The 121,896-nt window shown below is 43.3% G+C and overlaps 1 protein-coding gene across 1 annotated transcript; it reads right to left on the bottom strand.

Moving 5' to 3' along the window:
* Positions 1 to 2,579: 2,579 nt before the first annotated feature.
* LOC138656959 (cytochrome P450 4V2-like) lies at positions 2,580 to 89,444 on the bottom strand. Its single transcript, XM_069744363.1, has 11 exons — positions 88,976 to 89,444; positions 84,907 to 85,019; positions 72,500 to 72,585; positions 65,478 to 65,668; positions 47,487 to 47,556; positions 39,565 to 39,691; positions 38,612 to 38,791; positions 28,190 to 28,292; positions 23,647 to 23,781; positions 23,224 to 23,403; positions 2,580 to 3,001 (listed from the first exon to the last, which is right to left on the bottom strand). The coding sequence occupies exons 1-11, from the start codon at positions 89,172 to 89,174 to the stop codon at positions 2,826 to 2,828; spliced, it is 1,560 nt and encodes a 519-aa protein (XP_069600464.1). The 5' UTR covers positions 89,175 to 89,444; the 3' UTR covers positions 2,580 to 2,825.
* Positions 89,445 to 121,896: the final 32,452 nt, after the last annotated feature.

Raw genomic sequence — 121,896 nt, 5'->3', positions numbered from 1 at the left:
GATGAATGCGCAAGCCAGGAGCTGGAAGAGGACCAAGGAGAAGTGGCAGCAGCGAGGTGCCGGGACAGGTAAGTATGAGAAGAGCCAGAGGGGAATGTGGGAGATGTGACACTGACCTGACAAAATAGAATAGATACATATATACACATAAAATAGATAAATATAAAGATATCAGTGAAATATATAATTAGCACAATGCTTGTGTAGTTTACTGTACATATTTTTTTTTAGTAAATAAATTTATTCCAGAAAAAAAAAAGGTGTGGAATCCCCAGACATTTTATTATCTTGCAGAGGGAAAGTGGGCAGCTGGGGGCAGATGTTTATAGCAAGGGAATGGGGTAGTACCCATGGAGCTTCCTAGGCTATTAATAGCAGCTCACAGCTGTATACTTAGCCTTTCCTGGATATTAAAATGGGGGACACTCAAAAATAAAATAACATAGGACCTACAATTAATAACCAGCAAAGGCTAGGCAGACAGCTATGGGCTGATATTAATTGCCAAGAAAGGGACCATGGATTTTGGCCTAGCCTTTGCTGGTTAAAGAAAGCATGTACAGTAAACTACACACACAAAGCACTGATTATATAGCTCATGCACATATTGATTCCTTAATTTACAGTGGGGAAAATAATATTTAGTCAGCCACCAATTGTGCAAGTTCTCCCACTTAAAATGATGAGAGATGCCTGTAATTGACATCATAGGTAGACCACAACTATGAGAGTCAAAATGAGAAAACAAATCCAGAAAATTACCTTGTCTAATTTGGCAAGATTTATTTGGCAAATTATGGTGGAAAATAAGTATTTGGTCAGCTAAAAACATGAAAGATTTCTGGCTGTCACAGACCTGTAACTTCTTCTTTAAGAGGCTCCTCTGTCCTCCACTCATTACCTGTAGTAATGGCACCTGTATGAACTTGTTATTAGTATAAAAGACATTTGTCCACTACCTCAAACAGTCACACTCCAAACCCCACTACGGTGAAGACCAAAGAGCTGTCAAAGGACACCAGAAACAAAATTGTAGCCCTGCACCAGGCTGGGAAGACTGAATCTGCAATAGACAAGCAGCTTGGTATGATGAAATCAACTGTGGGAGCAATAATAAGAAAGTGGAAGACATACAAGACCACTGATAATCTCCCTCGATCTCACACCGTGGGGTCAAAATGATCACAAGAACGGTGAGCAAAAAATCCCAGAAACACATGGGGGGACTTAGTGAATGAACTGAAACGACCATAACAAAGGCTACCATCAGTAACACACTACGCCGCCACGGACTCAGATCCTGCAGTGCCAGACATGTCTCCCTGCTTAAGCCAGTACATGTCCGGGCCCGTCTGAAGTTTGATAGAGAGCATTTGGATTTTCCAGAAGAGTATTGAGATAATGTCATATGGTCTGATGAAACCAAAGTAGAACAGTTTGGTAGAAACAAAACTCGTCGTGTTTGGAGGAGACAGTATGCTGAGTTGCATCCAAAGAACACCATACCTATTGTGAAGCATGGGGGTGGCAACATGCTTTGGGGCTGTTTCTCTGCAAAGGGACCAGGACGACTGCTGCGTGTACATGAAAGAATGAATAGGGCCATGTATCGAGAGATTTTGGGTGCAAACCTCCTTCCATCAGCAAGGACATTGCAGATGAAACGTGGAAGGATCTTTCAGCATAATAATCATTCCAAGCACACCGCCAGGGCAGCAAAGGAGTGGCTTCATAAGAAGCATATGAAGGTCCTGGAATGGCCTAGACAGTCTCCAGATCTCAACTTTATAGAAAACCTTGGGAGTGATTTGAAAGTCTGTGTTGCCAACGACAGGCCCAAAACATAATTGCTCTAGATGAGATCTGCATGGAGGAATGGGCCAACATAACACCAACAGTGTCTGCCAACCTTGTGAAGACTTACAGAAAACGTTTGACCTGTCATTGCCAGCAAGGAATATGTAACAAAATATTGACATGAACTTTTATTAATGACCAAATACTTATTTTCCCCCATAATTTGCTAAATAAACCTTGCCAAATCAGACAAGGTGATTTTCTGGATTTGTTTTCTCATTTTTATTCTCATAGTTGTCGTCTATCTGTGATGTCAACTACAGGCCTCTCTCATCTTTTTAAGTGAGAGAATTTGCACAATTGGTGGCTGACTAAATACTTTCTTTCCTCACTGTATTTACCAATCCACTAACACACAGTTTGCAATCTAGCTTAAATTATTTTTTTTGCATTGTTGGAGTTACCTTCCTTGTAATACAGGTTGAATGTGAAGTCTGTTTGGCTGTAAGGTGTTTATTTAGCTAAATATCAGCACAGCTTCTATCCAAAATGTATTTTCTCTACATATGCGTCCCTCCTTAATTGTAATGTTTTCTGTGGTCTAGCTGGCAGTGCACATGCTTTCTTCCTCATCCAGATCTATATACAATCCCTTTTGCCTTCCCATTATTTCTCACACGCAGATAATGAAGCAGGAGAGCAAAGAGAACTGTTAGAACAAGGAATAGGAGCTCTATCAGATTTGTACAAAATATTTAGCAAGCACAGACCAGAACTTTTTTGCAGCATTTTTATTCAAGACTATTTAGAAAATCTCTGAACCTTGCATTTAGCAAATAAACAATACAAAAAAAATCTGTGTGAAGATGTACATAGCCTGTAGAATCAAACTGGTATGCTAATGTACATCCAGCTAATTTTCAGTAGGAAAATTTTTAACATCACCAGGAACACTCTGAACTATTTACAATTAATAAAAATTTTAGATAAATTCTGTGTTTTCAAACAGAGAGGCTGTTTTACAAGGTTTATAATGCAGAGTTTGGTTTCCTTTTCTCCAGTTGGATGAATATTCCATCCTGTGGGCGAAGAATGAGTTCTCCCACTAGACAAAGATCATCACGGCTCTGACATGCCTTTACCGTGAAGTTTCTCAAAATCGCCGATAACACCACTTTCTCCTCCATTAGAGCAAAGCGCTGGCCTGTGTATGACAAGACATAAAGAAGAGATGTAAATGAGTAAGCTCAAAATATGCAAAAAAGCTAGTAAATATGACTGGAAGGAAGTAAAATAGATTGGTCATTTAGGTCACTTTTATCCAGGTTGAGGGAGAACTTTATGGGGGCAGCATTTCTACATAATTAAAGGCTGGATCAGACTATCCTACTGTGTCTATTTTGCGACGTAGAGGAAGTCCAGCAGAGAATGTACACACATGGTCAAAATTGTTGGTACCCCTCGTTTAACCCCTTAATACCATATGAAGTACTATCCCGTCGAGGTAACCTGGTACTTAAAGGGCCACTGTCACCCCCCTCCAGCCGTTATAAACTAAAAGAGCCACCTTGTGCAGCATTACTACTGCTGCACAAGGTGGCTCTTTAAGTTTATAAAGGCTGGAGGGGGTAACAGTGGCCCTTTAATTCCCAGGGACGGGATAGTACGTCATAGGTGATCGGCCATGCTCACGGGGGGAGCGCGGCCGATCGCCGCCGGGTGTCAGCTGATTATTACAAACATGATCCCAGAGTTCCGGTGGCATAGGGAAGCATCGACCAGGGAAGGGGCTCTCTGCGTGCTTCCCTGAGACCCTCGGAACAACGCAATGTGATTGTGTTGTTCCGAGCATCTCCTCCCTGCTGAGAGCAGGTGTCGGCAAGCCTTCTGCACTGCCTGTCAGATCGCTGATCTGACACAATGCTTTGCAGAGTGTCAGATCAGCGAACTGACACTATAGCATGATGTCCCACCCTGGGACAAAGTAAAAAAGTAAAAACAAAATATTGACTTGTGTAAACAAAAACAAAAATTCAGAAAGAAAGGAAAACATTATTGTTCCAATAAATACATTTCTGTATCTAAATAAAAAACAAACAATAAAAGTACACATATTTAGTATCGCCGTGTCCATAATGACCCGACCTATAATACTGTCCCACTAGTTAACCCCTTCAGTGAACACCATAAAAAAGAGGCAAAAAACAACGCTTTATTATCATATCGCCAAATAAAAAGTGGAATAACACGCGATCAAAAAGACATATAAACATTGTACCATTGAAAACGTCATCTTCTCCCGCAAAAAACGAGCTACTATACAGCATCATTAGAGAAAAAATAAAAATGTTTTAGTCCTCAGAATAAAGTGATGCAAAAATAATTATTTTTTATGCAAAATAGTTTTTATCGTATAAAAGCACCAAAACATAAAAAGGACATAAATGAGGTATCGCTGTAATCAAACTAACCCAAAGAATAAAACTGCTTTATCAATTTTACCAAACGCGGAATGGAATAAACACCCCCTCAAAAGAAATTCATGAATTGTTGGCTTTTGGTCATTCTGCCTCACAAAAAACTGAATAAAATGTCTCGTGCCCGAAAATAGTACCAATGCAAACGTCAACTCGTCCTGCAAAAAACAAGACCTCACATGACTCTGTGGACCAAAATATGGAAAAATTATAGCTATCAAAATGTGGAGCATCTTTTAGTGTGTGATAGCTGACAATCATAAAAATCCGCTAAAAAAAACGCTATAAATAGTAAATCAAACCCTCCTTTACACCCCCTTACTTAAGGATAAATAATAAAAATTAAAAAGTGTATTTATTTCCATTTTCCCATCAGGGTTAGGGTTAGGGTTGGGGCTAATGTTAGGGTTAGGGTTGGGGCTAAAGTTAGGTTTGGGGCTAATGTTAGGGTTAGGGTTGGGGCTAAAGTTAGGGTTAGGGTTGGGGCTAAAGTTAAGGTTAGGGTTTGGATTACATTTATGGTTTGGATAAGGGTTGGGATTAGGGTTAGGGGTGTGTCAGGGTTAGGGGTATGGTTAGGGTTATGGGTGTGTTGGAGTTAGGGGTGTGGTTAGGGTTGGGATTAGGGCTAGAACTGTGTTGGGGTTAGGGGTGTGGTTGGGATTAGGGTTAGGGGTGTGTTTGGGTTAGGGGTGTGGTTAGGGTTATGGTTAGGGTTGGGATTAGGTTTAGGGGTGTGTTCGGGTTAGGTTTGGAGTTAGGATTGGGGGTTTCCACTGTTTAGGCACATCAGGGGCTCTCCAAATGCGACATGGCCAATATTCAAAAAGGGCTCTAAAAGTGAACCTGGAAATTATAGGCCAGTAAGTCTAACCTCTATTGTTGGTAAAATATTTGAAGGGTTTCTGAGGGATGTTATTCTGGATTATCTCAATGAGAATAACTGTTTAACTCCATATCAGCATGGGTTTATGAGAAATCGCTCCTGTCAAACCAATCTAATCAGTTTTTATGAAGAGGTAAGCTATAGGCTGGACCACGGTGAGTCATTGGACGTGGTATATCTCGATTTTTCCAAAGCGTTTGATACCGTGCCGCACAAGAGGTTGGTACACAAAATGAGAATGCTTGGTCTGGGGGAAAATGTGTGTAAATGGGTTAGTAACTGGCTTAGTGATAGAAAGCAGAGGGTGGTTATAAATGGTATAGTCTCTAACTGGGTCGCTGTGACCAGTGGGGTACCGCAGGGGTCAGTATTGGGACCTGTTCTCTTCAACATATTCATTAATGATCTGGTAGAAGGTTTACACAGTAAAATATCGATATTTGCAGATGATACAAAACTATGTAAAGCAGTTAATACAAGAGAAGATAGTATTCTGCTACAGATGGATCTGGATAAGTTGGAAACTTGGGCTGAAAGGTGGCAGATGAGGTTTAACAATGATAAATGTAAGGTTATACACATGGGAAGAAGGAATAAATATCACCATTACACACTGAATGGGAAACCACTGGGTAAATCTGACAGGGAGAAGGACTTGGGGATCCTAGTTAATGATAAACTTACCTGGAGCAGCCAGTGCCAGGCAGCAGCTGCCAAGGCAAACAGGATCATGGGGTGCATTAAAAGAGGTCTGGATACACATGATGAGAGCATTATACTGCCTCTGTACAAATCCCTAGTTAGACCGCACATGGAGTACTGTGTCCAGTTTTGGGCACCGGTGCTCAGGAAGGATATAATGGAACTAGAGAGAGTACAAAGGAGGGCAACAAAATTAATAAAGGGGATGGGAGAACTACAATACCCAGATAGATTAGCGAAATTAGGATTATTTAGTCTAGAAAAAAGACGACTGAGGGGCGATCTAATAACCATGTATAAGTATATAAGGGGACAATACAAATATCTCGCTGAGGATCTGTTTATACCAAGGAAGGTGACGGGCACAAGGGGGCATTCTTTGCGTCTGGAGGAGAGAAGGTTTTTCCACCAACATAGAAGAGGATTCTTTACTGTTAGGGCAGTGAGAATCTGGAATTGCTTGCCTGAGTTGGTGGTGATGGCGAACTCAGTCGAGGGGTTCAAGAGAGGCCTGGATGTCTTCCTGGAGCAGAACAATATTGTATCGTACAATTAGGTTCTGTAGAAGGACGTAGATCTGGGAATTTATTATGATGGAATATAGGCTGAACTGGATGGACAAATGTCTTTTTTCGGCCTTACTAACTATGTTACTATGTTACTATGTTACTATGGCATCCGATCTCAATTCCAGCCAATTCTGCATTGAAAAAGTAAAACAGTACTCCTTCACTTCCAAGCTCTGCCATGCGCCCAAACAGGGGTTTACCCCAACATATCGGGTATCAGAGTAGTCAGGACAAATTGGACAACAACTTTCGGGGTCCAATTTCTTTTGGTACCCTTAGGAAAGTAAAAACTTGGGGGCTAAAAAATAATTTTATGAAAAAATATTATTTTCTATATTTGTCACTTGCGGGGGATTTCAATGTTTAGGCACATCAGGGGCTCTCCAAACATGACATGGTGTCCTATCTCAATTCCAGTCAGTCTTGCATTGAAAAGTCAAACGACGCTCCTTTCCTTCCGAGCTCTGCCATGTGCCCAAAACAGTGGTTTACCCCCACATATGGGGTATCAGCATACTCAGGACAAATTGCACAACAACTTTTGGGGTCCAATTTCTTCTGTTACCCTCGGGAAAATAAAAAAATTGGGGGCAAAAAGATAATTTTTGTGAAAAAATATGATTTTCTATTTTTACGGCTCTACATTATAATCTTCTGTAAAGCATTTGGTGGGTCAAAGTGCTCACCACACATCTAGATAAGTCCCTCAGGGGATCTACTTTCCAAAATGGTGTCACTTATGGGGGATTTCAATGTTTAGGCACATCAGGGGCTCTCCAAATGCGACATGGTGTCCTATCTCAATTTCAGTCAATTTTGCATTGAAAAGTCAAACAGCGCTCCTTCCCTTCCGAGCTCTGCCATGCGCCCAAACACTGGTTTACCCTCACATATGGGGTATCAGCGTACTCAAGACATATTGCACAACAACTTTTGGGGTCCAATTGCTCCTGTTAATCTTGGTAAAATAAAACAAATTGGAGCGGAATTAAATTTTTATGAAAAAAAGTAAAATGCTTATTTTTTTTTTAAACATTCCAAAAATTCATGTGAATCACCTGAAGGGTTAATAAACTTCTTGAATGTGATTTTGAGCACCTTGAGGGGTGCAGTTTTTAGAATGGTGTCACACTTGGGTATTTTCTATCATATAGACCCCTCAAAGTTACTTCAAATGTGATGTAGCCCCTAAAAAAAATGGTGTTGTAAATTTCGTTGTAAAAATGAGAAATCGCTGGTCAAATTTTAACCCTTATAACTTCCTAGCAAAAAAATTGGCTGCACTCTTTAGCGGACACCATGTCAAGTTTGGAGAGCCCCCGTGTGCCTAAAAATTGGAGCTCCCCCACAAGTGACCCCATTTTGGAAACTAGACGCCCCAAGGAACTTATCTAGATGCATAGTGAGCGCTTTAAACCCCCAGCTGCTTCACAAATTGATCCGTAAAAATGAAAAAGTACTATTTTTTCACAAAAAAAATTCTTTTAGCCTCAATTTTTTCATTTTCACATGGACAACAGGATAAAATGGATCCTAAAATTTGTTTGGCAATTTCTCCTGAGCACACCGATACCTCACATGTGGGGGTAAACCACTGTTTGGGCACATGGTAAGGCTCGGAAGGGAAGGAGCGCCATTTGACTTTTTGAATGAAAAATTATCTCCATCGTTAGCGGACACCATGTCGCGTTTGGAGAGACCCTGTGTGCTTAAACATTGGAGCTCCCCCACAAGTGACCCCATTTTGGAAACTGGACCCCCCAAGGAACTTATCTAGATGCCTAGTACGCCGATACCTCATATGTGGGGGTAAACCACTGTTTGGGCACACGGCAGGGCTCGGAAGGGAAGGCGCGCCTTTTGACTTTTTGAATGGAGAATTAGCTCCATTTGTTAGCGGACACCATGTCGCATTTGGAGAGCCCCTGTGTGCCTATGCAATGGAGCTCCCCCACAAGTGACCCCATTTTGGAAACTAGACCCCCCAAGGAACTTATCTAGATGCATACTGAGCACTTTAAACCCCAAAGTGCTTCACAGAAGTTTATAATGCAGGGCCATGAAAATAAAAAATAATTTTTCTTTTCTCAAAAATGATTTTTTAGCCTGGAATTTCCTATTTTGCCAGTGGTAATAGGAGAAATTGGACCACAAATGTTGTTGTCCAGTTTGTCCTGAGTATGCTGATACCCCATATGTGGGGGTAAACCACTGTTTGGGCGCACGGGAGGGCTCAGAAGGGAAGGCACGCCATTTGGCTTTTTAAATGGAAAATTAGCTCCAATCATTAGCGGACACCATGTCGCGTTTGGAGAGCCCTTGTGTGCCTAAACATTAGAGATCCCCCACAAATGACCCCATTTTGGAAACTAGACCCCCAAAGGAACTAATCTAGATGTGTGGTGAGCACTTTTAACCCTCAAGTGCTTCACAGAAGTTTATAACGCAGAGCCATGAAAAAAAAAAAAAATCTTTTCTCAAAAATGATTTTTTAGCCCGCAATTTTTTATTTTCCCAAGGGTAACAGGAGAAATTTGACCCCAAAAGTTGTTGTCCAGTTTCTCCTGAGTACGCTGATACCCAATATGTGGGGGTAAACCACTGTTTAGGCACATGTTGGGGCTCGGAAGTGAAGAAGTGACGTTATGAAATGCAGACTTTGATGGAATGCTCTTCGGGCGTCACGTTGCGTTTGCAGAGCCCCTGATGTTGCTAAACAGTAGAAACCCCCCACAAGTGACCCCATTTTGGAAACTAGACCCCGAAAGGAACTTATCTAGATATGTGGTGAGCACTTTCAACCCCCAAGTGCTTTACAGAAGTTTATAATGCAGAGCCGTGAAAATAATAAATACGTTTTCTTTCCTCAAAAATAATTTTTTAGCCCAGAATTTTTTATTTTCCTAAGAGTTACAGGAGAAATTGGACCCCAAAAGTTGTTGTCCAGTTTCTCCTGAGTAAGCTGATACCCCATGTGTGAGGGTAAACCACTGTTTGGGCACACGTCGGGGCTCAGAAGGGAAGTAGTGACTTTTGAAATGCAGACTTTGATGGAATGGTCTGCGGGCGTCACGTTGCGTTTGCAGAGCCCCTGGTGTGCCTAAACAGTAGAAACCCCACACAAGTGACCCCATTTTGGAAACTAGACCCCCCAAGGAACTTATCTAGATATGTGGTGAGCACTTTGAACCCCCAAGTGCTTCACAGACGTTTACAACGCAGAGCCGTGAAAATAAAAAATCATTTTTCTTTCCTCAAAAATGATGTTTTAGCAAGCAATTTTTTATTTTCTCAAGGGTAACAGTAGAAATTGGACCCCAGTAATTGTTGCGCAGTTTGTCCTGAGTATGCTGGTACCCCATATGTGGGGGTGAACCACTGTTTGGGCACACGTCGGGGCTCGGAAGTGAGGGAGCACCATTTGACTTTTTGAATACAAGATTGGCTGGAATCAATGGTGGCGCCATGTTGCGTTTGGAGACCCCTGATGTGCCTAAACAGTGGAAACCCCTCAATTCTAACTCCAACACACCCCTAACCCTTATCCCAACTGTAGCCATAACCCTAATCACAACCCTAACCCCAACACACCCGTAACCCCAACACACCCCTAACCACAACCCTAATTCCAACCCAACCCTAGCCCTAAGGCTATGTGCCCCCGTTGTGGATTCGTGTGAGATATTTCCGCACCATTTTTGAAAAATCCGCGGGTAAAAGGCACTGCGTTTTACCTGCGGATTTACCGCGGATTTCCAGTGTTTTTTGTCCGGATTTCACCTGCGGATTCCTATTGAGGAACAGGTGTAAAACGCTGCGGAATCCGCACAAAGAATTGACATGCTGCGGGAAATACAACGCAGCGTTTCCGCGCGGTATTTTCCGCAACATGGGCACAGCGGATTTGGTTTTCCATATGTTTACATGGTACTGTAAACCTGATGGAACACTGCTGCGAATCCGCAGTGGCGAATCCGCAGCGGCCAATCCGCAGCCAAATCCGCACCGTGTGCACATAGCCTAATTCTAAAGGTATGTGCACACGCTGCGGAAAACGCTGCGGATCCGCAGCATTTTCCCATGAGTTTACAGTTCAATGCAAACCTACGGGAAACAAAAATCGCTGTGCCCATGCTGCGGAAAAACTGCACGGAAACGCAGCGGTTTACATTCTGCAGCATGTCGCTTCTTTCTGCGGATTCCGCAGCGGTTTTACAACTGCTCAAATAGAAAATCGCAGTTGTAAAACCGCATTGAAATGCGCAGAAAAAACATGGTAAATCCGCCATAAATCCGCAGCGGTTTAGCACTGCGGATTTATCAAATCCGCAGCGGAAAAATCCGCAGAGGACCAGAATACGTGTGCACATACCGAAACCCTACCCCTACCCCTAACCCTAACCCTACCCCTAACCCTACCCCTAACCCTAACCCTACCCCTAACCCTACCCCTAACCCTAACCCTACCCCTAACCCTACCCCTAACCCTACCCCTAACCCTACCCCTAACCCTACCCCTAACCCTAGTTCTTACCCCAACCTTAGTGGAAAAAAAAAAAAAAAAAATTTATTGTCCCTACCTATGGGGGTGACAAAGGGGGGGGTGTCATTTACTTTTTTTTTTATTTTGATCACTGAGATAGATTATATCTCAGTGATCAAAATTCACTCTGGAACGAATCTGCCGGCCGGCAGATTCGGCGGGCGCACTGCACATGCGCCCGCCATTTTGGAAGATGACGGCGCCCAGGCAGAAGACGGACGGGACCCCGGCTGGATCGGTAAGTATGATGGGGTGGGGGGGGACAACGGGGGGGGGCATCGGAGCACGGGGGGGGTGGATCGGAACACGGGGGGGGGTGGATTGGAGCACGGACTGGGGGAACGCTGTGCGGGCAGGCGGATCGGAGCACGGGGGGGGGATCGCTGTGCGGGGGGGGTGATCGCTGTGCGGGGGGGGTGATCGGAGTGCGGGGGGGTTTGATTAGAGCACGGGGGGTGTGATTGGAGCACGGGGGGAGCGGGCAGGAGGACGGGGGAGCGGAGCACAGGACCAAGGAGAGCGGACCACAGATCGGGGGGCTGGGGGGGCGATCGGAGGAGTGGGGTGGGTGCACATTAGTGTGTCCAGCCATGGCCGATGATATTGCAGCATCGGCCATGGCTGGATTGTAATATTTCACCATTTTTTTAGGTGAAATATTACAAATCGCTCTGATTGGCAGTTTCACTTTCAACAGCCAATCAGAGCGATCGTAGCCACGAGGGGGTGAAGCCACCCCCCCTGGGCTAAACTACCACTCCCCCTGTCCCTGCAGATCGGGTGAAATGGGAGTTAACCCTTTCACCCGATCTGCAGGGACGCGATCATTCCATGACGCATATGCTGCGTCATGGGTCGGAATGGCACCGACTTTCATGACGCAGCGTATGCGTCAAAGGTCGGGAAGGGGTTAAGGGGTTAATGACAGAAAAACCAACAATGGTCACAGAAATATCTTGAATCTGACAAAAGTAATAATATATTAAAAAAAATCTATGAAAATGAACAAATGAAAGTCAGACATTGCTTTTCAAAAATGCTTCCACAGAATTAAAAAAAAAAATGAAACTCATAAAATAGGCCTGGACAGAAATGATGGTACTCTTAACTTAACATTTTGTTGCACAATATTTTGAGGCGCCCACTGTAATCAAACGATTCCTGTAACTGTCAATTAGACTTCTGAACCTCTTAACAGATATTTTAGCCCACTCCTCAAGAGCAAACTGCTCCCGTTGTCTCGTGCTTGAAGGCTACCTTTTCCAGACGGCATGTTTCAGCTCTTTCCAAAGATGCTCAATAGGATTTACGTCAGGGCTCATAGAAGGCCACTTCAGAATAGTCCAGTGTTATCCTCTTAGCTATTCTTGGGTGTTTTTAGCTGTGTGTTTTGGGTCATTATCCTGTTGTAAGACCCATGACCTGCAACTGGGAACAAGCTTTCTGATAATGGGCAGCACATTTCTCTCTGGAATCCCTTGATAGTCTTGAGATTTCATTGTAACCTGCACTGATTCTAGACACACTGTGCCAGATTCAGCAAAGCAGCCCCAGAACATGAGCTTCCTCCATGTTTCACAGTAGGGACAGTGTTCTTTTCTTGATTTGCTTCATTTTTTCCATCTCTGAACATAGAGCTGATGTGCCTTGCCAAAAAGTTCCATTTGTGTTTCATCTGTCCATAGGACATTGCTAAGGACCGGCGGAACGCACCAAGTATAGATAATAAGAAACTAGGTGCGTTCGCAGTCCGTGGTCCACCGTGCAGGTAAAAGACCCTGCTGCTAGTAAGACGGACTATATGGCGGTACTAAGTATACACACATGGGTTAACTTCACCCTGCGTGAAGGAAGCGATCCTGTTGCATCACAGGACCGCAGTACCGCACATAAAGCGCGAGCAAGAAGTCAGCGGACTCAACCCCTACAAAGGATTGAAGTCCGATTAGACACTTGCTGGTACAACACCGCAACTGGGTGTGTCAGAGGAACATAAATAATAATATAAAGGCACAAGAGTGCGTGCGGTGCCACACTGACGGACGACACTAACCACCCAGGCTTGGGTCAGGAAAGCGCAGAGCAAGCGTACGGCGCCGTACTGGCGGACACAGCAACTGGTAGCTGTAATGTGTGTTTCGTGCTGTTGGATAAGTCGGGCGCTAGATAGCAAACATACACCTTCCACGAACAGACATTCAATAGGGAGGGTTATTTAAAGAGCGACTTTCACTCACAACACACACACATGTTTACAAGACAATACTAGCGCATGGCCGTGCGGTCATGCGCAGTTTATATAGTAGCAGCACAGGAAGCAGCTCCAGAAGTTTTGCCCTTTCAGGACCTGCCAAGAGGACCAATGGGATGTGCTGCAATACCTGAGCATGTGACCCTCGATCTCCAACGGGAGATCCTGCCCTGGGCATGCTCAGACAGAGAAAAGCAGGACTTAGATCCAGAAACGTCCACTCGCCGCTGCCCAGCACTGGCTTCAATGGCAGAAGCAGGAAAAGCAGCAGTAACTCTTCGCACAGAGTCAGACTGAGCGAGATGCTGGGATCGACGTCCCTGCTGAGCAGACTCCACCGCGGCTGGAGAAGAATGGGAGACCGCAGCGGAGACGGATCGAGATTCCCCCAGTGCAGCAGAGGAAACTCGACTCCTAACATTACCCCCCCTCCTAGGGCCCCCCCTCCTTGGGCCTCGCCACGTTCAAAGGCAGCAATGAGCTGCGGGGCCCGAATGTGCTCAACAGGCTCCCAGGACCTGTCCTCGGGGCCATAACCCTTCCAGTCCACCAAATAAAATTTTTTGACACGTACCACCTTGCACCCCAAAATAGCGTTCACCTCATAATCGTCCGTAGATGAACCCGATGTCCCAGCAGATGACTCGGAAAACCGGGACATATACACAGGTTTCAAGAGGGACACATGAAAGGTGTCAATGATACCCAGGCGTGGCGGAAGGGCCAAACGATAGACCACAGGATTAACCTGCTCGAGGACCTTGAACGGACCCAAGTAGCGAGGAACAAATTTAGTGGACTCAACTCGCAGCCTGATGTTACGGGTGGAGAGCCACACCAAGTCGCCAGGTGCAAAGGTCGGAGCGGGGCGTCGATGAGCATCGGCGGAGGACCTCATTCTCTCCTTAGAGGCCTGAATGGCATCCTGAGTGCGGTCCCAAATATCCCGTGCCTCCACAGCCCAGTCTGCCACCCTGGAGTCGGCGGAAGACACGGGCATAGGCACAGGTACCCGTGGATGCTGACCATAGTTGAGGAGGAATGGGGTTTGTCCAGTGGAGTCGGCTACGGCGTTGTTCAGTGCAAACGCTGCCCATGATAGCAAGGATGCCCAGTCATCCTGCCTGGCTGAAACAAAATGTCGCAGGTATGTGACCAAGGTCTGGTTGACCCTCTCTACCAACCCATTCGTCTCGGGATGATAAGCGGAAGAGAGATTCAACTCAATACTGAGAAGACGACAAAGCTCTCTCCAGAACCGAGACGCAAACTGGGGACCCCGGTCACTGACAATTTTGTCAGGCATACCATGTAGGTGGAAGATGTGTTTGATGAACAACGCTGCCAAGGCCCGTGCAGAAGGTAACCGTGGTAGCGGCATCAAATGCACCATTTTTGAGAAATGATCGGTGATGACCCAAATGATGGTACAGCCGCGAGACTTGGGTAAACCCACAACAAAGTCCATCCCGACCATCTCCCAGGGCCTATCTGCCACCGGCAAGGGATAGAGCAACCCAGCTGTCCTTTGACGCGGAGATTTATTTTTGGCGCAGGAGACACACGCCAGAATATAATCCCTGACATCCCGGACCATATGCGGCCACCAGTATGTCCTCGCCAGTAGCTCAGATGTCCTCTTTGTCCCAAAGTGTCCACCCACCCTGGACGAATGAGCCCAAGAGAGAACCTCCGGTCGCAAATTAATGGGCACAAACGTCTTGCCCGGAGGCACAGACTCTAGCGAAACCGGCGCTACGGTTCTCAGGCTCTCGGAATGGACAATAAGCCGAGGCTCCTCTTCCTCCTTCTCAGTTGACATAAGGGAGCGAGAGAGAGCGTCAGCACGGATATTCTTCTCCCCGGCGAGATAATGAAGGGAAAAGTGGAACCGGGAGAAGAACAGGGACCATCTGGCCTGGTGAGAATTTAGCCGCTGGGCTGTTTGTAAATAGACCAAATTTTTGTGGTCCGTGTAAGCTTGGAAGGGAAACCGCGCACCCTCCAGAAGGTGTCTCCACTCCGAAAAGGCCAACTTCATTGCTAGCAACTCCCTGTCCCCGATGGAGTAGTTTCTCTCCGCTGGTGTGAAGGTCTTAGAGAAGAAGAAGCATGGATGCTTCCGACCTTGAGCATCCTTTTGATAGAGGACTGCTCCAGCACCAACGGACGAGGCATCCACCTCCATTAGGAATGGCTTATCCACGTCGGGACGATGTAAGATGGGAGCGCTAGCAAAGTGGGACTTAATAGAAGTGAAGGCCTTGGAGACCTCTTCCGACCACAATTTGGGATTCGCTCCCTTCTTGGTGAGGGCCACCAAGGGAGCTACCAGAGTTGAGAAGTGGGGAATGAACTGGCGGTAATAGTTTATGAACCCCATAAAGCGCTGCACCGCTTTAAGAGAATGGGGCTCTTGCCAGTCCATTACAGCCTGTAGCTTAGCAGGATCCATAGCCAATCCCTGGGCGGAGATGATATAGCCCAGGAAAGGTAAGGACTCCTGCTCAAACACACACTTCTCCAACTTCGCATAAAGAGAGTTTGCCCATAGGAGGTCGAAGACTCTGCCAACATCTCTCCGGTGGGAGTCAATATCTGGAGAAAAGATGAGGATATCATCCAGATAGACTACAACCGAGGTAGAAAGCATATCCCGGAAGATGTCGTTGACAAAGTCTTGGAAAACGGCAGGTGCATTACAGAGCCCGAAGGGCATCACCAGATACTCATAGTGCCCATCTCTGGTGTTAAACGCCGTTTTGCATTCGTCCCCCTCACGGATGCAAATCAGGTTATAAGCACCCCGCAGATCTAGTTTAGTAAACACTCTAGCTCCCCGAAGCCTATCGAAAAGCTCAGATATCAAAGGCAAAGGGTACTTGTTCTTAACTGTGATAGCATTAAGACCCCTGTAGTCTATGCATGGACGTAGTTCTCCACTCTTTTTCTGCACAAAAAAGAACCCTGCCCCAGCAGGTGACACTGACTTCCTGATGAACCCTCTTGCCAAATTCTCTTGAATGTACTGAGACATTGCCTCCGTTTCCGGGAGAGATAATGGATAGACTCGACCCCGGGGAGGCTCAGCACCAGGCAAGAGATCAATAGGACAGTCATAGGGGCGATGGGGCGGAAGGGTCTCCGCTGCCTTTTTGGAGAACACGTCTGCATAAGACCAATATTGCTTGGGGAGAGAGGAAAGATCTGCGGGTACCTCTGTAGTAGCAACCTGAACGCACTCTCGATGACACCTGTTCCCACAAGATTCACCCCATCCCAGAATTCTGCCTGAGGACCACTCGATGTGAGGAGAGTGGTACCGTAACCAAGGTATCCCTAAGAGAACCTCATCATTTCCCTCAGGAATGACGAGTAGAGATATAACCTCCTGATGAGATGGTGACATGGACAGAGTAAAAGGGATAGTTTGATGTGTAATCTGTGCGGGCAGTGTCGACCCATTCACCACTCGTACCGTTACTAGTTGAGATAGCATGACCAGAGGAAATGCGTGACGTTGGACGAAGGCTGAAGACATAAAATTGCCCTCCGCCCCAGAATCCACGCAGAGTTCTACCGAGTGAGAGGATGAGCCCAATGTTATTGTCCCCTTAAAGGACAATTTGGAGGCAAACGTCGCCGTGTCTAGTGCACCTCCACCAACTACCACTAGACGCTGACGTTTCCTCGACCGCTGGAGACATCTGGAGGCAAGATGTCCTGACTGTTGGCAAAGATGACAAATCTGGAGTGCACGAGCGGTCCGGGACTTAGATCCCGCTCGTGACTCTGCCACAGGCTCATGGCGCTCAGGAGCCTGGTCTGGAGATTCCAAAGGTTTGGCGAAGGTGGGAGCCAGCCGAAACCTCTGCCTACACTGGGCTCGTTCTAACCTCCGCTCGTGAAAACAGAGATCAATACGAGTGGATAGAGTTATTAATTCCTCCAGTGTGGCGGGAATCTCCCTAGTGGCCAGGGTGTCCTTAACGTGGTCAGCCAGCCCCCTCCAAAATATTGGAATGAGAGCTTTATCCGACCACTCCAGCTCAGATGCTAAGGTGCGGAAGTGGACGGCAAAATGACTGACCAAGGACGAGCCCTGAGTCAATGCCAACAATTGGAGCGCCGTATCATGGGTGACACAAGGTCCTAAAAAGACTTGTTACAGAGTGCTCAGAAACAACGGAGCACTCTGTACCACATGATCGTTACGCTCCCATAGCGGCGTAGCCCACTGCAACGCCCTGTCCGATAGAAGAGACACTATAAATCCCACCTTAGCCCGCTCTGTAGGGAAACGAGAGGCCAGAAGCTCGAGATGGATAGAGTACTGACTCACGAAACCCCTACAAGACTTACTGTCACCAGAGAATTTCTCTGGAAGCGGGAGGCGAGTTAGAGTCGGGACAGGAGCGACAGTGGACAAGGTGGCTGCAGCAACACTAGCAGCCTGAACAGCGACAGCAGTGACATCCACAGCTGAGGTTGAACGCTCAAGAGCCGCCAACCTTCCCTCCAGCTGCTGGATGTACCGCTGTGAACGCTGATCGTCCATCATTTACTAGCCAGACCTTGGCGCTAGTATTATGTTAAGGACCGGCGGAACGCACCAAGTATAGATAATAAGAAACTAGGTGCGTTCGCAGTCCGAGGTCCACCGTGCAGGTAAAAGACCCTGCTGCTAGTAAGACGGACTATATGGCGGTACTAAGTATACACACATGGGTTAACTTCACCCTGCATGAAGGAAGCGATCCTGTTGCGTCACAGGACCGCAGTACCGCACATAAAGCGCGAGCAAGAAGTCAGCGGACTCAACCCCTACACAGGATTGAAGTCCGATTAGACACTTGCTGGCACAACACCGCAACTGGGTGTGTCAGAGGAACATAAATAATAATATAAAGGCACAAGAGTGCGTGCGGTGCCGCACTGACGGATGCCACTAACCACCCAGGCTTGGGTCAGGAAAGCGCAGAGCAAGCGCACGGCGCCGTACTGGCGGACACAGCAACTGGTAGCTGTAATGTGTGTTTCGTGCTGTTGGATAAGTCGGGCGCTAGATAGCAAACATACACCTTCCGCGAACAGACATTCAATAGGGAGGGTTATTTAAAGAGCGACTTTCACTCACAACACACACACATATTTACAAGACAATACTAGCGCATGGCCGTGCGGTCATGCGCAGTTTATATAGTAGCAGCACAGGAAGCAGCTCCAGAAGTTTTGCCCTTTCAGGACCTGCCAAGAGGACCAATGGGATGTGCTGCAATACCTGAGCATGTGACCCTCGATCTCCAACGGGAGATCCTGCCCTGGGCATGCTCAGACAGAGAAAAGCAGGACTTAGATCCAGAAACGTCCACTCGCCGCTGCCCAGCACTGGCTTCAATGACAGAAGCAGGAAAAGCAGCAGTAACTCTTCGCACAGAGTCAGACTGAGCGAGACGCTGGGATCGACGTCCCTGCTGAGCAGACTCCACCGCGGCTGGAGAAGAATGGGAGACCGCAGCGGAGACGGATCGAGATTCCCCCAGTGCAGCAGAGGAAACTCGACTCCTAACAGACATTCTCCCAGAAGCTTTGTGGCTTGTCAACATGTACTGTAGTTTGGCAAATTCCAATCTGGATTTTTTATGATTTTTTTTCAACAATGGTGTCCTCCTTGGTCATCTCCCATGAAGTCCACTTTGGCTCAGGCAATGATGAATGGTGCAATCTGACACTGATGTTCCTTGTGCTTGAAGTTCGCCTTTAATCTGTTTAGAGGTTTTTCTGGGCTCTTTTGTTTCCATTCGTGTTATCTGTCTCTTTGATTTGTCATTCATTTTCCTCCTGTGGTCATGTCCAGAGAGGTTGGCTACAGTCCCATGGATCTTAAATTTCTGAATAATATGTACAACTGTCGTCACAGGAACATCAAGCTGCTTGGAGATGGTCTTATAACTTTTACCTTTAACTTGTTTGTCTATCATTTTCTTTCTAATCTCCTGAGACAACTCTTTCCTTTGTTTCCTCTGGTCCATGTTGAGTGTGATACTCACCATGTCACCAAACAGCACAGTGAGTATCTAAAGCCCTTCTGTAGAAAAGTTTATTGAAACCAGGAATGTATTCATCGAGTTTGCAGAGGGTGTGACTGCAACCAGGCCTGTGTCTGTGCAAACCACACGGAGATATGTCTGCTTTTCACCAGCAACACATATGACAAGAATACAAGTCTATGAGTCCATGTAAAACATGTATGGCACATGGTTTTCATGTATTTGTCATCTGTGTGCCATCTGTATGCTGTACGTGTTTAACATTGAAAAGTATGCAAGAAGCTTTTCAGTCAATTTTTCTTAAGCCATGTCGGAAAAAAAAGGATGGCACATGGATGGCACACTGAAGACACACTTATGGCTCACTGATCCAAAAGTTTTTTCTTGCACCGGTATATTACATGGATGTGTGAAGGGGGCCTAAAACAGGAGAAGCATGATCATCAACTTAATGACTTATTTATTTATTTATTCTAAAAACTGATTTGACAGTAATGGGATTTGGTGTCTGTCATTTAGAATGGAAGAACCGTACTGCATGCTGTGCTATTTTTCCATCAAATACAGTGCTGAGCAAAACCTTTAGACACGTGTAAAAAAAAATGCTGATAGGATAAAATATCTTTAAAAATAAAAATGTTAATAGTTTATTTTTATTAACAAAATACAAAATGAATGAACAAATGATAAATGTAAATCAATCAAAAATTTTATATAACCACCCTTTGCCTTCCAAACAGAATCAAACAACAATTCTTCAAGATAAACCTTCTTGGAGGCATTAAGGCCCCTTCACATTTAGCGACGCTGCAGCGATACCGACAACGATCCGAATCGCTGCAGCGTCGCTGTTTGGTCGCTGGAGAGCTGTCACACAGACCGCTCTCCAGCGACCAACGATGCCGGTAACCAGGGGAAACATCGGGTAACTAAGCGCAGGGCCGCGCTTAGTAACCCGATGTTTACCCTGGTTACCATGCTAAAAGTAAAAAAAAAAAACAGTACATACTTACCTACTGTCCTCCAGCGCTGCGCTCTGCTTCTCTGCACTCCTCCTGTACTGTCTGGGAGCCGGAAAGCAGAGCGGTGACGTCACCGCTCTGCTTTCCGGCTCACAGCCAGTACAGGAGGAGTGCAGAGCACAGCGCTGGAGGACAGACGGCTGTAGGTAAGTATGTACTGTTTGTTTTTTTTTACTTTTAGCATGGTAACCAGGGTAAACATCGGGTTACTAAGCGCGGCCCTGCGCTTAGTTACCCGATGTTTACCCTGGTTACCAGTGAAGACATCGCTGGATCGGTGTCACACACGCCGATCCAGCGATGTCTCCAGGGAGTCCAGCGACGAAATAAAGTTCTGGACTTTATTCAGCGACCAACGATCTCCCAGCAGGGGCCTGATCGTTGGTCGCTGTCACACATAACGATTTCATTAACGATATCGTTGCTACGTCACAAATAGCAACGATATCGTTAACAATATCGTTATGTGTGAAGGTACCTTTAGAGTTTAAGTTCTCTTCCTCTCTAATGAGGCTATTTGTATAATTAAATGTCCAGAGGAGCATTCCTGTCCTATAAGTCTGTGTGTTTAGGGTCATTGTCCTGCTGCAGAATAAATTTGGAGTCAATAAGATGTCTCCCTGATTTTTCTGCATGATGGATAGGTATCTGCCTGCATCTCTCAACTTTGAGGACACCATTATTCTTTACAAAATTCCCAACTCTATTTGCTGAAGTGCAGCCCCAAATTTGCACTGATTTTTCACCATGCTTCGTAGTTGCATTAATTACTGTACCGCTCTCCAGCCCTCCGTGAACAAACTGTCTTCTGTTAGGCTGCTTTCACACATCAGGTTTTTGGTTTCAGGCACAATCCGGCAGTTTCAGGCACAATCTGGATCAGTTTTTTTCTTACGCCTGATCCGTTTTTTCCCCATAGAGTTGTATTACTGCCGGATTGTGCCTGAAGGACATGCGTTTCATCCGTTTTGTGCCGGATCCGTCCCTTCAGGCTTTTTTGCCGGACACAAAAAACGTCTCCTGCAACGTTTTTTGTGTCCAGCAAAAAAGCCTGAAGGGACGTTTCTGGCAATAAATGCATGGAACTGATGTGTGAAAGAATATTTCCGGCGACTGAATCTGTTTTTAACACACTGAGCATGCCCAGAAGCTTTGTTTTTGATTCTGGCATAGAGAAGTCTCTCTCTCTCTCTCTCTCTCTCTACTCCCTCTCCTCAAAAACCATGCGCAGTACATAGAGCCGGATCCAGCTAAAAAACGGATCTGGTGCATCAGTTTGCATCCGTTTTTTCACTATGTACACCGGATCCATTTTTTAGCAAATTTGCCGGATTGTGCCTGAAACCAAAAACCTGATGTGTGAAAGTAGCCTTAAAGCCAAATATTTCATATTTTGACTCATCAGTCCAGAGCTCCTTCTGCCACTTTTTGAAGCACAGTTCCTAGGTTTTTGTGCAAAGTTGAGTCACTTGATCTTGTTTCCATGTCAGTCAAAGGTATGGATTTTTGGCTACAGTTCTTCTATGAAAACCACTTCTGGACAGACTTCTCTGAACATTAGATGAGTGTATCTGGGTCTTACTTGTCCAGCAATGCCATCAGCTCAGAATTGGCAGCTACAGCTTCCATTTCGAAAAGGAAACAAGCATGATTTGTCTTTCAGGTACTGAACTAAACTTTTTTGGACAACCACTGCAATCCTCAACGTTGGCAATTAATGGTGTCTTCAATGCTGAGAAATACAGGAAGATACTTATCCATCATGCAATACCATCAGCGAGGCGATTGACTGGTTGTATATTATTCTGAAGCATGACAATGACTCCAAACATACAGCCAATGTAATTAAGATGTATATTAGTGAAAAGAATAACAATGAGTCCTGGAAGTGATATGGCTCCCACAGTGTCCTGATATCAACATCTTTGATTCTGTCTCAGATGACATGAAGAGACAAAAGGATTTATGCAAGCCTACATGCACAGAAGATTTGTGGTTTGCTCTCCAATTGTTTGGAACAATCTCCCTCCTGATTTCCATCAAAAAACCCTTAACTATACCTATAAGAATAGATACTGTTTTTAAGGCAAATGGTTGTCACACCAAATGTTTAGTTAATTTAGATTTCTCTTTTCTTCACTCTCTTTACATTTAGTTAATTGATAAAAATAAAGTATTAACACTTCGATTTTTTTAAAGAATTCTTACTTTTCAGCATTTGCATTTTTTACATACACGCCTAAAACTTTTGCATAATACTGTATATTGGTTTCAGCCAAAAAAGATGACCAATATCATTCAATACTGGATAAATGTACTCTTATAATTACTTTAGAGAGGTTTATTTATTTAAAATGAGCAATAAGATTGATAATTAATATCTAATTGCTTTGACCCCTTGATTACCAAAGTAAGGGTTATGATCTTCTAATCTTTCTCACTGCTTTAAGTAATGAATGGAGAGGTTTGGTCAAGCATGCACATTGTCAATCCAATTATTGGTACAGATGGAAATGGCCAACTATAACACTTGACTATTATATTTCAGTTCAATAAAATGTCTACCCATGCCGCTCCATTCACTCCCAGAAGTAGGAAAGATGAAAGAAGGATTGTAACCTTTGTTTCAATGAGTCCCAGCGGTAGGACATCCAACAAGCAGACATTTATCACTTCTCCTATTAAAAGGTGATCAACGTTTAATCGTTAATCCGATTTAGTTCAATATTGTGTCATGGAAGCTGATGGGTTGCATTATAAGATTTCCTCAAAGTTACTGGAATGTGCCTATCAACAGATCTTGCTCTCTACTAATTCATATGCTCAGATTTTAGACTCTATCAAATAAGAAATGGTGAACATGTACATCTACAGGAGGCTGAATAAATGTATAGTGTTTACTAGTGTTTTGAATATTGCCACTTACCGATGCAGTTCCTGAGACCAGCAGAGAAAGGTATGTATGCATATGGATTACGTCTACTTGCATTCTCAGAGAAAAACCTTTCTGGCTTAAATTCCTCAGGTTTAGGGAAATATTCTGGATCCCGATGTAGAGCATAAGGCACAATAACAACATTCACACCTTTGGGTACAGTAAATCCTCCTGTAGCATCAAACATAAGTCTATAAGTCTTACAAATATTGGTATCATACATGGCTACATAGACTATAGTCATACTGTATGTGGACCGGCACCAACATAACACAGAAGTCACTCTACTTTGTTTCAAGTCCTCTAATTTTCCAACTCCTTTTATTTAATTGTATGCAAAAATAAAACTGTTTATTCCCACTTATGCAAATATTTTCTAGGTGACACACTTCCCCATTAGATAAAGTTCCTTACTGATGGTGCAATCTTCAGTGATGGTCCGTGCAAATAATGGCACTGAAGGGAAAATTCGAAGGGCTTCTTTAACAACTGCTTCAAGATATCGCAGCTTCTTCATATCATCCATTGTCACTGGCCGGTCAGACAGACCTAAAGAGAATAACATAATGCATCAGTTAACACATTAAGAGTTAAATTAATTTTCATTGCTTTAATTCAATAATTTAAAGGGGTTGTCCACTACTAGGACTATCCCTTCTGGATCCTTATATTTCCCCCCCAGTAAAATAATAAAACTTACACTCATTTCTGATGTCAACACCATTCCAGAAGTGTCGGCACTGGCTCTCCTGGGGATTGCCTGACATTGTTATTTCACACGATCACTGCCGTCATGCAGTGCTGGCTTCGCTTTCCCTTCCTTCAGACGTAATTGACATCCGGAGAAAGTGAGAGCAGCAGTGGCTATCTCTTCCTCCGGATGTCTTGATTTGTCGGAAGGAAGAGCGAAGCCAGCTCTGATTGGCTGCAGGGTTATGTCATGCAGGCACCCTGAGAGCCCGTGCCGACACCACTGGAACGACGTCAGCACCGGAGGTTAGTTTAAGTGTTAATATTTTATTGAGGTTAAAAATAGAGATTCAGAAGGGATATTCCCAGTACTGGACAACCCCTTTAAACTGAATAAATATTTAAGGAGCAATTTGTGCCAAATGTACAAAAATTTCCTAATTTTTCATATGATTGCTTATGTGTAGTTATGGCTGACAACTTTTACATAAGTTATAAGGACCAGATTAGTAATGCAAAAAACAGTATTTGGGCATGTGCACACAGTTTAGAAAGAAACCTTCGTGTTTGCGTTTTACTAGCAGAAGTCGCTTTGGGAAAATGCTGATGAAGTTTTTATTGAAGTATATTTTTTGCTGTTTTTGATAGTTTTTAATGGATTTGTGGTTGCCATTTTTTTTTTAACATAGTGAGAGACTTGTAATTGAAAGACGTATCTAAAACAATCAGGTAAAACGCTGAACATCTACTTAGCGAGTAGTTTTTACACAGAAATGAATGTGTCTGTTCTTTTTAGCATATCCTTTTTCAGGCGGGATACATAGTATAGACGCCTAGAAAAGTCATCGTGTGCACATACCGAGCTAGCAAAGTGGTCAAAGCCATTTTTTACTGGCTTTTCCGTGCTAATCTTTACAAGTCACATAAATACTCTGCCAGAAGAAGCAACGTGGAAACACTACCTAGAAAGTGGATTTGCTAAAAAGAAAAAAAATAAGCTTGTGGCACATGTCAGAGTTATATTGTTTTTAACTCTACTACGAACATTTTGCAAAGTGTCTGTAAAAAGTGCATTGCTTATGGATGCTTTATATGGTGGCAAATTTATTAAAAATGTGCTTCGTTTTTTTGTCTGAAAATATTGGTGTCTATTTACATGAGCGATTAGGAGAGAAAGGCTTCTAACATGTCTTGCGAGCATGAAATCTATCAAGTAATGGGAAATATTTTGATAAATGTGTCATTATTCATGGCATTTTTTTTTCATGATCTACAACAAAACTTACTGCACCAGTCATGATTATATTAACTCCAACAGGAATTGTTGAGATTTATAATGTTTAGGGGTGAGCTGGTCGACGCTTCAGTCAATCACAATCGCCCTTATGTTAGTGATTGCGTGGGCACAGCTGTGAAATAAATTACCATGCTGAACATTTATGATATTCTGTAAGAATTACCTCCCGCTAAAGATGCACGGATGCGTAATTTTGTGCCGAGTGGCTAAAGAAGATTTCTGGGCACATTATCTAAATCAGCCTTAGTTACTCAATGAATCGCTCGCTGCCCAGTTAGCACTGTCATTGCCATTAGTCCTGTTCATAATGAAGGTCAGCTTGCTTTTCTGCTAGTTTTTATCACTACGCAGATCATTGTAGAAGCTGTAATGTCAAGCAAACAAGATCTCTTCACTTACAAACTTACTGTGCTCACTGATAGACTAAAAGGCTTATAAAGTGAAAACTTATTTTTGCAAAGAATGGATAAAATACTAACTAAGGGCAGTATTAGACTGGGAAATCAAGGGCCAAGCATTAACATTGGTGCTGGAATCCCATTGTTCAACTTTATGAAAATATTACATTGTGATCATTCACAAATTTGCCTAGGAATCTATGAAATACACTGGGTAGTTTGTATGTCTGAATGATGATATACTGTCCTTGTTTGTACATGGTTAAGGCTACTTTCACACTGGCGTTTTTTTTAATACGTCGCAATGCATCGTTTAGGGGAAAAAACGCATCCTGCAAAGTTGTTTGCAGGATGCGTTTTTGCCCCATAGAGTAACATTACCGACGCATTGCGACATAATGACACACGTCGCAACCGTCGTGCGACGCTTGCGCCGTGTTGTGGCGGACCGCCGGGAGCAAAAAAGTTAAATGTAACTTTTTTTGCTGCCGACGGCCCGCTTTTTCCGACCGCGCATGCGCGGCCGGAACTCCGCCCCCACCTCCGCGCACCTCACAATGGGGCAGCGGATGCGCCAGATAAATGCATCCGCTGCACCCGTTGTGCGGCGCATCGAACGCTAGCGTCGGAATCTCGGCCCGACGCAATGCGACGGGCCGAATCCGACGCTGGTGTGAAAGTAGCCTAATCAAGTGTTTTATACCAATTTCCCATGGGCCAGTCCAGCCCCTGAAGAAGGCTATAAGCCGAGACGCATGTTGGGTCGGTACGCCATCCACAGTGCGACTGCATCATTTGTGTAAGCACATTTATGGGCGCTTAATTGTGTACTATACTTTTATTCACTGAAGCTTGGTCCCTTCATTCTTTATTAGCATTGCTAATGTATTGGCACTTTATTTTTGCACACTTGATTATTAAGCATTGATCTGCTCTGTTTTTCACATGTATGAACTCAGTATTTTATGGTGCACATTTTTCTGATTTTATATTACGTTATTTAAGCAATATATACTTTTTATATATTTTTATATATTTTTGTGACCTCTTATTTTACACTTTTTTATCTTTCTCACATTAGTATTTGCTATTTCTGTTTGATCTAATTCATATATGTATATATCATATGTAGATGTGCGTCCTTGTATTTTTTACAATTTGGTATTGTCCTTGCACACGTTATTCTTTCATTATTGTCTCTGATTTTAACTTTTTCGCAAGCAATAAAATTTATTTATTCTGACTTTTTGGTCGGTTTTTCTTTATTTTATTTTGTCTGCTACAAGGTAGAATTAGGATACGTGTCCTGCAGCTTCTGTGACAGGCGGTTAGCTCATTAACACGATTGTCTAATAGAACAGGAGTGATAAGTTAGCAACAAAGTGTCTGTACGATTTCAGTGCCTATTCTTTGCTGCTTATTATGGCTGCATCGGTGACACCAGAATATTACAGCCAATTACTGTTCTCCGCAGTCTTATGCCATCTTCGTCAGTATGCCCGCTAAGCCCAATGATTGGTTTCAGTGGTCACATGTTGGAGTCGGGATGTCACCACTGCAGATTTGTCAGCAAAGACTCAGCAGGGTGGACAAACACAGGGTAGCAGCAATGGAGAGCAGTAAATAATGCTATAAAAAAATAGTTCACAAAGATACTAATCAGGCTTCCCTGAGCGCTATATAGAGCTTTTACTTTAACGCCTCCCTGTGCAAACTCTATTCTGCTATCTTATCAGTCTTTTGGCATTAGCCAGTCATAGAGCATGAATTAGCTGCCTGTCACAGAATATGCAGGTCATGAATCTGGCTGCTAATTTAAAGAGAACCTGTCAACAGAATTTTACTAATTAAAGTACAGACAGGGCTATATCGGCGCTTTCATATTGATTAAAATGATACCTCAGGTGGAGAAATCCGTTTAGTAGAATTTATTTAATGTTTGTAAGAAGTTTCCTTGTATTCAAATTTCGAGCCGACACCATTCTAGCCATGAGCAGCACTTGCGCAGACTGACTTCTTGGAAGTCTTCAGGAAAATGGTGCCGGCAGCTGTACATGCACAGATTGCTCAGTGTACCCAGTGCCAGTTTACTGAAGCTTGCCTTTAGATCAATCTGCGCAAGCATAGCCCATGGCTAGAAAAAATGGCGGGCTCCAGTAAAATGGCACCTGTTGCACTTAGTATTCAACGCATGCGCAGCCACTGGCTCCATTTTCCTGAACACTTCCAAGAGCTCAGTCTGCGCAAGCACCTTACTGTAGGCATCATTTTAATCAGTATGAAAAAGCCAATATGGTCCTGTCTGTACTTTATTTACTAAAATCCTGCTGACAAGTTCACTTTAAAGCTGATCAATTCTTTAGGATATTTTACTTTCAAACCAGACAGCGCCTTTTATGGTAACTTTCTTCCTTTTAACTATAAAAATGTTTTGTTTGTTTTTTTCTCCATTAGCCATACATGCATCACAGGCTGGGCTATTTAATAGACTGGGAATGACAGAGACTCATATTGTTGACCAACAAATAACTAATGATTGCCTAAGAAATCACGTATTGAAGACAGGTCTCACCAAATGTGTCATCTAGCTCTTTGTGTACCTTCTTCTGAACTTCAGGATGAGATCCCAATAAAAACAAGGACCAGTTAAGTGCAGCAGCAGTAGTATCATGGCCCTAAATATAAAATGATAAGACTGTTATTGCATTGTTGGATTATATTACCACTAAAATGGCAAAGTGTTTATAAAGCAAAACTTATTTGTAAGAATTAACCAACTAGCAGAATTATTATTTTTTCCTGCCAAGAAATTTATTTCTGGCACAGAAATTTCCACTGAAAACAAATAAAGGGCCTCTGTCTGTAGGATCAACCCTCCTAAACGATCTATGTAGGCATGCAAGTTATAGTGAGTTGAATAAAATATTACTATGATACCTGCAAATCAAAGTCTTATCTCAGAAAAATGCAAATTTTTCTTAATATGTAAATTTGTTTTTAAGATCTACAGGTCAGACACAGATCTCCCTGAGATTTTACCTCCTGAGATTATTTTAAATGAGAGAAAGTGTGAGACATGTAGATCAGAAGAGCAGACTGTCAGCTATTACATGTCTCAAACAGGTAATGCCCCCTTCCAGTTACAATACTCTATGGTGGCAAATTCTCAGGGAGATCAATGACCCACCTATGGAACTTAACAGCTCATGTGCATTATAAGAAAAATATGGATTTCTCTGGAATAAGACATCAAATCAAGGTAGTATTTTATTCAGCTTTTTATGAACTGCATGCCTATGTAGACGGCTTAGGAGGGTTGAGCCCACAGGCATATTCCCTTTAAGTCTTGCACACGCCCTTAAAGTACTATTATCAACTTGGGATATTTACCCACCATAAAATGTCAGTGGAAGTCTAATATTACTTCCCTTTTTACATAGCAGTATTTGAATTTGCAATACTGAGGACATCAATTATCAACTATTCTTATTTTAATTCCATTTATCAGATAAATAATTACAAAAGAATTATCTCGCCAGAGACCACTGATTTCATTTGTTTCGCCAGGTCCCCTTTCATTCTGTGGAAACCACAGCCAACTATGCACAATTTTAGTTTAATGTGGCTGCTATTCATCTTACTATAAGGACAGTCAAGTCCACTAGATTCAGATTCTGCTCCACTGAGGGGAATTCTGAGAAGGTAAATGCAGTCGGTTTCATGGAAAGGTGGGTGTGTTCATTACATAATGCCTTCAAATAACTGATTCATCAGGATTTTATACCTGAAACTCAATAGAGCAGAGAGAAACTGAAATGAAACACCAAAAATTACAAGATTTTGGTGCAACTCTTGAGTTGCCACAAAATTTTGCAACTTTTCAAAGCTTTTACGCCACTTTTTGGTGTAAAAAAAATTGATGAATCAGGGCCTTAATTCTTTAAACATTTCATTTGGTTATGAAGAGTTTTGTAATAGTTTGTGTAAAAAACATCTGTGATCTGTGTCTGAAGATCATATGATCATATGATGTCTCAATGGGCATCACATCTTTGTACATTGAAGTAGAGGACCGGAGATAGAAAAGAGAGAGCATGGAGGAGAAAAAGGCATATTGCATAGGCAAAGTTATTACGGCTACAATATGCAGGTTTACTGAGACTTAGGCTACTTTCACACTTCCGTCAGCCCGACGTACCGACGGACGTTGTGCTAAATTTAGCACAACGTGGGCAGCGGATGCAGTTTCACAACGCATCCGCTGCCCATTGTGATGAGCGGGGAGGAGGGGGCGGAGTTCTGGCCGCGCATGCGCGGTCGGAAATGGCGGACACGTCGCACAAAAAAACGTTACATTGAACTTTTTTGTGACGACGGTCTGCCAATTACCGACGCATCCAGTGCACGACGAAAGGAACACGTGTCCATACATTGCGATGCGTTGGTAATGCAAATCTATGTGCAAAAAACGCATCCTGCGGGCAACTTTGCGGGATGCGTTTTTTACACAGAACGACGCATTGCAACGTCTTGTAAAAGACGGAAGTGTGAAAGTAGCCTTGTTAGAGTTTTACATCCCCATTTATGCCTTGTTCACACACTGTGGGCTGCACAGGAATTTCATCACAGATTCCATGCTAAGATAGGTTTAAAAGCCCAAACATTCCCCATCCTATACATGTAAATAGGCTAGCTGTAATCCCTTTTGCATGGTACAGGACATTACCAAGTAGTTTAAACTATTGGCTGTATCATGGAAAAATATCCATTGGGGATAAACCTTGCATGGATTTGTGGACATCCGCAGATTTCTTCCACAGATCGTGCAGTAATTACATATTGGATTTGTTAATCTGATCCATGTGAACCCATGGACTGCCAGTATCTATTAAGATTCATTCTTACTACAACAACATTGAAAATATTTATAATTTGTATCTGGCGGACAATATGAAAATTGGAAATCCAAGCCAGATAATGTAAAAATATATTCTAAAAATGGCTTAAAGTTAATAAGGTGATAAAGAAATCTAAGTTTTTATGTTTGTTTGGCATAAATAATTAAGAAAGACTTAACCCCTTAGTGACAGATCCAATTTTGTCCTTAATGACCAAGTCAATTTTTACAATTCTGACCGCTGTCAATTTATGTGGTTATAACTCTGGAATGCTTTAATGGATCCAGATGATTCTGAGACTGTTTTTTGTGTCATATTGTACTTCATGTAAGTGGAAAAATGTATTCGATATAACTTGCGTTTATTTGTGAAAAAAATGGAAATATGGCAAAAATATTGAAAATGTTGCAATTTTCAAACTTTGAATTTTTATGCCCTTAAATCAGAGAGATATGTCTCACAAAACAGTTAATAAATAACATTTCCCACATGTCTACTTTCCACCAGCAGAATTTTGGAAATACATTTTTTTTGTTAGGACGTTATAAAGGTTAACCTCTTCATGACCGGAGCTTTCTTCCAAACCTCCCTGTAGTTAACATCTTTGAATGGCTCAACAATTTCAGTTATTCATATCCAATTACGGACAGTGAAAGTAACTCTTCAGATTGGTGCACTTCACGTTGAGGTCATTTCATTTTTGAGTTGCTCCACTGTCTGGTGTATCGGTGCTTTTGAGGCTTCCGTGGCTGCATCTACATTTTTCAGTCAATATGGCCATGTGAGAGCTTATTTTTTGCGGGACGAGTTGTACTTTTGAGCGACACCATTGGTTTTAACAGGTCGTCTACTAGAAAACGGGAAAAAGTTTCCAAGTGCTGTGAAATTGCAAAAAAAGTGCAATCCTACAGTTGTTTTTTGTTTGGCTTCTTTGCTAAGATCACTAAATGCTAAAACTGACCTGCCATTATGATTCTACATGTGATTACAAGTTCATAGACACCAATCATGTCTAGGTTCTTTTTTTTCGAAGTGGTGAAAAAAATTCCAAACTTTGCTAAAAAAAAAAAAAATTGCGCAATTTTCCGATACCAGTAACATAGTAACATAGTAACATAGTTAGTAAGGCCGAAAAAAGACATTTGTCCATCCAGTTCAGCCTATATTCCATCATAATAAATACCCAGATCTACGTCCTTCTACAGAACCTAATAATTGTATGATACAATATTGTTCTGCTCCAGGAAGACATCCAGGCCTCTCTTGAACCCCTCGACTGAGTTCGCCATCACCACCTCCTCAGGCAAGCAATTCCAGATTCTCACTGCCCTAACAGTAAAGAATCCTCTTCTATGTTGGTGGAAAAACCTTCTCTCCTCCAGACGCAAAGAATGCCCCCTTGTGCCCGTCACCTTCCTTGGTATAAACAGATCCTCAGCGAGATATTTGTATTGTCCCCTTATATACTTATACATGGTTATTAGATCGCCCCTCAGTCGTCTTTTTTCTAGACTAAATAATCCTAATTTCGCTAATCTATCTGGGTATTGTAGTTCTCCCATCCCCTTTATTAATTTTGTTGCCCTCCTTTGTACTCTCTCTAGTTCCATTATATCCTTCCTGAGCACCGGTGCCCAAAACTGGACACAGTACTCCATGTGCGGTCTAACTAGGGATTTGTACAGAGGCAGTATAATGCTCTCATCATGTGTATCCAGACCTCTTTTAATGCACCCCATGATCCTGTTTGCCTTGGCAGCTGCTGCCTGGCACTGGCTGCTCCAGGTACTAAAAATTTTTATTATTTTTTTTTTTTTTTTTAGGTGGTGACAGGTTCTTCCACTAAGGACCGTTATAGAGACTATCTGCTCTCCATAACCCCAGACCAACACACCACATCAGATGTGTCCTTTAGCCATTTATAAATTGTACTAGATTGTGGCCCGATTCTAACGCATCGGGTATTCTAGAATATGCATATCCATTTTTCATCCATCATCCATCCAGTAGCATCTCCATTTTTGTGATCTCGGATTGGCTGAGGGCTTATTTTTTGCGTGCCGAGCTGATGTTTTTAATGATACCATTTTGGTGCGGATACATTCTTTTGATTACCCGTTATTGCATTTTAATGCAATGTTGCGGTGACCAAAAAAACGTTATTCTGGCGTTTTTACTTTTTTTATCGCCACGCCGTTTAGCGATCAGGTTAATCCTTTTTTTATTGATAGATCGGGCAATTCTGAACTTGGCGATACCAAATATGTGTAAGTTTGATTTTTTTTGGTTTATTTTAAAGGGGGGTGTTTTAAACTTTTATACTTTTTTTATTTTTTTAAAAACTTTTGTTTACTTTTGCCGTGCTTCACTGAGACTATGAGCTGGCACAACTCGATTGGCTCAGCTACATAGAGGCGATGTTCAGATTGCCTCTATGTAGTTGAATTGCTGAGTTGGTATGAGCACCGACCCCTGGGTGGCGCTCATAGCAATCCGGTACTGACAACCATAGAGGTCTCAAGGAGACCTCTGCTTGTCATGCTGATGAACAGATGACCCCCGATCATGTAACAAAGGTCACCGGTGTGTGCATTTCTGGCCCAATGGCAATTCCACCCGTGGCTATTGCGGGCACATGTCAGCTATTCAAAACCTAACCCTAATCCCAACCATAACCTTAAACACAAAACTAACCCTAAATTAAACCCTAACTGTAATCCCAACCATAACTACAACCCTAACCCTAGCCAAACCCTAACACAAGCCCAACCTTAACTCTAGCTTTAGCCTAACCCTAACCCCAGCTTTAGCACAACCCTAACCATTGTTTTAGCCCAACCCTAACCCTAGCTTTGGCCCAACCCTAACCCTAGTTTTATCCCAACTCACTTTAGCCCAGTTTAGCCCAACTCTAACCCTAATGGAAAAATGGAAATAAATATATTTTTTTATTTCATTATTTTTACCTAACTAAGGGGGTGATAAAATGGTATTTTATTTATAATTTTTTTATTTTATTTTTTAGGTCTATCACAGTGATCAAAATGAACCAATAGGAAAAATGTCTTGGCTTGTCTCTGCGCTAAAATCTATGTTGGTTTAACCACACGTCAATTTAAAGTGCTGTAAGATTGCGCTCACTGCACATGTTGGGGGACACTCGCTTGGCAACGACATAAATGCAAACGGGCATGGTTTTTAACACAAAATAGTCTATTTGATTTATTCAGGTATCATAAACCATCGAAATGTGAACCAAAGGCAAACAGTCTTTACATAAGGCTTCACATCATTAGTTTGTGGAAACTAAACACGCTGGTCTGGCTATGACCAGTTGCCGTGGGTGACCGCACAGTGCATATAGCAGATACACTTCTCTGCCATATATTACAATCCTCTAGTCTGGGGTTACCTTCCAGGAGCTCCGCTCCTCACGCTGACTCCTTGTTAGTCCTGTATTTCTGGGAAAGCTGCCTTATGGGGATCATCAATTTGCCTGGCAGGCACACCTCAGTCTGTCCAGACCCACCAAAGGATGGTAGCTTCCCCAATACAGACCGTCCAGGTCCACAGTCTCTCAAGTGCTTCCAGGAAGACTCCACTCACAAGAACTTCCAACACAGACCATCCTGGACCACGGTCTCCCTGTGCGCTATTCAGGACATCCGTCCCCACCTGGGGTCGTCCAACACACAGGCATGTGGCCCTGTCTGGGTGCTATTCAGGACGTTCATCCAACACCCAGGCCACCAGGTCCAAAGCCCCACCACGTGCTATTCAGGAAGGTAGCACTCCCAACACATAGGGTTTTTCAGGACCTTCAGCACAGACCATTCAGGTCCAAACACTCTCAACCCATGTGACCCACACCCTGGTCACATTATAAAGCTCTAACTACCCCCACACGTGGGAGGTGTGTGTGGCTAGTTTGACCCACCCAGCTCTCAGAACTAGCCCTGCCAGTCTCCATCTAAAGGAAAACAATTTACTTGAAAGACTACATGTCCCTGAACATCCTTACTTCAGGCTGGCAGTGCAGAGTGTCTTCCTCTGTGACACACATACCGGCCATTCACAATAATGCCAGATTTTGAATCATTACCACCGTTATGCCTGCAATTGCCATGCATTCCTATGGCCTCAATAGGCCTCCATGCATTTTCTGGGAAGACCATGCAGCACCCCTTACCTGTAACAGGGGTCACTGCATCACAGTGCGAATAAGGGAACACGTGTTGGGTATTACTGCAGCAACCCATGAGGACTCATCCTCACTTAAAACAATCCCCCAACATTTTAAACTTTACCATGACGGTGACAGTAGCCCTTTGAGGGTGAGGGGGATTGATATGGTTGATGTCAATATCTGGGGGGTAATGTCTCGAGGAAATTAGCCCAGATGGATCTGGACCTTGGGCACATTGCAACCATCAGGGCTGAATGAAAATATAAGCTATGCTCCTTTCCTATGATCATCTGCTCAGTTACATACTTTGATTACATGGTGTAAATATTGTTTGTAAATATATGCTGTTTGTTTTGGTTTTTAATTTGGTTGTTTGTCTCTTGTGCTAGTTTTAATAGCTTCAGTGTTTCCATTTGGATGACCTTCTTATACGGAATGGTTATTGGACAGTTGTTTCCCAGGATGATCGATGATGAATCGCCGCATCTAATTGAATGATTGTTAGCTATATAGCTATATTGTTAATACTTTATTTTAAAGGTTGTATCATTATGTTTTAGGGTTTATTATCTGCGCCACTGAGCACCCATTTAAGAGTTGTTTAAGTCCGGATAGTTTATTTTTACAGTCTGTAATTTGTTTGCCGGCTGTGCGCCCTATGCCTGCACGCACATGGCTGTGTTGCCTCCGTGCCTCTTTTCTGCTCTCGGCGTCTTTTGTGCGGTGATTGGCATTAGGTGCCACGCACCATGTGACGCTGGGCGGCGTCATGGCTGGCATGGCAGCACGCGCATCATCACGGCCGGGGACGTCACTTCCGGTGACGCCGCCCCCGGACTAGCGGTAGTCACCGCATTTAGGTTAAAAGAAGCACAAGAGATGGGTTGTGTGTGCCCTTGATGAAGGTTGTACCAAAACGTACATTGGTGCGGGCACACATACCCCTCTGGACCTGCATCAGAAGTTGCGCATTCTGCACATGGATTATTTGATTGAATTGTGTCAAGTGACATAACCTGTTTCATTAAATTAGAGGACAATTTTTGGGGACCTATGCCCAATAGGTATTTGGTCTTGTTTTTGTGCAGTGCCAATACCTCTACTCAATATGGGGAATATTGGTTAATTGATATGGCGCTTAACCATATATTTTCTACTTACATGCTGTAATTTTGTTTCCATCAATTTCTGGTGCCGTGTACTTGTGGGGTGGGTGTGCCCTTTTCTAAATGGCGTATATGTACAGCTAAATGTAAACAATCATGGTGTGAATGTTTTTTTATTATCCCTATTCCCATTTGTGCCTATTTTTATAATATTCAATAAAGTGTTAATTTTTTGCTTTAAATTTGGACTAGTACATCATTTCTTCTTTTGGTAGCTGTTTCTCTAATTCCGATGATGTGCGATCACATCAGCGGAGAGAGAAAATAAATGGAAAGTTGTCCTTTAATTTATACTGTTAATAATGTCGATCGCAACACCGGGGTAAAAACTGACCCGAATCATGTTATCTGGGGTCTCGACTACCCCTGGTAGCCGAGACCCTGGAGAAATTCCTACTCTGGGGGTGCTATACACTTATTCCTCAGTGCCATTAAAAGGCGGCGCTGTGGCTTAAGTACGCCTAACTGCCGCCACTAAAGGGTGTATCGGCGGTCATTAAGGGGTTAATTTTTGTTTCTGCTGCACAATTTTTTGTTTCCACCGCACATTTTATTGGCCTTTTAAATGCATAAAAATATTTAAAAGCTAAATGTTGCCATGTACAGGTGCTTCTCACAAAAATAGAAAATCATCAAAAAGTTAATTTATTTCAGTTCTTCAATGCAAAAAGTGAAACTCATATATTGTATAGAGTCATTACAAACAGAGTAATCTATTTCAAGTGTTTATTTCTGTTAATGTTGATGATTATGGCTTACAGCCAATCAAAATTCAAAAGTCATTAACTCAGTAAATTAGGATACTTTATAACACCAGCTTGAAAAATGATTTTAAAATCCGAAATGTTGGCCTACTGAAATGTATGTTCAGTTAAAGCACTCAATACTTGGTTGCAACAACTACTGCATCAATGAGGTGTGGCATGGAGGCCATCAACCTGTGGCACTGCTGAGGTGTTATGGAAGTCCAGGTGTCATGATCCAGTTCTGAGATTATGTTCAACTCTCTTGTCTCTGGTCTGGTCATGTGGGAGTTAATCCTCTCTGCCTCACCCTGGAGCTGGCTGAGCTATTTAAGTCCTCTGCAGCCTGTGGGCCAGTGTCAGCTATAGTTCATCCTGCACTGTTTGAGCTCCTGACCTGGATCCCTGTTCTAGTGTTCCTCTTTGCCTCTGACTGCCTGCACCCATTTTTTACTTGTTCTGACCTTTGGCCTGTACCCCGACTCCGTCTTACGTCTCACGTTTTGGTTACCACGTTCCTGGTAGGTTCTGACATCTTGCTTGTCCCCGACGATTCTCTGCTCGCCCCTTCTGTACTGCGCTGCTATCTCCGTGTATGACCTTGGCTTGTTTCATGTCCCTTTCATTACCTGTGACACCTGTGTTGTTGTTCAGTGTTGCTGTGCTGTGTGTGCAGCCTCCTTTCCTTAATCAGCACCCCCTGGTGGAGGTTGCTCTATACTGCACTGCAGCAGCACATTACACCAGGTTGTTTTGATAGCAGCCTTCAGCTCGTCTGCATTGTTGGGTCTGGTGTCTCTCATCTTCCTCTTGACAATACCCAATAGATTCTCTATGGGGTTAAGGTTAGGCGAGTTTGCTGGCCAATTAAGCACAGTGATACTGTTGTTTTTAAACCAGGTATTGGTACTTTTGGCAGTGTGGACAGTTGCCAAGTCCTGCTGGAGAATGAAATTTCCATCTCCAAAAAGCTTGTCGGCAGAGGGTAACTTGAAGTGCTCTAAATTCCCTGGTAGACGGCTGAACTGACTTTGGTCTTAATAAAACACAGTGGACCTACACCAGCAAATGACATGGCTCCCCAAACCATCACTGATTGTGGAAGCTTCACACTAGACCTCAAGCAGCTTGGATTATGTGCCTCTCCACTCTTCCTCCAGACTTTGGGACTTTAATTTCCAAATGAATTGCAAAATTTACATTCCTCTGAATAAAACACCTTGGACCACTGAGCAACAGTCCAGTTCTTTTTTCTCTTTGGCCCAGGTAAGACGCTTCTGGCATTGTCTATTAGTCATGAGTGGCTTGACACAAGGAATGCAACACTTGTAGCCCATGTCCTGGATATGTCTGTGTGTGGTGGCTTCTGAGGCAATGACTCCAGCAGCAGTCCACTCCTTGTGAATCTCCCCAAAATTTTTGAAGGGCCTTTTCTTAACAATCCTTTCAAGGCTGCGGTTGTCCCGGTTGCTTGTGCACCTTTTTCTACCACAATTTTTCCTTCCACTCAACCTTCTATTAATATGCCTGGATACAGCACTCTGTGAACAGTCAGCTTCTTTAGCAATGACCTTTTGTGGCTTACCCTCCCTGTGGAGTGTGTCAATGGCTGCCTTCTAGACATCTGTCAAGTCAGCATTTTTCCCCATGATTGTGTAGACTACTGAAACAGACTAAGGGACCTTTTTAAATGCTAAGGAAGCCTTTGCAGTTATTTTTAGTTAATTATTCTAATTTACTGAAATAATGACTTTTGGGTTTTCATTGGCTAAAAGGCATAATCATCAACATTAACAGAAATAAACACTTGAAATAGATCACTCTGTTTGTAATGACTCTATATAATATATGAGATTGATTTTTTTTTATTGAAGAACTGAAATAAATTAACTTTTTGATGATCTTCTAATTTTGTAAGGAGCACCTGTAAGTGTTGTGAATATCACAATATGTTTAGATTTAAAAAGACAAAGTGACAATAACTTTCTATCATGCTTATACCTCAAACATGAATGTATCCACTTCTTCACGGATATCCTTATGGCTCATTGTGTTGCCTGCCTCATCAGTTGCTTTCAGAAGCATATCTAGGAAGGCACTCCTTTTTTTGGTTTTCTTATCATCATCTTGGTCAACATTGGATTTGACGTTCTTTAGTTCCTGGGCTCTTTCTAAAATTGTCTAAAGCACAAAAACATGTAATAGATTTAAAAAAACAATATATTTCAGTGACACCTTGGTATTAGCCATCAGAATATGACATAAGTTTTTTTGTAGTAAAGTAAAATACATGTAGCCACATCATAATGTCTAACACAATGCAACCGGGTAACTGTATGCCAATAATAATTATTACGGTAAGTATAGAGCAAAATAAGTCAGAGCCCAGATTTATATATGATATGATCCTTGGGTGAGGAGCAGTTTCTTACCTTCTTTTCAGCACAAAATGGGATGGGAAACTATCATCTGATATAAAATCTCTGTGGCATTTTCTGATTTATGTTCAAACCTAAGGGTCCATTTAAATGAACCAATTGGCGGTACTAAACCAATTGAGCTTTCTACTGCATTTCTGCGCCTACCACCAAGTAAATTAGGTTACTTGAGTTTTTCATTGCATTTTTTAGTATATTTATTTACATGCGTTTTTATTGCATTTTTTACCTGCAGCTTTTCCATGTCTAATGTAATTCTCTGTGAAAAACCTGGGCAGAAAACATTGACATGCTGCGGATATGAAATACGCAGTAAACACAACAGTAAAAAAAACACAGTGGGCATGAGATTGTCTATAAATTCAATCCACTTTGCTGAAATTGTAAGATGCTGCATTTTTGATACAGCAAAAATCTGCAGAGTCAAACACTCACCAAAACCCATCGTGGGCACACAGATTAGTAGACCGACATTTCTAAACCAGTGTTACATGTAATATAGGCACCACCACTAACCTGGTCAGTAAATGAATGGAGAATTTTTAAGTTTTCATTATGTCTCTTTCCAGTTTTTAAATGATTATAAATAAAATCTGGCCACAGCCAGGGCATCTTCTGACGACGCTGTATCATATCACTCATTCTAATAGGAAAAACAAAGAAAAATACATGTTTTACCTATTGAACATTTTAAAGCATCAGTTTCTCTTCAAAGAACAAACTAACAAATAGGTCAGCAATCCCACCATTCATATCTTCAAATTCCACCAAAGACAACATCTGCAAGGAGTTTGTATGTTCTCCCTGTAATTGCGAGGGTTTCATCAGAGTTCTTCGGTTTTCTCCCACTCTCCAAAGACATACAGATAGGGAATGTATAATGTTGGCCCCAATGGGGATAGTGATGATGATGTCTGTAAAGCACTATATACAGCGGGTGGAATAAGTACTGAAAATGTCACCAATTTTGTAAGTAGATACACTGAATAAAAAGGTAATAATGTTTAGAAATTTTGACTTACAGGCTAAATATCTCACCACTGACTACTGTTTCAAACATGAGACTGCTATCATTTTATAGACAATCATCTTGGCTATCTCATACATAATTTTGACATGCAACTATTTAGTATATGATTACTTATTCAAATTCTTGTACTGTCATTGCATTGTTACTGTTTAGCTTCTGGTGATGAAAATATATTTTACTTTCTGTATACTACAAATTACAACCTGTTCTCACATTCCCTAATAGCTCATTGTGTTAATGTAACAACCCTGTCGGCATCACTGCATGGCCTCCCACCCCCCACCTGCCTTACACACCAAATTACTCACTACTCAGGGCCATGCTGTGTGTTCTGTCCTCTGCCGGCTCCTTGCTGTGAAACCTCATGTCTCCTGCTTGCTGGCTTCATGCTTCCTGGCTGTGTGCTTAGGGCGGCGGCCTCGACCCTTCCTGTTTCTTATAGGGTTAGTGTGCACCTTCCTAAAGTGTCCCCAGCCAATTGCCAAGAGGCTTCAGATACCTAAGGCATCCTCGCCCATTGGAGGACGCCTGAGCAAAGATTTCTCTCAGTCAGTGACTTGCTGCTGTGTTTCCAGGTCCTGTCCCTGTTTTCTGCCTTCTCTGGAGGCTTCATTCCCAGACCTGTTACTGTGCTATATGTGTCTTGTGTTCCCGCCTCCCTGAGGGCTGCATACTTAGGCCTGAATCCTTGTCCTGCATTTGTTCCTGAGTACGTCCTTGTCTGTACTGTGTCCTATTCCTGTACCTTATCTCACACCTGACCACTGAACTGAGTCCTTTACCTGTGTGCATTTGTATCCCTGTCGGTTGCCTTTCCTATTCCGCTGTGTGTTTCCTTGTGGTCTCTGCATCCTGTGACTTTGCTCTGCACTCTGCTCTGCATCCTGTGACTTTGCCCTGTGGCTCTGCTCTGCCCTTTGCTCCTCATCTTGTGGCTCTGCTCTTTGCTCTGCACCCTGCGGTTCTACTCCATTCTTTGCTCCGCACCATGCGGCTCTACTCTGCTTTTTGCTCCGCACCCTGCAGCTCTACTCCGCTCCTTACTTCGCACCCTGCAGCTCTGCTCCGCACCTTGTGGCTCTGCTCCGCTCTTTGCTCTGCATCTTTCGGTTCTGCTCTGCTCTTTGCTCCGCATTCTGCAGCTCTGCTTTGCTCTTTGCTCTGCACCCTGCGGCTCTGCTCTACTCTTTGCTCCGCACCCTGCGGCTCTGCTCTGCTCTTTGATCCGCTCCCTGCGGCTCTGCTCCACTCTTTGCTCTGTACCCTGTAACTTTGCTCCGCTCTTTGCTCCGAACCCTGCAACTTTGCTCCGCCCTTTGCTCCACACCTTGTGGTTCTGCCCTGCACCGCACCCGGCGGTTCAGCTCATCCAGTCTGAACAGGACTACCAGTTCCCATATACCATTCATACTTGTCCGTGCATCTGTCATCTCTGAATCAGTTTCAGCTCATCTAGTCTGAACAGGTCCCTACCGATTCCCATATTCCATTCATTCTACTCCGTGTCTCTGTCCTTCCCAAGTCAGTTCCTGTCCCTGCCGTGCCCGCCTGCCAGTGTCTCAGCTGTGCCCGCCTGCCAGTGTCTCAGCCATGCCTGCCTGCCTGCCAGAGTACCTGCCGTGCCCGCCTGCTCACCAGAGTACCTGGCTGTCTGCCAGACGAGCCTGTCACCCATACCTGTCCTAGCGTTCCGTTCCCCAGTGGGATCAGCTGCTACAGCCAGACACCGTCCTGGAGAGGTACCTGGCAGCTACCTGCCTCACAAGCCTGACCTCACCATCAGAGGCTTCAGTGAACACCAAGGTAGCTGCTTAGTCATGCCCCTTCCAGGGTAGTCTGGTTTGTGGCACAGTGGGGCCACACCCCCATGCTCGCGCCAATCAGTCAGGGCACAAGCGTAACAGTTAACAGTTATTAGGTTGATTACCAAGCGAAAGGTCACTGGTTTGAATTGAGGAGCAGTCATGAAGAAGATTTCCCAAGAAAAGAGAAACGGCATCATCACAGAGTAAACACACATGAACTGAGCTAAGCTACAACTCACAAAGTCTGATACTAGCCAGACAGCTAAAAAGCCAGGTAATTGCACAGAATGGGCGACATCTGGCCTGGCCAGGTTGGACAGCTAAGTTGTAATTCACAATACTAACAGCTCAGCATGCCCCTGATCCTACAGGGCTGCTGAGCTGTCAATCACAATGTCCATAGGACACCATGAGTGGTTGAATCATGACATGTGCCAAGATATTCTTGATAAAAATCTACTGCCATTTACCAGGATGATAAAGATGAAATAAGGGTGGACATTTCATTAATAATAAATCAAAGGGTGCTATAAAGTCACTTACATACGGAACTACAGAAAAAAATGATTAAAAATTAACTTTTATTAAGCAATTAAAAAGACTAACAACAGTCATGGATACACACAAACAAAAAACAAAAGGATGCAAAACTAGGTAACCCTATAAATTAATACGTATCCTGTTGCCTGCCTACAAGCGAAGGTTAGCACCCTTTGATAGCGTAATTGGAGCCTCCGCTCAACAGTGGCTATCCCTTGCTGCCATAGAAAGCCATAATAACACTCAGACATAAGCCATTCTTGATAAGAAACCAATTGACTGACTGCTAATTGAAAAGGAAATGCAGCAATGACACTAGTGGCAGCAAAGATGAATTGCATAAACGATGGACTGACCACATGGATAGGCTATTAATACGCCTAGATGCATAACAGTGATGTCAAACAATGAAATAGATATATATACATGTATAAAAGACCCCTAAATGTGATCCTAGACTGTCTCCTAATAGTTGAACACCTGCCTAGCCAGCGGAGGTTGGCACCCTACTTGTCAGTGGTTATGGCGCCTCAGCTCCTCTGTAGCTGTCCCTTGGAAACCCTGTAGAAATAGTATAATATACTAACGGCCAGGAACCAAATCTCAGATAAGCTTGGCTATGGGAAAAAAATCCTGTATGTCTGCAGGAATATAGGTCTATGATGTAAAACCCATACACAGCATCAAAAAGGGATGACAGCAATAAAGAAAACAGGTTAAGAAAGCCTCCTCTAATAGAGAACAAGGTGATGTTACTTACAACCTCATTCATCAGGCCATCAGAGATAAGGCCCCAAAAAATATTGCACCAACACCAATAGATGTACAGCCCATTACATTGATTATACAGCCTAAGCAGTAAAAATAGACAGTCTGGGAAACAAGAAATAGGGGTACTTATCCAGGTAGATTCATCTAAACGTCAATGCGTTTCACCACCAGGGATCATCAGGAGGTACGATAGACAGATGCTGTGTGGTGTAGATGACTCCCCTCTCCTACATATATGATAAATTACGAGTGACTCGACCCACCACTTGTTAAATATGCCCCTGTGTGCTTCCATGTGTTGATCACATAGGTGGACATTTCAACAAGAAAACGATCCAAACCACACAGTCAAGGAAACTTTCAATTGGTTTCCGAGACAAAAATAAAGCTGCCAGAATGGCCCAGTCAATCACCTGATCTGAATCCAAAAGGAAATTTGTGGAAGGAACTAAAGTTCAGACTTCATAGAAGGAGCCCATCGAACCTTAAAAATTTGAAGAGTGTTTCTATGGAAGGATGGATCAAAATCACACTTGAGCAATGTATGTAACTAGTTTTTTTTAAATACATTTCAGTAATGATTGCTTTCTAATCACTGATAAATTTCAGCAGGTGTCATGACTTTCCATGAATTTTTGCACCACACTTTCTTCATGTGTTCAATACTTTTCCCATGGCATTTCTCATTTTTACACATAACTTAATTTATGGACATCTATGGTTTGATTTATTTGCCTGTGCTGATTTGATTGGTTGTTACCGACAATCTGGTGACAATTTCATGTCAGTAGCACCTTTAGAAATATGTATACCATATATACTCGTGTATAAGCCGAGTTTTTCAGCTGAAAATGCCCCCCTCGGCTTATACACGAGTCAATTGTCCCAGAAAGCTGGTGGGGGAGGGGGAGCGGCTGAGCAGCGGGTCACAGAGGCAGGAGCCGGCATCTGTGACTAACACCTGTGCCGCTGCTAAACAAAAATGAATATTCATTTCTCTTATAGCGTGCACAGAAGACATCCTACTCATCCTCCAGCATACCCTCGCAGCATCTCGTTGGTCCTGGCACCCTCACAGCATTTCATTGGTTCCGGCTTCCAGCAGCTCTTCCTGTGTTGAGAGATAATGTGGCACCGCTCATTAAGGTAATGAATATGCAGGCGTCTCCACTCCCAGGTGTGGAGGAAATATTCATCAACTTAATGAGCAGTGCCACGTGATAACTCGGAAGGCAGGAATAGCTGCTGGCGCCGGAGGTGTTGCGAGGGCACGCTGGAGGGTGAGTAGGATGTTTACTATTTTTTTGTAATAGGAACCATGCATACAAGGACAGGAGGGGGGAGCCACACATACCAGAACAGCTACAGGGGGAGCCACACTACCAGGACAGCTGTGGGGGGAAGCCACGCATACCAGGACAGCTACAGGGGAGCCATGCATACCAGGACAGGACGGGGCAGCCATGCACACCATACCATGACAGAGTCGGGGGGAGTCATGCATACCAGGGCAGGATGGGGGGAGCCACACATACCAGGACAGGGATGAGGGGACAATGCATACCTGGCTTATACTTGAGTGAATAAGCTTACCCAGTTTTCCATGGCAAAACTAGGTGCCTCGGCTTATACTCGGGTCAGCTTATACTCGAATATATACACACATGGTCAAAATTGTTGGTACTCCCCGTTTAATTACAGAAAAATCCACAAAGGTAACGGAAATAACTTGAATCTGACAAAAGTAATAAATAAAAGATCTATGAAAATGAACAAATGAAAGTCAGACATTGCTTTTCAACCATGCTTCCACAGAATTAAAAAAAAAAAGCTCATGAAATAGGCCTGGTCCACTGGTGGTATTTTGGCCCTCTCCTCAAGAGCAAACTGCTCCAGTTGTCTTGTGTTTGAAAGTGGCCTTTTCCAGATGGCATGTTTCAGCTCTTCAAATATGCACAATAGGATTTAGGTCAGGGCTCATAGAAGGCCACTTCAGAATAGTCCAATGTTTTCCTCTTAGCCATTCTTGGGTGTTTTTAGCTGTATATTTTGAGTCATTATCCTGTTGCAAGACCCATGACCTGTGACTGAGACCAAGCTTTCAGACACTGGGTAGCACATTTCTCTCTAGAATCCCTTGACAGTCTGGAGATGTCATTGTACCCTGCGCAGATTCTAGAAACCCTGTGCCAGATGCAGCAAAGCAGCCCCAGAACATAACAGAGCCTCCTCCATGTTCCACAGTAAGGACAGTGGTCTTTTCTTGATATGCTTCATTTTTCCATCTGTGAACATAGAGCTGTTGTGCCTTGCCAAAAAGTTCCACTTTTGTCTCATCTGTCCATAGGACATTCTCCCAGTAGCTTTGCGGCTTGTCATCCTGTAGTTTGGCATATTCAAATTTGGCTTTTTTATGATTGTTTTCAACAATGGTGTCCTCCTTGGTTGTTTCCCATGAAGTCCACTTTGGCTCATACAATGACGGATGGTGCAATCTGACAGTGATGTTCCTTGAACTTGAAGTTCACCTTTAATCTGTTTGGACGTTTTTCTGTGTTCTTTTGTTACCATTCGTACTATCCGTCTCTTTGATTTATCATCAATTTTGCTCTTGCAGCCAAGCTACAGTCCCATGGATCTTAAATTTCTGAATAATATGTGCAGCTATAGTCACAGAAACATCAAGTTGCTTGGAGAGGGTCTTATCACTTTTACCTTTACCACGTCTGTCTATAATTTTCTTTGTAATCTCCTGTAATCTCCTTTGTAATCTCCTTCGCTTCCTCTGGTCCATGTTGAGTGTCATACACACCATGTCACCAAACATCACAGTGAGTATCTGTAGCCCTATATACAGGCCCACTCACTGATTCCAAGATTGTAGACACCTGTGATGCTAGTTAGAGGACACACCTTGATTTAACATGTCCCTTTTGTCACATTATCTTCAGGGGTACGTACCATCATTTCTGTCCAGGCCTATTTCATGAGTTTTATTTTTTTAAAATTCTGTAGAAGCATGGTTGAAAAGCAATGTCTGACTTTCATTTGTTCATTTTCACAGATTTCAAATTATTTCTGTGACCATTGTGGTTTTTTTTGTCATTAAACGAGGGGTACCAACAATTTTGACCACGTGTGTAAGGTACTTAGAAAATTAGTGATGTGTTCACTACTTATTTCACCAGTAAGAGAGTAAAATAGATAAATTTAACAGTTCGTTAGACAATGCTAAGAAAATATGTCACACTGACTGTGATATTCATTGCAAACAAATAAAATTACATGAATAAAGAAGTAACAAATAATACTGAACACATGGACCCTAATTCATCAAGATCGGCAATTTTCTCATTGATCTTGATGAGGGGGCATGTGGAGTCAGACATTCCTGATTCATGGAGCGGTGCACATCTCTTCATGATTTAGGAGTGTCTGATAAGTGGCATGCACCATACCAGAAACTTTACCCCAGTCCCCCAGTCCAATCCAGTGTCACAAATAAGACAAGCTGTGGCATCCTGCCTCAACTTGGACCATTTTGACCAAGTTGGAAGAAACTGGCGTGAAAATGCCAAAAGTCACTAATATTTTGTTCAACCCTGAGCTGCGCCAAAACTTTGCAAATTTTCAAAAGAATTTACGCTACAATTTTGATGCAATTGCTTTGATTAATTGGGGTATAATTATTCATGTTCCCATGACACCGGTGGTCATGTAGTTTGACCCACGGAAATCAGATACTTATTACATCCTAAGTAGGTGAGAGCATTGCTTCACAATCTGTGACTCTGGCCCCTCCAGCGAGGTGCTAGATAGTTGTTGGTGAGGCACAACAGAGAAGGTGGCTTTTATAGAAGAAACCAAATGCTGCCCAGTCCTTTCTATGTCTGCAGAAATCTCTAGTTTAACAACATTACTAATATTCTTGCAGTAATGATTTCTAGAGGCAAATAAGGTAAAATTTAGAAATATTTTTAGCTTTAGTCCAGACTTCCACTACAGATGGTGAGCCCCCAATATCATCTTGCCTTGTCTGGTAAGGCCCCAGTAGAAAAATGTTGAGAAGTTGTGGGTTAAACAAGACGTGTGCACACTAATCCACTTTTTTCCTTAGTACTAGCGGTAGGTTATTCAGTATTAACTGTTTCTTATTTAATTGCATAATTTCATCAGTACAGTATGTTTGGGAAAATCTACAGTGCTCAGCCGGTTTCTTCAGTCTCATAGACAATAAATGTAGTAATTAGGAATTGTGAGATCAGCCCTTTAAATTTAATACATATACTCACTCATAAATTGCTCTAATATAATCAGAATCGCTGTTGCTCTGTGCTTGAATTTTCCTTCCCATAGCTGTCTCTGAGGAGAAAAATCATATTTACATTAAATATCTAATAACAGATATATCAATGGTTAATAGATAACAGACTGATGGGCTCTGGGTCTGCCAAAAGACAATGTGTATCATTACTACACTCAGGAAAGAAATCTACGAAAAAACAGGCTATGAAAAAAATATATGATCTTAATGCATATGAAATAATTTTACCAATAAACCACCACATACACACATGGTCAAAATTGTTGGTACCCCTCGTTTAAATAATGAAAATAATGTGACAAAAGGGACATGTTAAATCAAGGTGTGTCCACTAACTGGCATCACAGGTGTCTACAATCCTGGAATCAGTGAGTGGGCCTGTATATAGGGCTACAGATACTCACTGTGCTGTTTGGTGACATGGTGTGTATCACTCTCAACATGGACCATGCTTTGATTTGTCTTCTTGTTTGCCCTATTTGTTAGTAAAAGGAACCAGTCACGTTTTATCTGTGGACAGAACAGTATAGAGAAGGAGAAGCTGAGCAGAATGATGTGAGCTTTTTTGGATTAGATTAAGTATAACATGTGTTTTACTCATTGAAATTTGTGATGTTTGTAAGAATGAGTCCTGTGGGCAGTTCTACTAGTGATTGACTGCTATCTCTGCATACACAGTTATAAAGAGAAGACTGTCAATCACTGTGTAGGACCACCCACTGGGCTCATGCATGTAAACACCAGCCTTTTTGATTAATAAAATACAAGTTTTACTGAAACTTTTCCCAATGTATATCCATCTCATCAGCTCCTCCTGCTCTATAACATCCTGCCTGCAGGTCAGATACCATTTTCCACATGACCGGTTCCATTTAAGTCCTTTTGCAACTATATTTTTTATATTTTTGAATACTGTTGTATATCTACTCTGTATTATCTTGAGCTAACTAGGCAATGTTTTTTTTACAGTTATACTAAGACTACATAATAAATCAAATAAATTAGTATTTAATGGATCTGTCACCAGATTTCACAATACAAACTGAATACATTATTAAATAGTTCTATAGGACCTGATGATCCATGTGTGCTGTATCCTTGTAATAATAACATTTTAGTCCTGCTGAAAATTATCTGAAATTAGAAAGCAATCCTGCCACTTAGTGAAAAATAATATCAAATAGGTTCAACTGCTGACGTATTAAAAGATATGTAATTACCAAGCTACCATACAAGAAACATCTCATCATGGGTAAAATAAGTGAGCTGTCTCAAGACTTTTGCAACCTTATTGTTGCAAAACATACTGATGACATTGGTTACAGAAGAAATTTGAAATTATTGAAGGTTCCAGTGAGCACTGTTGGGACCATAATCCAAAAGTGGAAATAACATCACTTCACCATAGATTGACCATGACCAGGTGCTCTCCATGAGATTTAAGACACAGGAGTGAAAAGAATAATCATAAGAGTTGTCCGAGAGCCATGGACCAACTGTGGAGAGCTACAAGAAGATCTGGAACCAGCAAGTACAATTGTTTCAAAGAAAACTATAAATAATGCACTCAAACTCCATGACCAGTATGTACACTCACCACGCAAGACTCCATTGCTAAACAAAAATTATGCTCAAGTGCTTTTAAAGTTTGCTCAACACTATTTAGACAAGCATGTGAAATACTGGAACAAGATAGTCTGGTCAGATGAGGCCAAAATTGAACTATTTGGATACCATAAAACACACCTTGTTTGGAGACCAGAAGGCATTGTATATCACCACAAAACACCATATCAACAGTGAAGTTTGGAGTTGGGAACATCATGGTGTGGAGCCGTTTTGGTGTGTTTCAGCATACGCACTGGCAAACTTCCTGTAACTGAAGGAATGATGAATAGACAAATGTCAACTTCTTACGGGCAAGCCATGAGTAGGGGAAGTAAATGGGTCAGAAGTCATAAGCCAGAAGGGCATGTCAAAAACAGAGGTGTGAGACAAAGGAATAGTCAGGTCACAGAATTCCAAGAAGGTAGCAGACCAAGACAAAGGGACTAGACAAATGGATGGTCAAAGGTAAATCCAAGGTAGGGCAACAATCATCAGAATATATGAACTCAGAGCACAGAGCAAACACACAACACTTCAACTAAGCTACAACTCAAAGTCTGGTAGTAGCCAGCCAGCTAACAAGCCAGGTAATTGCACACAACGAGCAACACCTGAAGAAAACCTGCAGGTTGAACAGCTGAGTTGTCATTCACCATACTGACAGCTCAGCATGTCCCTGCCTCAGATTGGGCAGCTGACCTGTCACTCACAATCCTGACAGCTCAGCATACCCCTGACCCTGTAGGGCAGCTGACCTGTCAACCACAAGGTCCTTTGTGAAAATGTGCTTGCCTAATACATTCTCATATTAATACGAGGATTATGCAGCCATTTTGACATGTTTTTTTTTAAAAAGTACACCTGCCTCTTTAAGTTTAAAACATGTATTTAAGAAAATGTATGCAGTAGACATTTCTAAATTCTCTGTCTCTGCTAGTTTATGTATTGTACTCATATTTTAGATATTTATTATTATATATGTAAACCCTCTTCACATGTGCAGTACCCTGCCCTAGAATTGACGAGGCTTTAAAATCTACTATGTAATTGTCTAAGGGTCACTTCTCTGTCTGTCTGTCTGTTTTTCTTTCTGTCTGTCTGTCTGTCACGGATATTCATTGGTCGCAGCCTCTGTCTGTCATGGAAATCCAAGTCGCTGATTGGTCGTGGCAAAACAGCCACGACCAATCAGCGACGGGCACAGTCGCACAGGCAAAATGGCCGCTCCTTCCTCCCCGCAGTCAGTGCCCGCTCCATCCATAATCCCCTCCAGTCAGCGCTCACATAGGGTTAATGGCAGCGTTGACCGCGGTGTAACGCACTCGGTTAACGCTGCTATTAACCCTGTGTGACCAACTTTTTACTATTGATGCTGCCTATGCAGCATCAATAGTAAAAAGGTCTAATGTTAAAAATAATTTAAAAAATTTAAAATCGTTATATACTCACCGTCCGTCGGCCCCCCGGATAAGGAACAGGCCTTTCCCGCTCCTCGCGAAGCCCCGGTGACTGCTCCATGCATTGCGGTCTTGCGAGATGATGATGTAGTGGTCTCGCGAGACCGCTACATCATCATCTCGTGAGACCGCAATGCACTCTTGAGACTGGAGCGCGCGAGGAGCGTCAGTAAACGCTTCACTTGGATCCGGGGGCCAACGGAGGGTGAGTATATCACAATTTTTTATTTTAATTCTTTTTTTTAACAGGGATATGGTGCCCATATTGCTATATACTGCGTGGGCTGTGCAATATACTACGTGGGCTGTGGTATATACTACGTGGGCTGTGCAATATACTGCGCAGGCTGTGCTATATACTACGCTGGCTGTGCTATATACTACGCGGGCTGTGCAACATACTACGCGGGCTGTGCAAGGTACTGCATGGGCTGTGCAATGTACTGCGCGGGCTGTGCAATGTACTGCGCGGGCTGTGCAATGTACTGCGGGGGGGCTGTGCAATGTACTGCGCAGGCTGTACAATGTACTGCGCGGGCTGTGCAAGGTACTGCGCGGGCTGTGCAAGGTACTGCGTGGGCTGTGCAATGTACTGCGCGGGCTGTGCAATGTACTGCGCGGGCTGTGCAATGTACTACGCGGGCTGTGCTATACACTACGTGGCCTGTGTTATACACTACATGGCCTGTGTTATACACTATGTGGCCTGTGTTATACACTGCATGCGTGGTACTGCGCGGGCTGTGCAATATACTACGCGGACTGTGCAATATACTATGCGGGCTGTGCAATATACTATGCGGGCTGTGCAATATACTACGCAGGCTGTGCAATATACTCCGTGGGCTGTGCTATATACTCCATGGGCTGTGCTATATACTCTGTGGGCTGTGCTACTGTATATACTACGTGGCTGTGCTATATACTACGTGGCTGTGCAATATACTATGTGGCTGTGCTATTTACTACGTGGGCTGTTATATACTATGTGGCTGTGCTATATACTACGTGGCCGGCCGCGAACAATCAGCGTGGCGAATTGACGCGGGATTTGAACCACGCTTCGCCAATTGGTCGTGGCCAGCCGAATCCTGTGTATTCAATGTATTATTCTAAAATCTTCATAAATAAACTACATACATATTCTAGAATACCCGATGCGTTAGAATCGGGCTACCAACTAGTAAACAATAATTATCTTGTTGTGAAATCTGGTGACATATCTGCTTTTGCTGCTGTGGATTTGCCCTAGAAAATCTCAAATTACTGAAGCAGCCTGACCTTAGGAAGGTTAGAAACCAGAAACCATGTTTTTTTTATTTTATGCATGTACAAGACTTTACTTAGTTATCTCATTTAATGCTATAAAGTCAGACTAAGATCTGAATAGTCAACTAAAAAGAGAAGAAAAAGCTATTATCACATTGAGAGCCTAGGTAGTCAGAAAACACAGAGACGTGAGAGGGTTGAAGGCCTTTTTTAAAACTTTGCAAGCTAAATGTCAAACTACTTCATAACTATCCCCATTTAATTAAGCGGATACTTTGGTGAAAGTTAGTGAGGACTGAACAGAGTTCACTGAAGTTTTAACATATTAAAGTTCTTTCTAACAAAAGAGAACAAGGAATTAGCAGCAGAACCCTCAAGACAAGGATGAAAACATCAAAGGTGATTCAAAATGTGGTTTAACGTCTTACATGCCATGGTGAATAGCGACCATGTAATTTATGTAGTTAGACATACAGTAAGAAAAATTCTCCTCCGTCACCCCATTGGAACCCCTGAACCATGGTTGTGGGGTGCTAATATACTATCATAGCATCCAAGGAACAAAATAAGGTGCCGTTACTTCCTTGTTAGTCCTCTCTAAAAGCCCTGGCACAGGCAGAGATACATAAGAGAATGGTAAACAATTGACACAAATTATTGAAATATTACTGAATATTGTACAAGCAATTGGAGAATCACAGGTTCTTAACCCCTTAAAACCAGGGTTATTTTATATTTTTAAACGCTTTTTTAAACCAGTTTATTTTCCGGTTTGTAAAGAAGAACTCCCATCAAAATTTCTATCCTCTTGACCATTCTCAATTGATAAGTCTGCATTCACTCTGTGCGATTGCAAACTTATGAATCCCCCCAGCAATTCCATGATTCATGGCTTCAAATCCCACCAAGGACAACATCTGCAAGGAGTTTATATGTTCTCCCTGTAATTGCAAGAGTTTCCTCTAGGATCCCCAATTTTCTCCCACTCTTCAAAGACATACTGATAGGGAATATAGAATATGGGCTTCAATGGGGACAGTGATAATAGTGTCTGTATAGCGCTGTTGAATTAATGATGCTATTTACGGGGTGAAAAGTATTGAACATGTCACCAATTTTCTAAGTAAATATATTTCTAAAGGTGCTATTGACATGAAATTCTCACCAGATGCCAGTAAAAACCCTTCCAATCCACACACTGTGTGCTGCGAGGATTTGCCAGTGCCTGAGCCGGGACCGGCAGGCACGTATGCATGTAGTGGGCACAGCCTCACTCCATACACTTGTATAGCGTGATGCCACGTCCATTCATCAGTTGCACCCACTGGACAGCCATGTCACTAGACGTGGTACAGTCTTGCTCAATACAAGTGTATAGAGCGAGGCCGCGTTCACTAGCTGGGCTCTGCCCAGGAGAATGCATAGCGCATACGTACCCACCAGTCTTGGCTCAGAAACCGACAAATCCTTGCAGTACACAGTACGTGCACTGGGGATATTCATATGTCTGCAGTCACACAAAGTGATTGTATACTTATCAATTTAGACCAAACAAACCCTTTAATGTATCGCAGTCATCATATTGTGTAGCACTATGTACTTACAATTGCTCATTTGCTCATTGTGCCCTTTTACCCAGTTAATTCTTCTGTCTTCCTTTATGTCTATGACATTAAGTATTTAAAAGCTGACTAGCTGAATACTTCTAGGCACTATGTAGAGAAAGGAAGTCAATTTTTCCTGTGTGAGTCATGAGTCACTGGAAACTTCCCTGGTAGTGGAGAGGGTGCAGCTGGGTCAGGAAGTAAAGAGGGGAATGATAAAAGCAGGGAAAAGAGACTTTGTGTTTCTACATAGCGCAGTAAAAACCGAAGAATTAGCTGGGTCAAAAGGCAAAATGAGAAAATGTAAGTACCCAATGTTATATCATACAGTTAGGTCCATATATATTTGGACAGAGACAACATTTTTCTAATTTTGGTTACAGACATTACCACAATGAATTTTAAACAAAACAATTCCGGTGCAGTTGAAGTTCAGACTTTCAGCTTTCATTTGAGGGTATCCAGTTTAAAATTGGATGAAGGGTTTAGGAGTTTCAGCTCCTTAACATGTGCCACCCTGTTTTTAAAGGGACCAAAAGTAATTGGACAGATTCAATAATTTTAAATAAAATGTTCATTTTTAGTACTTGGTTGAAAACCCTTTGTTGGCAATGACTGCCTGAAGTCTTGAACTCATGGACATCACCAGACGCTGTGTTTCCTCCTTTTTGATACTCTGCCAGGCCTTCACTGCGGTGGTTTTCAGTTGCTGTGTGTTTGTGGCCTTTTCTGTCTGAAGTTTAGTCTTTAACAAGTGAAATGCTGCTCAATTGGGCTGAGATCAGGTGACTGACTTGGACATTCAAGAATATTCCACTTCTTTGCTTTAATAAACTCCTGGGTTGGTTTGGCTTTATGTTTTGGGTCATTGTCCATCTGTAGTATGAAACGACGACCAATCAGTTTGCTCCATTTGGCTAGATCTGAGCACACAGTATGGCTCTGAATACATCAGAATTCATTCGGCTGCTTCCGTCCTGTGTCACGTCATCAATAAACACTAGTGACCCAGCGCCACTGGCAGCCATGCATGCCCAAGCCATCACACTGCCTCCGCCGTGTTTTACAGATGATTTGGTATGCTTTGGATCATGAGCTGTACCACGCCTTCGCCATACTTTTCTCTTTCCATCATTCTGGTAGAAGTTGATCTTGGTTTCATCTGTCCAAAGAATGTTCTTCCAGAACTGTGGTGGCTTTTTTTTATGTTTTTTAGCAAAGTCCAGTCTAGCCTTTTTCTTCTTGATGCTTATGAGTGGCTTGCACCGTGCAGTGAACCCTCTGTATTTACTTTCATGCAGTCTTCTCTTTATGGTAGATTTGGATATTGATACACCTACCTCCTGGAGAGTGTTGGTCACTTGGTTGGCTGTTGTGAAGGGGTTTCTCTTCACCATGGAGATAATTCTGCGATCATCCACCACTGTTGTCTTCTGTGGACGCCCAGGACTTTTTGCATTGATGAGTTCACCAGTGCTTTCTTTCTTTCTCAGGATGAACCAAACTGTAGATTTTGCCACTCCTAATGTTGTAGCAATTTCTCGGATGGGTTTTTTCTGTTTTTGCAGCTTAAGGATGGCTTGTTTCACCTGCATGGAGAGCTCCTATGACCACATGTTTACTTCACAGCAAAACCTTCCAAATGCAAGCACCACACCTCAAATCAACTCCAGGCCTTTTATCTGCTTAATTGAGAATGACATAATGAAGGAATTGCCCACACCTGTCCATGAAATAGCCTTGGAGTCAATTGTCCAATTACTTTTGGTCCCTTTAAAAACAGGGTGGCACATGTTAAGGAGCTGAAACTCCTAAACCCTTCATCCAATTTTAATGTGGATACCCTCAAATGAAAGCTGAAAGTCAGAACTTCAACTGCATCTGAACTGTTTAGTTTAAAATTCATTGTGGTAATGTCTATAACCAAAATTAGAAAAATGTTGTCTCTGTCCAAATATATATGGACCTAACTGTATAATGATTGCAATATATTATCTTTAGTGGGAGTGCTTCTTTATGTAAAAAAAAACATAAGATGAAAACGAACATAATTGGTATGAGCAAAATTTTCTAGTTCAGAGTTTATACCGGATAGCTAATGTCCGGTACCGAACCCCAGACATGAACTTTTTACCGGAAGTCCAGGTTACTGTTCAGGTTTAATGCCAAATAAAGTTTGTTGAAAGCCTGCACCGCAGCCAGCCAACAAGCTACTAGTCTGTGGGCACTTCTGGAGCCATCAAAGCCATGTCAAGTATTGGCATGACTGTGGTTGATTAGCACACTACGTGATACATCCTGTATAAATGCTGGATCAAGGGTGCACTACCATTCTGCTCTGAATAACGTAGGGACCAGACACAGCTGGAGTAAGGCACAGTGTTAGGTTTTGTGTGTGCACACTCTTCAAAAAAGCCTGTATATGTAATCTGCAACTGTACGTTTTCTAATCTGCATCATGTCTGTGGGAGTATCGCGAATAAAAATAAATTTTTCTACACTGAATCTGTGTCTGTGGAAGTAGTGTGTGTATATGTAAGGGGGATGACTGGACCGCGGGTAACAGCGTGCCGGGTCCGGAACTGTCGAGGTTGCATCCCCTGTTGCCTGGGGGAAGAAATAAGAAGACGGACAAACCTCTTGCCCCGGGGAGGCGAAGTTCTATGAATGGAAAAGCACATCCAGCAGCCAGGAGTTTGGCGTCCGCCATCTCCCGCAACCAACAGTGGGGACCATAGAGAAAGATGTTCAGTGTGTGCCCAGTGAATACCAGAGAGCAAGGTGCTGTGCGCTCCGTGTCCATGAGTAAAGCACACGTGCGACATAAGAGGGACCGGGTACGGGACAGACACTTGCACCCTTATTCTGCCAGTGTATATTTGCCAAGCCACAATGGGCTCGAACAGTACTTTGGCCGGCACCCTTGTCAGCAGCTGCAGCATATGGACTAGAGGCTCAGCAGAAGGTACCGGAGACCGACTGCTGCCACCAGAAAACGGACCGTTGTTTGCAGGACCCCATTGGAAAAGCACCGCGCCAGCCGTTTTTGGCGCCACTGCCTTCAAAGCTTCAGTTGTGAGCTGGGAAGCCTCTGACACGATAAGTGACTTAAACAACTGTACGTAAAAATGAATGCTTCTGCTCTGCACCCATGTCTGTGGAAGTTGTGTGCGAAAAGTAATTTTTCTAAGCGGCACCCATCTCAGTGGGAGAAGTGTGCCTAGAAACAATTTTTTCTACTATGCACCCATGTCTGTGGGAGTACTGTATGTAAAAACAAATTTTTCTAATCTCGACCCTTATCTGTGAGAGTATTGTGCCTATAAACCACATAAAAAAATAATGAGAGCATCAAATAAGGGACGTGGAGCTGCTGGTGTAGTGTGACCGTAGTACAGCCTGATGCAGTGTGACCGTAATGCAGGCTGCTGTACAATGCCTGAAATGCAGCCTGGTGGAGTGTGTCTGTAATTCATCACTTCCACTGTCCATAACTTAAAGGGACACTGTCACCCCCTCCAAGTGTTATAAACTAAAAGAGCCACCTTATGCAGCAGTAATGCTGCATTCTAACAAGGTAACTCTTTTAGTTTTTGCTTCTGTTATTCCCTCAATAAAGCGTTTTATAATTTTCCCCAAATACCTATCTTTAGCCAGGGCGGCAGGTCAGAAACCTCCTCTGTGAAGCGCCCAACTGCCGCCACTCATCTCTTCTGGGGCGATGGTTGTCGCCCCCTGCGCGCTGTTCTTCTTAAATCCGGCGCCTGCGCTGTGCGTGCCTGCCTGGGGCAGGCGCATTGAGAATTGGCAGTCATAGCTCAGATACCGGGTTGCTGACTGCGCCTGTGCGGGCAGTGCGGCCACCCTGTTACTGAATCCCCGCCCCGCACTGTGTTATGCATTATGCACAGTGCGGGGCTGGGATTCCTGGGCAGATTCCTGCACAGACCGACGCTGGAAGGCGGAGAGCCTGGGGGAGCATCTGACAAGCGCAGTGCGCATGCCCAGGAATCCCAGTCCCGCACTGTGCATAATGCATAACACAGTGCGGGGTGGGGATTCAGTAACAGGGTGGCCGCACTGCCCGCACAGGCGCAGTCAGGAACCCGGCATCTGAGCTATGACTGCCAATTCTCAATGCGCCTGCCCCAGGCAGGCACGCACAGCGCAGGCGCCGGATTTAAGAAGAACAGCGCGCAGGGGGCGGCAACCATCGTCCCAGAAGAGATGAGTGACGGCAGTTGGGCGCTTCAAAGAGGAGGCTTCAGACCTGCCTCCCTGGCTAAAGATAGGTATTTGGGGAAAATTATAAAATGCTTTATTGAGGGAATAACAGAAGCAAAAACTAAAAGAGCCACCTTGTTAGAATGCAGCATTACTGCTGCGCAAGTTGGCTCTTTTAGTTTATAACGGCTGGAGGGGGTGACAGTGTCCCTTTAATAGCTTTTTTCCATACACTTATTGACAGATTCATGCATTTATGGTGATCTGTAGACAGAGATTCATAAAAGCAAACTCATTTAATGACCATTCGCAGTTTCACTGTACAATCTGTGTGTACGAAGGTAGTAATTGGAGAGGGCCTCATCTTCAAAACTTTTTCAAATCTATACGCCTTTATAATCTTTTTAAATCTGTCCCCAAATTTTCTCAGAGGCCAAGTCAAGATATTGCTTTTTGCCATCTTGTTCTGTGTCTTGGTATCTTATATATGTATCATCTGCTGGAAATAAGTGTTCATTCTGGTCACATACATTTTTTTCACAGTGCAGAACTTGAAAGCTTTTTACCATACAACCATTGACAGATTCGTGCTTTTTATGGTGATTTGTAAACAGAAATTCATAAAATCAGGCAAAATTTACTCATTTAATGTCCATTCGCAGTATCACTGTAACACGTGAGTATGTGGTACTCGTGGGAGACATTAGTGTACACTACTAGAGCTGAAATTATCACAACTGCTGGCACCAGACTTGGCCTCTAGTAGATCCTCGATAAAGGATTTACAGTACCGTATTTTGCGTATTATAAGACGCACCCCAAATTTTGAGGAGAAAAATAGGGAAAAAAACTTTTTTTAATAAAATGGTGGTGCTTCTTATAATCCATTCGTCTTATTGATTACCGAGGGTGGTGACTGCGGTGAAGCGGGGTCCCTTCATAATTGTCAAAATTAGCCCTTCATAATTGTCATAAAATCAAACACCTATTTCAGGTTTTACCCTGATAGTTTCTAGTGATCGATTTACATGCTATAAAATATGACTGAAATCTGAATCTTCAAGAAAAAGAACAAAAGGCTATTACCACATTACAGAACCTGGCAAATGAGAACGCACAGAGACCTGAGAGGGTAGAAGGCCTTTTTACAATTTTACAAGCTAAATGTCAAACCACTCAATCCTTATCTTGAAACCAGTAACTAAAGAAATATGGTCACTGATGTTTTCACATGAAAAAAATGGTAAAAAAATACCAAAATAATTGTGTTAAAAAAACGAACATAATTGCCATTGCCACCTCTGTAAATGTCAGAATTATTATATTATTTTATTTATCATGTATAGTAAATGATGTAAAAAAAAATAAAATGCCAGATTTACTTTGGAGGAGTTTGCAAAAGTGTGCATGTTCATATACTTTGTTCTTATACCTATAGCTTATATTCTCTGAGATGTACGTATAGGGTTTAGGCCCTCTGAACATGTCTGGTGCTGCGTTGTAGTTTAACTAAACTTTCCAATGGAATGGAATTGTATCTGCCATATTAGTTGGACATGTGCAGGAGCTTGTCCAGGAGCCTGAAAACAGCTTCCTAAAAAGCAAGCCCGAGAACTTGTTCCCTATAACTTCTAAGTAATATGGTGTGTGCAAGCTACTCGGCTTCGTACTTTGAGCATGCTCAGAAACTATTCTTACAGGCATGGGGTAGCGTTATAAGCAGATCTTTCATTGTAGTAGAAAAGGTCTCATCCAAGCAGATGACACCTAACATGTTTTTAGAGAGGTATATGTCCACTTAGTATTGCGCTGTTCCGTGTAAGTTATGCTCTTCAGTTTCTATGTACAGTATGGTATCTGTTTTTACATTTCTGCTCTGCTGCCACCTAATGGCCTTTTTCCATATGGCAGCTTGTTATTCATTGGCAGCTTGCACAGTTTCCCACTGCCGAAACAGAGCAAATACAACCCGATACTGTCCATTATGAAGACTGGGAAGCAGAGCCCGCTCCCGAAACAGACCAAGACGCATGACCAGTATGTTCCCTCAAGCTAACGTTAAAGGTCGTCGAGAACTACAGTTCCAAAAGGGATGAGTTCAATGACAATTATGGGAACGAGTCGCCTCCCTCATGTCAAGCGTCCAACGCCACAAAGATGATGCAGCGAGTTTACAGGACACTATAAGACAGCTAGACATGGCCCACGGAAGATATAAGAGACTGTCCGCAAGGTATGCCGCCTTCCTAAAAGACACTAAAATCGACTAAGCACTATCAGAGTTAAGCAAAGCAGATTCCACAGACAGAGAAAGGGATGCCGCCGTGCAAGATGCCAAAGGTAAAGTGGAGCTTCGTATCGCCCATCTGCAAGAATCTAGATCGCACAGGTCAGCCTCATCTAAACACTCTGTTCGGTCATATAAATCATCCTGCTCAAGAACTTCAACCCTCAGCAACAGAATCCTAAAGGCCCATTTAAACGTAGAGCAATCCAAACTAAGATGTTACTACACAGAAAAGAAAGCAGAAGAAGAAGTTAAGAAAGCAGAGGTAGAAGCAGAGGCTCGAGCAAAGATCCTTCAAACAGAAGCAGAGGCTTGAGTAAAGATTCTTCAAACAGAAATGGAGGAAGAAATCAAGCTAGCTGAAGTAAAAATACTCAAGCAAGCATTGAAGTAAAACCTCGACCCGATTTGCCTACCACCACAGGAAGAAGACATCCCAGCTGTGCGTACCAGCGACTACGTGCAGAAACAGTTACCTGCAGTGCACACCTTTTCCAGTGACGTTTAACCCAATATTGTGGAAACGTCCAAGTCAGCTCAACTTACAGTGCCAGTGTTACCCACAGCATCCACAGAGATCCAAGACCAATGCCATGATGTGTCCCATCAGGAGCAGCAATCACCGCAAGACGACCACAAGGCGCACTCCAGCCAGCCTCCACTGTTCAAGCAGCATTCATCAGAATCTCCAGAGGTTAAACCACAGCTCAACCCTGCAGCAACATCATTTTACCCGGGAACAATTCACCCTTCCACGCCACCCAACTTATACGCCCAAGGGGCACCACAAGCTAACACGGTAACAAGAAGTGAAGGATCAGACATGTCCGAGTTTGCCAGGGTCATGGTGAGCAGAGAGCTAATCAACACCAGTCTCTTGAAATTCGATGACCGTGCAGAGAACTACAGAGCCTGGAAAGCAACCTTCAAGGCCACCATTACTGACCTCAACCTATCCGTGGAGCAGGAGCTCGACCTTACGGTCAAATGGTTGGGTCCTGTATCCACAAACTGTATCAAGAGTCTTAGGACAGTCTATGTGGGGCAAGGTGAAGCAGGTCTTGCTGCTACCTGGCAGAGACTCGAAAGAACCTACAGCAGCGCTGAAGCCATAAAAAAATCTCTATTCAAGAGACTGCACAATGTGCCAAGGATCAACCTCAAGGAAGCCCACAAGCTTCTGGACTTAAGTTATCTGTTTATGGAGCTGGAACTTGCTAAAAGAGACCCTCGTCTGTTTGGCCTGTGCTACCTGGACACTGCCCATGGGGTGAACCCAATCATCTCAAAGCTGCCACACAGTCTGCAAGAGAAGTGGGCAGTGTGTGTCTCCAGGTACAAAAGGTCACATGACATCACCTTTCCTCCATTCATTCAGTTCTGCAAGTTCATCGACGAACAGGCCCAAATAAGGAATGATCCTAGCCTCGACTTCCTGGAATCTAACACTGCATCTCCAGCAACACTGTCATCAAGGTATGAAAGCGTCACACATAGACGCAAGGACTTGAGGAACAGTGTAAGCGTCAAAAAGACTAACCTGCCACCACCTGCCGACAAACAGTATACTATTCCGTTGAGGGATAAGTCTTTCAATTGTGAGTGTCCCGCTCACAAAAAAACACACTCACTGAACAAATGTAGAGACTTCAGGTCCAAAACCATGCAGGAGCGCAAGAAAATCCCCAGTGAACTTGGGGTATGTTTCAAGTACTGCGCCTCCTCAGAACACATGGCCAAGGACTGTAAATCTGCCATTAAGTGTGAAGAATGTCATAGCTACAGACACCCATCAGCCTTGCACCCAGCCTCAGCCACCAGCGATTCAGCAGTCGCAGTTACCTCTAGTCCCACTACAAGCTATGGCGGGAAGCCACAGAGTCACACCAAGTCCACCACTTTCTCCCTATGCAGATGACTTAGGAAGATTGGTGTTTCGTACAAATAAGGATGACAATAAAGTAGCCCGTCAATGGAATACAAGGATTTAGTAAGGATAATGGACAATGAGTTCCTTAAGGATGAGACTAATCACTGGGTTTTCCCCTACCCTTCCGAGCTACCAGGGTAAGACTCCCGAACAATTGTGAACAAGCCTTGTCCAGATTCAACTCTCTCCAGTGCACACTAAGCAACAAATCAGAAATGAAAGAACATATCGTCACCTTTATGGGCAAAATATTCCATAATAACCACGCGGAGCCAGCAAATTACAATTGTCTTTGACTCAAGCGCCAAACATCAAGGGGTATCTCTCAACGATTTCCTCCTCATGGGTCCTAATCTGACAAATAACCTAGTAGGAGTGTTAATGAGGTTCAAGAAAGAGCCCATTGCCATCATTGCCGACATTGAACAGATGCTCCACTGTTTCATAGTCAGAGAGGACCACAGACATTTCCAAAGAGATGTTGGAGTATCGCATTAGGGTGCACATATTCGGCAACAGCCCTTCACCCGCAGTGGCAACCTATGGCCTGCAGAGGACCGCACAAGAAGGAGAGTCCAAATATGGAACAGACAACTGAGACTTTGTAGAGAAAGACTTCTATGTAGATGATGGACTAAAATCTCTACCAACAGAAAAAGCGGTGATCGACCTACTTAAGAGGACCCAAGGTATGTTGTACTGAGCTAAGCTTAGACTGCACACTATTGCTTCAAACTGCCTGGCTGTCATGAGAGCCTTTGTGTCAAGTGACCACACACCAGGATTCAAGGACATAGACATGGGACCAGACTGTCGGCCTGTGCAGAGAAGCTTAGGCCTGTCAGTTGACGCCTTCAGCTTCCAAATCAACTGTGCAGACAAACCATTCACTAAACGTGGTGTCCTGTCAGTGATGAATAGCTTACAAGATCCACTGGGATTCTTAGCCACAATTACCATACAAGGTAAATCCCTTCTGAGACAGCTTTCTGAAACCGTCAAGGAATGGGATGCCCCATTCCCTCCTGATAGGGAACCAAAATGGAAAACCTGGAAGCAGTCTTTGTGTGCTTTGGATGAAATCCACATTCCGAGATGCTATGCCAGAATCTCACTTGCTGCTAGCACCAGGACAGAATTCCATGTGTTCTCGGATGCATCCATGGAGGCCTTTGCAGCTGTTGCCAACCTGATGGTGACAGGATTTGAAAATCAAGATCATGTTGGGTTCGTTTTTGGCAAGGCTAAGTTTGCTCCCAAGCCTGAACACACTACTCCCAGGCTTGAACTCTATGGGACCGTGCTTGCAGTAGAACTTGCAGACTTTATACAGCATGAGCTGGACACTGACATAGATGACATACAATACTACAGTGACAGTAAAGTCATCTTAGGTTACATCTACAACCAAGCAAGGCACTTCTATGTGTATGTCAGTAACCGCATTGAGAGAATAAGGAGGTCTTCCAAGCTTTAACCATGGCACTATATCTCATCTGAAGTTAATCCAGCCGACCATGCCACTAGACCTATGTCTATAAATTATTTTGCTTACTCTTCTTGGCTTTCAAGTCCAAAGTTTCTGCTGGAACAGAAGGGAGGTGAATGTTTTCAGGAAGGTTTCAGCATACTTCTCCAATTGGATGAAACTCGTCAAGACTATCGCAAGGTTAGTCTACATTGCGAGATGTTATCACAAGTCACATGGAGACAAAGACTGTAATGGTTGGCACGCCTGCCAAAAACAACTCTCTTCTGAGGACATTCCAGTAGGATGAATGATGAGCAGAACACCGCATTAGTACTTTGTCCATTGGATTACTGTTGGGTCAGAGATAGTTTGGCCTAGTGCGGCTTCTCTGATCCGAAGATGGGTTTCCTTTGGATTATCTCAGAAACTGACTTAAAGACATTCATATATCTAATTTGAAGTTGTTATTATTACATTGCATGCATGTTTTTGTTTGGTTTTCATTTCTATGTTGTTGGACTTTTTTTCAAGGACATTAATATAGGGAAATCCCTTAAGGAATTTCAGACAGGGAGTGTGCTGTTCCATGTAAGTTATGCGCTTCAGTTTCTATGTATGGTATCTGTTTTTACTTTTCTGCTCTGCTACCGCCCAATAGCCTTTTTCCATATGGCAGCTTGTTATGCATTAATTTTGTTGGCACGCTTTCCACTTCTGGTTCAGGGGTCACGTCTTCTTCTACCTGCTGGCAGCCATTTCATTTTTAGCCTGCTTGCTGTTGTGAGAGGATACGCTGGAACTTTGCTTAGGAAGGCATCAGTCTTTTGACCACTCGCTGTCACAAATACACTTGCTCTACTTGGCTCAACTCTGGAGAAGTTACTGTATAACCATCGTACTTTGTATGTCCAGATTTACAAAAAAAAAGTCTGGATTGCACAATCCCTGGTGTGCATCATCTCTCTGGATGCTGAACAGCATTGGTCCTGTCTGCTTTGCATGGAGGAAACAGATGGTATGAATCTCTCACAACTCCTATTAATCAACAACACCTCCATTCGCCTCATGCGGGGACAGATCAAGTATACTGATTTGATTTTAGAGAAGTACGTTTGTAGCTGACCTGCAGTTGCCTCGTTCTTCAATGGTGTCAATAACAGAGTGTTTAAATGCCACTGTTAGCCCCAGACCCCTTTGCATGCCTGATCCAGATGAACATTGCCACAGTGTAATTGAGCAAAACAAATTTCAGAACCCTTGTCCATCATGAACATCAGTTGTCCGAGGCCACTCCTACTATCTCCTACTACCTACTGGGATCCCCAATGAATCTTCTGATTAGTCATCATCAGGAAGTTACTCTGGGCTTACAAATCAGAAGAGGTGCCAAGGATTGTGACAAGTAGCAGAAGGTTTTCAGGGCTCTAGTCTAGCAGGCATTGATTACCGACTAGGATGATGGACCAGAGTCCTGTGAATAATTTTAGTACAATTCTAGTCGGAGGAATAACTAATATAACTATATTGCTAGTAGGAGCACTTTGGTTTTAATATTTGCTTATTAGTGTTATTTTATGTATTAGTGTAGAGACATTTTGCTTCATCTTCATATCCTTCATTATAAGGGAATTACCTCTTTCCTCTGATATGTTATAAGGTGTGCATCATTGTTAGCTAAATATTGGCGATTATTTATTTTTCTGTGTGGTTAATATTCTAGAACACACCATATTGCCCGGTTAATTATAATGAGTTATTGGGGAATAACTAGGTTGGGGCATCTTATCATGGCTATCCCCTAGAAGTGTAATATATACACATTTGTGCTTTTTATTTAGGTTTTTTAGGTGAAATTATTGTTTATGTGTGTTGGGTGTATCAATAAAATATTCCCATCTTGCTCTACTTGCTCTACTTGTGTGCATATCGTTTTTGTCATTCCTTTGAGTGTGAATTATCAATACATGATATAGTACCAGCTTTCCCATGGTGCCACTTTTTTGTTGTATGTGTTATTTACTTTTTATCTACTTCAACAATATTTTGCAAATCTCAATATTTAGATTGGTTTAACAGGGGAATTCCTTTAATGTCGTCCCCAGCTCTTACCACATATTATGTCCAAAGCACAAAGCGTTACATCCATGAAGCAGTTGAAAGTCCCTTTGCCAGCACGGCCGTTGAGCTTCTCCACCAATATTTTTGACTGTTCATTCATAACTTCAAGGAATTCCGAAAGAATTTCAAAGTGGAAGGAAGGTGTTATCATCTTTCTTCTGGACCTCCACTTATCTCCAGTGCTGGAGTAGACCAAATATGTAAAAAGAAATATGAAAAAGTAGAAATAACTGAAAGACATGTCTTTGAACATAATAACTATGTTGAAACAGTTATAATTTAAGAGTCATTGCAAAAATCACAATGTGTTCTTAGAACAATTTAGATACGGTATATATTTATTTGTGGCAACATAACTAATTGTTATATCTTCCCTGTGTTTCACATTTACTCTCCTTCTGATGCCATCTACATCGATATAGCTGCATTTATGCTTTTACATCATTGAACTACTCGCTGGTTTGCAATAGAAATCAAAAGTCCTTCACTCCGCTGCGTAAACACAACTGATACAATCTGGGCTGACATGTTAACATTGTTAACATGTTAACATTAACACCCCATTGAGTCTCCTCTCCTCCAGACCCTGGGAACCATCCGGACCGCACACGCCATATAAGACGACACCCGGCGTATAAGTTGACCCCCGTCTAATACGGCGAGTATATCCCAAACTCCATATTTTATATGGAAAAGTTGGGGGTCATCTTATATGCCCAGTCTTCTTATACACCAGAAAATACAGTAAGTAAAAAGAAAAAGTGCATCTAATTAACATAGAGTTCTTAGTAATACTGTTTTTGATCAAAAATAGAATAAAAGCCATCCCACCATCGACAAGGTAACTCTGATCGGGACGGTCCTACACTGTCTGACACATGGTAAGGTTTTTAATATTAGACAGTGAAGGACCGTCCCAATCAGAGTTACCTTGTCGATGGTGGGATGGCTTTTATTCTATTTTTGATCAAAAACAGTATTACTGAGAACTCTGTGTTATTTAAATGTACTTGCTTTTTACTTATTTAGTTACAGAAGGGTTCTTGCTCATTTTGTTTCTTGTAGATTTTGTATCCTTTATATTCATTGTAGATTTTGTTTTCAGAGCTTGCTTCAGCCATTTTCAGCCTGTAAGAAGTGTTCAACAGGTGATGCTTCTTTCACTATTCAGCATAGTGCATTTAACCCCTTTCTGACATATGACATACCATCCTGTCGAGGTGGTATGTGCCCGTATGACCACCGACGGGATAGTACGTCATCACCGATCAGCCGCGCTCATGGGGGGAGCGACGCCGATCGGGACCGGGTGTCAGCTGAGTATCACAGCTCACATCTGGCAATATGTGCCAGGAGTGGTCACGGATCGCTCCTGGCACATTAACCCCTGGAACACTGCGATCAAACATGATCGCAGCGTTTCGGCGGCATAGGGAAGCAGTGCTTCCCTGAGACCCTCGGAGCAACGCGATGTGATCGCATTGCTCCGATGGTCTCCTCCATCCTCCTCCCTGCAGGCCTCGGATCCAAAATGGCCACGGTGCTCCTTCCGGGTCCTGCAGGGAGGTGGCTTGCAAGCGCCTGCTCAGAGCAGGCACCGGCATGCCTCCTGCAGTGCCTGTTAGATAGCTGATCTGACACAGTGCACTGCAAACTGTCAGATCAGCGATCTGACACTATATAGTCATGTCCCCCCGGGACAAAGTAAATAAGTAAAAAAATATATATATTTACATGTTTAAAAAAAAACTTAAATAAAGAAAAAAAAATATTGTTCCAATAAATACATTTCTTTATCTAAATAAAAAAACTATAAAAGTACACATATTTAGTATCGTCGTGTCCATATGACCCGACCTATAAATCTGTCCCACTAGTTAACCCCTTCAGTGAACACTGAAAAAAAAATGGGGCAAAAAACAATGCTTTATTATCATACCGCCGAACAAAATGTGGAATAACACGCAATCAAAAAGACGGATATAAAAAAACATGGTACCACTGAAAACGTCATCTTGTCCCGCAAAAAACGAGCTGCCGTACAGCATCATCAGCAAAAAACTAAAAAAGTTACAGTCCTCAGAATAAAGCGATGCAAAAATAATTATTTTTTATATAAAATAGTTTTTATCATATAAAAGCGCCAAAACATAAAAAAATGATATAAATGAGGTATCGCTGTAATCGTACTGACCCGAAGAATAAAATAACGTTACCAAACAAGAAAAGGTATAAACACCCCCCCCCCCCCAAAAGAAATTCATGAATTGCTGGTTTTTGGTCATTCTGCCTCACAAAAATCAGAATAAAAAGTCATCAAAAAATGTCACGTGCCTGAAAATGGTACCAATAAAAACGTCAACTCGTCCCGCAAAAAAACAAGACCTCACATGACTCTGTGGACCAAAATATGGAAAAATTATAGCTCTCAAAATGTGGAGACGCAAAAACTATTTTTTGCAATAAAAAGCTGCCAATCATAAAAAACCCGCTATAAATAGTAAATCAAACCCCCCTTCATCACCTCCTTAGTTAGGGAAAAATAATAAAATAAAAAAAAAGTTTTTATTTCCATTTTCCCATTAGGGTTAGGGTTGGGGCTAAAATTAGGGTTAGGGTTGGGGCTAAAGTTAGTGTTAGGGCTAAAGTTAGGGTTAGGGTTGGGGCTAAAGTTAGGGATGGGGCTAAAGTTAGTGATAGGGTTTGGATTACATTTACGGTTAGGATTAGGGTGAGGGGTGTGTCAGGGTTAGGGGTGTGGTTAGGGTTATGGTTGGGATTAGGGTTAGGGGTGTGTTGAAGTTAGGGGTGTGGTTAGGGTTGGGAATAGGGGTATGTTGGGGATAAGGGTATTGTTGGGATTAGGGTTAGGGGCGTGATCGGGTTAGTGGTGTGGTTAGGGTTATGGTTAGGGTTGGGATTAGGGTTAGGGGTGTGTTTGGGTTAGGGTTTCAGTTAGAATTGGAGTTTACACTGTTTAGGCACATCAGTGGCTCTCTAAACGCAACATGGTGTCCGATCTCAATTCCAGCCAATTTTACACTGAAAAGTCAAACGGCGCTCCTTCCATTCCAAGCTCTGCCATGTGCCCAAACAGTGGTTTACCCCCACATATGAGGTATCAGCGTACTCAGGACAAATTGCACAAAAACTTTTTGGGTCCAACTTTTTCTGTTACCCTTGGGAAAATAAAAAATTGGGGGTGAAAATATAATTTTTGTGAAAAAATATGATTTTTTATTTTTACGGCTCTACATTATAAACTTCTGTGAAGCACTTGGAGGGTCAAAGTGCTCACCACAAAACTAGATAAGTTCCTTAGGGGGTCTTCTTTCCAAAACTGTGTCACTTGGGGGGGTTTCAATGTTTAGGCACATCAGGGGCTCTCCAAACGCGACATGGAGTCCTATCTCAATTCCAGTCAATTTTGCACTGAAAAGTCAAATGGCGCTCCTTCCCTTCCGAGCTCTCCCATGCGCCCAAACAGTGGTTTACACCCACATATGGGGCGTACACAGGACAAATTGCACAACAACTTTTGGAGTCCAGTTTCTCCTGTTACCCTTGGTAAAATAAAACAAATTGGAGTTGAAGTAAATTTTTTGTGAAGAAAAGTTAAATGTTCATTTTTTGTTAAACATTCCAAAAATTCCTGTGAAACACCTGAAGGGTTAATAAACTTCTTGAATCTGGTTTTGAGCACCTTGAGGGGTGCAGTTTTTAGAATGGTGTCACACTTGGGTATTTTTATATAGACCCCTCAAAATGACTTCAAATGTGATGTGGTCCCTAAAAAAAAATGGTGGTGTAAAAATGAGAAATTGCTGGTCAAATTTTAACCCTTATAACTCCCTAACAAAAAAATTTTGGTTCCAAAATTGTGCTGATGTAAAGTAGACATGTGGGAAATGTTCCTTATTAAGTATTTTGTGTGATATATCTCTGTGATTTAAGGGTATAAGAATTCAAAGTTGGAAAATTGCGAAATTTTCAAAAGTTTAACCAAATTTCCATTTTTTTTTACAAATAAACGCAGGAAATATCAAATAAATTGTACCACTAAGTACAATATGTCTCGAGAAAACAATGTCATAATCATCAGGATTCGTTGAAGCGTTCTAGAGTTATAACCTCATAAAGGGACAGTAGTCAGAATTGTAAAAATTGGCCCGGTCATTAACCTGCAAGCCACCGTTGGGGGTAAAGAGGTTAAACAGTGTGTAAGCCTTTTTACATTTATTCACGACTAACAGTCAGATCGACTTGAAACACATCAGGAAAAAACAGTAGGCCCGTTCAACATTTTTGTTGAGGCTGATGCTGAATCACTTTGTCGTGATTCTATTAGTAGACTTACTGTGAGGCTTAGTGTAAGCCAAAATTTTTGCCACAATATTGGCGCATTATTTTGGCAAACAGGTTAGCACGTTCGGCCACACCCATTTTATGTAAACCACACCCATTTCCATCAAGGCCACCCCCACTTGACTGTCAAGTCATAAAAAATTAGATCAAACTGTGTTAGGCCTGTCTCACACGTCCAGATAATTCCGGTACCAGAAAAATCGGTACTGGAGTTATCCGTGTCCGTGTGTCCATGTGCTCACGTGGCACCTCAGTGTGGCACACGTGCACGTGTGCCGACTGGGTACCACACGGACCATGCAGGAGACAGCGCTAGAGTTAAACGCTGTCCCCTGCTTTGGGTGCTTACTCCGGAATTCATTCCTTCTTCCCAGCAGCATTCGCTGGAGAGAAGAAATGAAAAATCATTGTTTTTTTATTTTTGTTGTTGTTAAAATAAAGTTCCCAGTTATCTAGGAAGGCGGGAGCTGACCGGGAACTTTATTTTAAACAAAAAAAAAAATAAAAAAACATGATTTTTCATTCCCTCTCTCCAGCGAACGCTGCTGGGGAGAAGGAATGAATGTCGGCTTCAGCACCACACGCTGAGGGGACAGCGCTTACTGTAGTGCTGTCTCCTGCAGGTCTGTGTGGTACCCAATCGGCACACGGGCGGCACACGGACAGCATCCATGTGCGGTACGTGTTTACACGGACCCATTGACTTTAATGGGTCCGTGTGATCCGTGCTTTCCCACAAACACTGACATGTCTCCGTGTTTTGCAAACGGACACATGGTCCGTGAAAACACGCTGACCTGTGCAGAGACACATTGATTTTAATGTGTCTACGTGAGTCAGCGTCTCCACACGTACCGGAGCCACTGACGTGTGAAAACGGCCTTAAAATGTTTAATATATTATAATTAATCTGAAAGAACCACTAAAGTTGGCTCAATGTTAAATCTGCATTTTAAGACTGTCTAGTCTAAGTCGCAATGTCTAGGAATTAGAAAGAATTAATAAATAGGCCCCAACAGTGTTATCCATTTCTAAAATTTCAACAGTGAATAAAAGACCCATTTTAATTTGTTCTGTGAAACCTGATTTAAAGGGGATGTCCCATAATGAAATGTTACACTTCTATGGATCACTTAAAACATATTTCAATAAAAACCATTTTAAAAAACACACAAGCATATAAGTCTGGTAGCTCCCTCACTGCTATTGTGCAGGCCAGTCAATAAGAATCAGCAGAGTATAAGCAGCTTTGTCCTTTTAGAAGAGAATATCCACCTACAAAAAGAGGCACCACACATTCATAATAAAATCCACTTTATTAATATCAAGAAAAAGACCAAAAATGGCCATAAAGAAAGCCTAAATAGGCAGCAGGTGAGGGGTAACAGACACAGAAAAAGGTAGACAACTGGCATACATTACACAAATTTATACATACATATGCACACTGGTATGTCCAGATAACTCACATTACATAAATAAGGGGGGCATAATAAGCTTTTGGCGGCTATACATGGCATAATACATTAAATAGAAAATAGTTACAGACAATATCAAAAATGAGCATATACTCTAAGTATCAAAAGGCCGATGTGCCATACATTAACACATTCAGATTTAGCCAGAAACCACCGCCTGCTATTAGTGAATTGCTATGCCTATAAGCACATATTTACCTAGTAATGGAGAGAGAGCCAGGAGTCCACCACACCCGACGCGCGTTTCGCAATGAAATGCTTCGTCCAGGCGGTGAGCCCACATCTTTCCCTGCACATGTCAGCTGTTTTGAACAGCTGACATGTGCCGCTAACAGCCACGGGAGGAATCACGACCCTCCGTGTCTGTTAACGCTGACAGCGGCATTTAACATGCATTTCTGGCAATCGCGCCGGAAATCCGCCCATTCGTGACCCCTGTCACGTAATCGCGGGTCACCGATGGGTTGACATTACAACCAGAGGAGACCTCTATGGTTGTCACTGCCGGATTGCTATGAGCACCACCCGGTGCAGGCGATCTGATCATCGCCTGCATCGCCTGCTGTGAATCCCAGCCCCGCAGTGTGTTATGCATTATGCACAGTGCGGGGCTGGGATTCACAAGGTGGGCGGCCGCACAGGCGCAGTCTGCGAGACTGCATCTGAGGTCAGACGGGCAGCGCTCACTGCGCCTGCCCCAGGTAGAACTAAACAGTGCAGGCGCCGGATTTGATTGGAAAACAGCGCTGAGGGGGCGGCGCCCGGCGCCGAAGAAGCCTTGAGTGACGGTAGTGTGGCGGTTGCAGCAGGGGGGTTAAGACCTGCCTCCAGGACTAAAGACAGGTATTTTTGCAAAATTATAAAACGCTTTATTTCTGCTTTGACTGCCCCAATAACTAAAAGAGCCACCTTGTTAGAATGTGGCATTACTGCTGCACAAGGTGGCTCTTTTAGTTTCTAACGGCTGGAGGGGGTGACACAGTCGCTTTAAGGGGTTAAACCTTGGGCTACAGGTTGCGCCAATGATATGTCGGCCCCTGTAGTAGGATAGACAGTACATGAGCCATTACCAGATAATGTAGAAAATGTTTCTATTGCTTTTCTATCCTTGAAATTGTGCAGGCTAAAACACGTATCTAATAGAATAAGTAAATTATTCATTTTTTTTACCTTGTTAGGAGACCTAAACCGAGCCAAGGATGAAGAAACTTATAAGCAAATGATTTGTCCATGTGTTTTGAAGTACTCAGTATGGGCTACAAAACAGAAGATAAACACATAAAAACAAGAGTATGATAAACTTTTCTGTTTTCCTATTTCACTCTCCTATAAGGCCACATTCCCACCTTCAGTGCTTGGTCAGTATTTTACCTCAGTATTTGAAAATCAAAACCATCAGTGGAACAATCAGAGGAAAATTATAATAGAAACACGTCAGCACTTCTGTATTTATCACCCACTCCTGGTTTTGGCTTACAGATACTGAGGTAAAATACTGACCAAAAACTGCATGTGTGAACATGGCTAATAAATTACCCCACCCTTCTGGTAACAAGAATACAGTATATTATAATATAGTTTTGGCTATACTGATAAAGTAAAAGAGTCTTATCATGGGGACAAATAGAAGGACCCAACACCAGGTGGCTTTTGTAGACAACCACCAGAACATCATCTGGTTTTCAAAACAATTACACATAAACAATTCGAAAGGGAACCTGACATCACAGAACTTTCTCTATTAGCAATGACTAGGGATGAGTGAACATGCTCGTAGATACCCGGTCGTCACTCGAGTATCATGGTGCTCAGATGTGTTCGTTACTCAGCGAGTAATAAGCGGTGTGCGAGTGAAAACTCGAATCCCAGCCCGCATCTTTGATGCCTATCATGCAGCCAATAAGCATGCATGGATTGCCTGTGAGTCAATGTAATGCCGTAGCCTTATTGGTTGTGGCATTACTGTGATTGGCTGGCCGGGTGACATCATCTGAGATTATAAAAGGACAGGCGCTGCCCGGCTCAGTCCACTGATGCCATTGCACTGCTCTGTGACACTTCATATTGGAGGGAGAGAATGGTTGACTAAGGCCGGTGTCACACTTGCAACTATAATGCGAGAAACTTGCGTGAAAAGAAATACATGCAGCTGCACACTCCTGTTCCGAGTGCTGATGGCAGTGCCTGCTATTGAAGCGAGAGACTCGCACGAGTTTCTCGCATTGCAGTTGCAAGTGTGACACCGGCCTAAGCCTGTATGTGCACAGTGTAATGAAACAGAGGCCTATAGTGTTGATACTGGTGCTGAAGCTGAGTCATTATACTAACAGCCTTTCTAAGGGATAATCGTTTGTATCACATACAATCTGCATTTAGCCTCGGGAGGGAGAGAGAGTCGCAGGAACAGGGAGAGTGACAGAATCCAGTCTGTAGACAGGGATTAGGCCTGTGCAGTCCACTGGCAAAGCTGCATTTTATTTTTGTGGGGCTCAAAAAATGTAATATATTTTGATCCATCAAGTTTTATGTGCTTTGAGGTCCTTTTTTCTGTTATATAACAAACCCAAAAATCACAAAAACATTTTCCTAGGCTGCATTTTTCAGCCATACACTGTTCTGTAGCGTGCATTAAAATTCTGTTTCTCTAAGTCTGGGGCCACACTAGACCGTAACACAGACGAGTGCTATGCGATAAAACATTGCATAGCACTCGGACCAATGTTAATCTATGGAGCAGCTCCCATCATCCGTTGTTTTCTCAGCCGTATTACACGTGTGAGTGAAATCGCAGCGATTGTGACCATATTACGCCCGAAATATGCCAATGAAAGTCTATGGGTGTGAGAAAAACTCGCACACCACACGGACCATCAGTGTGACTTGCGAGAAATACGCATCGGTGTTCTATAGAAAAGCCGGCAATTCAGTGTGGTGTACAGTAACACTGACAGGTTAAAATAGAATAGCTAAAATAAATGTCTGCACACAGTTTAAGTATTGTGATGCAGTGACTCCTGTGACAGCTAGGGGGCGCTGTGTGTGCTCCTTGGGAGGTACATGGAGGCATATCTGTTGTTATAATGGTGGTGAAACAGTGTCTGGCAGACTTGTGAATGGCCGATATGTGTCACAGAGGGAGTCTGCGTGGTAAGTGTGATGATGTAATGTTGTTGTTTTGGGACCTGTAGTCCCACAAGTATTGGTGTAGTTGTAAGGGAGACTTACTAGGCTAGTTATGTGAGATGGGCGGGACAAACTAGCCACACATCCACACTCCCAAACAGGGGAGTGGTTAAAAGGTATATAATGTGACCAGGGTGTGGGTCACATGGTGTGTGTGTGGTTCCTGTGTGGTTCCAGTGTTTGGACCTGAGTGGTGAAGGTCCTGGAAGCCTGTGTTGGATTTCCTGGGAGTAGGCTTCCTGAAGAGCACATTCTGGTGTGTTGGGAGGTCCTGGTAGTAGGACTGGATCCCTGAATAGCGCACAGAAAGACTATGGTTCTGGATGGTCTGTGTTGGGGAAGCTACCAACCTTCGGTGGGTCTGGACTGACTAAGGTATGCCGCCCAGGCAAGTTGGTGATCCCTGTGAGGCAGCTTTCCCGGAAGAGTGGACTGACAAGGTGTCAGCAGGTGGAGCAGGAGCTCCCGTCACATACCTATACAGACTGTTGGTGCTTGTGATGTTCTATGAACTGTGTGGTCTCCCACGGTGACTGAATGAAGTGAGGTTCAGCGTGTTTAGAGACCACAACCCAGTGTCATGTGCACTGTATGTGACTTGGGACATTGGCGAAGTGTACGGCGTTCGGACACCCATGGTAACTGGGCCAAGTGAGAGGTCCAGCATGTTTAGTGTCTGTGAGACAAAGCCGTATGTGAAGTGTTTAAGGTAAAGCTGCAAGTTAATATCACCAGTTGTTGCCTGTTGTGTTTTATGAAACGTATAATATGAACTATGCAAACCCGGTTTATGACACTTTAATAAACCGTTTGGACTGTTTTGTTTGGAAAAATCGTGCCTGACTGTGTTAATCCCATGATAGATAGAAATGTAATTATTATAAGGCAAAAGCTAAGCTAATAACAGCATTTTCACAACATACTGTATATTTCAACACCAAAGATATTTGATAAACAACATTCTTAGTTTTTCCTTCAGGTGCAAAGACGAACAGATTTTTGGCTGTTCCAACTCTTGAACAGGCCACATAAAGTTGACCATGAGAAAAGCATGGAGATTGTAAATTGACTCCAACTACTTTCAAAGACTGTCCCTGAGCCTTGTTGATGGATATAACAAATGCCAGTCGAACAGGAAACTGGAGGCGTTTAAAATCAAAAGGCAAATCAGATGGAATGAAAGGAATTGTTGGAATGAAAACATCTCCTGTGGCACATCCTGTCAAAATGGTTGCCTCAGTTACATGTGGAAACAGGCTCTTAATCAAGAGTCTTGTTCCATTACACAGCTTTGGTGGATCCCAATTTCTCAATAGCAGAATAGGTGCTCCAGGTTTTAGAAAGAGGTTGTGAGGAGGAAGTCCTTGTGGCTCCAAGTAATTGAGGAACTCAGTTGGATAAAATAATGCTTGAGCAGGGTCTATTACTGTATCCACTGACTTGTAGGTTGTGCACACACCTGGAAGGAGATTTAGAATTTGAAGATTGATCTTGTTGACACTGTCATTTTTGGGAGCTAGAACAGCCCTTTCACACAGCCAGCAAGAATTTTTGAAGTGGAGTTGAATGTTCTTTTGTTGCACCAAATGATGTCATTTGGAAGCAGGAGTTGTACTTCCTGATGTTGTCCAAGAAATGCTTTGATATTGTACTGGTACCAGTCATCAGAGACTTTAGGGGATCTGGTGGTGACAGGAGAGGTGGAAGCTTTATCTTGCCATTTGCACAGCATAAACCTGGTGGTTCATCTTTCCATTTCAGGGCACTGCAGTACATGCAGACTACGTCCATTTTTCCTATTTGAACTTTAGGATTATCCTGATAGTTTATGTCTGACTGGTAACAAAAGGCAGCATGTTTCAAATCTCCAACCATTTCCTGTGTCCTGGTGGAAGAAATAGCAATTCTCTTAGCGGCAAGTCAGCCTTCTCTCTGCTGAGATGACTAATTAGCCCTTGAGGAAGCAGCTCTTCTTCTCTTATCTGCAAGCCTCGCTTCCCTCTCCTCAGAAAGTTCATTGGCTCTTGAGGAAGCAGTTCTTGTTCTCTTGTCTGCAAACCTCGCTTCCCTCTCCTCAGAAAGTTCATTGGCCCTTGAGGAAGCAGCTCTTGTTTTCGTGTCTGCAAGCCTCACTTTCCTCTCCTCAGAAAGTTAATTGGCTCTTGAGGAAGCCGCTCTTGTTTTCATGTCTGCAAGCCTCACTTCCCTCTCCTCAGAAAGGTCATTGGCCCTTGAGGAAGCAGCTGCTGTTCTCATGTTTGTCAGCCTTGTTTCTCGGTCTTCACATTTTTCATTGGCCCGTAATGTAGCTTTTCTTTTCGCATCAGCTGACATTCGTGCCATGGAATTCCTTTTCTTATGAGGCATTATTGTGGTAAAAATAGTCTGTAACTGGCAGTTTCTATATCCTCTCACATAGAGGTAATGTGACTGACATCAGCTTTTCCACCAACAAACCCTAACTGACATGCTATTACCTCACACAAGCTTTTTTATACTGAGAATGTCCTTTGTTGCCTATATTAACCTATCAGAGCTCAGATTAATTAACTAGCAAAATAGAATCTGAGCTGTGATTGGTTGCTATTGGCAGCCTGATAAATCCCCAGTCAACAGGAAGCCCTCCCCCCTGGCAGTATATATTAGCTCACACATACACATAATAGACAGGTCATGTGACTGACAGCTACCGTATTTCCTATATGGTACATTTGTTGCTCTTGTAGTTTGTCTGCTTATTAATCAGATTTTTATTTTTGAAGGATAATATCAGACTTGTGTGTGTTTTAGGGCGAGTTTCATGTGTCAAGTTGTGTGTGTTGAGTTGCGTGTGGTGACATGCATGTAATGACTTTTGTGAGAAAAGTTTTGTGTGACGACATGTGTGTAGCAACTTTATGTCAAGTTGCATGTGACAGGTTAGTGTAGCAAGTTGTGTGCAGCAAGTTTTGCGCATGGCGAGTTTTGCACGTGGCGAGTTTTACGTGTGGTGCGTTTTGAGTATGTGCAAGTTTTGTGTGAGGCAACTTTTGCAACTTTTGCACATGTGGCAATTTTTCTGAGTGTGCAAGTTTTGCGTGTGGAGAGTTTTCCATGAGGTGAGTTTTGCACGTGTGGCGAGTTTTGCATGAGCCTAGTTTTGCATGTAGCGAGTTTTGCATGTAGCGACTTTTGCATGCGGTGAATTTTGCGCATGGCGAGTTGTGAGTGGCGACTTTTGTGTTTCGACTTTTATTTGGCGAGGTTGGTGTATGTGTGGTGAAATGTGTGCTGAGGGTGGTATATGTGTTCAAGCACGTGGTAGTGTGTGTTGCATTTTGTGTGTGTTCATAACTCCGTGTGTGATGAGTATCCCATGTCGGGGCCTCACCTTCGCAACTGTACGGTATATACTCTGTCGCCATCGCTCTCACTCTTTAAGTCCCCCTTGTTCACATCTGGCAGCTGTCAATTTGCCTCCAACACTTTTCCTTTCACTTTTTCCCCATTATGTAGATAGGGGCAAAATTGTTTCGTGAATTGGAATGCGCGGGGTTAAAATTTTGCCTCACAACATAGCCTATGACACTCTCGGGGTCCAGACGTTTGACTGTGCAAAATTTTGGGTCTCTAGCTGCGACAGTGCAGATGCCAATCCCGTACATACATACACACACACACACACACACATTCAGCTTTATATATTAGATCTATATTTCATACAGTGCTAGATAGCAAAAAAGTCGGTAATTCAATTGTTGGCTTTTGCTAGATGCTTACCAAACCCGACAGGATATGAGACATGGCTTACATACAGTAAACCATTGCATATCCATTAGATTTTTATATATCCCTCACTTGTAATGTTAGTAGTGTGTGTGTGCAAAATTTGGGAGCTCTAGGTGTTAAAGGGTTAATTCACGGAAAAACTGGCATGGGCTCCCACGCAATTTTCTCCGCCAGAGAGGGAAAGCCAGTGACTGAGGGCAGATTTTAATAGCCTAGAGGGGGCCATGGTTATTGGCCCCCCTGGCTAAAAACATCTGTCCCCAGCCACCCCAGAAAAGGCGCTGGCCTGATAACCAAGTATTTTTGACAAGAAGAGAAAAAGGTTTTAAAGATAGTCAAGCAATACCTGGTCAACCAAACCAGCGTACTCACTAATTCGGCTGCAACTTTCAACTACTGGGTCTCAAAGTTGGGCATCTGGCATGAACTGTTCCTCTATGCCTTGGAGGTGTCATGTTGCCCTGCGGCTGGCGTCTTGTCTGAGCAGGTATTTAGTGCCTCCGGTGAGGTCATAAGAGACAGGAGACAGGCACTGTACTGACTGTATGAGTACATCAACTACACTTTCTAAATATTTTCGGTAAAAATGTAGTTATGAATTCAATAACTCATCCATACAGTTTAGCATGGTTATTGTTGCATTATGATGGTATGTAAAATATAAAACAGAGTAGAAAAATAGTTCAGGATTAGATTACTCATCCATACAGTATTGCATGCGTTATGTCACATTTTTGCGGTATATAACAGTAGAGAAAAGCATTTGAAAATTTTGCCTGTTTCTTCACATTTCTTGCCCGTACACTATTTTGTGTTCTGGGATACATTTTTGGGATACGTAAGACTGAAAAAAAAGTTTCAAACTTTTGCTGGGGTACATCTCTCAGCCATTACGTGTTCTTGGGTACAGTTCGCTGATATATACTGTAACCCTCCAAAAACATTTTCAAAACTTTATTATTACATTGATCACCCATGGAATATTCCTCAGTCTAGAGTATATTTCATTCATATACAGTATAAGCCTCAAACAACTTCGAAATTTGCTGGTATCATATAGATCACCCATAGGGTACATTTTGTTGCTATAAAAGGCTCAAAAACCTTGTTCAAAATTTTTTGGCATTATATTGCTCACACATAGGTTATTACATCTTCTTTGGTACAGTTCATTGCTATAAAAGCCTCCAACAACTTGTTTTATGCTGTGTGCACATGTTACAGATTTGGTTAGTTTTTGTAGCTTTTGTTGGCGTAGATTTGTGACAAACCCTGATGACAGCAAAGCGAATGAGAAACCTAATGTGTCATGCACACTTTAAGTATTTTTGACTTGTAGATTTGATGTAGAAAATAATCTACAGCATGTCAATTTTCTGTGAGTTTTTGTCCTGCATTTTTCACCATTCACTTTACTCAAATCAACCAAAAACACGGGGCAAAAAAACACCAAAATGCAGCAAAAAAGTGTGTTTTTGGAACTAGGTTTTTCCTGCCAAGAGATGCAGAAATGGTGCAAAAATTTGACTCAACATGTGCACATACCCTTATTGGTATTAAATTGCTCACCCATAAACTATTCCATGGTCTGGAGTACCGTATTTTCTGGTGTATAAGACGACTGGGCGTATAAGACGACCCCCAACTTTTCCATATAAAATATGGAATTTGGGATATGCCCCCCGTATAAGACGGGGGTCATCTTATACACCCAGTCATCGTATACGGCGTGTGGTTCCCAGGGTCTGGAGGAGAGGAGACTCTCCTTCAGGCCCTGGGATCCATATTCATGTAAAAAATAAAGAATAAAAATAAAAAACATTGATATACTCACCCTCGAACGGCCCCTGGCTCACAGCGCTGCTAGCGTCTACCTCCGTTCCTAAGAATGCAGAGAGTGAAGGACCTTCGATGACATCGCGGTCACATGAGCGGTCAGATGACCGGTCACCTGACCGCGACGTCATCGAAGGTCCTTCACTCACTGCATTCTTTAGGAACTGAGGGAGACGCTAGCAGCGCTGTGAGCCAGGGGCCGTCCGAGGGTGAGTATATCCATGTTTTTTATTATTATTCTTTATTTTTTACATGAATATGGATCCTAGGGCCTGAAGGAGAGTCTCCTCTCCTCCAGACCCTGGGAACCACACGCCGACATCCAGGATCGCTCCCTGCACACGCCGTACCCGGCGTAAAAGACGACCCCCGACTTTTGGGACAATTTTTAGGGGTCAAAAAGTCGTTTTATATGCCGGAAAATACGGTACATTTCCTTGGTATATACAGGTGCTTCTCACAAAATTAGAATATCATCAAAAAATTAATTTATTTCAGTTGTTCAATACAAAAAGTGAAACTCATATATTATATAGAGTCATTACAAACAGAGTGATCTTTTTCAAGTTTCAGGGGTGGGGAGTCACCACTTTGTTGTATTCCAGGTACGGTACTTATATTATATATATCCGATGTTTTGGCTGCACTCTCTCCTCACCGTTAGGTCTCTTTGCTCATTCAGCATTTGGGGACTTCTTGTACCAGCTGGGATTTATTAATGGCATATATATATTGATCCTGTCTTTAGCCAGGAATACCTGGTTACACTCACACATTTAATCTGTATTTATTATGTGGCGTCTCTCGGTGTGAGACATTTCTGCTATTTTATTTTTTTACGCTATTCTTAAATTTTAAAAGTATTATCAATAAAATTTATACATTTTACATTTTCTGAATCTCTTAGGCTTCTTTCACACTAGCGTCGGAATCTCACCGTCGCAATGTGTCGGGAAGAGATTCCGACGCTAGCGTTTGCTGCATTGCACAATGGGTGCAGCGGATGCATCTTTCCGGCGCATCTGCTGCCCCATTGTAAGGTGCGGGGAGGTGGGGGCGGAGTTCCAGCCGCGCATGCGCGGTTGGAAAAAGCGGTCCGTCAGGAGAAAAAAATGTTACATGTAGCGTTTTTTGCTCCCGACGGTCCGCCAAAGCACGACTTTGCGACGGATGCGAAGTGTGGCAATCCTTCGCAAATGCGTCATCAATAGAAGTCTATGGGGAAAAAACGCATCCTGCAAGCACTTTTGCAGGATGCGTTTTTTCTGCAAAACGACGCATTGTGACGGATTAATAAAAACGCTAGTGTGAAAGTACCCTTAGTGTTTCTGATGGTGATCATCATCAGAATTGTGGTGTATTCTTGTTTACATGCAGAGGCTGAAGCCCTGCACAGACATAACACCTTCCACAAGAGAGAAGTCTGCAATAGGTGATATGTTAGAGGGGTTGTCTTCTATCTTCAGGATTCATGATTGTCAGTTCAGAGCAGTGGCATGGCTGAGCCTTCTGACCTGAGCACTCTCTCATGCTGCGAGAAGAAGCAGTCTGGTCTCTGTCATAAGGGTAGTCTGTTATAGAGAAGGGGGAGCTGAGTAGATTGATAAAAAATGATATGAAAAAAGATTCAGTATAACCTGTTTTGATCATTTAAATGTATATTTCCGGGATTTTCAGACAACTTTCTTTGTATGCAGATATACTGTATATAGTATATATATAGTGTGCATGCAGATATAGCTGTCAGTCACTGATGGGACCGCCCACTGGATCCAAAGTCCCTGAAAGAGTTTAAAGTTTAAATGGTTAAAGCACAGGTTATACTAGATCTTTTCTCACAAAAAAGTTGTGATCCTTCTGCTATAAATTGGTGCCTGCAGATAGGAAGGCATTTAAATGGTGACCGTTTCCCGCTGAGAAGCGTAAACTAAGTGACTAGTTTAGCATCTTTCCAAACACTTTTCTAGTGTTAAGGCAGTTTTACACAAGCCACGAAAATCAAAACCAGAAAGTGTTAAAAAAAGACTGGAAAATATCAAATGAGACTGTGATGAATACTCTAATGAATCTGCTCCCATACCTTTTCTCTATTGGCTGCCAGTGCAGTTGTGTTTCTGCCAAGTTCTAACACACGCTAGTTATATATACCCATGGGAAATTATTCTGCTTCTCTCTTGCCACTGCTTTTATGTAACCATAAAGAACTGGTGTAAAGGGATCACATGGCTCTACAAACGAGTGTTACGCAGATCGTAATGAGGAAAACAAAATGTGAGTCTACAGATCCTGTTATAACTCAACAAGGTATATTTATCAAGCTAAATACACCAGAAATCTGGAGTAAATTGCAACAAAAATCTGTCTTTCATGACTCTCACCATATTTTTGATGTGTTTTACACACTTTTTCCAACTTCTTTAACTAAGGGAATGATTACACTAAAAATGTGCATGGGTTATCATGGGACTCCACGTGCCAAAAAAAGTGGCTTTCATTTTTGTTATGAATTAAGCCACATAATAGGTGGTGTAAGCTGAAGCTCTGATTCATTGTACACCCCAGTCTCAATGAATGGTCAAATAAGGTGCACCTGATTCATTAAGAAGCACATGCCATTTAAAAGGAATCTGTCACTCCCTGAGACGTATATGACCTTTTAATATGGGCATACAGGTGATAGAAATGGTACGCTAGTCCTAACTGTATGTCCCGTATTAGCTGTCTTGTTGAGAAATCCTATATTCTTTCCATATTCTATTGATTTTATCCAGGCCCCGGGATGTGCTGTGCCTGGGAGAAACCCCTGCCTCCTGTCCTCATTACAATACTACCCACCTCCCATGCACGTCAGTTATGGCACTGGAATCCCACATCTGCACCCTGTATTCCCTTCATAAAACTTACCTTTATCTCTCTTCCATGGGCACTTCATTCAGGGATCTTCTGCGCAGGTGCTGGCGACTTCCGCTCCAGTGACCACCGGCTTCTGATCCAGTGCTCTCTCCACTTCCTCCCTGCATAGTCATAGCTATGTACACATGGTTCCTAGCAATGACTATGTAAGGAGAAAGTGGGGAGAGCACCTTATAGTCATGTACAATGGAAGTTACAGAGACTCACCGGCACCTGTGCAGAAGATTCCTGAATGTAGTGCCCATAAAAGAGAGGAAAAGGTACAGATTGTGGAGGGAGTGCAGGGTGCAGGTGCAGGATTCTGGGGCTAGAACTGACATGCATAGTAAGGGATAGTATTATAATGAGGACTGGAGGCAGGGATTTCTTACAGGCAGCGAACACCAGTAAGAAATCATTAGCATACAGACAGAATATAAGATTTCTCAACAACAAGACAGCTAATATGAGGCATACAGGTAGGACTAGTGTAACAATTCTATTACCTGTATGCCCATATTAATAGGTCCCAGGAGGTGACAGATTCCCTTTAAATGGCATGTGATTCTTAATGATTCAGGGGCATCTTATCAGTGGTGTGTGCTTCAGAGACTGGTATTTAAAGAGATTGTCCACTACTCAGCACTGGGTTCTCTCTGGTTGTCTTATAGTCAATAAGTGGAGCAGTGGTGTACAGATGAGGAATTTCAAAGCCTTGATTACGATCTCACTTATGAGCAGGTTGTCATCTATCCTGTGGATGGGTTATAACTTGAAACTTTTAAACTTTGTGAAATATAACCCGTTAAGTCCTCACCTCAACAACATCACCATCAACATGATAGAATCCCATACTGTTAAATTGCAAATTCGGCTCCTCCACATCTTTCATTTTACATTTTAATGTGGCAGCAAAATATATTAATAGAAAACATTTATATGTAATATTTTTCAAAGTACCGTACTTGCATGTTTACCAGGCCGAGCCTGATGAATATAGCACATGATTAACATTGCAGTCATGTTAGGCCTATATTATCCCAATACCATTCAGAAACAAGTTGCTCTGCTCAGATTACCAGCATTAGTAAGAAGCATGCTACCATATAACCAGCTCTACCTACAGCTTGTAATAGCTCAAACCATCCTCTGCTGTTACACTGGGTGAAATAGAGTATAATGTAATAACTGGCAAGGGACAGGAAAGGCATCTAAAGGTTTAATTTGAAGAGTAGTCAAAGTGCAGGAGTCAGTTCAGAACACAAAGAATCAATCCAATAATATCATCATAAGGAGCAATAACTGGCAAGGCACAAGGGTGATTTAATGAAATACTCCCATCAAACTTATATCCTCTAAAAATATATTGCAGTCATCATATTATATAGCACTGTGTGCTTACAATTGTTCATTTTGTCTTTATGCCCAGCTAATGCTTCTCTCTTCCATTGGGTTTATGACATCACATGATGAAAAACAGACTAGCTATATCCTTCTAAGCTCTATGTAGAAACAGGAGGTCAGTTTTCCCTATGTGAGACATAAGTCACAACAAAAGTCCCTGGCAGGGGGGAGGAGGGATCAGCTGGGTCAGGAGGTGAAGAGAGGGATGACTCATGCAGGGAAAAGATATTTCCTGTTTCTACATAGAGAAGAATTAGCTGGGTAGAAAGGCAAAATGTGCAATTGTAAGTACACAGTGCTGTATAATGTGATGACTGCAATATATTCAGAGGATAAAAACTTTGATGGGAGGAGGAGGGATTCTTTAAATACAGTGCCATATATCAGCTCCTGTGTTCGATTTAAAATAACTTCTCTCAAATTGCCCAAATCTGATTCCAGCCTAAATCGTCTTCAGGGGAAATAAACAGTCATACACCCAAAATATTACTGACCTCTATGGTTTCTGCATGGTACAATATCAAGAAAGGCATAGGGCCAAGCCAAAGTTTGATCAGTGGAAGATGTCTCAGCACCTCGGTGTATTCAATAATTTGCCGAAAGAAATCTGGAAAAAAAAACATTTATTAAAAGAGGCAAACAAATCCCGGACAGCCTGCCCTTGAAACAACTTCTATGAAGTAATTACTCTGTATCCTTCTACTGTCATTCAGGACTTTTTATTCTTAAAAAACAAAATATGCACATTACCTGACCGAAACAGTAGCTTAAAAGGGAATCAATCAGAACTTGCCTAGATTTCCTTCCTGTCTTATATTTGGCCATATTCACAAAGCTTGTCTTGAAGTTTTAGTTGGAAAATATTTTCCAATGCACTTTTTTTCACTTTTATTGTATTATAATGTTGCAGATTACAATGCTCTCTGCAATGGTATGTTAAAATGAAAAAAAAAAAAATGTATTATCAAACACTCCACCTAAGGACATTGTGCTGTGAGTGTTATTGACTCAAATACTTAGAGATTACTGCAAATAATACAGTGTGAAAGTAGTTACCAACAGAACTTTCACACTGCAACAAAAGTGTCGACATGAAATCAGAAAGTAGTCTGGATAAGGCCATGTTGGTCATGCACACCGCTTTCCAGACACAGTTATTATTTGCACAGATATACTGGTTTTGAATGAAAAAATTCCTGTTTTTTAGGTTTAACAATAGACCACAAGACAATGGAAAATGGAAGAATAATGAATGAACTATAACCATATAGACCCCGTGGTATTTAGTGGTTAATATAAATGAATGTTTTTATAATACTATGCAGAATACAATATTCCATTTCCCAAAATCTACAGTAGCCATATTCTGTTACCCTCATGCTGTTATTCCAATCCATCTGCCAAATGGTGGAATTCAGTATGAAGGAAATCAGAAGTCCATCAGCTGACAAGTCTATTTTCTGGTAAAACAAAATGAATTTACCGAGCAATCCGATCACTTGGCCACCCGGTGCACTACCAATGCCATCGGGAACTTGTGGATACAACTCTTACAATATATTTTGCAAATTGTATCTCTAGAGAGGAAGAGGACTTCAGTGCCATCTACTGGAAGCAACAATCCTACAAGTCAATATTGATTGGTTTTTATCCTAAGTCATATTGCAACGCTCGCTAAAGGGCTGATATTAATTTTTAGGATTGCTACTCTCAAAGGTGACACTAGAATTCAAGTCCTCTTCCTCTCTAAAGAGACAATTTGCACATGACAAGCTCTAAAAAGAACAACAACAGTAAGCATACAATTGTTTCAAAGCTCTAACTGGTGGAAAACCATTCAACTCAAATGACCGACAAATATTCCACCAATTAACTAAGGGGAAGCTCTGTCTGTAATTACAATGTCCTATGTACTTTTCAGAGGAGAGAGAAATGATGCCCTCAAGAACCTCCTGTACCTCTACCATCCCATGGTCTCCCCTGCAGATCAGCCCCCTGACCGGGCGTTATCTTCCAGGAGGAAAAAATGGCGGGCACATGCGCAGTTCGCTGACCAAAATTTGCCAGCAATTACCCAACAACAATAGGGTATTTTTCCTATTAGTTATATAGATCACTGTGATAGATAATGATAAAATATATATTTTTATTTTTTCCATTCTTTTGCAGTTGGGCTTAAGGTTAGGGTTAGAGTTAGGGTTGGGGTTAGGGTTGTGTTAGGGTGAGTGGCGTGTTAGCGTTGTGTTAGGGTTATGGTTGGGGTTATAGTTAGAATTGGTTTTTTTTTCAAATGTAAAAAAATTACGATATTATATCTAGTGTTGAGCGCAAATGCTCGCTACTTGAGTTTGCATCGGGTGCTCTGTTATGCACGGAGTATCGCGGATCCCCGCATGTTTTGTTTTGAGTGTCCAACAGCCGCAAAACATGTGGGGCAGGGAATTGAGCATATCACTCGAACACCCATGATATTTGGTGCATACCCGAGCATCCGATGCAAACTGTAGTAGCGAGCACTTCTGCTCAAAACTAATGACCACATATTCAATATGACAACAACGTAATTTTATCAAATTCTGTGTCGAACCTCTGGGTTCAAAAATGCTCACTATACTCCTGTGTAAAATTCTTGAGAGGTGTGGTTTCCAAAATGGGGTCACTTGTGGGGGGTTTTCACTGTTTAGACACAGCATGGGCTCTCCAAAAGCAACATTGCATCCACTAATTATTCCAGCAATGTTTACATTCAAAAAGTCAAATGACGCACCTTCCCTTCCGAGCACTGCCGTGCACCCAAACAGTAGATTTCCCCCACGAATAAGGTATCTCCATACTCGGGAGAAATTTCACAACAAATTTTGAGGTCCATTTTCTCCTCAAGAATCATAGAATGTTAGAGTTTGAAGGAACCTCAACGTTCATCGTGTCCAACCCCCTACTTAATGCAGGATTCACTAAACCATCTCAGACAGATGTCTGTCCAGCCTCTGTTTCCCTCCTGATACCTTTGTGGAAATAAAAAGTCTGGGTCTGAAGTAAATGTTTTGTGAAAAAAAGTTCATTTTTTCCTTCCACATTGCCTCAGTTCCTGTGAAGCACCTGAAGGGTTAATAAACTTCTTCAATGTGATTTTAAGCACCGTGAGAGGTGCAGTTTTTAGAATGTGGTCACTTTTAGGTATTTTCTGTCATGTAGGCCCCTCAAAGTCTCTTCAAATGTGATGTTGTACCTTAAAAAAATGGTTTTGTACATTTTGTTGGAAAAATGAGAAATCGCTGGTTAACTTTTAACCCTTCTAACTTCCTAAGAAAAAAAATGATCTTTCCAAAATAGTGCTGACGTAGACATGTGGGAAATGTTATTTATTAACTATTTTGCGTGACATGACTCTGATTTTTGTGCATAAGAATTAAAAGTTTGAAAAATGCGACATTTTTTAATATTTTCTCCAAATTTCTGGGTTTTTTTTCACAAATAAACGCAAGTCATATCGAAGACATTTTACTACTATCATAAACTACAATATGTCATGAAAAAAATAATCTCAGAATCACGGGACCCGTTGAAGTCTTCAAAAGTTGTAACCTAAAGCGACAGCGGTCAGAATTGTAAAATGTGGCTAGGTCATTAAGGTCAAAATTGGCTCGGTCATTAAGGGGTTAAAATGCTTCTATTTGTTTACGTCTTGTTTGAGGAAGACGGGATATTTCGCTATTAAACATTTGTTTTGTGTCGTAGCTTAGATTTGTGTATTTACTAAAAGGTAAAAATAAAATTGGGTGACAGCATCCTTTTAGGCAACATACATTATTTGTTTGATTGAAAGGCGCTATTGTGCTAAAAGAGTCCTGCGAGCAGACAACAGAGAATCTGAAGGGCCCGCCACTAAGCAAGTCAATTATTGCTAAAATGATTGACAAAAAGCTTCCATTTCCAAATGCACCAACTCTGCTAATAACATTGTTCATTATGTAATTCTCTAAAATATTGGTAGAAGCAGGGGCATAACAACAGGAGTCCTGTATAACGGTAGCGCTTGCACTCAGACCCCACTGCCAGAGGAACTATGAGGGCACTACCCCATAAGAAGACATCAGATTTATAGATCACAGATGTCAGGCAGGGGTCCGAGAACAGATTTTACCGGGGGGCTAAGAAACTTTTAGTTACGCCTCTATGTGTAACAGAACAGTTTATAGATAGGACTTCTTTATTTATTGTTACCTTATACTTATTTGGAAGAGATCAGGTTTATGATCAGAACATTCCACATGCTAGTAACTAATAGATATCGGAGGGACCTTCTACTCCAGGGGAGCATACAGATTGCACAATAGTAAATGTCAATGTACAGCATGCCCTGACCCAAACTTACCGAAGGTCACGGTGATGTTCATGGGTCTGATAGAATTATATGGACACACTTCCATTTCAGTCGACCATTATATGCACAGCAGAGTAGGACTAAGTTTGTCGCTCGTCACAACTTGTCGTGGATTACCTGTTTGTTGTTCCGCATAGAACTATGGAGTAACCTACTATATTATACAACGCATACTCTACCTCCACCATTTGGCTTCAACATCAGTGCGTCCCCCACCAGAGGATAGTTGGGGCCCACTCCTGGGATTGGCTTCATTATTTTCCATTTCCGAATGTAGTCAGTGAAGAAAGGGGCAGTAGAGAAGAGTAGGAGGGATAGCAGCAGAACAGCTGCAGTGACCCAGACCAGCACATGCACGTCTGCCCTCAGCAGCTCCATGTCCCCCTGCTGCACAGCACTGCCAGGGAAGGCTATACACGGATGATGATGATGGTGATGATGATGGTGGTGGTGAACGTGTCTCCTTGTGTTTGTATGATCCTCTGCTTCCTGTATTCTCCTTGCCCTGGATCTATTCTCAGCCAGCTAGCACTGAGATATTGCTTCCTCACACAAAGCAGGAGGGGCGGGCGGACACATTGCTGCAATACAGGCCTCTCCTCCAGTATTCCATGCTGCGGTGTACTTTACACTACCAGCTCCATACGCACTGGCGACATTGTATCAGCCGCACCTAGTGACAGATTTGTCATTGTTTCTGCTATTTGTATATTTCTCCTTACACATTGTATAGTCTTGTAATAGCTTATTTGATAACAGTCTGGATATGTAAATCTAACGATAAGCAGCTAAGGGATATTAATACACATTATTATTATTTTTTTTAAAGTAGATTACTTTATATCCACAGAGCATGAATAACGTTTGGAAATAAGGACGGCAGGGGAATTACTATTTATTCTAACAATATAACAAAAACGTCTTTTTCTTTACACTGGCTTGGTTTTTTTTTTTTAATGGATCAGCTGTAGAGGCACATCTGTCATAATAATAATAATAATAATAATTTTTATTTATATAGCGCCAACATATTCCGCAGCGCTTTACAAATTATAGAGGGGACTTGTACATACAATAGACATTACAGCATAACAGAAATACAGTTCAAAACAGATACCAAGAGGAGTGAGGGCCCTGCTCGTAAGCTTACAAACTATGAGGAAAAGGGGAGACACGAGAGGTGGATGGTAACAATTGCTATAGTTATTCGGACCAGCCATAGTGTAAGGCTTGGGTGTTCATGTAAAGCTGCATGAACCAGTTAATTAATTTTTTTTTTTTTTTTTTTTTAATATAGGCCACACAGGGATCGTTAGGTTAATGCATTGAGGCGGTAGGCCAGTCTGAACAAATGAGTTTTTAGGGCACGCTTAAAACTGTGGGGATTGGGGATTAATCGTATTATCCTAGGTAGTGCATTCCAAAGAATCGGCGCAGCACGTGTAAAGTCTTGGAGACGGGAGTGGGAGGTTCTGATTATTGAGGATGCTAACCTGAGGTCATCAGCGGAGCGGAGGGCACGGGTAGGGTGGTAGACTGAGACCAGAGAGGAGATGTAGGGTGGTGCTGAGCCATGGAGTGCTTTGTGGATGAGGGTAGTAGTTTTGTACTGGATTCTTGAGTGGATGGGTAACCAGTGTAATGACTGGCACAAGGTAGAGGCATCGGTGTAACGGTTGGTGAGGAATATGATCCTGGCAGCAGCATTCAGGACAGATTGGAGCGGGGAGAGTTTGGTAAGAGGGAGGCCGATTAGTAGAGAGTTACAATAGTCCAGACGAGAATGAATAAGTGAAACAGTAAGAGTTTTTGCAGAGTCGAAAGTAAGAAAAGGGCGAATTCTAGAAATGTTTTTGAGATGCAGGTAAGAAGAGCGAGCCAGTGATCGGATGTGGGGGGTGAATGAAAGGTCAGAATCAAGGATGACCCCAAGGCAGCGGGCATGTTGCTTTGGAGTAATGGTGGAACCGCACACGGAGATGGCAATGTCAGGCAAAGGTAGGTTAGTAGAGGGAGAAAACACGAGGAGTTCAGTTTTTGACAGGTTTAGTTTCAGATAGAGGGAGGACATGATGCTAGAGACAGCGGTAAGACAATCACTGGTGTTTTCTAATAAGGCAGGCGTGAGATCAGGAGAAGAAGTGTATAGTTGGGTGTCGTCAGCATAGAGATGGTACTGGAAGCCAAATCTACTGATTGTTTGTCCAATAGGGGCAGTATACAAAGAGAAGAGGAGGGGGCCTAGGACTGATCCTTGAGGAACCCCAACAGTAAGGGGAAGGTGAGAGGAGGAGGAACCAGCGAAACATACAGTGAAGGATCGGTCAGAGAGATAGGAGGAGAACCAGGAGAGAACGGTGTCCTTGAGGCCGATGGAGCGGAGCATAGTGAGGAGGAGCTGATGATCCACAGTGTCAAATGCTGCAGAGAGATCCAAGAGAATTAGCATGGAGTAGTGACCATTAGATTTAGCTGTTAGTAGGTCATTAGAGACTTTAGTGAGGGCAGTTTCAGTAGAGTGTAAAGAGCGGAAACCAGATTGAAGAGGGTCGAGAAGAGAGTTATCTGAGAGATAGCGGGTAAGACGGGAGTGGACCAGGCGTTCGAGGAGTTTAGAGATGAATGGAAGATTAGAGACAGGTCTATAATTAGCGGCACAGTTTTGGTCGAGGGATGGTTTTTTAAGTAATGGATGTATGATGGCATGCTTAAATGAGGAGGGAAAAATACCGGAAGTGAGGGAAAGGTTGAATATTTTTGTTAGGTGAGAGGTGACAGCCGGGGAAAGGGACTGGAGGAAATGTGACGGAATGGGGTCACTGGTGCAAGTGGTCGGGCGAGAAGATGCAAGGAGCCTGCTTACTTCTTCTTCTGTAACTGGTTCAAAGTCAGAGAGTGAACTAGATGCAGTGGGGGAGGGAGGACAGTGCATGGTATGAAGAGATTGGGAGATGATTTCCTGTCGAATATGGTCAATTTTTTCTTTGAAGTAATTGGCCAGATTGTCAGCACGGAGATCCGTGGTTGGGGCCTGCGCTCTTGGGTTGAGTAGGGACTGGAACGTGTCAAAGAGACGTTTAGGGTTATTGGACAGGGAGGTGATGAGGGTGTTGAAGTAGGTTTGTTTGGAGAGGTGAAGGGCAGAATTGTATGTCTTTAGCATGAACTTATAATGGATGAAATCTTCGGGTAGATTAGATTTTCTCCACAGACGTTCTGCGCACCTGGAGCACCGCTGCAGGAAACGTGTTTGCAGCGTGTGCCACGGTTGTTGCCGTCTGTGCCGAGTTGTTTTATGTATAGGAGGAGCAGCTTCATCCAGGGCACTTTGCAGGGTTTCATTGTAATGCTTCAGAGCAGAATCAGGATATGAGATGGAGGAGATTGGGGCCAATGAGGACTGCAAGTTCTTCATAAGTTCCTGGGTGTTAATGGCCTGTATGTTTCTATAAGTGTGGAAAGTGGGGGTGACCTGAGCGGGAGTCATAGATTATAACTAAGGAGCTGAATAAGGTCCAAACAGCTTTTATTCTAGTGTGATTCAATATAGTTTTGGTTTAATAAACATCACAATCCTGGATGTTTCCCGGAAAAAGGACTTGGTCCAGGTACGACACCAGCCAGGTAGTGCATCTACTGTATGTTCAATGATGAGCATCAGGTTGGTGCAGAGGCAGAGAAAACATGCATTCCATCATGTCATAGATACACCGTGCGCACAATTATTAGACAACTAGATGGTGGCCCGATTCTAACGCATCAGGTATTCTAGAATATGTATGTAGTTTATTTATGAAGATTTCAGAATAATGCAATGAATACACAGGATTCGGCCGGCCGGGCGCGACCAGTTAAGGTACCTTCACACATAACGATATTGTTAACGATATCGTTGCATTTTGTGACGTAGCAACGATATCGTTAATAAAATCGTTATGTGTGACAGCGACCAACGATCAGGCCCCTGCTGGGAGATCGTTGGTCGCTGAAGAAAGTCCAGAACTTTATTTCGTCGCTGGACTCCCTGCTGACATCGCTGGATCGGCGTGTGTGACACCGATCCAGTGATGTCTTCACTGGTAACCAGGGTAAACATCGGGTAACTAAGCGCAGGGCCGCGCTTAGTTACCCGATATTTACCCTGGTTACCTTCCTAAAAGTAAAAAAAACAAACACTACATACTTACCTACTGCTGTCTGTCCTCCAGCGCTGTGCTCTGCACTCCTCCTGTACTGGCTGTGAGCGTCGGTCAGCCGGAAAGCAGAGCGGTGACGTCACCGCTCTGCTTTCCGGCCGCTGTGCTCACACAGACCGTACAGGAGGAGTGCAGAGCACAGCGCTGGAGGACAGACAGCGGTAGGTAAGTATGTAGTGTTTGTTTTTTTTACTTTTAGGAAGGTAACCAGGGTAAACATCGGGTAACTAAGCGCGGCCCTGCGCTTAGTTACCCGATGTTTACCCTGGTTACCGGCATCGTTGGTCGCTGGAGAGCGGTCTGTGTGACAGCTCTCCAGCGACCAAACAGCGACGCTGCAGCGATCCGGATTGTTGTCGGTATCGCTGCAGCGTCGCTTAATGTGAAGGGGCCTTTAGGGAAGCGTGGTTCAAATCCCACGCCAATTCGCAGCTGGACTGTATCTGTCACTGATTGTTCGCGGCCGGCAGGGCGCGACCAATCAGTGAAGCCAGGACCCGCTCCAGGTTTTTGAGGACCCCAGGCGAAAGAGTCTCACAGCCCACGTAGCATATAACACAGCCCACGTAGTATATAGCACAGCTACGTAGTATATAGCACAGCCACGTAGTATATAGCACAGCTACATAGTATATAGCACAGCCACGTAGTATATAGCACAGCCATGTAGTATATAGCACAGCCATATAGTATATAGCACAGCCACATAGTATATTGCACAGCCACATAGCATATAGCACAGCCCACATAGTAATTGCATAGCCACGTAGTATATAGCCCAGCCACGCAGCATATTGCACAGCCATGTAGTATATTGCACAGCCATGTAGAATATAGCACAGCCCACGCAGTATATAACACATCCCACGCAGTATATAACACAGCCCACGTAGTATATAGCACAGCCACGTAGTATATAGCACAGCCACGTAATATATTGCACAGCCACGTAGTATATAGCACAGCCCACGTAGTATATTGTACAGCCACATAGTATATTTCACAGCCATGTAGTTTTGAGCACAGCCACGTAGTATATTGCACAGCCATGTAATATATTGCACAGCCACATAGTATATAGCACAGCCCATGCAGTATATAACACAGCCCACGCAGTATATAACACAGCCCATGTAGTATATAGCACAGCCCACATAGTATATAACACAGCCCACGCAGTACATAACACAGCCCACGTAGTATATAGCACAGCCCACGTAGTATATAGCAAAGTGGGCACCATATCCCTGTTAAAAAAAGAATTAAAATAAAAGAATAGTTATATACTCACCTTCCGGCGTCACCCAGATCCAGCCCAGGCCTTTAGCGATTCTCCTCGTGACGCTCCGTTTCCAGTAATGCCTTGCGACAATAACCCGTGATGATGTAGTGGTCTCATGAGACCGCTACGTCATCTGGGGTTATTGCCGCAATGCATTCTTGGGACCGGAACACCGCAAGGAGCTGGAAAGGCTGGCGCGGACGCCGGAAGGTGAGAATATAATGATTTTTTTTTATTATTATTTTTAACATTATATGTTTTTACTATTGATGCTGCATAGGCAGCATCAATAGTAATAAGTTGGTCACACTTACAGGGTTAATCGCAGCGTTAACGGACTGCGTTACACCGCATTATGCTACTGTGTAACGCAGTCCGTTTAACGGACTGTTAAAACGCTATGTGGGCGCTGACTGTAGGGGAGTATGGAGGGGGCACTGACTTGAGGGGAGCAGGGAGGGGCCAATTCACGGCCGGACTGTGACTGTCGCTGATTGGTCGCATCCAGCCGGCCGTGACCAATCAGCGATGCCGGATTTCCGTGACAGACAGACAGACAAACAGATGGAAGTGGACCTTAGACAATTATATATATAGATTCGTATTGTTCACAACTACAATGCTGTCGGTCAATCCAAAGGGTTAAAGGGAATCTGTCAGCAGGTTTTTGCTATGCAATCTGAGAACAGCATGAAGTAGGGGTTAAAATACGGAATTCAAAGATGTGTCACATGTCGGGCTGTGTGCTGTTGTTTACTTACATTGAAGGTTTATCACCTGGTGATTATCATTGACTGGAATACAGCAGCTACAGCAGTGTGTGCATGCTAGTCTGACTCCACCCACTCCTGTGATAAGCAGCTCACTGTCTGTAGACTATGTACATGGTGTGGCGGAGTTAGCTTTCTCTGCTCTGCTACATTGCTAAATCTAAAAACTCTGATTGTGTCAGAACGGCTGCACACAGTAATCTATGTGATACATCATTGGATTCAGGGTCTCTTTGCATACAGCATGCTCCACTTAGATCAGAATTAAAACACACTAGATCTATAAGGGTATAAAGTCTAAAAATCTACCAATTAAAATTACATATATATTGTATAGATGAATAAAATCATATAAAAACAGACTACCCCCACACACCAGTGTGTCAAGAAAGTGTAGTGCAACACTACTAAGCCCTAGGAAGAAGAACGTGCTTGTGGCAAGGTATCAGGTCAGAAATACAATTACAACAGGGATATAAATAGATTAATTTTTATTATTTATTTGCGTGGTAACAATAAATTAAAATTAATAAAATATTAAAAACAAATTCATTATATATACACATGTATGTCATTTCATGTGCCCATACCTATTTGGCTACCATAATATGTGGTATATATATATATATATATATATATATATATATATATATATATTTTATACATATATCTGCAGCGACTGAATATATGAAAAAAATAGTACTAAAATAGCAGAGGGTATATCTAAAAACATGTGAAAAAAAGACCCATGTGTGCAAAAAAAGGGGATTATTTATATATATAGCAATATGCTTATGAAAGAAGCACTAATTAAAGTGCTATAATGAGAAGGAGGTGCCAGTGCAATAAGTGCAAAAAACGCTAAGGATATATAAGGTGCTGCTAGTTATACTCAATATCTCCAGTCACCCCCTGACGAAGGAGTTAAGCGTCCGAAACGCGCGTCGGGGTGCATCATACCGCATTGGCTACCTACCCAATACCGCATATATATATTAAAGTAAGTGACTGGAGATATTGAGTATAACTAGCAGCACCTTATATATCCTTAGCATTTTTTGCACTTATTGCACTGGCATCTCCTTCTCACTATAGCACTTTAATTAGTGCTTCTTTCATAAGCATATTGCTATATATATATAAATAATCCCCTTTTTTTGCAATAAAATATAATTTGTTTTTAATATTTAATTAATTTTAATTTATTGTTACCACGCAAATAAATAATAAAAATTAATCTATTTATATCCCTGTTGTAATTGTATTTCTGACCTGATACCTTGCCACAAGCACGTTCTTCTTCCACTTAGATCAGGTAGCAAAAACCTGCTGACAGTTTACCTTTAACCCCTTTATGAACTATGACGTGTAGGTAGATCATATGTCACTGAAACACTGCTATGTGTTGCACAACCAAATGGAAGATTGCAGCGTGAAATCCCCTAAGGAGACTATTGAAGCAAGTGAAAAGTAAAAAAGAATGTTTTAAAAATATAAAAAAATGTAAAAGTTCAAAACACTTCCCTTTGACCCATTTAAAATAAAGCAATAAAAAAATAAAAAAATGCACATATTTGGTTTCTTTGAGTTCAGAAATGCTCTATCAAAATATAAAAAAAATAAACTGAACAGTAAACGGAATAACGAGAAAAACAATCAAAGCGCCAGAATTACCTTTTTTTGTTGCCGTAATATTGCAATAAATTCAAATGCAGGCGATCAAAACATTGTATCAGCTTGACATGCAAAAAATAAGCCTCACCTAGCCCCAGATCCCAAAATATGGAGACAATACAGGTTTAAAAAAAATGGTACCTTTTTTTTTCTTTTACAAATTTGGGATTTTTTTCACATTTTTTTTCAAATTAGGGGCAAACACCAGGAAGAGTGGCATCAATTGACACAGAGTGCATATAGTATAATTGTGCAGCATGGATGCATGGGACAGTGTTTGCACCAGCATTTCCAGCTGAAACATTGATCAGTAACAGGTGGATAAGTGACAGGTGTAACCCTGGTGCTCTGAGAGGTCTGCCAAATTCAGGCAACACACGTGAAGGAGACCCAACTTGGAGTCCAAACATTTCCAAACATTAGGGGCAGACACCAGGAAAAGTGGCATCAATTGACCCACAGTGGAAATTTGATAATCGCACAGCAGCAGTTAGCCATGGGCCGTGAATGAGCTATTTGAATTGAAGGTTCAATTAGGACCAGGTGGGTGAGGGAGCGGTGTAAGCCTTCTTTGCTGGGAGCCCTGATAACTCATTCAGCAGCTCAAATTGTTTTTTTTTCCAGCCACATTCAGGAGGCACAAATATCAGCATTGTAGACTAGTATAGGTAGAAAAATGTAAGGCTAGTAACACAGGTAGCTGACTGAGAGTAAGTGCAGGCCGGCCGGTCTGGGAGCCCTACTTCTACAGACAACACACATGAAAGAGACCCAGCTTGGAGTGCAAACATTTCAAACGATTATTGCAACACACCAAAATTATGGCTCCTGAGTCCTGACTGCAACACAATATTAGCCCGAGCGATTTTGAGTAGGAAATGTGGACTACGGACTGCACAACACTATTAGGCCTAACGATTTTGATTAGCAAATGGGGCCTCCCGGCTGAACCCCAATGTTAGGTCTAATGATTTTGATTAGCAAATTGGGCCTCCTGAGTCCTGACTGCAACACAGTTTTAGCCCAGATGATTTTGAGTAGGAAATGTGGACTCCTGCATGCATAACGCTTTTAGCACAAACTCGTCATACAGGACAGGATCCTATATCCCCAATCCCCATCCCCAATGTTAGGTCTAACGATTTTGATTAGCAAATTGGGCCTCCTGAGTCCTGACTGCAACACAGTTTTAGCCCAGACGATTTTGAGTTGGAAATGTGGACTCCTGCATGTATAACACTTTTAGCACAAACTCGTCGTACAGGACAGGATCCTATATAATTATATGACAAATTAATGTTCAGCAGCAGCAGGAGCGGTCTCTCTACATGGTTACACTGAGAAAATGGATCCAGCAAAACAACATATCCGCCTTTTATATGAATAGGGACATGTGATTTTGGCAGGCAATGACAGAAGCCCTTGTATCATGACATTGTTGATGGTTTCTGCGCCCTGATTGGCTGCCGAAATGTAGACACATTAAGTTCCTAAAAAAAAATAGTCTGCTGCTACTTAGACATCTCCCCAGGGTCCAACACCTCCCCTCTTCAAACACGTTACCCCCACTCATCATACAAAACCACTATCCTAACCAAGATCCTAACAAAAGCTCATGTCTATTCTGAACATCATTGAAAATCTGTGGCTAGACCTCAAAACAGGAGTGCATGCAAGACGCAAATATACATTTTTTTTTTTGCCGAAAATACAAAGGAAATCTGTCATTTTTAACTTTAGGCCTTTTAGAGATAATTTAATCTTCAACTTGCTTCACTATTCACAATAACATTATTTTTGACCAAGTGTGCCCAAACTTTTCCATGTCACTCTATAACCCTGCTTTAAGCACACAGCAATATCAGCCTCTTACCCTCGCCTACTGTATCCTTACTCTTTCACTTGTAGTCGATCATAAGACCACGCAGACAGCCCTTTGGTCCTCATTCCCATGGAATTGTACTTGCTTCTTGGCCATGTTTAGTAAAGCTTGTTTGTACCAATAATTGTTTTGCTGCTAAATGATTGATATGTAGTATAAGCCGTGTTTTTGTATATACAGAGCCCTGGAATTAAGGATGCTATAAAATAAATAATAATTATTATTATAATAATTAAACAATTACCAAACAGCAGCACTCCGTTCCCACTGCATCTGACTTTACCCTTAGCTCCTTTCCACAGGACCCTTTTCTTTGAACGCCCTAGAGATTGATTCCTCCATTGAGCGCAGGGGCTCTTAGGTTTGTTAGGATGTACAAACAAAGCATAATAATATATAACAAGCAGGTATCACCAATTCTATTAACTCTAAGCGAACTCCAAAACCTCTGTAATTTCCAGTGATCTTCATCTTCCAAGCATTTTCTTACAGCAGCACAACAGAGAATGAGAGAAATGGTTTCAAATTTAAACACATCCCATGATTTTCTGTTAAGCAATAATGAAATTTTGAAGGTTATACATCCACAGTGACTGCCGCAACGTTATTCCAAAAACGACATAATTTATTCCTCATCATCAAGTTCTGCAGAGGTGTCCAGTCAAATGATCTAAGGGCAAGGTTAGAGAAGTAATATGCAGAACTAGAAGATGAATATAAAGGAAATGACAAGACACATTCATTTTATTTTAATCTTATACAAAATAATTTATGTCATATGACGATTATGACTCATGGGCATATAGTGCATACTGCTGTATTAATATCAGTATCTTTTATGGGCCATTCCATTCAAACTGAACATTACCACAATTTATTTTAAATTATTCATTTTAAAACTTTAACCTCACTGATCAAAAGTTAAATGTACATATTTTTGACTACATCATTTGTATTACCATATTTTTCGGACTATAAGATGCATCATTCCATAAGATGCACCTAGGTTTTAGATGAGGAAATTGAAGGAAAATCCCCTCATCCCCATCCTGGTATGCATGGCCCCCTCATCCCTATCTTAGTATGTATGGCCCCCTCATCACTACCCTGGTATACATGGCCCTCTCATCCCTATCCCAGTATGCATGGCCCCCTTATCCCTAACCTGGTATGTATGGCCCCCTCATCCCTATCCTGGTATGCACGGCCCCCTCATCCCTTTCCTGGTATGCATGGCCCCATCATCCCTATCTTGGTATGCATGGCCCCCTCATTCCCATCCTGGTATGCATGGCTCCTCATCCCTATCCTGGTATGCATGGCCTCCTCATCCCTATCCTGCTATGCATGGCCTCCTCATCCCTATCCTGGTATTCATGGCTCCCTCATTCCTATCCTGGTATGCATGGCTCCCTCATTCCTATCCTGGTATGCATGGTTCCCTCATCCCTATCCTGGTATGCATGGCCTCCTCATCCCTATCCTGGTATTCATGGCTCCCTCATTCCTATCCTGGTATGCATGGCTCCCTCATTCCTATCCTGGTATGCATGGTTCCCTCATCCCTATCCTGGTATGCATGGCCTCCTCATCTCTATGCTGGTATGCATGGCCTCCTCATCCCTATCCTGGTATGCATGGCTCCATCATCCCTATCCTGGTATGTATGGTCTCCTCATCCCTATCCTGGTATGCATGGCCTCCTCATCCCTATCCTGGTATGCATGGCCTCCTCATCCCTATCCTGGTATGCATGGCTCCTCGTCCTTATCCTGATATGCATGGCCCCCTCATCCCTATCCTGGTATGTATGGCCTCCTCATCCCTATCCTGGTATGTATGGCCTCCTCATCCCTATCCTGGTATGCATGGCCTCCTCATCCCTATCCTGGTATGTATGGCCTCCTCATCCCTATCCTGGTATGCATGGCCCCCTCATCCCTATCCTGGTATGCACGGCCTCCTCATCCCTATCATGGTATGCATGGCCCCCTCATCCCATCCTCGTATGCATGGCCTCCTCATCCCTATCATGGTATGCATAGCCTCCTCCTTCCTATCCTGGTATGCATGGCCTCCTCATCCCTACCCTGGTATGCATGGCCCCCTCATTCCTATCCTGGTATGCATGGCCCCCTCATCCCTACCCTGGTATGCATAGCCCGCTCATCCCTATCCTGATATGCATGGCCCCCTCATCCCTACCCTGGTATGCATGTCCCCATCATCCCTATCCTGGTATGCATGTCCCCATCATCCCTATCCTGGTATACATAGCCCCCTCACGACCCCGTGATGTCATCGCGGGGCCCAATCGTTGCCATGGTGACCCGATGTAGCCATGATTACATCTGGGTCACCAGGCCCTAGCAAGTTAGTTAGATCATGCCGAGTGCATGATCTAACTAATTTGTGCCAGTGCAGCACTGACAGTTCTAAACCATTGTAATGATTGTGCATTGCAATAGTTTATAACAGAGATGAGAGTTGTAAATGTGAGAGTCCCATAGTGGAACTAAGTAAAAAAAATTGTAAAAATATTTTTTAAAAATTCAGAAAATAATGAAAAAAATAAAAATATATTGTACAGATAAATTTCTATATTCAACCAATGACCACACTGGCGCTGCACATATATAAAGAGAAGAGGAGGTACAAGAAAGCAGCTGGTATTTAGACAGAAGTTGTTCTGACCTCTGTCAATAAATTGAACACAAATAATCAGCTTTAAAAATACCGCGCTATAGAATATGCATATATATTTAAAAAAAAAAAAAAAAAAACATTCACATATATACGCATGCATATATCTTCCACTACAGAGAAGCCATGCAACCACAGGATGTCGCTATTTGCAAGTAAAAGTTTGGTAGGTATCCACTATATAGGGGGCTGCAGTCAGAAAATAGCAGGATATATAAACCTTCCTTGTAAGCGTTCAATAGTAGGAGGTTTTACTAGTTGACAGCCTGGTGCATGTATAGTCTAATGTGCATACCTTAATGTTGCTGCATCAAGATGCGCTGCGCTTCCTGGGGTGAATGACTCCAGTTGGTGTAATCGCTGTTCCGCTCTGGAACTGGAGTGTGCAGAGGGGAGGGAGTGTCGCGACGTGCAGAGCCAGAGGCGCCCCGGCCGGTAGCGTCCCTGGTTACACGAGGAAAGTAGGAAGATGGCCGATATACTCAGCCACTCGACCTGAAAGTGACGTCACTTTACTACGGAGACACAAAGGAGTCAGATACAACCAACATGTTTCGAGGTGGAACGCACCTCTTCATCAGGGTTACGGCCCCTCTGTGTGTAGCCACTTATATCACCAGCGGCTTGGCTAACTACCTCCGCCCCTCTGCATTAACCCTCTACATACCAAATGATCCCATAAGCCCAGCAATGACCGTGCATCACAGGTGTGATGCCTTTATTGTAACGGACACCACATTTATGTTGTTCAATACTTTTTTAAAAACAATTTTTATTTAAATAATTTTAAAAATGATGTTAAAAGAAAGGAAAAATATAAATACGTAAAAGCTCACTTAAATTAAATTAAGATTAATAAATAATCAAACCTAAACCAGTTATTCCTAAATGAGCCGGCATTAAACAGAATACAATACTGCTATAACATATATAACACAATACAAAGAATGAATGAATGAATAAATAAATAAATAAAAAGGAGGGAAGCGTGGGATAAAAGCCCAACATGCCTATATTTGTATCCGCACATCCATGGGCATAGATTTGGATGTGCGTGCCAGGGATCTACACTATTGAATACCACTAAAAAGCATATAACTCTAGTTCATGGTTGAGGCCTTTGGGGGCCAAACTGTCCAACAAAAAAATCCATTCAGATTCCCTCCTAGACATCTGTTTAATAAAATCACCCCCCCTCCAATTCTGATGAACTAGCTGAATACCGCAAAAACGGATGTCTTTGAGAGACTGTTTGTGTTTTTCTTTAAAATGACGTGAGAGGGGGTGTCCCATAAAACCCTTTAAAATATTTTTGCAATGTTCCCTTAGGCGTATACTCAGATGCCGTTTGGTGCGGCCCATGTAAAGTTTTTTACACGAACACTGTATGATATAGATTACCCCCTTTGAGTTGCAGGAAATGTTATCTCTGATAGTAAACGTTTTCATTTCGTCCATATTCGAAAAAGTTGATTGTTTCATTTTCTTGAAAGTAGTATGCACACAGGCAAAGCATGTCCCACAGGGTGAAAACCCAGTTTTTGATTTGGCCGTAATGGTGGAATCATAAGGTTTATTTATATTGGTCATTTTGGTTGTTGGAGCTATGAGATGACCCAATGACTGGGTTTTCCTATATATAAACCTGGGGATAGTTGGCAAAAGGTCCCCTATTATTTTATCCTGTCTTAAAACTGACCAGTGTTTCTGTATAATATTCACAAATTTCTTATGATTTGCATGGAATTGCGTAATAAATGGTAATTTTAGAATCTGTTCCTGCAGGTTCCCAGTGTTATTACCACTACTTTTGCTATTATTTATATTGTTGTTTTTTGTACTACAATTTTTCAATAAAGACTCCCGTGGTAAAAGGGCCACCTGGCACTGTGCCTTTTCCAATAGTGGTCTCGGATAGCCCTTGTCCATGAGTTGCTGTGTGAGGTGGTCCGCTTCCTTATTGTAGTCCACCATGTTGGAACAGTTCCTTCTGATCCTGGTGAATTGGCTTTTTGGTATATTGGCAAGCCACACCGGTAAGTGGCAGCTGGTAATATGGATGAAACTGTTTGAGTCTACCTCCTTACGATGACATTTAGTGTATAGCCGTTTTTTTTCCACATAAATGTTTAAATCCAAAAAATTAATATTGGATTTGCTAATATTTGGGGTAAATTCCAGACCGTACTGGTTGATGTTAAGATCTGCAATAAATCTGTTCAGGTCAGTTTGGGAACCGTCCCAAATGAAAAGGACGTCATCTATAAAGCGACGCCATATGACCAGGCCTGGGTGTAGCCTGCCTTCTGGTGAGATATGAGACTCCTCCCATTTGGCTACATATACATTTGCGTAACTTGGCGCAAACCGCGTCCCCATGGCGGTCCCCCATGTTTGAAGGTAATGCTGTCCTTCATATACAAAATAGTTGTGCTGCGGTATGAACTTTATACAGTCCAAAATATATTGGATTTGTGTAGAGGTATAAATGCCCAAGGCGCCTAAAAAGTGTCCCGCTGCCTCGCAGCCCTTTTCCTGGTTAATAACCGTATACAAGGATTTTATGTCCAAAGTCCCTAGTATATATCTATCATTCCACTGAATTCCCTCCAAAACTTCCAACGTATGTCCCGTATCTTTTAGATACGCCGTAATGAGTTGCATACATTTTTGTAAATGCACATCGACGTACCGTGACAGGTTGGCAGTTAAATTATTGATTCCCGATATGCATGCGTATATATGTGAATGTTTTTTTTTAATATATATGCATATTCTATAGCGCGGTATTTTTAAAACAGATAAATTTCTATTTTTATGTAAAAAAAAAAAAAGTACACGTTTGGTATCTCCGTTTCTGAAACAACCTGTCCCATAAAATTGTCACAATAGTTAACCTCTTCAGTGAACACGGTAAAAAAAAATAAAAAAACGGAGCAAAAGAACAATGCTTTTTCAAACTGCTGAACAAAAAGTGGAATAAAACGCAATCAAAAAGACAAATGTAAAAAAATGATGATATTGCTGAAAACATTGTCTTGACCGGCAAAAAACAATTCGGAATAAAGCTCCATCAGCATAAACATAAGAAAGGTACACCTCTCAGAATAAAGAGGTGCAAAAATAATAATTTCTATAAAATAGTATCATTATGTAAAAGCAGCAAAACATAAAAAATATATAAATGTGGTATCGCTGTAATCATACTGAAGCTGACTTATCAATTTTACCACATGCGAAACGTCATAAAACAAATACCCAAAAAACAATTCCTAAATTGCTGGTTCATTCTGCCTCCAAAAAATTAGAATAGAAAGTGATCAAAAAATGTCATTTGCCCAAGAAAGATACCAATAAAAACTTTGTCACTACGTTGACTCAAGAAACAAGTCCTCACATGACTCTGTTGGACAAAATTTGGAAAAATTATAGCTCTCAAAGATGATGTAATCAATAGAGTTGAGCGACCTTGACCTTTTTAGAGTCGAGCCGAGTTTCGCGAAACCCGACTATCTCAAAAGTCGGGTCGAGTGAAATCGGCCGATTATGACGTAAAGTCGGGATCGACCAAAACACGAAACCCAATGCAAGTCAATGGGGCAGCATAGTCGGCAGTGAGTGGGGGCCAGGAAAACACCTAGAGTGCCCATTTTAATGTCAAAACCATCCATTCTTCTTAATGAAGCTTGTCAAGCGTAATTTACCTTATAATAATTGGAAGGCATTTGAAATTGGGAGTCATTTGGCTAAAGTTGTGGTGGGTAGGGCTGGTTCAAGTAATTAGTGGGCCCAGGAAATCTGGACCACGTCACGGCAGTGGAGCAGGGAGAGGTAAGTATTTCAACTTTGCAAGTGCTGTGATCCTGAGCAAGCAGGGGGGGCCCACTCGTTGGCATTGGCACTGGCACAGGGCCCCTCAAAGTACAGAGGTGTGTTTGCACGGCGGGGGCGCCTCCCACCGGCAGCAACACTTTTGCGTACTATGAGAGGCCCTGTGCCAGTGACGTCGCCAACTAGTATTCCTCCCCCCACCTGATGAAGGAACCTGCACTTTCATCTGCACCTTCCTCTTTGTCCCCGTGTAAGGTGGTATGGTATGCGGGAAGAGCAACCTGACTTTCAGCAGGGTCACAATGTTGTTGTGTAGCGTGCACGGGGAATGTTGCGTTATGGGTCAATGTACCAGCAGACTCATCTATCACTGGCTGGGCAATGGGCAGGATGATGAGGAAACACAGATATAGGCCCAAATAATAAAGTGGGCTAAATGCAGTTCAAAATTGGTAACACAGGAATAACCAGGGGGCATTGCAGTGGAGGACAACTGGAATGAGAGGCTGACACAGAGAGTAGGCCCAAATCAGTAAGTAGTCGAAATGCAGTTCAAAATTGGCAACCGTAGTAAACAGGCGGCACAGCTTTGTTCAGTGGAGGAGAACAGCAAGAAGTGGCAGACACCGATAGTAGGCCCCAACCCAACTAGTAGGCCAAATGCAGTCTAACATTAACAACTACTTAACGAGCGCCTGAAAACGGAATTTCAGGACAGGAAACCAGGAGAACAGCAAGGAGCGGCAGACACTGTTAGTAGGCCCCAAACCAACTAGTACGCCAAATGCAGTTGTTCCATTTAACCACAATTTAACGAGAGCCTGAAGATAGAAGCTCAGGAAAGGCAACCTGGAGAACACCTTGGAGTGGAACACACCATCTCTCTCCACCCCATACCCATTTTGTAGGCCTAATGCTGTGTAGTTTTCTACAACTACTAAACGAGAGTCGGAAGACCGAAGCAATGGCAAGGCAACCTGGGGAACACCTTGGAGTGTAACACACCATCTCTCTCCACCCGATACCCATTTTGTAGGCCTAATGCTGTGTAGTTTTCTACAACTACTAAACGAGAGTCGGAAGATCGAAGCAATGGCGAGGAAACCTGGAGAACACCTTGGAGTGTAACACACCATCTCTCTCCACCCCATACCCATTTTGTAGGCCTAATGCTGTGTAGTTTTCTACAACTACTAAACGAGAGTCGGAAGACCGAAGCAATGGCAAGGCAACCTGGGGAACACCTTGGAGTGTAACACACCATCTCTCTCCACCCAATACCCATTTTGTAGGCCTAATGCATTGTAGTTTTCTACAACTACTAAACGAGAGTCAGAAGACCGAAGCAATGGCAAGGCAACCTGGGGAACACCTTGGAGTGTAACACACCATCTCTCTCCACCCAATACCCATTTTGTAGGCCTAATGCAGTGTAGTTTTCTACAACTACTAAACGAGAGTCGGAAGACCGAAGCAATGGCAAGGCAACCTGGGGAACACCTTGGAGTGTAACACACCATCTCTCTCCACCCCATACCCATTTTGTAGGCCTAATGCAGCCTACTTTCCGACAACTACTAAACGAGAGCATGAAGATCGAAGCTCAGGAAAGGCAACCTGGAGAACACCTTGGAGTGGAACACACCATCTCTCTCCAGCCCATACCCATTTTGTAGGCCTAATGCTGTGTAGTTTTCTACAACTACTAAACGAGAGTCAGAAGACCGAAGCAATGGCAAGGCAACCTGGGGAACACCTTGGAGTGTAACACACCATCTCTCTCCACCCGATACCCATTTTGTAGGCCTAATGCAGTGTAGTTTTCTACAACTACTAAACGAGAGTCGGAAGACCGAAGCAATGGCAAGGCAACCTGGGGAACACCTTGGAGTGTAACACACCATCTCTCTCCACCCCATACCCATTTTGTAGGCCTAATGCAGCCTACTTTCCGACAACTACTAAACGAGAGCATGAAGATCGAAGCTCAGGAAAGGCAACCTGGAGAACACCTTGGAGTGGAACACACCATCTCTCTCCACCCCATACCCATTTTGTAGGCCTAATGCATTGTAGTTTTCTACAACTACTAAACGAGAGTCGGAAGACCGAAGCAATGGCAAGGCAACCTGGGGAACACCTTGGAGTGGAACACACCATCTCTCTCCACCCCATACCCATTTTGTAGGCCTAATGCAGTGTAGTTTTCTACAACTACTAAACGAGAGTCGGAAGACCGAAGCAATGGCAAGGCAACCTGGGGAACACCTTGGAGTGTAACACACCATCTCTCTCCACCCCATACCCATTTTGTAGGCCTAATGCAGCCTACTTTCCGACAACTACTAAACGAGAGCATGAAGATCGAAGCTCAGGAAAGGCAACCTGGGGAACACCTTGGAGTGTAACACACCCTCTCTCTACACCACGGAAGGGCTGATTCTTAGGAAGGAAGGCTGTCGGAAAGAAGCAGGGCGCGTCCGAGGGTGATTATATTCTTATATACTCACCCTCGGACGCGCCCTGCTTCTTTATTTGTAATGAATGTTTATTTGCAATGTGGTTTTGACTTACTCTATTTTTTTGGTAAATAATGATTTTATTATTTTCATTGTTTTGCATCTTCTTGGCAATAATATAAAGAAGACGCGACAGGACAACACTCGGTGGATGCCATATCTGTGTTTTAAATTGAAAAAAACTTTCAGTTAACTACTTGCAGGAGAAAGTTATTGTAGCTGGTGGCCATTTTTAGTACTGTACCAGATTTTTGTTGTATGTGTTTGTTTTTAATGTTAAAATGTCTGCATTTGATATCTCTCCAGTATTTTCTTTTTTATAAGCAAAATACTTATTTTTATATTTTCTGATGTTGGTTCAAGGGGTACACGGGCAGCAGTAGACAGGTCAGTGGAGGCCTAGTGGAAGGAGGGACCGCAGACAGGCTTCGAAGCCCTAACATAATAAATTGGGCTGGCTGTAGGCAATGTAAAATTGGTTCCAGGGGAACCCGGGCAGCAGTAGACAGGTCAGTGGAGGCCTAGTGGAAGGAGGGACCGCAGACAGGCTTCGAAGCCCTAACATAATAAATTGGCCTGGCTGTAGGCAATTTACAATTGGTTCCAGGGGAACCCGGGCGGCAGTAGACAGGTCAGTGGAGGCCTAGTGGAAGGAGGGACCGCAGACAGGCTTCGAAGCCCTAACATAATAAATTGGCCTGGCTGTAGGCAATTTACAATTGGTTCCAGGGGAACACGGGCGGCAGTAGACAGGTCAGTGGAGGCCTAGTGGAAGGAGGGACCGCAGACAGGCTTCGAAGCCCTAACATAATAAATTGGGCTGACTGTAGGCAATGTAAAATTGGTTCCAGGGGAACCCGGGCAGCAGTAGACAGGTCAGTGGAGGCCTAGTGGAAGGAGGGACCGCAGACAGGCTTCGAAGCCCTAACATAATAAATTGGGCTGACTGTAGGCAATGTAAAATTGGTTCCAGGGGAACCCGGGCAGCAGTAGACAGGTCAGTGGAGGCCTAGTGGAAGGAGGGACCGCAGACAGGCTTCGAAGCCCTAACATAATAAATTGGGCTGGCTGTAGGCAATTTAAAATTGGTTCCAGGGGAACCCGGGCAGCAGTAGACAGGTCAGTGGAGGCCTAGTGGAAGGAGGGACCGCAGACAGGCTTCGAAGCCCTAACATAACAAATTGGCCTGGCTGTAGGCAATTTACAATTGGTTCCAGGGGAACCCGGGCGGCAGTAGACAGGTCAGTGGAGGCCTAGTGGAAGGAGGGACCGCAGACAGGCTTCGAAGCCCTAACATAATAAATTGGCCTGGCTGTAGGCAATTTACAATTGGTTCCAGGGGAACACGGGCGGCAGTAGACAGGTCAGTGGAGGCCTAGTGGAAGGAGGGACCGCAGACAGGATTCGAAGCCCTAACATAATAAATTGGCCTGGCTGTAGGCAATTTACAATTGGTTCCAGGGGAACCCGGGCGGCAGTAGACAGGTCAGTGGAGGCCTAGTGGAAGGAGGGACCGCAGACAGGCTTCGAAGCCCTAACATAATAAATTGGCCTGGCTGTAGGCAATTTACAATTGGTTACAGGGGAACACGGGCGGCAGTAGACAGGTCAGTGGAGGCCTAGTGGAAGGAGGGACCGCAGACAGGCTTCGAAGCCCTAACATAATAAATTGGGCTGGCTGTAGGCAATGTAAAATTGGTTCCAGGGGAACCCGGGCAGCAGTAGACAGGTCAGTGGAGGCCTAGTGGAAGGAGGGACCGCAGACAGGCTTCGAAGCCCTAACATAATAAATTGGGCTGGCTGTAGGCAATTTAAAATTGGTTCCAGGGGAACCCGGGCAGCAGTAGACAGGTCAGTGGAGGCCTAGTGGAAGGAGTGACCGCAGACAGGCTTCGAAGGCCTAACATAAGAAAAATGTCAATACAATGGTATTGACAGTGCCAGGCATTGAAGGATGTCAGCGCATAGACTAAACATTGGTGGAGCTGTGAGAGAAAATTTTGCAAGTGGTAGAGCACTGTTTGACCTGGGGGGGGGGACTGTCTTGTGGCCGGCGGTACAGGCCCAGGGCCCCTCATATTACAACGGTGTGTCTGACGTTGGGTGCGCAACACCACCGCCAGACACTTTATTGTACTATGAGGGACCTAGTGGCAGTGCCGTCGACCAAAAGCGGGCACACCCACCTCTTCAGACAAACAGTACTCTCACGGGTGCTGGCGCCAAGTGGCGATACCACGGCCCCGTGTGGGGACTTTGGCCATTTAGGGAGGTGTTAACATGTCGGATGCTGGACAATCAGGTGCTGCAAATTACGAGATTGGAAAAGTCGTTCAGAATAGTCCACAGGCAAGACCTTTACATAGGAAAGCTAGGTGTCAGCCGGGCAAGGTGGGGCAAAAGATTTCGAAATCCAGTTGTGGTTCATTTTAATGAAGGTTAGATCATCTACATTTTGGGGAGCCAGACGAGTCCTTTTTTCTGTTAGTATTGAACCTGCAGCACTGAATACTCTTTCTGATAGGACACTAGCTGCCGGGCAAGCAAGCTCCTGCAATGCATATTCTGCCAATTCTGGCCAGGTGTCTAATTTTGATGCCCACTAATCAAATGGGAATGACGGTTGAGGGAGAACGTCGATAAGGGATGAAAAATAGTTAGTAACCATACTGGACAAATGTTGTCTCCTGTCACTTTGAATTGATGCTGCAGTACCTGTCCTGTCTGCGGTCATAGCAAAATCACTCCACAACCTGGTCAGAAAACCCCTCTGGCCAACGACACTTCTGATTTCTGCCCCTCTAACACCTCTGGTCTGCTGGCCCCTGCAGCTCGTGTTAGAACGATCACGGGCGCTGTGTGCAGGGAATGCCAGAAGCAAACGGTCAACAAGAGTTGATTGTTTGGTTGCTAATATTAGTTCCAAGTTCTCATGTGGCATTATATTTTGCAATTTGCCTTTATAGCGAGGATCAAGGAGGCAGGCCAACCAGTAATCGTCATCGTTCATCATTTTTGTTATGCGTGTGTCCCTTTTGAGGATACGTAAGGCATAATCCGCCATGTGGGCCAAAGTTCCAGTTCTCAAATCTGTGGTTGTGCTTGGTTGAGGGGCAGTTTCAGGCAAATCCACGTCACTTGTGTCCCTCCAAAAACCAGAACCCGGCCTTGCCGCGCCAACAATTTCCACTGGCCCCGGAAAAGCTTCCTCATTAAAAATATAATCATCCCCATCATCCTCCTCGTCCTCCTCCTCCTCTTCGCCCGCTACCTCGTCCTGTACACTGCCCTGGCCAGACAATGGCTGACTGTCATCAAGGCTTTCCTCTTCCTCAGCTGCAGACGCCTGATCCTTTATGTGCGTCAAACTTTGCATCAGCAGACGCATTAGGGGGATGCTCATGCTTATTATGGCGTTGTCTGCACTAACCAGCCATGTGCATTCCTCAAAACACTGAAGGACTTGACACATGTCTTGAATCTTCGACCACTGCACACCTGACAACTCCATGTCTGCCATCCTACTGCCTGCCCATGTATGTGTATCCTCCCACAAAAACATAACAGCCCGCCTCTGTTCACACAGTCTCTGAAGCATGTGCAGTGTTGAGTTCCACCTTGTTGCAACGTCTATGATTAGGCGATGCTGGGGAAGGTTCAAAGAACGCTGATGGGTCTGCATACGGCTGGAGTGTACGGGCGAACGGCGGATATGTGAGCAAAGTCCACGCACTTTGAGGAGCAGGTCGGATAACCCCGGATAACTTTTCAGGAAGCACTGCACCACCAGGTTTAAGGTGTGAGCCAGGCAAGGAATGTGTTTCAGTTGGGAAAGGGAGATGGCTGCCATGAAATTCCTTCTGTTATCACTCACTACCTTGCCTGCCTCAAGATCTACAGTGCCCAGCCACGACTGCGTTTCTTTCTGCAAGAACTCGGACAGAACTTCAGCGGTGTGTCTGTTGTCGCCCAAACACTTCATAGCCAATACAGCCTGCTGACGTTTGCCAGTAGCTGCCCCATAATGGGAGACCTGGTGTGCAACAGTGGCAGCTGCGGATGGAGTGGTTGTGCGACTGTGGTCTGTGGACGAGGTCTCGCTTCTGCAGGAGGACGAGGAGGAGGAGGAGGGGGTGCAAATGGCTACAGCCAACTGTTTCCTAGACCGTGGGCTAGGCAGAACTGTCCCAAACTTGCTGTCCCCTGTGGACCCTGCATCCACCACATTTACCCAGTGTGCCGTGATGGACACGTAACGTCCCTGGCCATGCCTACTGGTCCATGCATCTGTTGTCAGGTGCACCTTTGTGCTCACAGATTGCCTGAGTGCATGGACGATGCGCTCTTTAACATGCTGGTGGAGGGCTGGGATGGCTTTTCTGGAAAAAAAGTGTCGACTGGGTAGCTCGTAGCGTGGTACAGCGTAGTCCATCAGGGCTTTGAAAGCTTCGCTTTCAACTAACCGGTAGGGCATCAACTCTAACGAGATTAGTCTAGCTATGTGGGCGTTCAAACCCTGTGTACGCGGATGCGAGGCTAAGTACTTCCTTTTTCTAACCATAGTCTCATGTAGGGTGAGCTGGACTGGAGAGCTGGAGATCGTGGAACTAGCGGGGGTGCCGGTGGACATGGCAGACTGAGAGACGGTGGGAGATGGTATTGTTGCCGCCAGTGCCCTAGATGCAGTGTTTCCTACTACGAAACTGGTGATTCCCTGACCCTGACTTCTTTGGCCTGGCAAAGAAACCTGCACAGATACTGCAGGTGGTGCAGAAAATGGTGGCCCTACACTGCCGGAAGGGATGTTGCGTTGATGACTAGCTTCATTGGCCGAGGGTGCTACAACCTTAAGGGACGTTTGGTAGTTAGTCCAAGCTTGCAAATGCATGGTGGTTAAATGTCTATGCATGCAACTTGTATTGAGACTTTTCAGATTCTGCCCTCTGCTTAAGGTAGTTGAACATTTTTGACAGATGACTTTGCGCTGATCAATTGGATGTTGATTAAAAAAATGCCAGACTGCACTCTTTCTAGCATCGGATACCTTTTCAGGCATTGCAGACTGAGCTTTAACCGGATGGCCATGCTGTCCTCCAACAGGTTTTGACTTTGCCACGCGTTTTGGGCAAGATACGGGCCCGGCAGATGGAACCTGTTGCGATGTTGATGCCTGCTGCGGCCCCTCCTCCTCCGCTTCAGAACTGCTGCCGCCTGCACCCTGTTCCCCCAATGGCTGCCAATCGGGGTCAAGAACTGGGTCATCTATTACCTCTTCTTGTAGCTCGTGTGCAACTTCGTCTGTGTCACCTTGTCGGTCGGTGGTATAGCGTTCGTGATGGGGCAACATAGTCTCATCAGGGTCTGATTCTTGATCAGCACCCTGCGAGGGCAATGTTGTGGTCTGAGTCAAAGGACCAGCCTAGTAGTCTGGCTGTGGCTGTGCATCAGTGCACTCCATGTCAGATTCAACTTGTAATGGGCATGGACTGTTAACTGCTTCACTTTCTAAGCCAGGGACGGTATGTGTAAAGAGCTCCATGGAGTAACCCGTTGTGTCGCCTGCTGCATTCTTCTCTGTTGTTGTTTTTGCTGAAGAGGACAAGGAAGCGACTTGTCCCTGACCGTGAACATCCACTAACGACGCGCTGCTTTTACTTTTACCAGTTTCACGAGAGGAGGCAAAAGAGCTAGAGGCTGAGTCAGCAAGATAAGCCAAAACTTGCTCTTGCTGCTCCGGCTTTAAAAGCGGTTTTCCTACTCCCAGAAAAGGGAGCGTTCGAGGCCTTGTGTAGCCAGACGACGAACCTGGCTCCACAGCTCCAGACTTAGGTGCAATATTTTTTTTCCCACGACCACCTGATGCTCCACCACTACCACTACCCTCATTACCAGCTGACAATGAACGCCCCCGGCCACGACCTCTTCCACCAGACTTCCTCATTGTTTTAAAAACGTTACCAAACTAACGGTATTTGTTGCTGTCACACAACTTACACGGTGAGCTATAACTTCAGTATGATTTAGCTACCCCTTTACAGGTGGGTGAGACCACAACGAAAATCAGGCACAATGTTACACACTCTGTTGTTGGTGGCAACAAATGAGAGAGATGCCACACACGCAGGACTGTCACTGAAGCGCAAATGTAAATATTAATCTCCCACTGATTTGTGTTTTTTTTTTAAAAAAGGAGACTTTAGAAAAAAAAAAAATGATTTTTAAGGAAGAATTTATAAACCAAAGAAAATGAAATGATTTTTTCAGGGAGAATTTAGAAAACAAATAAAACATAAAATAGCCTTTCTAGGGCCCAGTGAGTGAGAGAGGACGCACACAGGAGTCAGGAGTGGCACACAAGCCCAGAGGCCAATATTTATCTCCCACTGATTGATTTAGTGATTTTTTCAGGTAGATTTTGGAACCCAAATCAAGCAAAAAAATTAATAGGCTTTCTATGGCCCACAATTGGAGAGAGAGAGATGGCACACCCAGGAGTCAAGACTGGCACACAAGCAGAAAGGGCAATATTAATCTCCCACTGTTTTGTTTTGTTTTGTTTTTTTCAGGGAGACTTTAGGAAAAAAAAAAAAAAAATGATTTTTTCAGGAATAATTTAGAAACAAAATAAAATAAAATTATTGTTTCAGGGAGAATTTAGAAAACAAATGAAAAAAAAATAGGCTTTCTAGGGCCCACTGAGAGAGGGGACGCAAACAGGAGTCAGGAGTGGCACACTAGCCCAGAGGCCAATATTTATCTCCCACTGATTGATTTAGTGATTTTTTCAGGTAGATTTTGGAACCCAAATCAAGCAAAAAAATTAATAGGCTTTCTATGGCCCACAATTGGAGAGAGAGAGATGGCACACCCAGGAGTCAAGACTGGCACACAAGCAGAAAGGGCAATATTATTCTCCCACTGATTTGGTTTTTTTTTTGTTTTTCAGGGAGACTTTAGAAAAAAAAATACAAAAAAAATGATTTTTTTCAGGAATAATTTAGAAACCAAATAAAATAAAATGATTTTTTCAGGGAGAATTTAGAAAACAAATAAAACAAAAAATAGGCTTTGTAGGGCCCACTGAGTGAGAGAGGACGCACACAGGAGTCAGGAGTGGCACCCAAGCCCAGAGGCCAATATTTATCTCCCACTGATTGATTTAGTGATTTTTTCAGGTAGATTTTGGAACCCAAATCAAGCAAAAAAATTAATAGGCTTTCTATGGCCCACAATTGGAGAGAGAGAGATGGCACACCCAGGAGTCAAGACTGGCACACAAGCAGAAAGGGCAATATTAATCTCCCACTGTTTTGTTTTTGTTTTTTTTTCAGGGAGACTTTAGAAAAAAAAAAAAATGATTTTTTCAGGAATAATTTAGAAACCAAATAAAATAAAATGATTTTTTCAGGGAGAATTTAGAAAACAAATAAAACAAAAAATAGGCTTTCTAGGGCCCACTGAGTGAGAGAGGACGCACACAGGAGTCAGGAGTGGCACACAAGCCCAGAGGCCAATATTTATCTCCCACTGATTGATTTATTGATTTTTTCAGGTAGAATTTAGAACCCAAATCAACCAAAAAAATAAATAGGCTTTCTATGGCCCACTATTTGTGAGAGAGATGGCACGCTCAGGACTGGCACACAAGCCCAGAGGCCAATATTAATCTCCCACTTTTTTTTTTTTTTCCAGGGAAAATTTATAAACCCAATAAAAAAAATAATAAATAGGCTTTCTATGGCCCACTATCTGAGAGAGAGAGATGGCACGCTTAGGACTGGCACACAAGCCCAAAGGCCAATATTAATCTCCCACTGATTGATTTATTGATTTTTTCAGGTAGATTTTGGAACCCAAATCAAGCAAAAAAATAAATAGGCTTTCTATGGCCCACTGAGAGATGGCACACACAGGAGTAAGGAGTGGCACACAAGCCCTGAGGCCAATATTTTTCTCCCACTGATTGATGTAGTGATTTTTTCAGGTAGATTTTAGAACCCAAATCAAGCAAAAAAATAAATAGGCTTTCTATGGCCCACTGAGTGAGAGATGACACAGACAGGGATGGCACTCTAGCAGAAATGCCAATCTTAATCTCCCACAAAAAAAAAAAAAAAAAGGAACTGTCCTTCAATTACTATCTCCCTGCAGTAATCTCAGCCAGGTATGGCAGGCAGCAATAAGGAGTGGACTGATGCACAAATTAAATAAAAAGTGTGGACAAACAAACAAGATAGCTGTGCAGAAAGGAAGGAACAAGAGGATTTGTGCTTTGAAAAAAGCAGTTGGTTTGCACAGCGGCGTACACACAGCAATGCAGCTATCAGGGAGCCTTCTAGGGCAGCCCAATGAGCTACAGCGCTGAGGGAAAAAAAAAAAATGTAGCTTCCACTGTCCCTGCACACCGAAGGTGGTGTTGGGCAGTGGAAATCGCTACAGCACAAGCGGTTTGGTGGTTAATGGACCCTGCCTAACGCTATCCCTGCTTCTGACGAAGCGGCAGCAACCTCTCCCTAGGCTCAGATCAGCAGCAGTAACATGGCGGTCGGCGGGAACGCCCCTTTATAGCCCCTGTGACGCCGCGGACAGCAAGCCAATCACTGCAATGCCCTTCTCTAAGATGGTGGGGACCAGGACCTATGTCATCACGCTGCCCACACTCTGCGTTTACCTTCATTGGCTGAGAAATGGCGCTTTTCGCGTCATTGAAACGCAACTTTGGCGCGAAAGTCGCGTACCGCATGGCCGACCCCGCACAGGGGTCGGATCGGGTTTCATGAAACCCGACTTTGTCAAAAGTCGGCGACTTTTGAAAATGTTCGACCCGTTTCGCTCAACCCTAGTAATCACACTGACCCGAAGAATAAAGTTGTCTACCCACAAGCATGAGGAACATCGTAATAAAAATCCAAACCAATTCTACACCTGCTATTGATTTGTTTATTCTGTCTCCCAAAGATGGCACTAAAGCTCAGCTCACATTTATCCTGCATTCTACGCTGAGTGTTATGAAAGGCAATTCAGAATCACAATGGACATGGAGGTCAGAGCACATACAGTGAACTGACAATAACCCAAAATAATAGAACGAGCTCTGAGACGTGGGAACTCTGCAGACCGCAATCCCTAAGCCTATCAAACCACGCTAAAGGTAGCCGTGGAGCGCTCCTGACCAGAACCTAGGCGCCTCGTCACAGCCTGAGAAACTAGCTAATCCTGAAGATAGGAAAATAAGCCTACCTTGCCTCAGAGAAATTCCCCAAAGGAAAAGGCAGCCCCCCACATATAATGACTGTGAGTAAGATGAAAACACAAACATAGAGATGAAACAGATTTAGCATAGTGAGGCCCGACTAGCTGAACAGAATGAGGATAAGGAAGATAACTTTGCGGTCAGCACAAAAACCTATAAAAAACCACGCAGAGGGGACAAAAAGACCCTCCGCACCGACTAACGGTACGGAGGTGGTCCCTCTGCGTCTCAGAGCTTCCAGCAGGCGAGAAAAACCAATAAAGCAAGCTGGACAGAAAAATAGCAACAAAATAACATAAGCAAAACTTAGCTTTGCAGAGCAGCAGGCCACAGGAATGATCCAGGGAAAAAACAAGTCCCACACTGAAACATTGACAGGAAGCATAGATCAAAGCATCAGGTGGAGTTAAGTAGAGAAGAAGCTAACGAGCTCACCAGATCACCTGAGGGAGGAAACTCAGAAGCTGCAGTACCACTTTCCTCCACAAACGGAAGATCCCAGAGAGAATCAGCCGAAGTACCACTTGTGACCACAGGAGTGAACTCTGCCACAGAATTCACAACAGTACCCCCCCCCTTGAGAAGGGGTCACCGAACCCTCACCAGAGCCCCCAGGCCGACCAGGATGAGCCACATGAAAGGTACGAACAAGATCGGGAGCATGGACATCAGAGGCAAAAACCCAGGAATTATCCTCCTGAGCATAACCCTTCCATTTAACCAGATACTGGAGTTTCCGTCTTGAAACACGAGAATCCAAAATCTTCTCCACAATATACTCCAATTCCCCCTCCACCAAAACCGGGGCAGGAGGCTCAATAGATGGAACCATAGGTGCCACGTATCTCCGCAACAATGACCTATGGAATACGTTATGTATGGAAAAAGAATCTGGAAGGGTCAGACAAAAAGACACAGGATTAAGAACCTCAGAAATCCTATACAGACCAATAAAAAGAGGTTTAAACTTAGGAGAGGAAACCTTCATAGGAATATGACGAGAAGATAACCAAACCAGATCCCCAACACGAAGTCGGGGACCCACACGGCGTCTGCGATTAGCGAAAAGTTGAGCCTTCTCCTGGGACAAGGTCAAATTGTCCACTACCTGAGTCCAAATCTGCTGCAACCTGTCCACCACAGTATCCACACCAGGACAGTCCGAAGACTCAACCTGTCCAGAAGAGAAACGAGGATGGAACCCAGAATTGCAGAAAAACGGTGAAACCAAGGTAGCCGAGCTGGCCCGATTATTAAGGGCGAACTCAGCCAAAGGCAAAAAGGACACCCAGTCATCCTGATCAGCAGAAACAAAGCACCTCAGATATGTTTCCAAGGTCTGATTGGTTCGCTCGGTCTGGCCATTAGTCTGAGGATGGAAAGCCGAGGAAAAAGACAAGTCAATGCCCATCCTACCACAAAAGGCTCGCCAAAACCTCGAAACAAACTGGGAACCTCTGTCAGAAACAATATTCTCTGGAATGCCATGCAAACGAACCACATGCTGGAAGAACAAAGGCACCAAATCAGAGGAGGAAGGCAATTTAGACAAGGGTACCAGATGGACCATCTTAGAAAAGCGATCACAGACCACCCAAATGACTGACATCTTTTGAGAAATGGGAAGGTCAGAAATAAAATCCATAGAGATATGTGTCCAAGGCCTCTTCGGGACCGGCAAGGGCAAAAGCAACCCACTGGCACGAGAACAGCAGGGCTTAGCCCGAGCACAAATCCCACAGGACTGCACAAAAGCACGCACATCCCGCGAGAGAGAGGGCCACCAAAAGGATCTAGCCACTAACTCTCTGGTACCAAAGATTCCAGGATGACCAGCCAACACCGAACAATGAAGTTCAGAGATAACTCTATTCGTCCACCTATCAGGGACAAACAGTTTCTCCGCTGGGCAACGATCAGGTTTATTAGCCTGAAATTTTTGCAGCACCCGCCGCAAATCAGGGGAGATGGCAGACACAATTACTCCTTCCTTGAGGATACCCGCCGGCTCAGATAAACCCGGAGAGTCGGGTACAAAACTCCTAGACAGAGCATCCGCCTTCACATTTTTAGAGCCCGGAAGGTACGAAATCACAAAGTCAAAACGGGCAAAAAACAACGACCAACGAGCTTGTCTAGGATTCAAGCGCTTGGCAGACTCGAGATAAGTCAAGTTCTTATGATCAGTCAATACCACCACGCGATGCTTAGCTCCTTCAAGCCAATGACGCCACTCCTCGAATGCCCACTTCATGGCCAGCAACTCTCGGTTGCCCACATCATAATTACGCTCAGCAGGCGAAAACTTCCTGGAAAAGAAAGCGCATGGTTTCATCACTGAGCAACCAGAACCTCTCTGCGACAAAACAGCCCCTGCTCCAATCTCAGAAGCATCAACCTCGACCTGGAACGGAAGAGAAACATCTGGTTGACACAACACAGGGGCAGAAGAAAAACGACGCTTCAACTCTTGAAAAGCTTCCACAGCAGCAGAAGACCAATTGACCACATCAGCACCCTTCTTGGTCAAATCGGTCAATGGTTTAGCAATACTAGAAAAATTGCAGATGAAGCGACGATAAAAATTAGCAAAGCCCAGGAACTTTTGCAGACTTTTCAGAGATGTCGGCTGAGTCCAATCATGGATGGCTTGGACCTTAACAGGATCCATCTCGATAGTAGAAGGGGAAAAGATGAACCCCAAAAATGAAACCTTCTGCACACCAAAGAGACACTTTGATCCCTTCACAAACAAAGAATTAGCACGCAGGACCTGAAAAACCGTTCTGACCTGCTTCACATGAGACTCCCAATCATCCGAGAAGATCAAAATGTCATCCAAGTACACAATCAGGAATTTATCCAGGTACTCTCGGAAGATGTCATGCATAAAAGACTGAAACACTGATGGAGCATTGGCAAGTCCGAACGGCATCACGAGATACTCAAAATGACCCTCGGGCGTATTAAATGCAGTTTTCCATTCATCACCTTGCTTAATTCGCACCAGATTATACGCACCACGAAGATCTATCTTTGTGAACCAACTAGCCCCCTTAATCCGAGCAAACAGATCAGATAACAATGGCAAGGGGTACTGAAATTTAACCGTGATCTTATTAAGAAGGCGGTAATCTATACAAGGTCTCAGCGAACCATCCTTCTTGGCTACAAAAAAGAACCCTGATCCTAATGGCGACGATGACGGGCGAATATGCCCCTTCTCCAGGGATTCCTTCACATAACTGCGCATAGCGGTGTTCTCAGGCATGGACAAATTAAACAATCGACCTTTTGGGAATTTACTACCAGGAATCAAATTGATAGCACAATCACAATCCCTATGCGGAGGTAGGGTGTCATGATCCCAATGGCAGGGGATCACTAAAGGACAAGCACAGATACAAACAAGCTCTAGGGCGATGGAACCTGAGCTGACCGCGACCCTGAACCTAACACACAAATAAAAGTAGCCGGGGAACGTGCCTACGATGATCCTAGACGTCTCGCTCCAGCCGAAGATCTAACTTCCCCTATTAGAAGAAACACAGACCTCTCTTGCCTCCAGAGAAATACCCCACAGAAATAGCAGCCCCCCACATATAATGACGGTGAAATGAGAGGAAAGCACATACGCAGTATGAAAACAGTTTCAGCAAAATGAGGCCCGCTAAAGCTAGATAGCAGAGGATACAAAAGTGAACTGCGCGGTCAGCGAAAAACCCTTCAAAAAACCATCCTGAAATTACTTGAACTCATGTGCCAACTCATGGTACATGAGGAGCAATTTCAGCCCACTAGAGCAACCAGCAGCAATAATCACATATCTGCAGGCTGGACTAAACAACCAAATTAAGCAAAACACCAAAACAGGAAAATCCAAACTTAGCTTGACCAGAAGGTTCTAGGAGCAGGGAGCAGAGGTAACAAGACACACTGGATACATTGATAACCGGCGAGGAAATGCCAGCAAAGCCAGGTTAAATAGGAAACTCCCATATCCTGATGGAACAGGTGGAACCCAGAGACCCAGGAAAGACAAGTCACCCAGTACCATCAGTAACCACCAGAGGGAGCCCAAAAACAGAACTCACAACAGTACCCCCCCTTGAGGAGGGGTCACCGAACCCTCACGAGAACCATCAGGGCGACCAGGATGAGCCCTATGAAAAGCGCGAACCAAATCATCAGCATGAACATCCGAGGCAACCACCCAAGAATTATCCTCCTGACCATAACCCTTCCACTTGACCAAATACTGGAGTTTCCGTCTGGAAACACGAGAATCCAAGATCTTCTCCACAACATACTCCAATTCTCCCTCCACCAGCACTGGAGCAGGAGGCTCAAGCGAAGGAATAACAGGTACCTCATACTTCCGCAACAACGACCGATGGAACACATTATGAATAGCAAACGATGCCGGGAGATCCAAACGAAACGACACAGGGTTAAGAATTTCCAAGATCCTATAGGGACCGATGAACCGAGGCTTGAACTTAGGAGAAGAGACCTTCATAGGAACAAAACGAGAAGACAACCACACCAAGTCCCCAACAAGAAGTCGAGGACCCACGTGGCGACGGCGATTAGCAAACTGCTGAGCCTTCTCCTGGGACAACTTCAAATTGTCCACCACATGACTCCAAATCCGATGCAACCTATCCACCACCATGTCCACTCCAGGACAATCAGAAGGTTCCACCTGACCAGAGGAAAAACGAGGATGAAACCCCGAATTACAAAAGAAAGGAGAAACCAAGGTAGCAGAACTAGCCCGATTATTAAGGGCAAATTCGGCCAGCGGCAAAAAGGTAACCCAGTCATCCTGATCAGCAGAAACAAAACACCTTAAATAAGTTTCCAAGGTCTGATTAGTTCGTTCAGTCTGGCCATTCGTCTGAGGATGGAATGCAGACGAAAAGGACAAATCAATGCCCATCTTAGCACAGAACGTCCGCCAAAATCTAGACACAAACTGGGATCCCCT

The sequence above is a fragment of the Ranitomeya imitator genome, chromosome 1 (genome assembly GCF_032444005.1).
Source record: "Ranitomeya imitator isolate aRanImi1 chromosome 1, aRanImi1.pri, whole genome shotgun sequence".
NCBI classification, from domain to species: Eukaryota; Metazoa; Chordata; class Amphibia; order Anura; family Dendrobatidae; genus Ranitomeya; species Ranitomeya imitator.
The sequence above is the reverse complement of the archived record's forward strand: the minus strand, read 5'-3'. Positions and strand labels throughout refer to the sequence as shown.

Bases quoted from the DNA above. Each gene is read 5' to 3' on its own strand.
- LOC138656959 (XM_069744363.1), bottom strand. From the start codon at position 89,174: ATGGAGCTGCTGAGGGCAGACGTGCATGTGCTGGTCTGGGTCACTGCA. The intron at 47,557-65,477 runs GTAAGAGCTGGG...TTTTCTCCTCAG, and splicing joins TGCTTTGGACATAATATGTG to AGACAGCTATGGGAAGGAAA. The intron at 28,293-38,611 runs GTATAAGCATGA...TTTTATATTTAG, and splicing joins TGGATACATTCATGTTTGAG to GGCCATGATACTACTGCTGC.